At 44.0% G+C, this 144,179-nt stretch overlaps 1 protein-coding gene and 1 long non-coding RNA gene across 2 annotated transcripts; one reads left to right on the top strand and one right to left on the bottom strand.

Annotated features, from left to right (window-relative positions):
- Positions 1-36,833: 36,833 nt before the first annotated feature.
- Positions 36,834-135,042, bottom strand: MAT1A (methionine adenosyltransferase 1A). The gene is made up of 9 exons (XM_077454912.1): positions 134,757-135,042; positions 103,248-103,325; positions 90,870-90,992; positions 90,629-90,741; positions 78,157-78,300; positions 60,393-60,611; positions 57,960-58,142; positions 55,274-55,407; positions 36,834-44,225 (listed from the first exon to the last, which is right to left on the bottom strand). The coding sequence occupies exons 1-9, from the start codon at positions 134,848-134,850 to the stop codon at positions 44,123-44,125; spliced, it is 1,191 nt and encodes a 396-aa protein (XP_077311038.1). The 5' UTR covers positions 134,851-135,042; the 3' UTR covers positions 36,834-44,122.
- Positions 107,697-108,347, top strand: LOC143929942 (uncharacterized). The gene is made up of 2 exons (XR_013262659.1): positions 107,697-107,961; positions 108,106-108,347. It is a non-coding gene; the product is annotated as an uncharacterized LOC143929942 (long non-coding RNA).
- Positions 135,043-144,179: the final 9,137 nt, after the last annotated feature.

Genomic DNA, 144,179 nt, shown 5'->3' with positions numbered 1-144,179 from the left:
ATTGAGTATTTTAGACAGGTGGATACAAGTAGCATAAAGTACCACTGCTGATGTACAGAAAATGTTGGTTTTTAATTTTTTTTAAATTGTATTTTTATTGAAATATATTTCAAAAGAGAATATACAAAGGGAAGTATAACATCAAACAATTGTCAGTGTCAGCAAAGTTACAGACAAAAGCCTAAAAACAAGAGAAAAGACAAAAACAAAAATGCAGTGGTCAGGCAATATCTGGTCACAAACACACCCAATGTACTGATTCACCCAACATGTTTAAAGGGGGTCGGGGGGAAGCTGCAGGAGGGGGGTGGGGAAGGGTCCAGTGCGCGGGTAAGCCAAACATATGGGCAGTCCACATAAGAAGCATAGCCAACCACTGGATCTGGGACACGCTCATTCCCCGAGGAGCCTATACCAGACTGAGGCATCCTCGGGGTGAAACACACATAGGTGGAGGGGTGAGGGAGAATACCAAAGGTTCCTGAGCGGGCTATAGGTAGGGGGCAGTGGAACTACCCCACCACACTTCTGTTCAAGGGGGTGCGCATTGCCAGGGGGGGGGGGGGGCGTAGGAAGTCCTGGATTAAGATGTGAATGGTCCCACAAGTCCCAAACTCGGAAGAACCTAGGCAGTGTGTCGTGAATAATAGCGGTAAGGTGCTCCATTCTACGAATCTGTTCCAGAGTTTGTAATACCTGTGGGAGCGTGGGTGGAGATTGCGATAGCCATCAGACTGGTATGGCTCGCTTCGCTGCCAGTAGAATAAAACCTATTAGTTTCTGAGAGGTTGCGGGTAGGTCAGGGAAGGGCAAGCCTAGCAGAAAATGGATTGGGGTTAACGGGAGGGAGGTGTTGAAAAGGTTTTGCAGATATGTATGGATAGAGGACCAAAAAGGTTGAATGACAGAACATTCCCAGAAGATGTGAAAAAGAGAGCCAGTAGCCTTCCGACATCTCCAGCAAAGTGGGGAGACCCCAGGATCGTATTTATGTAGGATCTCCGGAGTCCTATACCAAAACATTCAAATTTTATAGATGGTCTCCTTTTGTTCTACACATCGAGATGATTTAGAGGCTACTTGGGAGTAGTAATGGTTCGGCCAAGAAGCCGGGACCACTTGTGCATATAGAGGTGACTGGGGTCAGGGAGAGAGGGAGTGGCCTGTAGGTATTTGTAAATCTCGGAGATGAGAGGGGTTTGGTATGGGCCTTGGGAACATAGAAGGGGGTAGGTTTGTTCAGGGTAAGGGTGGGATTTTTGGAGCTAAAATAGTGTCTACTTTGAAGATAGGAGTAAAATAGACCTTTGGGGACTTGAAGTTTGCGTTGGATGTCTGCGAAAGACAGAAGCAAATGAGTAAGTGGGTGTACCAAATTACAGAGTTGGAAGATACCAGCCTGCGTCCAGGGGAGCATACGAGAGTAAGATAGGCTGTCTGGAATGTCAGGATTAAACAGTACATTTAATAATGGTGAACATGGGGAGGCCAGGGAGAAACGCTGAGCACATTTCTTCCATATGGAAAGAGTAAAGAGCATGGGACGTAGGCATAGATTCCTAAGCTGATGTATGGAAGTCTCCAACTCTGCCCAGATCATCGAGCAGGGGTGTACCGGGGTTGTAATACTCATTTCAATGTCAGACCATACACTGGACGACATCCTGTGTGACCACACTATGATCGGTTTCAAATGCGTAGCAAAATAGTATTTAAGAAGGTCAGGGGCCCCCAGTCCACCTCCAGCTCTGGGAGCGAGCACAACTGAGCTAGCTATCCTATGGGCTTTATGGTGCCAGATAAAATTAAGGAAGGACCTCTGTGTCGCTTTAAGTTGGGACATGGGAACGGGGACAGACATCTTCGAAACATTGATTCGACCCAAGAGAGAAATGGGATAAGGGTCCCATTGTCGCAAGAGTCGGTCAATGTCCCAGAAGAGTGGTGGGAAATTAGCTTGATAAAGACTAGAGTAGGAAGATGTAAGGTTAACCCCTAGGTATTTAAGGGAGTCAGTACACCAATGGTAAGTGTAGTTACGCTGCAAAATAGCAAGATCTGAGGGGGGAATAAGAATAGGTAAAGCTTCCGTCTTGTTGGTGTTGATTTTATATCCAGAGAGGGAGCTAAATCGTAGCAGCAAGGCATGTAAAGTGGGAAGGGAGGTGTGAGGCCTGGCCAAGGTCAGCAGAATATCGTCAGCATATAGAGACAATTTATACTCTGTTTGGCGTAATGTCACCCCTCGAATATCAGGATGATTACGAATAGCAGCTACCAATGGTTCCAAACAGAGAATAAAGAGCAAGGGGGACAATGGGCAGCCCTGCCTAGTGCCATTACTGAGAGAAAAGGAAGGTGATAAATAGGAGGATAGCTGGACCTGCGAAGAGGGTCTGGAATACAGGGCACGTAAGGCATTAATAAAGGGACCTGCAATGCCAAAGTGAGAGAGCGTGGCAAACATAAATGGCCAGCTGAGTCTATCGAACGCTTTTTGAGCGTCAAGGCTCAGTATAAGGGCTGGGTGGTTGGTTTTATTTAGTAAATCAATCAAATCTACGGTACGTCTGGTATTGTTACCCGCATGTGTAGCCAAAACAAAACCCACTTGGTCCTTGTGGATGAGCTGTGGTATTAAACGGGATAACCTATTCGCCAAGATCTTGGTGAAGATTTTGTAATCAGAATTTAGCAGCGCAATGGGCCTGTAGTTATCCGGGAGGGAGGGGTCTTTACCTGGTTTCGGAATCACAGAGACGTGGGCATGGAGAAACTGGGGGTCGGGTATGGTCCAGTAAGGAGGAGAATAGGGAGAGTAAGTGTGGGCTCAGAATCGGAAGAAAGGTTTTGTAGTAGGAGTATGGTAGACCATCAGCGCCAGGGGCTTTTTGAGTAGGAAGATTCTCCACCACCTCCGCCAATTCCTCAGGGGAGATTGCGGAGTTCAGGGATGGAAGATGGTCAGGAGAGAGTTTGGGAAGGGGCAACGATTCCATGAAGGAATTACATTTCTCCTGGGTAAAAGCGTAATGGTCATCAGTAAGCAGGCAGTTGTACAACTTATGGTAGAATTGGCCAAATATTTTGGACATCATGAGAGGGCAATAAGAGGGGGTACCATCATGTTGTTTAAGGGAGTCTGTATAAGCTTGGAAGTGCCTAGGTTTGAGTTTGTTTACCAGTATCCTGTGGGGCTTGTTAGAGTACTCGTAAAATTTCTGTTCAGACCATAGGAGGGATTTATCTATTTTCTGCATATCAAGTGATCTAAGGTGGTTGCGTAAGTAGACAACATCTCTGAGCCCAGACACCGTGGGAGAAGAGAACAAACAGTCCTCGGCTTTGCAAAGCCTGAGAAGAGCCAAGGCTCGCTGGTGTGTGGCATCTCTTTTGAGTCGGGAGCTTGTAGCAATACAATGCCCCCTGAACACAGGTTTATGTGCCCCCCACAGGGTGGAGGGCCCAGAGACGGTGCCAGTGTTAAGCTTAAAATAATCAAAAAGGCAGTCGGACAATCGAGCTTTAGTCTCAGGGTTACGCAGAAGAGTCTCATTGAGCCGCCAAAGACAGGTTCGGGGGGAGGCCGAGGATAGGGAGAGTTCCAAATTCACGGAAGAATGATCCGACCAGGGGACGGGGTTAATTTCCGAGGAAACCGCAGCTGTTAAGAGGGGCGAGGAGATGAAGAAATGGTCTAATCTAGAGAAAAGTTTATGAGGGTGGGAGTAGAAGGTGTACTGTTTTTGAGTGGGGTGTTTAATCCTCCATATATCTAAGAAACGTCGGGCTCTGACAAGTCTGCGGAACGCTTTGGAGAGGGAGTCCGAATTGGAGGGGGTTTTGGAGGGGAACAAGACACGCTTATCTTTACCAGGGGACATGATCATATTAAAATCTCCACCAATCACTATAAAAGGGTGTGCAAACTTATCTAACATGTCAAAAACAGCAGTAAGGAAGCAAACCTGACCAGAATTGGGAGTGTATATGTTAAGGATCGTGAGAGATTGAGACTGAAATGTACAATCCAGAATAATAAATCTGCCCTGGGGGTCCAGGTATGAAGACTTAACTTGCAACGGACAGGAGCGACCAATCAGGACCGCCACACCTGCCTTATCCGAAGCCAAAAAAGAGGTCGGAAAATTTTGCTGCCGAATTTAAGGGAACCCCCAGGACGGAAGTGCGTCTCCTGGATCATTATCACGTCAGCCCTAGAAGCTTTAAACTCTTTCAGAGCCAACCACCTCTTCCGAACAGAGTTTAAACCTTTCACATTACTTGTAAAAAATTTCAGCAACATAACAAATTAAACTGGTGATAGGGCATATGAAGAATTACAGAACATTCAGTGGGTATGGGATCCCATGTTGTAGGGAATAAGAAGCAAGGAGAGGAAAAAAAAACAAATAAGAAAGAGAAAGAAAGCCTGACACTCTGGAGATCATCCGTATAATGGCAATACAGACATTGACAATCATCAAAAAAATTGCGGCTATTGGTCACCAAGAAAAAAAAAAAAAAGACCAAGGCCATAACAAAATAAACTTCCCTAAAAGACAAAATGTAAAGTTGAGTAGAGTCATAGGGATATGAGAAGCACTGAAGAAAAGCTTTAGGTAAAAAAACAAAAAGGCAAAAAAAAAGGCAAAAAAAAACAGTCTATGGAGGGACTGTATGGACAACAAAAAAAACAACAAAAATGTAGATGACATCTGAAGAGAAACCTGGAGAAAAATAACCTCCAGGAAGCCCAGGTCTCAGCCTAGGGCCAGAGCAGGGGTCACGAAGACCACCTAGTATGGGAGAGGGGGGCCCAGAGGCCACACCCCGTCTTCCGTAGCCAAAAAGTCTAATTCAGCCAGCCTACAAAAAGAACCAAGCAGCTGTATAGGAAGAAAAAATAACAGTCAGTATGCAACATAGTAGAACTGTAAACAGGGAACAATGAACAGTGCACCCCGTGGGTGTCGGGGAATAGGTAGGGGGAATCCACCATGGTATTACGGCCAAAAACTGCGCAATGGAAGATCCAACAAAGCCCCAGCAGAGGGGGTAGGTAAACTCAGTTGTGTTCCGATGCAGTGCCCCTCAAGTTGGGGGTCTGAAGGACGGTCTCCGTTGTGGGGTGAGGTTGGATCTAGGAGGCTTTGGTCGAACTGGGGTCCAAATCCGGGCTGGAAGTGCAGACGGCCGAGGAGTAGAGGGAAGCAGAGTAGGCTCCTCATCTGGAAGAGGAGGTAGGCCAAGGCTGCGCAGGAAGGCATCGCTTTTATGTAGATCTCGAAGAGAGAATTGCGTGCCTTCTCGGGTCACTGAGAGGCGAAAGGGGAAACCCCATCTGTACGGGATCTTGTGGGTTTGGAGATGAAGCGTCAGTGGACGGAGGTTCCTTCGTCTCGCTAAAGTGATGGGCGAGAGATCATTAAATATTTGGATCTTGGCTCCTTTAAAGTCTAGCCTGGGTTGGTTACGAGTGGCGAGCGTAAGAGCTTCCTTGCTATCAAAGTAGTGGAACCGAACCACCACGTCCCTTGGGTTGGCTCCCGCCGGGGGTTTGGGCACCAGCGATCTGTGAGCCCTGTCTAATCGCCAATCGATATCCGGGACACGAGGGGCTACCACGTTAAACAAGCTCAGAAGGTAGGGACGCAGATCCCTGTCCTCTACCGCTTCAGGGATGCCTCTGATACATAGGTTTTGTCTGCGTTCACGATTTTCGAGGTCTTCCTGTTGTGTTTGGAGTTGGGAAACAGAGTGCTTAACAGCGGCATTGTCTTCCTCCAAAACTTGGACGTACTGAACCAGTTCATCAAATTTAGTCTCTAGGGTGTCCGTTTGACTGCCTAATTAGTCAATCTCACCTCTCAGCTCCTTGGCAAGTTTCCCAACCTCCTGAGTTATGGAGTGAGTGATAGATTTGAGTAGGGATTGGAGTTTAGCGTCTAGGACATCTGCTGTCAACAAGGAGGGTGAACCCTGGTCTAGAGTGGGCGAGAGAGCGTCCGGAGTGTTCAAATCTGGTTCATGGCGAGTGTGAGGGTCTGATGCAGGGTCTCCCTCAAATTGGGAGGATGGGACGGGTTTGTGTAGATAGCGGTCCATGGTGGATGAAGATTGGGGGAGAAGTGCGTAAGCGTAGGACTTTCTTTGGTCTCCTATTTTCCCCATGGGGTGCACGGCTGAGCTGAGTGGTTGAGGATGTGACTCCCGGAGGTAATAAAGCTGCAAAATGTTGAACAGGAGTCTTGGGAAGGCGGGAGTGAGGGCATAGCCCCAGAATCACATGGTTGTCATGGTAGGGAGATTCTCACATTTTCTGATAGTCAATAGGCCTGGCCAGCCTGGCACAGGAGTGGGAGGGGGGGCAGGAGAGGCACGGGCAGTATAAGGAGGGATGGGGGCAGAGCAGCCAGCCCAGGTAAACGTTGGGAGAGGCCAGGGACACAGGGAAGATAAGGGGAGGTGGAAGCAGGAGAGTACCTGGTTACAAGGCAGGAGCACTGTGCTGGAGACTGATGAATCCGGGCAGGGAGTCAAGCGCAGCAGGGAAAAATGGTCCGGAATCCTCCAGGGCCCTTTGACAGGCTTCACCATAGGTGGAGTGCGGCGATGTGTGTGAACCGCCGCAACAGGGGCTTCCAGCACCTCCGCTGGCCGAGTAGGCTGGACAGGCCTGGGGCCTAAAGATGGTGGCCGGCCGCGGGTGTGTGGGGCTCCGCAGTAGGCCTCAGCGCGGTCCGGATCGTCCGTAGGTACTCCGGATCACCTCCGGAGGTGGGCCTCTTCCCCGTCGGCTGTAGGGAGGCGTCAGCCGCGCCGCAGAACACAGGGGGCAGCGCGGAGGTCCGGGGAAGCAGTAGGCCCCAAGATGGCGACGGGCTCCGGCCATGTTGGTTTTTAATAGGGATGAGTAGAACACCCCTGGTTCGGTTCGCACCAGAACCTTTGAACGGACCTAAAATTCGTACGAACTTTAGAACCCTATTAAAGTCTATGGGACTCGAACGTTTCGAAATCAAAAGTGCTCATTTAAAAGGCTAATATGCAAGATATGCAACAGACAACACCAGCAATAAGGAGTATCTTCAGGTGTATACTGTGCTGAAGGCACACAACACCCACTTTAACTCCTGCAGATGCCTGTATTAGAGAACACCAGCAATAAAGTGTAGATACAGGTGTATATTGTGCTGGAGGCACACAACACCCACTAACTCCTGCAGAAGCCTTTATTATAAAACACCAGCAATAAAGGGTAGATACAGGTGTATACTGTGCTGGAGGCACACAACACCCACTAACTCCTGCAGATGCCTTAATTAGAGAAAAACAGCAATAAAGGGTAGATACAGGTGTATACTGTGCTGGAGGCACACAACACTACTTTAACTTTAAGATGCCTGAGGAAAGAACACACTGTCCCTGCCTATCTAGCTCTTTCCCTGCACGCCGGAACACACTACACAGGGCCGCCGCGCTGGCAGCCTTATATAGTGTGGGGTGTGTACTAAACCCCCTGAGCTATAATTGGCCACAGGCATCCTGCCAGTGGCCAATTATGGCTCTCCTCGCTGACGGCGCTGTGATTGGCAATGCATGCGGGGTCACAGTGCATGCTTGGCCAATCATGAGCCAGCAATGCACTGCGAAGGTGTAGTGCATTGTGGGCTGTTCATGCCGCACGAATTTGGTGCGAAAGGTCCACAAAGTTCTGAATTCGCTGAACAGACAAACGGCCAATGTTCGAGCCGAACATGCGTTCAAATACATAGCTCATCCCTAGTTTTTAAGCTATACAGGCATGGGGTATACGTAAAAGAAATGTCAGCAGTAAGAAAAGCAATATATTGGTATACCATTGAAGTAAAGGTGGGGGGAAAGCAATATTTTTCCTCTAAAAAAACAGGGGAAGAAAAATAATGCATAGTGATATAAGTACCTTGTTGGTTCATACATTCCGTGGGGAAGATTTTTTCAGTTTTTAGAGCTAGCAAATTAGAATTAAAAGCAGTAGGTGGAGAGGAAAGAAACAGGGAATTAGTGAGTTTTTAAGATATAAACAGTGGTGGCCCATGCACTGTGGTCGCTCGGGTGCCACCCCCCCCCCCCCCACCATGTGCCCGGCCCCTTTCAGGACACCGAGCGCATGGATTCCTATGGCAGGGGTCGGAGGGGGTGGTATTTTTTGAAGCACCTGATTAGAGCCAGAGCCCCTAATAGGCTTCAAAATAGGGTTGGCTCGGGGAGCAGAGAGTGCGCCCTGATCCCACCCAATTGTGTGACGATAGCAAATTCATTTTCGCTATTTTCACACTAACCTTCCTCCCCACCAATCAGGAGGCAGGGCGTCATACATGTTTCCTTATTGGCCAAAGCGGCAGGCCACCCTATTGAATGCCCGATGCTTAGGAAGAGGCACGGAGGAGAGACATGCACTGGAGAGGAGCTGCTGCCTGGTAAGTAAGGGGGGTCTGCCAGAGCCACGCCGGGGGGGTGGATGCAGTGCCAGATGCCAGAGCCATGCGTGGGGGTTGGATGCACTGCTAGAGCCGCAAGTGCAGGGGCACAAGAGGCTACTTATGATGGGCACAGTGGCTGCTTATGATGGGCACATGTGGCTGCATATACTGGGCACAAGTAGCTGCATATGATGGGCACAAGTGTCTGCATATGATAGGCACAAATGGCTGCATATGATGGGCATAGTGGCTGCATATGATGGGCACAAGTGGCTGAATATGATGGGCACAATGGCTGCATTTGATGGGCACAAGTGGCTGCATTTGACGGGCACAAGTGGCTGCATATGATGTGCATAAGCGGCTGCGTTTGATGGGCACAATAGCTGCATATGATGGGCACAGTGGCTGTGTTTGCCCATCAATTGCAGCCATTGTGCCCATCAAACACAGCCACTGTGCCCATCATATTCAGCTATTGTGCCCATCAAACGCAGCCACTTGTGCACATCATATGCAGCCACTTGTGCCCATCAAATGCAGCCATTGTGCCCATCACATGCAGCCACTTGTGCCCATCACAGTGTCTGCATTTGATGGGCACAGTGAGAATGCAATTGATGGGGAGGGGTTCAGTATTTTTCAGTTTGTTTGTGCCCCCCAAAAACTTTGAGCACCAAAGCTGCCACTGGATATAGATAGAGATACCACCAGTCTAGAGAGTGGTACATAGCAGAAGGGTAAGGTAGGAAAGGTGGGGCTTGGAAGCTGAAGGGTTCTGCAAAGCCATAAACTATATTTCATTGGATAGTAAAGCTGGATGTAGGAATTTCTAGATGGATGTAAGATATACACGCCTACCAGAATTTTAGAAATTTCTCATGAGTTTCTGACAAGATGCTGGTCAACTTCTTGTTATCAAACAGTTTTAAAGTCATCATTTAGTTGCTTTATAAGCAACAAAATGTGATGTCCATGATTTGCTATGGCTGCTAAAAAGATGCATTTAAGCAATAGGGCAATCCAGGCATTCTGTTTGAAATGCCCATGGAATAAGGAAGAGATTAGTCTTTACATTGTAGACCAGAGGGCACTGAATTTTGGGCAGAACCAACATATATGTAGCATATGACCAATGCAAAAAAAGTTTTAAAAACTGCAGTTTTTTCGGAAGCACTGATTTTAATGATGCTTAAAGAGAAAAAAAGTGAAATATTCCTTTAAATATCGTGCCTGGGGGGTGTCTATAGTATGTGTCTATAGTATGCCTGTGAAGTGGCACGTGTTTCTCGTGTTTAGAACAGTCCCTGCACAAAATGACATTTCTAACGGAAAAAAAGTAATTTAAAACTGCTTGCGGTTTTAATGTAATGTCTGGTCCCGGCAATATGGATGAAAATCATTGATAAAAATGCCATGGGTACCCCCCTGCCCATTACCAGCCCCTTTGGGTCTTGTATGTATGTTAAGGGGAAACCGTACCCAAATTAAAAAAAGGAAAGGTGTGGGGCCCCTGGGTTATATACTCAGAACAGCAGTATACAGGCGGTGCATACAAGACAGGGACTTTGTTGTTAAGTAGAATCTATTTGTAATTTAGAACTGGTACATTTTTAAAGTTTAGCTCCAGTCAAAAAATCTATCTTTAAGCTTTTTGGAGAACATAGGGAAGGCTTATCACCCATATAAAAAATGGTTTGCTGTCTGTGCACCTCTTCAGAAGATTTCACCTCACTTTATGTCCCAATGACAAATGCTTTTTGAAAATTTGGGGTTTTTAGTAAAACAAAGATTGGGATAAAGCATCAGTGGAGAGGAGACACGTTTTTTCCCATATCAACTCTTACAGGAGAGAATTTCCCTTCCTGGGGTAGATTTCATCTCACTTCCTGTTGTCTCCTTCCGTTTGCAAGTAGGAGACGTTTGTAAGTTGGATGTTTGAAAGTAGGGGCCTGCCCTATATGCTCTGCAGAAATTTGGGCCTACGGTGTTGCCACAACACTGTAAGCCCCCAAAGTGCTGTGAACTATTAAATCAAGAATTGTAATTACAAGCCATTGTTGAACAGTAGTAGAAAAATTGGGCCTTTGGTGGTGGTGGTGCCATAACACTGTAAGTCCTCACAGTTACTCTTGGTGGGCACTGGAACGGGTCCTGCTGTGAAATATTACATCAAGAATTGTAATTACATGCACCTGTTGAACAGGCCTTAGCCCTTAGGCACTGGTGCCACAACACTGCAACACCTCACAGAAACTCTATTTGGAGAGCAGGAATGAGCCCTGCTGCAAAGTATTGGATTAAAAATTGTAATTACATGCCCCTGTGGGCCTTAGGCACTGGTGCTGGTGCCACAACACTGCAACCACTCACAAATATTGTATTTGAGCACAGCAACGAACCCTCCTGCAAAATATTGTATCAAAAATTGTAATTACACGCCACTGTTAAACAGGGGCTGAAAAATTGGGCCTTAGCAATAGCCACTGGTGGCATCGTCCAGAACCAAAAATGTTCTTCCAAGGTATCAGTATAATCATTGAGGAGGAAGAGGATAGTCACTCAGCATAACAGGATAGTCAGTCGGTGGACAGGCGCACCCTGTGATTGGTTGCAAAGCCTCCAGCAGCACTGAATGTGCGTTCTTAAAGAATGCTGGATGCAGGACAGGCCAGTAGCACAATTGCTTGCTGTGCAAGCTCTGGCCAGTGATCCATCCTCAAGACCCAGTTACCCAGAGGATTTTCAGTGGGAAAGTCTGATCTTGCCCCTAGGTATTCCTGCGATACTAAAAAATTGTATGAACACATCGGTCAGAAGCCCACCTTCTCCACTGCTCCTTCTGTGACTGACCAAAGCCCCAGCAACACGTTGTCCAGGACCAGGAATTTGTAACCTCTCAGTCTCTGGGAATGTGTTGCACAGACCTTTCTGCAAGGCTTCCCGAAGATGTTTCATCCTCTGCTCCCTCTCCGACAGCAAGATAGGGTCCGCAACCTTACCCTTGTAGCGTGGATCAAGGAGGGTTGCCAGCCAGTAATGATCCCTCTCCTTGATCCGATGAATACGAGGATCTTTCCGCAGGCTTTGCAGGATCAGGGAGGCCATGCAGCGTAAGTTAGCTGAGGCATTCGGTCCAGAGTTCTCTGGGTCACTAAGGACGACATGATCCGTAGCCACCTCCTCCCAGCCATGTATAAGTCCATGGGTTTCTTGGGACTGTAAATGATCCCTAAAAGACTGCTGCTGATGCTGAGTGCCAGGCTCCACCTCCATGCTGACACATTCCTCCTCCTCCTCTTCCTGTGTGATTGGCGGGCCAGCAGGAACACTGTCTGGATAAAGGGCCTTGAGAGGTAAGGAAGTCCTCCTCATCCTGCCTCTGTTCTGCCTCAAGTGCCCTGTCCATTATTCCATGCAGCATGTGTTCCAACAGGTGGACAAGAGGGACAGTGTCACTGATGCATGCACTGTCACTGCTTACCATCCTCATGGCCTCCTCAAATGGTGACAGGACAGTGCATGCATCCCTGATCATGGCCCACTGGCGTGGGGAAAAAAACAAGCTCCCTTGACCCTGTCCTGGTGCCGTAGTCGCACAAGTACTCATAGATGGCCCTCTGCTGCATGTGCAGCTGCTGGCATGTCACAGATTAGGCGGTTCTTGGGCAAGTTCAATTCCTTTTGGAGGTCAGCCAGCCGAGCACTGGCATTATATGACCAGCAGAAATGCACACAGACTTTCCTGGCCTGCCTTTAGGACATCCTGTAAGCCTGCGTACCTGCCCAAGAACCACTGCACCACCAAGTTAAGGATGTGAGCCAGACAGGGCACATGTGTCAGTTGTCCCTGTCGGAGGGCGGAGAGGAAGTTGGTGCCATTGATGCAAACCACCATTCCTGGCTTAAGCTGGAGTGGCATCAACCACCTCTCAGCCTGCCCCTGCAGAGCTGACAGAATCTCTGCCCCAGTGTGGCTCCTGTCCCCCAAGCACACCAAGCACGGCATGGCATCTTTTTGCCTGCGTACTTGCATAGCCCCTTGAATGCCTACGGAGCACCACTGGTTCTGAGGACAAAGCACAGGAAGAGGCCATAGAGGAGGAAGAGGGGGGGTGGAGGAGAGAGGTGTGTCAGAATCACCAGTAGTAGAATTTTGGATGCGTGGTGGCGGAACAACCTCCAACACTACTGCACCTTGTCCTGCATCCTTAGCAGCTGCCAGAAGAGTCACCCAATGCGCCGTGAAAGATAGGTAACTTCCCTGTCCATGCCTGCTGGACCATGAGTCAGTGGTAATATGCACCTTACCACTGACCGCCCTGTCCAGCGGGGCCAAGACATTGCCTTCCACATGCCTGTAGAGAGCCAGAATCGCCTTCCGTGAGAAAAAGTGGCGTTTGGGAACCTGCCACTGAGGAACCGCACATTGCACAAACTCACGGAAGGGGGCAGAGTCTACCAACGGAAAAGGCATAAGTTGAAGTGCTAGCAATTTAGCCAAGCTAGCATTCAACCGCTGGGCACGTGAATGGCTGGGAGTGAACTTCTTTGTGCAGCAGCTGCTGGGGCAGGGAAATTTGCCTGGTACAATCGGATGTCAGAGTACCGATAGCAGATTGCCAGCAAGTATTGGCTGGGACACACCTAATTCTACACCTTCATTGCTCTCAGTGCAGGTTTCAGAGAGGACTGAAGGTCTAGTGGGGTTGGAGATCCCAGCTGATGAGGAGCAAGGAGAGGTCCGCTTTGTTCTTTGGTGTGGGTCTTTTAGGTACGCTTGCCAATGAACTGCATGGCAGGTCAACATATGTCTGGTCAAGCATGTGGTGCCCAAGTGGCTGATGTTTTGGCCACGCGAGATACGCTTGAGACATATGTTGCAAATAGCAGCGCTGCGATCTGATGCACTCATCTAAAAAAAAAAGCCCACACCAAAGAACTTTTGGAATAACGCACATGCGGAGCTCTGAGGTGTGATGCAGTCGGTGTGCTGCCCTTAAGCAAGCCCCTGGAGGGCATCCTGCCTCATTTGAGATGTGCCTCCTTCTCCTCCTCCTCTCTCCTATCAGGCACCCATGTGGAGTCGGTGACCTTATCATCCCCTCCCTCCTCATCATTGGAGCAAACCTGGCAGTATGCTGCAGCTGGGGGAACATGACTGCCAGATTGCTGTCCTTCTTGGGCATCCCCTCTCTCTGGGCTCACGTTACTGGCTTCCTCTAGCTGGGTATTATCATCAGAGCCTTCAAAAATGCTGGGCATCCTCCTGGAGCATGTACCCAACACTGTGCTCAAATAGTTCGGGGGACTCCTCAGGAGGACATGGTGGGGCTAGGGAAGGAGTGACTGATGCCATTGAGCCGAGGGAAGAGGCTGCATTGGCAGCTGCTTTACCAGTACCCTGAGCCTGGGTGAGAGAGGATGAGGAGGATGAGGACAGCTTGGTCATCCACCCTACCAAGTCTTTGGCTCAACACGTCCAGCTGCCGAAAATAAGGACATGCGTGTCCCATGGTCACATGCTGATGAGGATGCACCATGTCCATGACCAGCACTGTTGCCTCTAGCATCAGACCCTGCTTGCCCTCTTTTATTGGCTTGTGACTGTCTACCTCTCCTTGTTGGCCTTCAATACATACGAATGGCTTGCAGGGAGATGTAGCTGCACAAAGCTGGGACGTATATACTGATATACTGCAGCTAGCAGAATCAACTGCCTGCCTGTAGTATTATTAGTATGAGAACACCAGCAATTGGGGTAGCTTTATGTGCACACTGTGCGGAGTATATAGTACACCAAGTGTAATTACTGCAACTGCCTGCGGTATAGGATCAGCAGAACACCAGCAATTGGTGTAGCTTTAGGTGCACACTGTGCAGATGGCACAATACACCAACTGTAATTGCTACAGCTGCCTGCGGATAGGATCAGCAGAACACCAGCAATTGGGGTAGCTTTAGATGTACACTGTGCAGATGGCACAGTACACCAACTGTAATTACTACAGCTGCCTGATATGACTCGCCAAACTGTTATGGAATAATTTCTGATTGGGACTCTAAAACAAAAGTTAATATTGCAGCTGCAGGAACAGATTCATAGGACGCAATGACTGAGTTTAAAACATCCGTTCAGTGTCAAAATGTATTATTACATGTTATTTTATACATAGATAAGAAGAGTAGTGTGAGATGTTATTAAAAGCTAACAAATATAAATATATTATTAAAAGCTTGCGAATAGAACAAGAGAGAGAGAGCTTCTCGCAGAAGATGTGTCTGTGTGTTAGGTGAAAGTTACAGAACACATTTCAACAGTGAGAAAATGGAGTCTCTTGTACTTAAATTAACAATGCAGTGAATGTCCATATCAGTAGGAACCCTGTAACTGGGCATTGCTAAACACATCACTGTATACATCCAGGTCTGGGTGCACTGGCCTTGAGGATGTTTCCCCTTCACCCTCCTCAGTCAGGAACTGCGTGGAGAGTTCCTCATCATCCTCATCCCAGCATAACCTGTAATGGGGAGACTGCCCCCCCCCCCCCAGAGGTCAACTCGGTTTTGAGACCTGAAACAGGAACATTATCACCCAAATTTACTTTCTCTGCAATGTCATTATCAAAGACAGGTATCTCCACATTAGGGTGGTGTGTTGTGGGGGTTCAGGCTCGGACCCCTCAGATTCTGTCCCTTCCAGGCCCAGTGTCCCCAGCCCTCTTGGCTGTCTTGGCAGTCCACTCTGTACCTAGTTTCATAGTTCAAGAAACAGTGGACAGTTCTGCCCCACTATGATGTCATATATCAGACTTCTTATAAACCCAACTTGTTATGTCACGAGGTACAGCCATAGGAAACAGTCACTGGCAACAGGAGGTACTCCCTGCTGTCCCCATGGATACACACTACCCATAGAGTCTTACTTTGTGCTCAGTTGAGAGGTCAAAATAGGCCTTTTGCGGGTCACTGGTAAGGAAAGGGGAGATAATGCCAGCCCATTGGTCATGGGGTCATCCCTCTCTCTCTCTCTGCTATCCTCTCAAAGGTAGTGAGAAAGGCCTCTACATCATTTCTGGGTGTTAGATTTTGCAAGAAAGGGCTGGCCCTCATGGATACTTGGTTGCCAGCGGCAACGACAGCTTGCTCTCGTTCTTGAGCCAGACACTGTACTGCCTCCTGCAAGGAATCCATCTGTACTTAAGTGGACTCCTGCTGGGCAGTAAACTGGGTGGCTAGGGTGCCAGGGCCTGCTGCTGCTAAACCATCGCTTCCTCATGGCAACAGTTTGTCTCTGCTGAGGCTTGCTGCTGGGTCACGGTGGCTTGCGGCAATGCCCTGATGACCTCCTCCATGCCTTTTCCTGTTGTTTGCAGTGTCTGAGCTGACTTCACCCAAGACATGCCATAGGTACACAGTCTCTTTAAATGTCAGTTTTTAGTATTAAAGACGTTTGCGGCTGCAAATACACTCTGCCTGCATTCTCCACCAGTTGTAATGTTTGGGGGGATTGTAGCTCCACAGGACCGAGTGAAAAGCCAGTAAAACTTTAAACAAAATGTTTTTTTTTTTTCAACAGGGAAATCAAAATAAGGCTTCCAGCAGTACACAAGCACAAAACTACAAAGTAAAGTCTGCTTATCATAGCTGCTTCCTGAAGGCTCTTAACCCTGTGTGTGCTGGAATCCCTGTAGTCAGGGGTGGAGGCTCTTTCCCACCCGAATATCACTCCAGAGCCTCCAATATTCTGGGTCCCAAATGTCTCTCAATTAACACAGAGAGAACTGTGAGTCAGTCCTCTCCTGATTAAAGTGGTTGTAAAGATTAAGGCTTACCTGTAGGTCCAAGAAATATCTCCTAAACCTACACGGTTTAGGAAATATTTGCAGAAAAACAGGCATCACTGTCTGCGGCGTGCAGGCGCACTGAGCGTGACACTGTCAACAACGAAGATGCCGTGCGTGGCGGCTCCCGTGCGCATGCGTGGGAGTGACGTCATCGCGGCTTCGCCGAATGACAGCGGCGGAGCAGCGAGACCCACCGAGAGGATGGATGCGCCGGACTACAGGGGACAGCGGTGACTTCGCTGGCTCCTGTGTCAGGTAAGTGACACATAATGGACTACTATGCGATGCATAGTAGTCCATTATGCTTTACCTTTGCAGGGAATGAAAGAGGAAGTAAACTCATCAGGGTTTACTTCCTCTTTAAGGCTATTCCCAGGAATCCTTCACCCATCCTGCGTGACCCCCTGAATACTACCACACTTCCCTTAAAGGGACCATAACCCAAATATCGGTGCTTTATAGCACCCATCCAGGACCCAACCTTGGCGTCCTGTACATCACACATAGGGCAGCTGATTAATTTTCAATGAGCTGCCCTACACACAATAAATATGGCAAAGAAGCTCAAATATCTTTTTGAATTGTGAGTTTTTAGCCACTCATTTTGCTGTGTTTAGTGCACACTGTTTTCATGTGCAAAACTACAAACTTTTCTTGCCATTAACAATCAGTGCAATTTTGCACACATTCACACACGAGTGTAAATGCAGCCCAGCAATGAACAATGATCATTGCTACTTTTTGCAAAAAATATCTGTTGGTCATGTTAGAAATTCAGAGTCATCCTGTGTCCTGTGAACGCTTCCTATGGAGTCTAATTAGCCCTCCTAGTTTTTATATTTGTGAACGCTTCCTATGGAGTCTAATTAGCCCTCCTAGTTTTTATATTTGTGAACGCTTCCTATGGAGTCTAATTATCCCTCCTAGTTTTTATATTTGAATTACACAATACTTAATAACAATATTGCTGGGATAGGAAAATGGAAGTGTTTGTGTTGTTTAGCAAAAAGACAGTTAGGCAGTGCTAAAAAATATTGTGTTGTCAGCCCACAACAGGGCTTAGGATCTGAGTGCATTTCCAGCAGATCAACAAGTATTTTATGTACTGGAAGGGTCTTTACAAGGATAAAACATGTGGAAATGTGCATTTACTGCAGAAACATACTGTATTTATTTATTTTTTTGCCCTGAAATAAACTTTAAATGTATCTTGCAGGACATCTAGTGGAGACAAAATAAGTTGCAGTCAAAATAAAACACTAATAACGTGCACTTAAATTTACAAATAGCCTACAAAATTCAGTATATGGTATATGTTTAAATTCTGATCTATAGAATGTAGGTTCCTTCTCATCTGTTCAAACCTCTTATCTGTTCCTCAAGAACATTATCACATGCATAGTGTAGGCTGTTAATTCTTTTTAAAGAAAATGTATCTTTTATAAAAAAAAAATCAAAAAAAAATCTATACATTGCAAATATTATAGCAAACTGTGCAATCCCCAACAAAAGCACCAACAATGCAAATGTAACAAACAAAAACATTAATTAAACTAATGAGAAAAAAGCTTCCATTCATGTTGTCCTATCTCTCCCTGTGCACCTTGCAAATAAAAGTCCAGGCATAAGCAAAATGCAGTTGTAGAATATTTTGTGTACGCCCCCATAGCATTCAGTTGTCCCTCACTTGAATCCAAATTATTATTATTATTATACAGGATTTATATACAGTTTACAGTTTATGCAGCGCTTTACAATGTAAAAGGGGAGTACACTTACAATAGAATAAAATACAAGAAGGTTAAGAGAGCCCTGCTCAGAAGAGCTTACAATCTAATAGGGTGGGGCAAGTGGTACAAAAAGGTTGTAACTGTCTGAAAATTAGCTGATGGAAGTGATGGAAGATTAGTTCTTAAGAGGAGCGAAGTTGACGATTTTGGTGATAGTTGGAGATATTTTGAGATAAGATTGGTGATGTAGCTTGGGGCAGAGTTGTGAAGAGCGATGGTAAGCCAGTGTAGGGATTGGCAGAGAGGAGTGGCAGACACTGCACGGTTGGTAAGATTAATCTGTCAGTAGCATTCTTGGTAGACTGAAGAGGGGATTGCCTATGGAGAGGTACTGTAGACCTATGAGGAGTGAGTTGCAATAGTAAAGGTGAGAGATAACATGGGAGTGAATGAGTAGCTTGGTGGTTTCATTAATTAAAAAGGGGCACATTACATTTTAGAGATGTTATGGAGGTGAAGTCTACAAGCTTTTGACAATGATTGGATTTGGGGCTGGAAGGACAGTCTAGGATTACACCTAGTACCCTGGTATGAGGGGAGGGATTGATAGTTGCATTATTGACCATGATGGGAAAGTCATGGAGCTGGGCAGGGGGGAATATTAGCAGCTTGGTTTTAGAGAGATTTAGCTTAAGGAAGTGGTGTGACATCCATGCTGATATGTCAGTTAGTAATAAGTGAGACTGAAGGAGTGAGGTGAGGAGTAGAGAGATAGATTTGGGTGTCATCAGTGTAGAGAGGGTATTGGAAGCCATGGGAGGTCATTAAGTAACCAAAGGAGGTGGTGTAGATGGAGAAGAGAAGGGGTCCATGAACAGAGCCTTGGGATACTCCTGCAGAAAGAGGAAATGGAGAGGAGGAGACAGAGTTGTAGGTAACACTGAAGGAGCTCTGTGAGAAGTAGGAGGAGAACCAGGATAGAGCAGAATCGTAAAAGCCAAGGGAACAAAGTTTATTGAAAAGGAGCGAATGGTCAACAGTAGGGATGAGCCCGGTGTTCGATTCGAACCCATGTTCGAATCGAACATCGGCTGTTCGTCCGTTCATCGAAAACAGAACTTTGTGGGCCGTTCGCATCAAATTCGTGTGATACGAACGGCCCACAATGCACTGCGCCAGTTGCAGTGCATTGATGGCTGATGATTGGCCGAGCATGCACTGTGACCCCGCATGCTTGGCCAATCACAGCGCCGGCAGCGAGGAGAGCCATAATTGGCCACAGGTTTGATGCCTGTGGCCAATTATAGCTCAGGGGGTTTAGTACACGCCCCACACTATATAAGGCCACCAGCTCGGCGGCCTTGTGTAGTGTGTTGCGGCATTCATAGAGAGAAGGATAGGCAGGGACAGTGTCAGCTGTGCTTACTTCTTTAGATAGCGCTGTTACAGTGAGTGTAGTGTTCAGGGGGAGAGCAGGATAGGCAGGGACAGTGTCAGCTTTGCTTTGCTTCTTTAGACACCACTGTTACAGTGAGTGTAGTGTTCAGGGAGAGAGCAGGATAGGCAGGGACAGTGTCAGCTTTGAGCTTTGCTTTGCTTCCTAACCTAGCGCTGTTACAGTGGGTGTATTGTGCCTCCTGCACAGCATACACCTGAATCTACCCCCCCTCATTGCTGGTGTTGTGTAGTTGATTTGTGCAACACAGGCATCTGCCTAATATTCAGTCAGTGTAGTGTGCCTCCTGCACAGCATACACCTGAATCTATCCCCTCGTTGCTGGTGTTGTGTAGTTCATTTGTGCAACACAGGCATCTGCCTAACATTAACATAACATATTTTGGGTGCAGGGTTCCCCTTAATATCCATACAAGACCGAAATGGGCTGGGGTAGGGGGTGATGGGGTAGCCATTGGACATGTGCATTCGTTTTCGTCCGAATGCATTTTCGTCCGAATTTCAGCTATTTTAATTTTTGTTTTGACAAACAACATAAATATCCGACATAAATAATGATGTAACGGAAACCTGCCTGTGTTACATCAGAGGGGTGCGGGGTCACCCATACGTCACGGGGAACCACGGGTTTCCCCTTGCGTCAGAGGGGGCGGGGTCAGGTGACGGTGGCCCTGCCCTCCGCATATAACAAACGTCAGGCCGCCGGAATCCCTGCAGTGTCTCCTCCGTGGAGACAGAAGATGGATGGATTCGCTGCGCTGATTCAGATAAAACATCGCTGGACCCCGGAGAGATGATCGTCCGTCGCTGGATAGCAATTTTATTTTTAATAAAGGAATTTTTCAAAAGTGTGTTTGTCTTATTTAACTATTTTTTACACTTTCTTTGTGAAATGGTAGGGGTACTTTTGTACCCCCTTACCATTTCAAACAGGGGGGGCAGGATCTGGGGGTCCCCTTGTTAAAGGGGGCTTCCAGATTCTGATAAGCCCCCCGCCCGTAGACCCCCACAACCACTGGCCAGGGTTGTGGGGATGAGGCCCTTCTCCGCATCAACATGGGGACAAGGTGCTTTGAGGGGTCACAGACCCCCCAAAGCATCCTCCCAATGTTGAGGGCATGTGGCCTGGTACAATTCAGGTGGGAGGGGGGCCGCTCTCTCGTCCCCCCTCTTTTCCTGCGGCCTGCCAGGTTGCGTGCACGGATAAAGGGTCTGGTATGGATATTTAGGGGGAACCCCACGTAAAAAATTTTTTTAATTTAAAGCAGGGATCCCCTTAATATCCATACCAGACCTGAAGGGCCTGGTAATTGAATTTGGGGGACCCCCACGCTTTTTTTTTTTTTTTATCAATGACATTCAATTAGTGTTCTCTGTATTACGGAGCCGACAATTCATAATAGCTGCGAGTGATTTTAAAGGACTTTTTTTCCTGCATAAACGACACTTTGTGCAGGGACAGTTCTAAGCACCAGAAACATGCGCCCCTTCACAGGCATACTATAGACATCCCTCCCCCCCCTGTACGAAATTTAAAGGAATATTACATTTTTATTGTTTCACTTTAATCATTATTAAAACCACTGCTCCCGAAAAAACGGCCGTTTTTAAAACTTGAACAAAATTGATACATGTCCCCTGGGGCAGGGCCCGAGTCCCCAAAAACTTTTTAGGACAGTAACTTGCAAATTAGCCTTTAAAATTAGCACTTTAGATTTTGAACGTTTGGAGTCCCATAGACTTTAATAGGGTTCTAAAGTTCACACGAAGTATGCTATATACTAGCTCCGTCGACAGGATGTGGACGCTCTGAGGAGCGATGAACCCCTGGACTACTGGGTGGGCAGGCTTGACCTCTGGCCAGAGCTTGCCCAATTTGCAATGGAACTGTTGGCTTGCCTCTCATACAGTGTCCTGTCCGAAAGGACGTTCATCGCAGCAGGGGGGATCGTGACCGATGAGCCTAGCTCAAGACAGTGTTGACTACCTCACATTTCTGAAAATGAATGAGGCATAGATCTCGGAGGAATTCAACACATGTGACCAGTAGACCATGTATATCTCTATAAACAATTTATTTAATCAAGCACACAGACCTTTTTTCTACATTTGGCTCACTTCCTTGTACAAAAAAAGCACACCGTACTATATGCTCGTACCCTCCTGTTTGAAGAGGCTGAGCGGTGTCATATTTTTGGGGCCCAGCAGCAAGTTGCTGGTATCAGTGCTGCTGTCAGTGCTCTCTATCTCAGTGCTGGTGTCAGTGCTCTATATCACGGTGCTGGTGTCAGTGCTCTATATCACGGTGCTGGTGTCAGTGCTCTATATATAACGGTGATGGTGTCAGTGCACTCTATCACGGTGCTGGTATCAGTGCACTCTATCACGGTGCTGGTGTCAGTGCACTCTATCACGGTGCTGGTGTCAGTGCTCTCTATCACGGTGCTGGTGTCAGTGCACTCTATCTCGGTGCTGGTGTCAGTGCTCTCTATCACAGTGCTGGTGTCAGTGCTCTCTATCACGGTGCTGGTGTGGTGTCAGTGCACTCTATCATGGTGCTGGTGTCAGTGCTCTATATCACAGTGCTGGTGTCAGTGCTCTATATCACGGTGCTGGTGTCAGTGCTCTATATCACGGTGCTGGTGTCAGTGCTCTATATCACGGTGCTGGTGTCAGTGCACTCCATCACGGTGCTGGTGTCAGTGCTATATATCACGGTGCTGGTGTCAGTGCTATATATCACGGTGCTGGTGTCAGTGCTCTATATCATGGTGCTGGTGTCAGTGCTCTATATCACGGTGCTAATGTCAGTGCTCTATATATCACGGTGCTGGTGTCAGTGCACTCTATATCACGGTGCTGGTGTCAGTGCACTCTATCACAGTGCTGGTGTCAGTGCACTCTATCACAGTGCTGGTGTCAGTGCTCTCTATCACGGTGCTGGTGTCAGTGCACTATATCACGGTGCTGGTGTCAATGCACTCTATCACGGTGCTGGTGTCAGTGCTCTATATCACAGTGCTGGTGATCATCTCCTGCACCCTCGTCATAGCCTACCCTGACCTTTCCTCTCCTCCATTGCCTTCATGCGCTCCTAAATCCTGAATTGTCAAAACTTCACATATAAAAAAAGAATGCTTGTAGTTGTCGAACCCAGATTCACTTCATACATGTGTTATGTCAGTGGCCATGTGGTGGGACGTGTGCACAGCTAGTAATTATTTTGTGGCTGGAAATATGACCTGTAGGTTTTTAAAGTTCGCCTGCCATTGAAGTCAATGGGGCCCGCCGCGAACTTTGCGGTTCGTGAACTTTCGGCCGCGTTTGCGGTTCGCATTCGCGAAACGTCCTGTCGGAAGTTCATCCATCTCTATTCTCAGTGGCTTTGTGTGTTATTAATAGGGCTTTGAATTTTATGTGTGGGGAAATGGGAAGCCAGTAGAGGGACCGGCAGAGAAAGGTGGCAGACACTGAACAGTTGGTAAGGTGGATGAGTCTGGTAGCAGCATTCTTGATAGACTGAGGGGAGGATTGTCTACAAAGAGGTAGGCTAATAAGGAGGGAGTCAGGAGGTACCCTTGATCTTGTTTTCTCTTATCTTTGCACTCCCTACAACCTCACCAATCCATGTTACCACTAGCTCAGATGCTGAAATTCCTTTAATCAAGCGTGCCTTGTGAAAAGATTCACCCAGAGAGGGTGACGTATGTGTGTTTATACTTACGTCCTAGTTATCACCATGTGTATTGTGTACGTTTCCAATTGCCTACTTAAAAAAAGTTTTTAATGACCACTATACTCCGATGCGCCCGCTACTGTCCAGAACAGTAGATCATGCTTGTGCTAGCAGGTGCAGTTAGCTTGCTTGCCACTAGATGACTCTGTTCCCATATAGTCTTGTACACGTAAAGTAGTAACTGGATGTTAGGCCCCTTTTAGAGAAAACCTTCCACTCATTATGTAATGGGAGAAGTTAGAGCTCATATAAATGCCTAGAGAGTTGAGGCATGGGATCCAAACACCTGGATGTAGTCAGCTACTGTCCTAGGGCCCTTTACAGGTCTCCAACACTAGCTGAGGTAGTTCACTACCCAGAACAACAACAGCAGTTGCAGTCACCCTTACTTTTTTACGGTTGTCTGTGGGGCTATAAGCAGGATGAAGTGAGTACTAGTATGCCTGGGAGTAATTGTGTCATCTGAGAGCATGTGTGGCTGGGCAGAGCTGTGAATGGGACATTGAGAGTCTAGTATTCTTGGTTATACTATGTGATGGAAGCTGAGCGCTGTGGACTTAGTTTACATGAGGGAAGCAGCCCCAACTCTGTCGTGCTCCCTAAGAGAGTAGGTGTAAGGGAAGAAATCTTACAGATTATGTACTGGCATTCTTTGGCTAAATGTCTGCTCCTGCTCCAACTTTTGAAATTGCAATTACATGCTAGTACCTGGTATGGCCCTTCCCACCTTGGATCTGACAATTGCTTTCTCTTGATTATTTTTATCCAAACCCAATCCCTTGGTTGGACTAGCGTGTCCTGTTTTGTTGATGTATCTTGACCTGTAAGAGTGTTTGGAGACAAAACCTCCTTAAACATTAATAGTTTTCTCATATAGTTTGCAAATTCACAATCCATCTTCCCTAGCAAATGGCTTAAGCTGTGGAATATAGTATGGTTTCCCACATAGTATCTCATAAGGTGTCAATCCTTTTGCTGTGGGGGTTATTCTCATGCTCAGCAAAGCTATTGGCAGACATTAAAACCCATTTTTTTCAGTTTCCTCTATTAGCTTCCTCAGTTTACTTTTTATAGTACCATCATGCCTTTCCACAGTACCTGCAGACTGTGGGTGGTACACACAATGGTTCTTTAAGTCAATATTTATTCTATTTAACGATCTGCTGTATTGTCTGGTTTACGAAATGCAAATCATTGTCACTGTAGATGAGGGAAGGAATCCCAAATCTCTGAACCATGTCTTTTATAATTGCCTTGGCAACTGACTTCCCATCAGGGTGAGTCAGAGGGAAAGCTTCTACCCATTTAGTGTGTAAATTGACAATTATCAGGCAATACTTCTTATTTTCACATTTGTTTAGTTCAATGAAATCCATACATATCATTTGAAAGGGCTAGAGAGGCTTAGGAAATTGGCCTCTCAGAGGTCTCAGCGCCCCTTACACATGATATTCATTACAGGTCATACAGGTCAGACAAAAATGTTTTGAGTAATTTGTAAATCCATACATTGTGAACACTTTATTAATCATCTGTACCATCCTCCTTTTGAGACATGGGCCTGCTCATGACTCAATAAAACAACATATCTAAACAATGAGGTAGACAATATAGGTTTACCATCTATGCTTATATAAATACCTTCTATCTGTACTGCCCCATTTGACAACCATTTTTGTTTCCCATCCTTGGGTGCTGATTTTTGCATTTCTATTAACCATGTTTCATCTATCACGCTCTGCATTTTTGCTGGTTTCGCAAGATAGGAATGTACTTATATCAATAACAGCAAATACCTTGTTCTCAGGCTGGAGGTCATTCAGGAAGACATGGGGGTCAGGCACTACTGCCACATCTTTATGTATTGCTTGTAAGTCTTAAACAAGTCTTCAGCCTCCTGGGAGTGTTACGTTTCTTTTTTTTTTTTTTTTTGTTTTAATAGATTTTTATTGTTATAAAAACAGCAGATTACAAAACATAGAGATAAAGAAATGCAGCAGGGCAAGACGCCCCCGTGAAGTCGGATACAGCACGCTGGAAAAAAAACAAACAATTGTTGCAATATAGAAGGCAAAAGGATAACCCAAACCACACTGAGGTTGAGAGCGTGTGGTAACTGCAGTATAATCAAGAAAAGGGTCAACAGGCCCCCCCAACTCGTGGGGACCCAGAGGCCCTTCCTTAGAACCCTCCGCCTGGGGCCGGGATGGACCCAGGGAAGAACGCCCAGCTGCCCCAAATGGGAGCACACTGCGACTGGGCAACTCCCCCCAGCCCCCCCCACCCCCCAGCAATAGGGTTGGGTCAGCTACCCACGCTGTTCATGAATCTGAAGTATAACAGGTGAGAACTAGGAAGCATGTAACTGGGTGCAGCCCAGGTGATATGCACACGCTATCTGAAAGGAATAACAAGAAAGAACACAGTAAAACAAATGAAGATTTCCTTTCAGTGTATAGACCAAAAAACCCAGCAAGTGTAACATGAACCCTGAGGGGTTTAATTGTCAAAAGGGAGCGCCCCCTACAGGAGGGGGAAGAAGAGAAAGGGAAAAAAAAGGGAGAGGCAAAAAAGGAAAGCAAATAGGAGGAAAGAGAAAAGTGGTGTAAAGGAGAGGAAAATAAGGTAGAAGGAAGGTAGAGAAGGTCATCCGGAGAGGTGAGTGGCAGTCAGGAGTATAAACGAGATCAGTGTGGAAGGGTGATTCCAACAAAAGAGGCCCAAGGTTCCCAAGTATGATAGAATTTCTCGGAGCGGTCCAAGATTACACCGGCCATTTTTTCTTGATTCATGATCCAAGAAATGTTTTTCTTAGCTAATCTGGGTGACACCGAAGGTGTCTTCCAGGCTTTTGCTAGAGTGAGTTTGGCACCCAGTAAAATAAAGTGGATGAGGCGTTGTGTAATCTTGGACGCTCCCGTGATTGGGAAATTGAGGAGTGCAATGAGGGGAGATGGTAGAATAGGCCGTGAGGTGATTATGAGAAAATTTTACGCCAAAAGTGACGGATCCTGGGACAGGACCACCAAACATGAAACATGTCACCCCTAAGGTTACAGCCCCTAAAACAGAGAGGAGATGCTGATGGAAAGATGTTAGCTAGTTTTGTGGGTACTAAGTACCATCTGGTAAAAACTTTTATGCTTGCTTCTATGAGACCGGTATTCAGGATGCCCTTGTATGAGCAGGAAAAATTCTGTTGCCAAGTCTGCAGGTTCCAAGATTGGGCTAAATCATCTTCCCAGGCCAGCATGTATGAGGTTTTGGACTGTTTGCCTGAAAGTGCCCTGTAAATCAGTGAGATCCCACCCCTCTGCTCGATGCCCTGCCCACACCATTGTTTATAAGGGGTAATTTGCGGGCCATCCGGGAGGGATCTGCATTTTTTGTGAAGGAACGCAGAAATCTGTGTGAATCTAAAGAATTCAGACCTGGGCATATCCAGTTTACTCACGCAAAATGCTTTCGTTAGAGGGCCTAAAGGTCTGAGAAAGTGTCCTATTCTGTAGAGCCCTTTGTCTAGCCACCACTGGAATGCTCTGATGTCTAGGCCTGGATAAAAGTCTGGGTTGTGAAATAAGTGTTTCAAGGGTTCTAAGGGGGAGATTAGGTGTGTGTTACCTCTTAGGGAGTCCCACAAAGTAAATGAGTGGAACAGCGTCGGCGACATAATTGGGGGTCTGGATCTTCTGGGGCTCCATAGGAGGAAGTCCAGGGTATGAAGTGGGACTGTCAGTCTTTCAATGTGTACCCAGTCAGGGTGTTCCCAGCGTGAGTAGATCCTGGAGAGCTGTGAAAGTTGTGCTGCTTGGAAGTGCCAGAGCAAATTTGGCAAACCCAGTCCCCCCTCTGTCCTAGATCTATACAAGACAGACTTGGCTAATCTACGACCCCCCTTCCCCCAAATAAATTTGATGACTCTGGCTTTGAAGTGCCCAAGGTGACTTTTGTTTATTGGGATCGGAAGGGTTCTAAAATAATAAAGTATACGCAGGAGTAGGGTCATTTTGATTGCATTGATCTTTCCTAGCCAGGACATAGGAAGCCCTGACCACCTTAAGAGGTCTCCCTCTAGTTTTTTGTATAGCGGTGGATAATTAGCTTGGTAGAGGAGATCCACTCTTGGAGTCAGTTTTATCCCCAGGTATGTGATGAACGAGTCATTCCAGGAAAACCTGAAGTTCTCTCGGAGCCTAGAGAGGAGAGAGTCCATAAGATTAATGTTAAGTGCTTGAGATTTGTTGTAGTTAACCTTGAGACCAGATACCAAGCCAAAGTCATCTAGGAGGCGACAAATGTTAGGGAGAGATGTGAGGGGAGAGGAGACAAAAAGTAAGATGTCATCCGCAAATAATGCGCATTTGTGAGTTTGTGAGCCGCAGGATATGCCCTGGATATTAGGATCGTTCCTAATAGAAATTGCTAAAGATTCAATTGCTATGGCGAAAATAAGTGGGGATAGGGGACATCCTTGTCTTGTCCCCCGCAAAATGGGGAAAGATTCCGAGTAAAATCTCTGCAGACGCACCTGGGCTGAGGGAGTTGAGTAGAGAGCCCGCAGAACATTGCGAAAAGGTTCTCCAAACCCCCAACGCTGTAAAGTTGAAAAAATTAATGGCCAGTGAATGGAGTCAAACGCCTTTTGCAGGTCCAGAGAAAGAAGGCAGCCTTGTCTAGGAACTTCTTTACCCCAGTTAGAGTTTAGTATAGAAATCAGGTCAATGGCTCTACGTGTCTGGTCAGAACCTTGTCGACCTGGTATAAAGCCAACCTGATCTTTATGGATGTACAAACTAATGAAAGAGGCCGGGCGATCTGCAAGGATTTTAGTCAGAATCTTTAGATCATTATTGATGAGGGAAATTGGTCTATAGTTGGAAACTGCGCTAGGGTCTTTATCTGGTTTAGGGATAACCGTTACATAGGCCATATTAGAGGAAGCTTCTAAGGGACCCCCTCTCCTGAGTTCATTGAAGAAACGAGCCAGGTATGGGGCTAGAGTGGTGGAGAAGGATCTGTAATAGGGTATAGAGAAACCATCCAGGCCAGGAGCAGAGTGGGGCTGTCAGGAACTTACCAGCGATGGACAGGCATGGCTGCATGCACACAGGCGTCGGCGCGTGTTTCCAGCGCGTTCGCGTACGCGTTCGCGTGCGCGTTCGTTTGCGCGTTAGTGTGCACGTTCGTGTGGGCGTTCGTGTGCGCGCTCGTTTGCGTGGTCGTGAGTGGTGTGCGTGCGCTACTTGCCGCCACTGAACACTTAAAGGTTCTCCAAGTGCGCTGGTGCGGCGCTGTTTCGTCTCAGCTCCTGTGTACCTGAATACCTGATCCTGAACCTGATTACCTGCTACCGCTACCGACCCGGCTTCGCTTGACTACTCTGCCTTCTCCAAACCCGACCCGGCCTGCCTGACCTCGCTACCTCTCCTGCCTGTGATTCCGTTGCCGACCTCTGCCAGTTCTACCGACTCCTCTTTTGTCTACTGTTACCACCTGTCTGCTTGCCTACTGACCCGGACCGTCTGACCCTGCTCCAGCCTGCTGCCTGTTCAGTCCTTGGCTTCTGCAGCTGCTACTTGCATTTCTCAGCCTTCTAGCAACCTCAAGTCGCTCAGCCTTCCAGAGGAACCTCTGCTCTGCTATCAGTCCCAGCGGCCCTATCCAGCAGGCACTCCTACCCACTGTGCTCTCGAGACCGCTGTTCCCATTCCAGCGGCTCCTGAACCAGCGTTGTAAGAGAGGTCTCCTCCTACAAGTCGGGCTTCAACACCAGGACCCTAACAGGGGCTTTAATCTTTTGATCACTGCACAGACTTCTTCCTGCGAGATAGGAGCATCTAAAATCTGGTGGTGTGAAGTTTTCAAGATTGGGTTTTGTACCGTGTTGAGGAACTGACCGACCTGCGCTTGCGTCGGGCAGTCCTTATTACTATAGAGGGATTGGTAGAAGGAATGGAATTGTTCCATTTTGCGTTGGGGGTTTTGGGAGAGGGTACTACCGTTTATTTTGATTTTGGGAAGTGCAGTGTGTTTGCTTTTTGGGGAAAGTCTATGTGCTAAAAACGTGCCTATCCTATCACCCTTGCAGTAAAATCGGGATTGATTCCAGCGGACCCATTTTTCAGCTCTAGTAGAGAGTGCCAAGTTTAGGGAAGTACGAGCTACATCCAGGTCTGAGATGGGAACTTCAGAGGGGTGAGCCTTATGCCTTTTGGATAGAGCTGCAAATTTCTGCTCCAATCTGGCAATTTCGGATTTTTGTCCTCTGAGAACCGCCTTATGAGCAGCCCAAAGGCATGAGGGTCCAACCTCCGAGGTGTCGTTAATTTAAAATTAGTTTTAAGTTTGAGGTCAATCTCCGCTTTTCTACTAGGATTGCTCAAAATAGATTCATTGAGGCACCATCTCCTACTGGGTTGAACAACTCCAGGGCGTTAGAAGGTCAATACCACCATAGAGTGGTCTGACCAGACTGCGTCTTTAATGAAAGCTCTGTTCGTTAACGGAATGGTAGGGGAAGTGACCAGGATGTGATCTATTCTCGAGAAAGATTGGTGGGGACTGGAGAAATGGGTGAAGTCCCTCAGGGATGGATTCATTTCTCTCCAGATATCAATCAGCCCATGTTGAGAGATTAGTTTGGCTATATGCAGACTTTGTTTAGTGGGTCGAACAAGGCGTTTACCCGGGAGGGCGTGCCTTGTCTATACCCATGTCAAAGGCCGTATTCGAGTCACCCCCAAAAACTACAGTTCCCTCTAATAAAGGTGATACGGTGTCCAGCAGAAGCTTAAAGAAGGCATATTGTCCCCTGTTGGGAGCATAATATGAAACAAATGAATAAAGGTGTCCATCCAGCTCTCCAATCACTAGAATAAATCTACCTTCTGGGTCTTTAAGTTCTGACTTGAGAGAGAATTTACATCTATTGGAAAAAAATATACCCACCCCCTTTGTTTTATCATCTGCACTAGCCAGCGAGAAAAAAGGGAATTTGGAATGAATAAAGGAAGGATGGAAGCGTTTAGGGAAATGGGTTTCTTGCAGAAGTGCTACATCAACTTTTTGGGGTGTTACGTTTCTGACACGTGCAGGAAATAAAACTAAAAAAGTTTTATGGATGGGTTTACTTCCACTTTAAATGTTACAAAGATTATAACAGAATATGTAAAAAGTTAATCAAGGCTACAAAAATTCAAAACGAGCAAAAGATTGCAAAAGATAGTAGGACAAATCCCCAAAAAATCTTTAAATATATTAATAGCAAAAAGGTCAGGGCTGAGCATGCAGGCCCTTTACAAAATAATCTGGGGGGGGGGGGGGGGGGGTGATGCACATTTATTAAATGTCTTTAGCTCTGTGTATACAAAGGAGCATGGGGGAGCTCATGTTTATAATGAGGATGGTATTGACAGAGCCCCAAATGATTCATAATGGCTCAAAATTGACAGACAGAATAAAGGTGAATAAGGCACCTGGAACAGCTGGCATATACCCACTGATCCTAAAATAATTGAGCTCTGTCATTTTCAAGCCATTGTTTCTTATTATTAGGGACTCTTTAATGACTGGAAGGCCTTGGCGTAAGGTCCATGTGGTGCCTATATTTAAAAAGGATCAAAATGGTCTAGGGAGTTGGGGTTTGAGGTATCCGCTGAAGATTGGCACACTGCGTTTCTTTTTATTCATAAATCCTCTTCTTCAGGTTATGCCCAAAATTACAAGTTATTGTCCAGATGGTGTCACTGTTCATCGGATCTTCCCAACCTCTACGGACATATGCTGGTGCTGTCATTTAGAGAGAGGAACGTACCTACACATCTGGTGGGGATGTGATCTCATCTGCTCTTTCTGGTCCCATATATTTCAGGTATATGCAAAGGTTTATAGCGAGCCCCTTACCCCTTCCCCCTCCATAGCCTTATAATCCATCCTCCTGGCTACAGTAAAATCTCAAAAAGCTAGCCTGCTTAGACTTTTTCTTTCTGCGGCTAGATGGTTAATTTCTAGACACTGGAGGAGCACGCTGACTCCAACATTATCGTCGTGGGTAAATGAAATCAACGACATTATGCTTATGGAGGTGTAACAGGCCAGAGAATTTGATAAATGGGAGAAATTTACCACCCTTTGGTAAATCTGGTTGTACTACTCTTCTTTGAATAAACTCAGTAATAGGCTCACACCATTAAATATCATTTTTTGTGTTTATTTTAATTTTTTTCTTTCAGACATCAAAGTAAGGGCTCCTCCACAGGGACGTGTGCCCGTGTCTGCTCAGCGGGGGATAGCTCCGTGGATCCCCACTGAGCAGGCAGTCCGTTATCACCCGATCCGATCTGCAGACGGATGGAAAAATAGGTTTTTCCTCCATTACACTTTTTTGGATTGTATCGGTCAGATGTCAGCAGACATGTCACCGCTGACATCCGCCCCTCCATAGACCTCTAAGGAGTGTCCACTCAGGTCCGCCTAAAAAACTGACAGGCAGACCTGAACGGTCCGTCCGTGTGAAAGGGGCCTAACTCATATTTGTATTTAGGTCTTATTCTCTCTCTTTCTTATTTTCTCCTTCTTTTGTTCTGTCGCTTTTCTCTCTCTCAGTACCGTACTTTCTGTCTCTATCGATGAATATTTTTACGCACCTTCTAATTTTTTCTGGGTTATTTACTATTGCACTGACTACATACGTGTTACAGACCGCCCTAAGGCCATTGTTTCCTAAATGTACGTTCTTTCCTAAATGTACATAATATAACTGGATACTAACATTTATAGGTAAAGTTGACCAGGGAATGTCTGGGGATCAGGAAGAAATTTTTCCCCCACTGGAGAAAATAGGATCATCATGATTTGCTGGGGCTTTTTGCCTTCCTCTGGTTCAACTGTAGGTAGAGGATTGTATATTTTTCCCCCTTTTATTGGTTTAACTAGATGGACTTGTGTCTTTTTTCTGCTGGACTATGTAACTATGTAACACAGACTCGCCAACATTATGGCTATTGGGTTATTCAGCTGCCTTCAAGTGATTGGCTAGTGACAAACAAAGGCGTGAGGACAGTCCTATATAACCCCACCCACACCCAGCAAAGCCACGCCAGCAATAATATGAGTGGACCAAAAACAGAGGGGAGGGGGCCTGTGTCCGGTAATGTACTTCAAGAAAAAAGATTTTACTGGTAAACCAAAAATCCTACATTAAAGGATAAAGACTTTACAAGTCTTAGACCATTCAGATGTCCAGAAGCAGTTCAACTGAGGGGTGGGCAGCACAACAAACAAATGACAACAGGCCCATGTAACAAGTGAAGGCTCAAATAAACTTTGAACTTAGAATGGCTTAAAGCACCTTCTTGCCAAAACTGGCATCAGAAGAGGCCTGAACACCTACCTGTCAAAACTTAACAAATTTGTGAACAGAAGACCAGGTGGTCATATTGCAAATCTGGGAAACAGTTGCCTGATGCTGAAAAGCCCATGAAACACTTATGTCACATACACACGATCGGAATTTCAGCCCACAAAAGACAGATGAAAGTTTTTTGTCGGAAAAGGTATGCTCCATCCGTCTTTTGCTGGCGGAATTCCAGCCAGCAAAAGATTGAGAGCATGCTCTCAATTTTTCGGTCGGGAAAAGTTCCTATCTGAAAATGCAATCGTCTGTGGCAATTCCGACGTGCAAAATTCCTACGCATGCTTGGAAACAGTTTGCCGCATGCTCGGAAGCATTGAATTTCATTTTCTCGGCTCGTCGTAGTGTTGTACGTCACCACATTCTTGACGGACGTAATTTCAGCGAATTTTTGCGTGACCGTGTGTATGCAAGGAAAACTTGAGTGGAATCCCGTCGGAAAAGCCGTCAAGAAATCCGATCGTGTGTATGCGCCATAAGAGACATGGTGTGCTCTGACAGGAATAGTTTGAACCCTATTCTTTAAACCATAGGCTCTAATTAATATAACTGGAAACAGTGAAGTAAAAGGCAGGGTGCACTGAGAAAGCACACAGGATTTCTACCCAGGTCAGGTGTTATCAATTGTAAGCTCCTTCCATAGGGAGAAAGAATTTCACTGCATCAGGATGAAAATCCACCATACCAGGGAAATCCTGATCTTGCTGGTCATTTGCATTGGTTGATCCAGAGACTTAACCTGCTTGTCCCATGCTGCCAAGATGTTGAGCTGAAATGATCTGGAGTTTGCCTCAGAGGAGGCTATTATCAGCCCAAAAACTCTTATGCAAAGCAAATAATTAGGCAAGATCTGAACTGCAAGTGGAGAGAAAGGAGTGAATCCAGGGAGAGGAAACCTTGGACAGAGCCATATTCAAGGTTAGGCCCAGATATTTCAGGTGAAGCATTGGGTCCATCACTGAATTTCTGAAGATTTAGGATCCATGTGAATCTCCATAGAGTCTGCACTATCCAGGTGACACTAAAAGACAGAACCTAAGCTGACTGTTCCCTCACCAGAACATCATCAAGATATTCCACAATGGGGATGATCTGAGAGCAAAGCAGATTGAGAACAAGGGCTAGCAATAGCTGAAGATGTGAGGTACAGTGGGCAGGTCAAAGGGAAGGGCAACAAATTGGTAATAGTGTGAACCCACAACAAAATACACGCAGTGTTCATGGGGAGTTTGCAAAAAAGTGTTCTTTATGTTTACAGAGGCCAGGGAATCGCTGGATAATGGGTGGGAGGCACTGGCAGACTGGACAGATTCCATAAGGAATTGTTGCATCCTTAGGAATTTATTGAGATAGTGCGTTGCTGACTGTGAACAGGTTTAATTAGAAACCCTGGGACCTTACCTGTTCTGGGATGAAGCTAATAGCTCATTGAAAGAGAAGTAGCTTGAGAACAGTGTAAAGATCTGCGTAACTTTGTGAGGAAGCTGACAACGCAGGCAAGTTCAAAAGCATGAAGCGGGGTGGAGACAAAGTAAAATACTTTATTTTTAGCCCCTTGATATGACACTTTTCACCCAAGCGTCTGAAATACCTGGAATCAGATGAGCGGGAAAGCTAACTGACATCCTCTGTCTTTGTAAAGTCATTAAGAGGAGGACTTGCGTCCCCGTGGGTTTGGTGGTCCAGTTTCTGCTGTGAGGAATCTGGATTTGGGCAAACAGCCATATTAGTGCACATGTAGTGTAGCCGTATTAGTGAACTTGTAACAAAAACAGTTGTGTTCTATCCCTGATACTTTTTTTTTATTTGCATTAGCATCCAAATTTTCAGGACAAGGTTTCAGGTTGTGCTACTACCTTCTTCAAGGTCATATACAGAAAAAGGACCTTTGATATTACAGCATCATACAGCAGTATCCCCAGTAATGTTGTGTATCTCATCCAATGCAAAAAATTCAACTATCATCTTACATTGACAAAACAGGACAGAACTCCAAATAATGAATTTATACAGACATACTATTAAAAGAGAAGTATGGGAATCAGTTTTTTGTTGTAGAATCATACTTACCTAGTTGGATGCAGCATTGGTCCGATGCTGCATCACTTCCCCTGCCGGCTCTAACACTGAGAACCGAGCGATCAAACAGCACCCATTGCTCAGTTCTCAGGGCTCCCTGAGCAGAGAGCTGGTGACTGTCAGTCATTGGCTCTCTGCTCTGCCACCCCCCCAGACTCATTGGAGCCCTGGGATGTGGAGGGGATGGGAGTGGCCGGCTCAGGCTCTCAGTGGCTCGTTTTCACAAATCCTTTGTGAAATCTGCCCCGCCCTGCAATTTAAACAAGAACGTGAGCCCCGCTAGCTTGCGGTCCATGGCTGACACGGACACCCCTCGTTTCAAATTCCTGGAGACAAAATAATAAACCAGTAACCTTACCTCAATGGAGTCCTGCTCCACTCTGGCCTGCCTGACAAATTCCTACCATTCCTGCCATACCTTCTCGTAAGCAGCCCATGTGGACATACTCACAACCTCTTTATCCAACCTGTGAGGACACCAAGGTGATCTCCCACAGCCATTGGGGATACAGCACCCCTTGTCGGTCTAGGAACTTGTCCCACTGAAAGCGAGATAAAGCATCAGCCAAAGTGTTATCAAGCCCCGGGAGATGCACCTCATACAGAAAAATGTTCAACTGTAGGCACCGCAGCACCAGGTGGTGTAACAGCCGTATTACCAGCTGTGGCGATGCTGAGACATTGAACCACTCCCAGGTTGTCACAGTTTAACCTAACCTTCAAATTCCTGAAAGACTCACCTCATACTTCCATGGCCAGAACCACTGGAAACAGCTCCAGGAGCACCATATTTTTCTGTAACCCTGAATCCACCCATGCCACCGGCCAAGGACCAGCACTCCAATGACCCCCGTAACCTGTTGCCACCACAGCATCCATAAAGAGCTTCAAGTCCCAGTTACTCACCAGACCTGACACCCAGACCGATCTGTCATTGTATTCTGTCAAGAAGGTATCCCACACCCTCAAATCCTTGCAATGCTCCATGGTAGTCTGAATGAAATGAGTGGGGGACCAGACCTCTGCAGTGGATGCAGACAGCCATTGGCAAAACACCCTATCCAAGGGAAAAATGAGGCATGCAAAGCTCAACTCTCCTAATAAAGATTGCAGCTGCCTTAACTGAATTTTCTATAGCCCTAGAATCCCTTGAATCTCCAACCTCGGTGCACACAACTTCCCCTCCAGTAATCGACACTCCATAGCTTCCTAGTCAATGACAATGCCCAAAAAGCTAAGAGCAGTGGTTGGGCCCCCTCTGTCTTGTCCTCTGTCAATGGGATCCCGAATGCGTCTGCCATGTGTTTCAGTGTGGATAACAACACTGCACATGTGGTAGATGACCGCAGACCTACACAAAGAAAGTCATCCAGGTAATGAATTATGGAAACATCCCTAACCACTCATTCTACAAAGAAGCTGAATGTTTCAAACAATGCGCACAAAATGGAGCAACCCATGGGCAAGCACCGATCAATGTAAAATTCCCCTTGCCAACAGCACCCCAACAGCCAAAAACTGTCCAGATGAACCAGGAGCAAGCAGAAAGCCAATTCAATATCAGCTTTTGCCATCAGGGCCCCCTTTCCACAGCGGAAAACCCAGCCCACTGCCGAATCGAAGGAAGTGTACAAAACTATCATGAGTCAGGGTCAATCGCATCGTTGACCGATCCCCCCTTTGGAAAAAACAGGTGGTGTATCAGCCTACACTTGTTCGGCTCCTTTTTGGGCACCACTCCCAGAGGGGAATCACCAAATCTGCCATAGGCCTTTCACTGAAAGGCCCTGCTATGCTGCCTAACGCCACTTCCTTACCCAATTTATCCCCCACTGTCCCAGGGTGTAGCAACACAGATCGCAAATTCTTAACTGCCGTCGGAACGAATTGCACAGGAGTGGCATGAATTGCACAGGAGTCCTGTGCATTTTCTAGTCCGCTTCAGGTCTAAATCCAGCCAAAAATTAGGGCTGAAATCGGACCTGAAACCATGAATGGCGACACATCAGACTCCTGCTGTGAGACGCTCCGTTCCTCAGTGTGAACCCAGCCTAAAACTGTATTATGTAAAGTAAAATAAACTGAATAAAAAAAGATGAAAAACAAAATGGTTAAAAATACTGTTTTATTGCTATTCAAACATTTATTGCAAGATATATTTAACACCACAAATGTGGTTAAAAAAATGCTTGCAGATACAAATTAATTGTACAAACTTGTACATCCCGTTTTCTTCTAAATTGAAGATTATTACAGGCTAAATTGATAAACTAGCAGCATTGTAACCTGTCTTGGAGGATAATTACAAAACAATTTGTTGCAGATTTGTATTACATGTATGAAAACAAATTCCAATACACAGCGACAGCTGGTTTTTTAGGTCATTACTGACAAAACGTGGCTGAATATATAAAAAACTGAGTTTTACCTTGAAAGCACAAAAAAGTTCAATACAGAAAAGCTAATGATTCCTTTGCAAGTACATGAATGGCGACATTCCGAATATTTTATCTAGCAAACACATTTTTGCACTTTAGTACTAAAGTAATGTTTGTTACAGATAAAATAAACAGTTTTCAAAGCAAACTGAACCTTTGGCAAACCAAGTTTTGCAATGCTCTCTAGTTATACATTTTAACTCTTTGACTTAAGGTGTCCATACACTAGAAAGGGAATTTATGGCTGTTGTGAGTGCCTTTATGGTGGCCTCAAAATCATGGAAATGTGTTTTGATAGAACTCAAATTCTGGCCTTTTTTTTTTCTTTTCCAGTTTTGAATACCTGTGCATAGGACATTTTTAAACTCCACCACAACAATGAAATAAAAATCCAGTAGAAGTCACAGCAATGGATGTGCCTGGTAGACATTTTACTATCAATCTTTATTTAATAGTCTTACTTCCACACATTTGCTGCATTATACACAAGCATCAAAGCATATAATACATAATATTTTTAATATCATAGCATTGTTTAATTTATTAATGCCATTAAATTAAAATTTCCCCTTGCGTTTAGTTAGTTTACGAGTCATGTTAAGTGTTAGGTCTATGAAATATTTCACGATTAAGGGATTAGGTTTAGGGTTATTGTTGAGTTTATGGGTTAGTATGCGGTTACCGCTTCTGTATAACCTAATCTGATGCTGCAGAGAATTCCTCACCTCTTGTTGTGTTTAATGGGGACAGGAAGAACAGAGAATACATCCCAAAGGGAAACAGGAACATAAAAGGTGCATTTGCCAACTCATGATCTTTATGTTACAGGAGATCTCCATTGGACCTTTTATGAGTCGCCATTCCTGGCCAGCTTTACAGCTTGACGGCTCGTATGACCCCTAGACTGAAAAGCTAGGGGTCCATTTCATCCGGTGAGTGGGGGTGCCACATCACGGAGTGGAAGTTTGGAGCACTACTGCACTTTATGTGGATTGAAGCACTTAAGCACCTTTTTTTGGGACTTTTGCAATATTTCAACATGATTGCTTGATATTTTTCATTTGTATTGTTATTTTTGGAAGTTTTTTCAATGGAATGATCCATGCACTTTTGTGAGGGCTGTAATTATTTTATTATATAGTATGCGGCTATTGATTTTCGGATGTGATAAAATTAATGGAAAAAGGACTATTGTAGCAAAATTTTGCACAGTAGTAGTAGCTGAGTCTGGACAAGGATACCTCGTAAGTAAAAATAAAGAGATACCACGTAAATGTTAAAAAAATTAAAAAAATGTATGAAAAGGTAAGCTACGGCAAAAAATGTATAGGATAGCATACATAACTTAAATATTCTTTGTAAGATGCCGTGCTAACCCAAATAAAGTTAAACATAGATATAGATGTGCAACTAGTGATTATCATAAATAACAAAAAAAAAGTGAATACATTTCATAATCAAATAACAGAGGAAGTGAAAAGTTCATATATCATATAGAATAAATGAATATAATGTTTGTGCCAACCAAGGAAGTCCAACACCAAATGGGATAATTCAGGATTAATTCCTGGAAACAGCAACACAAGTATTCACATCAGTGGATCCCAACTCTGAAATCCAAAGATAGGAAAAACACCACGTGTCCTTCAAATCCACATGTGAATATGCTTACCAAAGCCAACGTGACTCTGTGCAGAAAAGTCAGGAAACACTTGGATGAGTAAGCCCTTACTATTCTAGCCAGGATCCTCCGGTTAGACTTGTGCACAACGGAAAATTTCGTTTAGTTTTGGTTTGTTGTCATTCGTAAAAAAATACATAATTTCGTTCTGTTATATTCGTTATGTTACGGTAATAATTTTTTGGATAATTCGTTATTATTTGTAGAGTGTCGAATTCATTCGTTCGTATTAGTTGAAATTCGCTATTTATGTATGTATATACATTCGTGATAATGATTCGTAGTTTGGAAAGTCATTTGTTTATTGAATATTTTAACACACACAATGACAACGTCTCTTCTCCTCAGCTCAAATACAATACAACACCCTTCTAACTCAGTTCTCAGGAATGCACTTTGCCAGTAATCCATCCTCCGGCACAAAATTAATTAGCTGATTGGACTATAAGATTTACTTGGAGCTGACCTTTTGTTTCATTAGATCTTTAAAGAATTACCAAACCATGTCGAAATCATTCGAATTCGTTCGTTATATTTCTTCCGTATTCGCTGCTATTTGTTATTTTTTTATTCGGACATTCGGATGCATCCGAATGTCCGAAAGATGCAAAATTCGGCTGAATTTCGATTCATTACGAAACGAATTGCACAAGCCTACCTCCAGTCAGTCTCCACGGGCAGATGTTCCTCCGTTTCAGAAGCTAGCCTCCAGCAGCTGCCCTGTGTGAAGTTGGAGGGCTCCTCTTCTTCTTCCCTGGCTCATCAGAACTGTGTGTTTACAAGTGTCTCCTCTATTCTGACGTGTCACCACAGCTGATACAGTTTCCTGACTTCTCTGTACAGAGAGTCATATTGGCTTTTGTAAGCATATTCACATGTGGATTTGAAGGGCACATTTTGTTTTTCCTACCTTTTGGTAGTTTGGTGTTGAACTTCCTTAGTTTGCACAAACTTTATATTAATTTATTCTATATGATTTATGGACTTTTCACTTCTTATGTTATTTGATTATGAATTATTTTCACTTTTTTGTTATTTATGATAATCACTGTTTTCTGCAATGAGATCTTGTCACTGTTTCAGCACCTATAGTTCAAATGATTCATTAAAGTGTATCTAAACCCCAGAGCAAAAATGTAATGTAGTGCAGTGTACCAATCCTTAAATTAGGTTGCTGCAGTTGTTTTCATTTTTGGGGTGACTTTTTTCCTTCATTTGTACCTGGTGATCCAGCCAGTAAATTTTTTTTTCAACTTCTTTTGACAGACCAAGCTGACCAGCAAAAATGCCAGTTAGAGGGTTGAAACAAACCAATTAACACTAACAGGGGTGCCTGTAATGGTCAGATTTTATTCATTTATCTAAAACATTTATCCTTTTATGCTGTTGCAACTGCTTAAAAAGTGTTAGCTGGAGTTAGGCTTTACTTTGTTAGTCAAGTCCATTCAAATTTGCTAGTCTATCTAAAACTGCTCTCTCCACAGGCTGAAAAAGCTGCTGCCCAAGGTATACTCTGTTGCTCCTCCATAGAGCGGGCCCACTTTAATGCCCTGTACACACGGTCTGACTTTCTGACAACAAAATCCGTTTGATTTTTTCCGACGGATTTTGCCCCAAACATGTCTAGCATACACACGGTTGCACAAAGTTGTTGGAAAATCTGATCATTCTGAACGCAGTGACGTAGAACACGTACAATGGGACTATAAATGGTCCAGTAGCCAATAGCACATGCATGGCACTTTTTCCATCGGAATTGTCTACATCCGATCTGAATTAAAATGATCGGATTTTGTTGTCGGAAAATTTTTGATCCAGCTCTCAAACTTTGTGTCGGAAATTCAGACGGAGAAAGTCAGATGGAGCCCATACACGATCAGATTTTCCAACAACACGATCCAATCGCACATTTTCCGTCGGAAAGTCCGACTGTGTGTACAGGTCATAAAACAAAAAAAGGCAAATAAAGTAAATGAATGTAGCCACCACATTTCAGGATTGTAAGCTACAATATAATACATTTTGTTTAAAATATGCTTTAAGTTTGGCTTTTTAGGGCCTAATTAATGCTTTGGATTAGGTAAAGGGTTTGGCTGGTTTAGGGTTGGGGATTTTAGGTTAAGGATTAAGGTTAGGGTTTATTTCCATATTCAGTGATGGGTTAGATGGTATTCAATTTAAGGGTTTAAGAAAGATCGATGGCAAGTTTAAATGTTAGGGTCAAGTGTTTAGGGTTCATTTTAAAGGTATAAAGGTTGGTGTTTTTTTACATGGAAGCCATGCTCTGAGCAACAACAATTTAAGTATTTACCCCAGCCTGCTTATAGAACAACTAGCTTACAATTTTACAGCTGCTCTTTTGTAGAGTACATGAGAGGCAGTACTAGATCTTGTTGGTGATGAGTAGGCACGTGGCAGCTTAACTCATTGAGGATCCTCAAAGTGAGTTCCTTCAAAAAGTATGTAAACATTGCAGAGGAAGGTAATTAGCACCATGCATGAATAGAAAGTGTTGGAAACTTCAGCTGGTTGAAGTACACTGATCACTTTACTCTATAGGTATATGACATAAAATATACACAATTCATTATACCTCTTCAGGGTTTGGATGTGTTGTTAGATCTGTTGGTTGTGGGCACTGTGTCCTGTTGTGATAAGTGTTCCAGAGTATCTGCTGTGCCTGCACTCATCACCCACCTCCACAACAGTACCTTGACAGTTAAAAAGAGAAATCCATAGGAGTTTACTATATTGAATGCTCCCAGTGCATTGTGGTTATTATCCAATAAGATTTTGAAAGACTATTTGCTGTTTCTATGTTGGCATATTAGTTGGCCAATCTAACAAAAGCACTGCTTTTTTTCGCAATTTTTTTATTTTATTTTTTGTTACTTTTGGTTAAGTACATCATACAAGTGCTCTACTTCACTTGCAAGTTTTAAGGCATCCTCAAGCATGTTTTTTTAAAGGGATTGTGTATTTTAAATGTTACTCTTTAAGCAGCATTAAAATACTCATTCCCTGCTGATTGGTCATTTATGTTTCAATAATTTGCATTAAAGGTTTACAATGCAGAAAGAAAAAACAAAGGTCTCAACTTTTCGTTATTAGTACAACAAAAAGCACTGCTTTTTATACCTACATTGTGATCCTATGGATAATTACATCCAAGATGATTATAGTGGAAGATGCTTCTTGGTAGAACATGTTCTTAGAATTGGTCTTACTGTGCCTATGTGTGTGTTACTATTAAGGCAGAGATGTCAAGCTTTGCTGGGGACATGTACAGATATGAGGCATTTCATCTACTCTGTATAGTGTTTGAGAATTTGTTAATATATGTGCATGTAATTTAATAAACATTATAGTAATACCTAGAGTAAATGACAAACAATCCTGTTGCCAAATAGATTTTATTTTTGTGGGGGGGGGGGGGTTGATGTTTATGCACATGTGTGTTAAAGAGTATCTCCACTCTTATTGAGAAAAAAAACAATCCTCTCTGAGTGATCTATGTACATTGCAAGAATTTTAAATTTTTTTCCCAATGTGCAGAGTAAATCTGAATGGGAGAGACATTTTCATAATTAATCAGCTGAGGCACTTGCAGTGCTCTAAAAGGGACCAGTCTTTCCCTTTAGAAGTAACTAACCCTTTGGGATAATCTCACCAAAATGAAAATTCCTATTGCATAGGATGCCTAAAGTCTCATTTGTAGTGCTAAGTGTTACTTCTGGGAAAATCAGTGAGCCAATCACACAAGCAGGAAATGACGCATCTGGGGAAGTTTTGTACACTTATATACACACTTTGGGTTCTAGATGCCATATTGCATTGAAATTTATAGAAAAGTACAGAGCTGCAGATTGAAAAGGGAAGGTCTTTTTTTATTAAAACTCAATTACAATATGGCTTCTGTAGCAATTCTAAATTATGTTATTATTTTTATTTGCTTTTTTACCACAAAAGTGGAGTTTCCCTTTAAATATACTGATACATATTACAAAATAATTACCAGTCTGGCACAGCATTGAGTGAGACTGTTTACAAGTCAACCAAATGCCAATGACTACTGTGATACCCAGTGGCAGCTGTCATTGCAAATGAATGAAAGAACACAATTTTTTCGGAGGCTTCATTCTGTCTAAAGTTTTCTGTGTCTGTTCTGATTGTGTGTACATATTTAATTTTGCTTTCTCATTGTAGAGGTTTAGGTTACAATGCAGGCACACCTGCCCTTAATCTATCTAATTGCTATATACAGTACGTGTTCCAATTTGGGAGACTCTCAAAATTGTAGCTAGGACTGCAGTAAACTGGGAGACCTTGATGTGGTCACTGTGGCTTACACATATGTGACTAAACCCCTTGTTTTCAATGAGAACCGTTAGGGTCAACTTGGTTTGTTGCAGGCTAGCTGGTAATTGAGCTGGGAATTTTAGTTGTTTTCAATGTGCTCCTTGCTGCGGAGGCAGTTACATGTTGAGGTGGTTGCCATTTGTTAGTACGCACGGGATACCTTCAGCTGCCATTGTGCTCTTGCGGGGTGTCCCATGCGTCCCTATGCCTTTAAGGAGGGGTCAGTTCCTTCCAGACACACCTGCCCTTAATCTATCCAACTGCTATATATGTGCCCCAATTTGGGAGACTCTCAAAATTAGAGTAAGGGTCACAGTAAACTGGGGTGCCTTGACATGGCCACTGCAGGTTACACATATGTTTGCAAATGCGTGCAAATAAATCCCTTGTTTTTAACATGAACAGTTAGACAAGGTCAATTTGGTTTTGTTGCAGTCTGGCTGGTAAGTGAGCAGGGAATTTTTTTGTTTCTGATTATTAGTTTACAATGCACTCAATTATTCCAATGAGAAATTAGCATTTTGTATAAAATATGAGACGGGTTATCGACTTTGCTGTTAGACTATACTCTGCAATTCCTCAGAATTCTTTAATGTTACAGGTGTGCCCACCTATCATGGTTGCAATTACTTCCTGCTTTCATTTCGTGGTGCCAGCTCTGTAAATTCCTGTGCTAATGTCAATTAATGGAAATTATTTTAGGTTTGCTGTTATCCAAATGGAGGAAAAAAATAATAATTTTTCAGCATGCTGAAAAGGAATTGTGAAGTAGATAAAGTGTTAGGTTTGACTTGAAGTTATTTACTTCCAGAGCTACACATTTGTATTCATTTCTATTTTCAGCCAATTCAATCAACTGTACATACAACAATATGGAATTCCTGAATGAGAATGGTCCTATTAGTTCCTATAGCATTGGTTAAAAGACCAGCTCCTTTGGCACTTCCCATGGAAAATCTTCTCTGCCAAAATGACCATAACATGCAGTATTTTGATATATAGGCTTCTTCAGGTCTAGATCCCTGAAAAATAAAAACAAATATAAACTCAATAATATAATGTACATGCGATGTGAGCATACAGGTTTTTACAAAAGGAGACCTCTTCTGTGGAGAAACTGATATGAATGGATCTAGGTACAGTACAAAATAAGATGCTGCAGAATAATCAATAAAAAAAAATTTGAAAAAAATTCCAAGCATCCTGTGACTTTGACCTTACACATGTCCCCCACATATAGGGGTCCATATAATTGGGAACTTACTTTAAATATGTAGAAGACCCATGGGCTTTTGGGACTTGTAGTTTGAATTGTATTTATTCTCATAATTTTTTAGTTAACTTTTTTTAATGATATTTACTAATTGTCGGGTTCATTCCTGTGTTAAGGTTTAGCATTGGGAGTCCCAATATGGCGCCTATATGATAACAAGGCTAGGTTTGTAAAATGGGAGTCTCAACATGGCGCCTGGATGAAAGAGAGGCTTGGTCAGGGCCTGAATGTATTTAAGTGATGGCTCAACATATCACCTGTGCTCCAGGAGGATGCAAGGTATTACGAAACATGTCGGGCGTAATATATAGATACCATCACGCTTCATGTGACCCTTATGTATGGGTGTTATATGTTTTCTATAGCTTGATTTTATTATTTAACCATTTTTTTATAATGCTTTTCTTGCGCAATATTATTATGTATTGTGGCCGTTAGTGGGCAAAACCCCTATTCCTTTTTTTTTACACATTAAAATTTACTCTTTGACCTTAACGGTAATTCACTATTGGAGCCCGTTTTTTTTTCTCCCCCTTTCTACCCACACTCGTGGCCAGCCGGTCCAAGTGTGTGGTTCTTTTTGCCTTTTAGATAAGCTGATTCATCAGCTGATAAGCTGCCACTTGTTCGGCTGAGGAACCTTGGATCTCTTCTTGGAGAATCACGCTGTATTACAGTGGCGATTGGTGAGTTCGCATGTCAATCTACCAGTGCACCGCCCACCACTGTTCGTGTCCCCTCGCTTACTTCCGGATTTCGTCAGCGGAGTTTGTGTACACAGAAGGTCCAGTTGTCCTCGCAGAGGGCTGTGTCTGCCTGCTTAGCTGACTCCGCTCATACGGTAGTCCCACCGATCCGGTAAGGACCCTTAGATCCCATCACTGGAAAGATTTGTTTTCTGCTGAACAACATTGCCGGGGTTCATCTGAATATTTTTCTCATCCGCAGTATTTTTATCAAGGACACTAGTATTATTTTGTGTTTTATTACATTTTGAACCAGAAAGGACAATTTATTTGATGGGTCTAATCTGATTTTTTTTATTGTGAGGGTTTTTTTCATTGTTCATTGTGATCATCACTATCATTTCACATTTTGCAGCGCAACTTTATTTTTATATTATATCCCCCACATGTGTAAGGTCAAAGTCACAGGATGCTTGGAATTTTTAATTTATATTTTTTTTTAATTGATTATTCTGCAGCACCTTATTGTGTACTGTACCTAGATCCATTCATATGAGTTTCTCCCCAGAAGAGAATTTCTCTGTCATAGCAAGTGCTAAAACATTTTTTTTTTTTTTTTTTACCTTAGTGCAAGGAATATATTAAGGTAAAAAAATATTTAAATTTTAGAACCACTTTAACTTTTATATAAGCCAATTCCATACTGGTGTCTATTGATATGTTAGAGAAGTCTTGAAGTTTCATTACTTCAAATTTAAAACTTTAAATTACATGAAATATTCTTGTGGGTTATAATTATTCATTATCAAATATTTCACTGCCTTGCGTCAACAGACTTTTATGAACATGGCTAAATGAAGCAAAACCTACTTTAAAGCAGGAATATCTAAATGCAGGAAAGGGTATCTGGTATGCACAAAAGTTGTTTATAGTTTAAACTTCTCGGATCACTTCTCCTCCATTTAAAAAAGCTAAATGCAGGAGGACCAATGTGAATGAGGCATAAAGGTTTTTGGTAGCTGACTGCACTTTTAGCCGATACTACTAACTGTGGAAGGAATTTCCACATTTTCATTGCTCTGACAGTACCCCTTACAAACTTTAGGATTAAAACGCCTTTTGTTTAACTTCATGCTGTGGCCATGTGTCTTCTTCAGTGTCCATAGATTAAACAGCTCATTCCTAATACTGTAGTCACCATTTAAAAATGTATATAGTATTTCAACCATATCCACTCCTAAGTGCCTCTTCTTCAAGGAGAATAAGTTTAATATCTGTAACCTTTGCTAAAAAAAAGTAGGTCCTTCACTTCTCATACAAATTTTGTTGCAGGTCTCCGAACTCTCTATAGTTCAATGACATCTTTCCTTAGGATCGATGACCAAAACTGAACCGCATATTCAAAATGAAACTGAACCAGTGTTTAACCGCTTCAGATTGTGCTATAGCCAAATGCCGGTTACAGTGCAGACCTACTTTGCAGGGCAGGCGAGGCACGCTCTGTGATCAGCGAGTCCATAAGACTCGTTGGATCACAGATCGGAGTAAAGGGTCGATCCCGACCCCTTACCATGTGATCAGTTGTCAGCCAATGACAGCTGCTCGTGTGATGTAAACAGAGCCGGTAATTTTTTTCTCCTCATGCTGATAGGGTAAGGTGAAAAAAAAAAGCCGATCACCGCCGGCTGTTAGAGGGACACTGCTGCCGATAAAGGAGAGCAGCTGCCAGGTCATCTGTGCCCACCTGTGCCACCTACCAGTGCACAAAAGTGCCGCCTACCAGTGCCCACCAGCACCACCTACCAGTACCCACAGTGCCCCCTATTAGTGCTCACAGTGCCACCTATCAATGTCACCAATCAGTGCCTCATCAACAGTGCTGCCCATCAGTGTCACCTACCAGTGCCCATCAGTGTCACCTACCAATTTCCATCAGTGACCATCAGTGCCTCCTATCAGTGGCCATCAGTGCCATCTTATCAGTGGCCTTAGGTGCTGCCTTATCTGTCCCCATCAGTGCCACCTTATCTGTGCCTTTCAGTGCCACCTTATCTGTGCCTATTGGTGCCCATCGGGATAGAGAGATCCCCTGACAGGAAGATCACAGTAACCCCATGTACAGCGGGATTTTTAAGGCAGACCAAAATATGAAAATGTAAAAAATATATTACAAATTTATTCACAAAGTTCAACTGCCCAGATGCCACATGTGGAGACAGGGTGCTCCTCCAGCGGGTTCGATGCGGGCCATCTATGGGTCTCTGGCATTTTTGGTTGTGCATTTCCGTGTGGTGACTCATCAATAATTCTTGCAGACAACAATTTTGATATACATTTTATATATATTTACACACAGCTAATAAACTCTTGGTGTGAGACTCACTCTTACTACTTTTGTTCATATATAAATAGATGATTACAGCTATTTGTTCTCCTTAGATATGCCTCTGAAGAAGGCAATGTTTTCCTGAAACATGTCAGGCATTTTGGAGTTCACATATAAGACCATAAAAAATGTTGGTTATGTGTATGATTTCACGCATTGATATATATATGGATTTTTATACTTTTTGGTCAAATAATTTTTTGTATTGTCTTAGTGAATACATTTGTAATATTTTTTGCCCATATTTTGGTCTGCCTTAAAAGTCCCGCTGTACTGGGGGGGTACTGTGATCTTTCTGTCAGGGGATCTCTCTATCCATATATTTTGGGATGTTGGCGGCAATGACATTGGAGAGCTTGATGTTCTCCTTGATGGCTCATTTTCTATGCAATTATCAGTGCCCATCAGTGCCCACCAGTGCAGGCCATCAGTGCCGCCTCATCAGTGCATATCAATGAAGGAGAAAAATTTTCACAATTTTATATCAAACTATGTATTTTTTTGTTTGTTTAGCAAAAAATAAAAACCCCAGTGGTTATTAAATACCACCATAAGGCCTCATGCACACGAGACGCAGTTAAACGCGCGTTCAGATGCAGTTGGACAGTTTTTTCAACTGCCCCTGAACTCATTCAATGTTATCCTATGTGTCCATGCACACAGTCTCGTTTTTTTCAGTTTTTATGCAGTTGCATTTAATCTCGTTTTTCCAGAAGCAAAAAAATGCGTTCAGAAGCAAAAATTTCCACGTTTCAGACGCAAAACGCGGCAAAACGCGGCAAAACGCCGCTGCCGCGTTTTGCCGCGTTTGCGTTTATATGCGTTTTTAAAGGTGACCTTTTTTTTACATTAAAAATCTCAAAAATGATTGCAAATGATGAAAAACCATTAGAAAAATATTTTAAACAATTGCAATTGCAAGTGGACAATCCACAACTTGTGGCAAGTGACATGGCAGGTGTCAAGTGACGTGGCAAGTGGACAATCCACAACTTGTGGCAAGTGACATGGCAGGTGGCAAGTGATGTGGCAAGTGGACAATCCACAACTTGTGGCAAGTGACGTGGCAGGTGAAGTGGCAAGTGACGTGGAAAGTGGACAATCCACAACTTGTGGCAGGTGACGTGGCAAGTGACCTGGCAGGTGACGCGGCAAGTGACCTGGCAGGTGATGTGGCAAGTGGAAAATCAACAACTTGTGGCAGGTGACTGGCATGTGACGTGGCAAGTGGACAATCCATAACTTGTGGCAAGTGACGTGGCAAGTGGACAATCCACTTGTGGCAGGGGACGCGGCAAGTGATGTGGCAAGTGGACAATCCACTTGTGGCAGGGGATGTGGCAAGTGACGTGGCGAGTGGACAATCCACTTGTGGCAGGGGACGTGGCAAGTGACGTGGCAAGTGGACAATCCACTTGTGGCAGGGGATGTGGCAAGTGACGTGGCGAGTGGACAATCCACAACTTGTGTCAGGTGACGTGGCAAGTGGACAATCCACAACTTCTGGCAGGTGATGTGGCAAGTGATGTGGCAAGTGGACAATCCACTTGTGGCAGGGGACGTGGCAAGGGACGTGGCAAGTGGACAATCCACAACTTGTGGCAGGTGACGTGGCAGGTGACGTGGAAAGTGATGTGGCAAGTGGACAATCCACAACTTGTGGCAGGTGATGTGGCTAGTGACGTGGCAAGTGGACAATCCACATCTTGTGGCAGGTGACGTGGCAGGTGACGTGGAAAGTGGTGTGGCAAGTGGACAATCCACAACTTGTAGCAGGTGATGTGGCTGGTGACGTGGCAAGTGGACAATCCACAACTTGTGGCAGGTGGCATGGCAGGTGACGTGGAAAGTGGACAATCCACATCTTGTGGCAAGTGACGTGGCAGGTGATGTGGCAAGTGACGTGGCAAGTGGACAATCCACAACTTGTGGCAGGTGACGTGGCAGGTGATGTGGCAAGTGATGTGGCAGGTGATGTGACAAGTGGACAATCCACATCTTGTGGCAAGTGATGTGGCAGCTGATGTGGCAAGTGACGTGGCAAGTGGACAATCCACAACTTGTGGCAAGTGACATGGCAGGTGGCAAGTGATGTGGCAAGTGGACAATCCACAACTTGTGGCAAGTGACGTGGCAGGTGAAGTGGCAAGTGACGTGGAAAGTGGACAATCCACAACTTGTGGCAGGTGACGTGGCAAGTGACCTGGCAGGTGACGCGGCAAGTGACCTGGCAGGTGATGTGGCAAGTGGAAAATCAACAACTTGTGGCAGGTGACTGGCATGTGACGTGGCAAGTGGACAATCCATAACTTGTGGCAAGTGACGTGGCAAGTGGACAATCCACTTGTGGCAGGGGACGCGGCAAGTGATGTGGCAAGTGGACAATCCACTTGTGGCAGGGGATGTGGCAAGTGACGTGGCGAGTGGACAATCCACAACTTGTGTCAGGTGACGTGGCAAGTGGACAATCCACAACTTCTGGCAGGTGATGTGGCAAGTGATGTGGCAAGTGGACAATCCACTTGTGGCAGGGGACGTGGCAAGGGACGTGGCAAGTGGACAATCCACAACTTGTGGCAGGTGACGTGGCAGGTGACGTGGAAAGTGATGTGGCAAGTGGACAATCCACAACTTGTGGCAGGTGATGTGGCTAGTGACGTGGCAAGTGGACAATCCACATCTTGTGGCAGGTGACGTGGCAGGTGACGTGGAAAGTGGTGTGGCAAGTGGACAATCCACAACTTGTAGCAGGTGATGTGGCTGGTGACGTGGCAAGTGGACAATCCACAACTTGTGGCAGGTGGCATGGCAGGTGACGTGGAAAGTGGACAATCCACATCTTGTGGCAAGTGACGTGGCAGGTGATGTGGCAAGTGACGTGGCAAGTGGACAATCCACAACTTGTGGCAGGTGACGTGGCAGGTGATGTGGCAAGTGATGTGGCAGGTGATGTGACAAGTGGACAATCCACATCTTGTGGCAAGTGATGTGGCAGCTGATGTGGCAAGTGACGTGGCAAGTGGACAATCCAAAACTTGTGGCAGGTGACGTGGCAAGTGACGTGGCAGGTGACGTGGCAAGTGACGTGGCAGGTGATGTGGCAAGTGACGTGGCAAGTGGACAATCCACATCTCGTGGCAAGTGATGTGGCAGGTGATGTGGCAAGTGACGTGGCAAGTGGACAATCCACAACTTGTGGCAGGTGACGTGGCAGGTGATGTGGCAAGTGATGTGGCAGGTGATGTGACAAGTGGACAATCCACATCTTGTGGCAAGTGACGTGGCAGCTGACGTGGCAAGTGACGTGGCAAGTGGACAATCCAAAACTTGTGGCAGGTGACGTGGCAAGTGACGTGGCAGGTGACGTGGCAAGTGACGTGGCAAGTGGACAATCCACATCTCGTGGCAAGTGACGTGGCAGGTGATGTGGCAAGTGATGTGGCAAGTGGACAATCCACAACTTGTGGCAGGTGACGTGGCAGGTGATGTGGCAAGTGATGTGGCAGGTGATGTGACAAGTGGACAATCCACATCTTGTGGCAAGTGACGTGGCAGCTGACGTGGCAAGTGACGTGGCAAGTGGACAATCCAAAACTTGTGGCAGGTGACGTGGCAAGTGACGTGGCAGGTGACGTGGCAAGTGACGTGGCAAGTGGACAATCCACAGCTTGTGGCAAGTGACATGGCAGGTGGCAAGTGATGTGGCAAGTGGACAATCCACAACTTGTGACAGGTGACGTGGCAGGTGATGTGGCAAGTGGACAATCCCCAACTTGTGGCAAGTGACGTGGCAAGTGGACAATCCAAAACTTGTGGCAGGTGATGTGGCAAGTCACGTGGCAAGTGGACAATCCACAACTTGTGGCAGGTGACGTGGCAGTTGGACAATCCACAACTTGTGGCAGATGACATGGCAAGTGATGTGGCAGGTGATGTGGCAAGTCACGTGGCAAGTGGACAATCCACAACTTGTGGCAGGTGCCGTGGCAAGTGACACGCTAAATACAAGTACACTGCAGCTCTCACAGCTGCTGCTACTCACTCTGGTCTCACAAAATTGCTGAAATAGTTAATTTTTGAGCTGGGGAGGGTCTATGATGTTAGCTTAACTAAACGCTTCTAGACGCAAACGCGGTAAAACGTGGTAAAACGCCGCTAAATCGCGGTAAAAATCGCGGCAAAACGTGCGTTTCTAAACGCCGGTTTCAACATGTGTCCAGCAGCGTTTGCATCTGCGTCTCGTGTGCATGAAGCCTAAGAAAGCTATATTTGTGTGAAAAAAAATGATAAAAATTTAATTTGGTAGTGTTGCATGACCGCGCAATTGCCATTCAAAGAGTGACAGTGCTGAAAGCTGAAAATTGGTCTGGGCAGGAGGGGTGTTTAACCTCCCTGGCAGTATGATTATTTCAGATTTTAGGTGCTGAAAGCGGTACAATTATTTTGCATGAAAATTTGATGTTTTATATTGTAGTCCTGTAATTCTTAGGAATAACTTGCTTAAATCTGTCCAAACCAGAGTCTAGTAGACATCCCGGGTATGATAAAGTTTGAAAAATGAAATCATAAATTATAATATAATAAATACCGTATATACTCGAGTATAAGCCGAGATTTTCAGCCTCTTTTTTGAGGCTGAAAGTGCCCCCTCGGCTTATACTCGAGTCACCGCTGTCTGACTGCTCGATCAGCGTATCGAGCAGACAGACGGCGGACATTAAAATTCAAAAGCCGCGCCTCCTTCTCCGCCTCCGCCTGTGATAGGCGGAACACTGAATTTCCCAGCAGTCAGTGTTCCGCCTATCACGGACATCCGTTCATTCTCATACTACGGACGAGTATGAGAGGATGTCCGTGATAGGCGGAACACAGGCTGCTGGGAAATTGAGTGTTCCGCCTATCACAGGCGGAGGACGGAGGCGCGGCTTTTGAATTGTAGAATGGCCGCCGAGAAGAGCGGCGATCCTGGAGCGGCGATCCATCGGCACGACACGGGACGGAGGAGGCACGGGACGGAGGAGGCACGGGACAGAGGAGGCACGGGACAGAGGAGGCACGGGACAGAGGAGGCACGGGACAGAGGAGGCACGGGACAGAGGAGGCACGGGACAGAGGAGGCTCGGGACGACGGCGGCTCGGGACGGAGGCTTGGGACACAGGTAGGCTGGACACACACACAAGGCTGCACGGACACACACACACACACACACACACACACACACACACACACACACACACACACACACACACACGGATGGATGGATACACACACACACACACACACACAGGGATGGATGAATACACACACACACACACACACACACACAGGGATGGATGGATGGATGGATACACACACAGGGATGGATGGACGGACACACACACAGGGATGGATGGATGGATGGATGGATGGACACACACACAGGGATGGATGGACGGACACACACACAGGGATGGACGGACACACAGGGATGGACAGCCATGTCTCACCCTCGGCTTATACACGAGTCAATAAGTTTTCCAGTTTTTTGGGGGTAAATTGGGGGCCTCGGCTTATATTCGGGTCGGCCTATACTCGAGTATATACGGTAGCTATAAATAATTATACCAAATAATAATATAACAATAATAAACAATATTCAATAATGTATTCAAATCAAAAACACTGAAATTTGCTCAGTTGCAGAATTGTCACTGTCATTACTTTTCAGTATTTGATGACGGATCTCCCCACAAATCGCTATCGCTCAATTCTGATTCCAATTTATTATCGCTGTTTCCAGGCATAAAGAACATTTTTTATATCATAAAACTGCATGCAGGACACTGAGCAGACCACTAGGGACAAAGGGGATGTGAAATAATTACATACAGCAATGTAATCTGTAAGATTACATTATACTGTATGTATGCTGTGTGTTTCACTTTTTGAATTTGGCGCCGTTCTCAGTCTCCGTGCGTCGCAACTCTCGCAGGGAACGGAGCCCGGCGATGTGATAGATCGAGCGGGGGACAGCTCGCTCGCACTGCGGGGGGACATCGCTGGATGGTCGCTGATCCAGGGGACAAGGTAAGTAACCTCTTCCTGGATTCAGCGATGCGATCCCGAGTCTGGCTCGAGGTTACCGCTAATGGTACTAAATTTTCACCCTGAGCCAGACTCGGGAATACTGCCAGGCGGGTTAAGTGCCCAGTAAGCAAGTGGTTAATAAAGAAGTAAAATTATAGATTCATCTCATGAGTAAATGTTTAATGCAGCATAGTAGTCTGCTGCCTTTGCTGGCTGCGGTATGGAAATGCATGCTACTACTAAGGCTGTGGTCTACAAGGACCCACAAATCTCTTTTCATCCCTGATTTCCCCAGTGGAGCACCTCATAATGAGTAGCTTTCATGCATAAGTGCATAACTTTATATTTTACAGTAATAAACCTCATCTGCCCACCCATTAAGGTCTTCTTGTAGAGATTCAATATCCTGCTATTAAAGTATTGCATTATATACTGTAGTTTGGTATCATCAGAAAATGTTGAGATTGAGTTACTTATTCTAACCTCTATATCATTTATAGATAAACAGAATTGGTTCCAGGGCCAAACCCTGGAGCTCTCTCCTCACAACCTTAGACCATCTAAAAAAAAGGTCATGTATCATTACCCTCTGGACGTATCCCTGTAACCAGTTTTCTATCCAGATTAATAAAAATCTCTCAATGTCAATAGACCTAAAAGTGTTACTAAACCCAGGACTCTGCATTCACTATATCTGATCTCCCACGGTATACAGAACATGGATATGCAATAGTTTTAGTAAATATAAACTGCTAAATACCTTTTCTCATCAGAAGTTAGAGCAGTCTTGTGGCTTCTATCAGTGTCTTTGTAAAACTTGTAGAAGGAGTTTTCCTTCTACTCTGATTATTCTATGAGGATGCAGGACTCCTGACCCTCTGTCTGGACAGTGCTGATTGGCCCTAAGCTGATCACATGCATTCTCCCAAGAAAAAAAAACCTATGTAGCAATACACACCAAACTGAGCATGAGCAGCTTGCCCCTAAAGGCTCTGTTCTATCAGGAAATGGTTTGGGCACTAAGGAAGAAGGGGAAGAACAGCAAAGACAGGATCAAACAGCCTTTTTACACAATGCAGAGGATTAACCCCTTAGGTTCCACAGTATAACAAGCATGCTTTACTGCATATACAGTTTGATTTTACTGTTGTGAGTTTAGTAACACTTTAACTTGTAACTTTTGTTTGTGGGCCTTCCTCTACCTAAATTACTGCTCACTATTTTATAGAATGTAATAGTTTGGTCTGACAAGAGTAGTCCTTCATAAAACCATGGTGGCTGTTACGTATTCAACCATTTTAACAGGCAAATTCTTGAGTATAATCCCTGTATCCTTACCATTCATTCCCATATCTTGCATACTATTGATGTAAGGTTGACTGGTCTGTAATTACCTGGAATACTCCTTGACCCTTTTTTGAATATCGGTAGCATATTTGCTTTTCATCAATCAGTGGTTACCATTCCAGTCAGTAAGGTGGCTCTTAAAATTTGGAACAATGGCCTGGCTATAACTTGGCTAGGCTCTTTGAGGACTCATGGGTGTAAGCCATCTGGTCATGAAGATTTATTTGCATTAAGTTTCTCTAGCTTTTTTGCACCTGGATTCCTGTCAGCCACAGAGACATTTTATCTAGTCATGGTTTATTCATTGTTACCTGACAATGACTCCAGGTCTCAGATCGAAGTTCTTATTGACAACGTCCAGTAGCTCCTTCTCGTGTTTTTCAGAGGTCCCATAGGTGAAAAGAGAAACGGATAATGGACGGGCCACACCAATTGCATAAGACACCTTGTAAATAAATACGAATAGTTATAAGATTTATTCTGCCACCATATATAAGACCACATAATATTCATAATATCACTCATAATATCACTTACTTACTGGTATATATAATGAGGACCAGAAAGCCATATCATCATATATTTAATTATTCTAAATAGGATGAACTTTTGAATAGTTAACTTGGTTGCTTTTTATTACAGTACTTTTCACTTCATCATTACCTTGCACCGCCCTCGTAAATAAGCCCAGGGGACAATATTAAGAACGCATTAATGAGGTAACCCATGTCTAAAATTTGGTTTTCTTTAACACTAATAGGAAAAGTAATATCTGTTGAATATAATGTGATGATGGGGTTTTTACATAATAACTACCCTTATTGTTAGTCAAGTTTATAAATCTCTATCAGGGATGAATTCCTGCATAGCCAACATAAGCTATGGAAGAGGACATTAGGGCTGCCAGGATTTCACATATAGCCTCCCATGTATCATGTTGCTGACAGTAACACACTCATGCATGTAATAAAAGGTTCCCCACTGGTTTGCTGACTGTTATGCCGCATACACACGATCGGAATTCTCGTCGGAAGAAGCTCTGATGGTTTTTCTGACGGAATTCCGCTCAAGATGTCTTGCCTCCACACGGTCACACCAAAATCCGACCGCCAAGAACGCAGTGATGTACACCACGTACTACAGGACTAGAAAAAGGAAGTTCAATAGCCAGTAGCCAATAGCTTCTGTCTCGTAGTTGAATCTGAGCATGTGTGATTTTTGGCATGTCGGAATTGCATACACACGATCGGAATTACCGATTGAAAGTTTTTCCGTCTGGAAAATTGAGAACATGCTATAAATTTTTGGCTGGCGAAAATTCGGACAGCTAAATTCCGATGGAGCATACACACGGTCGCATTTTCCGGTGAAAAGCTCTCATCTGTCTTTTTCTGGCCGAAATTCCGACCGTGTGTACACAGCATTAGAGCTATCCTACTTAATTCTCAATGGTTCTGCCCCTGCATCTTTATTGCAGGTGTGAATTAATAGGTCAAACAAAATCTCCTGTGCTCAACAGTGGTGTAATGGCAATGGAAGAAGTGTGGAATTTCTATGGCTCGCAGTACATGCGCAGGCCTTGCTGGCCTCCAAGGGTCAAGGGTAATGATGAGCCGAAAACTCCCCCGGTTTTTGGTTTGCACCAGAACATGCAAACAGGCAAAAAAATTCAGACAAACACGCAAACACCTTTAAAGTGTATAGGACACAAACATGAAAAATCAAAAGTGCTAATTTTAAAGGCTTATATTCGACTTGAACATTGCCTGTTTGCCTGTTCACCGAACTGCAAACAATTTGGGGTGTTCGCAGCAAATTCAAAAAGCCGCGGAACACCCTGTACAAGTCTATGGGAGAAATCTAAAGTGCTAATTTTAAAGGCTTATATGCAAGTTATTGTCATAAAAAGTGTTTGGGGACCTGGGTCCTGCCCCAGGGGACATGTTTCAATGCAAAAAAAGTTTTAAAAACTGCAGTTTTTTCAGGATCAGTGATTTTAATAGAGAAACAATAAAAATTACATATTCTTTTAAATATCATGCCTGGGGGGTGTTATAGTATGCCTGTAACATGGCGCAGTTTTCCTGTGTTTATAACAGCAAAATTACATTTCTAAAGGAAAAAAGTCATTTAAAACTGATTGCGGCTGTAATGAATTGTTGAGTCTCGGCAATATAGATAAAACGAATTTAAAATTTACCATTACCATTACCGGGCCCTTTGGGTCTGATATGAATATTAAGGGGAACCCCGAACCAAACATTTTTAAAAAAAAATTGTGTGGGGGTCCCCCCAAAATCCATACCAGGCCCTTCAGGTCTGGCATGGATATTAAGGGGAACCCTGCACAAATTTTAAGAAAATGGCATAGGGGTCCCCCCAAAATCCATACCAGACCCTTATCCAAGCAAGCAACCTGGCAGGCTGCAGGAAAAGGGTGCGGGACGAGAGAGCGCCCCCCCTCCTGAACCGTACCAGGTCACATGCCCTCAACATGGGGAGGGTGCTTTGGAGTAGCCCCCCCAAAGCACTTTGTCCCCATGTTGAAATTCCGATAAGCCCCCCACCCGCATGAGGACAAGGGCCTCATCCCCACAACCCCAGCCCGGTGTTTGTGGGGGTCTGTGGGTGGGGGGGCTTATCGGAATCTGATAAATTAAAAAGATGGAAATATACACACAAAAAAAGTGGGTGAGTATGTTTCCATCTTTTGAATTTTAATAAACATCCCTTGGGTAATGCGCAAGGTTGGTATACCCTCTTTACATTCTTGTTTGTACACCTAGAGCAAAACTGCTAACAGGTCAGTCTTCCCTAGACTTCTAGTCGCCTGCTTTGGTGTCCTGACTCCAAGCTAATTTTTTTTAAGCTGCTCTTACCCCACCCTACATATACCCCAAAGGTATGATACTTTGAATCACTAGTTTAATAGTGTAAGAAGTGGGTTTGCATTAGAGTAGGAAGCGTAAATATGACTGTAAAAAGAGACATCCATACCTGAACAAGGACACGATGACAGAGCTTAGCATGTACCAAGGATTTAGCCACCCAACGGGCGGCATAGGCAGCGGAGCGATCCACTTTAGTATAGTCTTTCCCTGAAAATGCTCCACCACCATGTGCACCCCATCCTCCATATGTGTCCACTATAATCTTCCGACCAGTGACTCCAGCATCGCCCTGCAATGCCATACATTGTACCAGTGAGAACAATACCAGTTATTGCAAGATTATTTACATTTATGAGTATTGACATTTCATGTCATGACATTTTACTTTTTTTTTTTATTGCATTGCTAAAAAAGACAGCAAATATGTATAAATTCAGGCTAACCAATGGAAATTAAAACAGAGTTCCACCCAGAAATGGAACTTACGCTTTAAGTGTAGGTGACCCCCTGACATGCTACATTTGGCATGTAATTTTTTGGGGGGTAGAGCGGGTACCCTGTTTTTATGGGCACCCAGCTCCCACTTCCTCCCTGGCACCGCGGCACCAGAAGGAAGATCACCTCTCCCACAGGTCCCAGAAGATCGCCCGGCCAATCACAGCTAGCAGCGGAGCTTGCGCATATGCGGTGCGCACCCACAATAACAATGCTGGCGATGCAGAGAGGCGGGGGAAAGGAGCAGGGCTTTGTGCACCCGCATCGCTGAATCGTGAAACAGGTGAGTGTCTGATTATTAAAATTCAGCAGCTACACTTTTTGTAGCTACTGACTTTTAAATAGGTGGAACTCCACTTTAATTGTTTCAACTTGCAGATTGGTAGGAGAGTTTTATTTGAGGCAAAAAAAAAAAAAGCAATATGACTGGGTGATATCCATGTGTCATACCAAAGTGAAGGTCGACTTCATATGCAGCATATCTAAATTCCAGAATGTAAATTGAATATACATTATATTACTAAAATATTTTGAGACCCCTGCCTTTATACGCACATGAACTTTAATGGCATCCCAGTCTTAGTCTAGAGGGTTCAGTATTGAGTTGGCCCACTCTTTGCAGCTATAACAGCTTCAATCCTTCTGGGAAGGCTGTCCACAAGGTTTAGGGGTGTATCTATGGGAATGTTTTACCATTCTTCCAGAAGCGCATTTGTGAGGTCAGGCACTGATATTGGAGAGAAGGCCTAGCTCACAGTCTCTGCTCCAATTCATCCCAAAGGTGTTCTATCGGGTTGAGGTCAGGACTCTGTGCACGCCAGTCAAGTTCCTCCACCCTGCTTTGTACACTGGTCCAAATTGGTCATTTGGTGGAGGGGGCATTATGGTGTGGGGTTGTTTTTCAGGGGTTCTGCTTGGCCACTTACTTCCAGTAAAGTAAACAGAACATTTTCGACAATTTCATACCCCCAACTTTGTGGGAACAGTTTGAGGATGGCCCCTTCCTGTTCCAACATGACTGTGTACCAGTGCACAAAGCAAGGTCTATAAAGACATGAATGAGTGAGTTTGGAGTAGAGGAACTTTACTGACCTGCACCTCAACCCGGTAGAACACCTTTGGAATAAATTAGAGTGGAGACTATGAACCAAGCCTTTTCACCCAACATCAATGCCTGACCTCACAAATGCACTTCTGGAAGAATGATCAAACATTCCCATAGACACACTCCTAAACCTTGTGGACAGCGTCCCCAGAATAGAATAGTGTGAAGTAGGGATTAGGTAGAGCTTGGTAACTCTTATGCCGCGTACACACGACCAGACTTTTCGACGGACTAGGTCTGGCGGACAATCTGACGGACTTTGCAGCTGAAATACACTGGACTTTCAAATGAACGGACTTGACCACACACGATCACTCCAAAAATCCGACGGATTCGATTGTGATGATGTAGAATAAGGAAGTTCATAGCCAGTAGCCAATAGCTGCCCTAGCGCCAGTTTTAGTCCGTCGGACTAGCACACAGACGACCGGATTTTTCGACCGGACTCAAGTCCGTCGGAAAGATTTGACACAAGTTTTATTTCTAGGTCCGTCTGACTTTTGGGAAGAAAAAGTCCATTGGAGCCCACACATAATCTAATTGTCCGACGGATTCCAGTCCGCTGGACCAAGTCCTTTGAAAAGTCCGGTCATGTGTACGCGGCATTAGATTATATATAGGAGGTAGATTGGGAAAAGTAGTTTTACTTAGAAGAGGGATGTCTTCATGTTTCCTCAAGTCTCTAGCCTTCTTTTTGGAGAGAGGAAATATGATATACCGTATATGGTTGTAGAGATACGTTTCCAGAGGGTGCACCTTTCCTTATATATTTGTAATTATATTTTTTCATTGTGTTGTCTTTGGAAACCCATATGTTTTTCTATTGTTCTTCTTTTGATTATTTTTTGAATGGTGTCTTGGTTTTAAATTGTATTGTATTGTCAGTGTTACTCTTTAATTGACTGAATAAAAAGAATTTAAACACAAAGGTCATATCACCTGAGGGCCCCCAATGACAAAACGTCCACTGGGCTGTAGGTGGTATATAGTCTTCTCATCAAGGTACTTGGCAGGGACCACCACCTTTATAACTTTCTCCTTTAAGGCCTCCCTCATTTCATTCAGAGAGATGGTTTCATCGTGCTGTACGGAAATTACAATAGTGTGTACACGGATAGGGATAACAGCTCCATTCTTCTGGATATACTTTACTGTCACCTAGAACACAAACACAATTTTTGGAATGACTAGTGAATATATATATACTATATAGCAGGGATCTGCAATTAGCGGACCTCCAGCTGTTGCAAAACTACAAGTCCCATCATGCCTCTGCCTCTGGGTGTCATGCATGTGGCTGTCAGGGTCTTGCTATGTCTCATGGGACTTGCAGTTCTGCAAAAGCTGGAGGTCCGCTAATTGTATATCCCTGCTGTATAGTATAGTGTATATACACTGAATATGTTGTTTCTTTCTTACAATATTATTTAACATTCTTGTTGTCCATTTTTGAAAAACAACTTTTTCCACTTTATAAAGCCATATTAATTTCACCGATGTTCAGTGCTGTAAATAATGGAAAAAATATGATGAAACAACTAAACTATACATTACCTCACCATATCGTATCTTCTTAAAAAAGCTGCACCACTTGCAAAATGTTGTTGATTATGAACTAATGTAGCACCCTCCTAGATAGATGCTAGGAATTGGATAAATAGACTTAGTGTGTGTGTTTTTGATAGGCAAATTTAGTCGACACACTGTAGTCAGTGTGGCTGTTAATGTTTGTTAGGTAAATGCATAGTTTGCTCACTGTACTCAGTAAATCAGTGATCAGTTAGTAATGTCTGCTCAGCGTGCTCAACTGCTGCCAGTGTGCTTGATAGCTTCCTCTGTATCCAGGGAACTTGAGAAGTTTCTGGATGATAGGTGTTGAGCAATGCAGATGGCAGCATGAATATGGATACAGCCTTGGCCAATCCCATAGAGGCAGGCTCTGATGGTATGCTGGGAGACTGTATATATTCTGTGAGCACACTGAGATCAGTGTCTTTTGCTGGAGAAAATTAGTCCAGCATGAGGGCACACTGCCCTCCCAGGCACTGCTGCTATGTCTGCTGTCATGAGTTCTCAGGTGGGTGCCCTGGATGCTGAGACCCTGGAGCTAAAGAGAGCTGAGTGAGGGGGGCTGTCCACAGAAGATCTAGTCTGGTATCAGCGGCATAAGGTATCATTCGGTAGTTGGAAGGAGGCAACCAGCTGTTCCTTGTGTGGGTACAGATGCTACTACTGCCTTAAAGCTGACATCTACTGTTTGTTTCAAGCACAGACTTTAATATAGCATGTCCTGAAGAATACCTCAAGTAAAGTCCTCAAATGTACAAAGTTCTTGTTTTAGGAGTATCCCAACTATTATCCTCATCTCTATCCAAATTTTACAAACATTCCTAGACTGGCCATTGAAGTAGTGTGTGAATGAGCTTGTGTGCCTGGCTGCGGGGCATCCTGTGGGGAAGACCTGGACAGTAACCATATGGCTCCTTCGGGAGTAGCGTTACACGAAATAATTCACAACGCACACCTTAGATGTTAAAGCGGAGGTCCACCCTAAAGTGGACCTCCGCTCATCGGAACCCTCCCCCCCTCCGGCGCCACAATTGGCACCTTTCAGGGGGGAGGGGGGTGCAGATACCTGTACAGTACAGGTATTCTGCACCCACTTCCGGGATAGCTCTCTGCGGAAAGGGGCGTAGATTATGCCCCTTTCCGCAAGTGCCCGCCCCTTTCCGCAAGTGCCCCGCTGCCTGCTGGGAAACACACAGATCCCAGAGGCAGCGGGGACCATCCTTATTGCGCAGCGCGATTCGCGCATGCGCAGTAGGGAACCGGGAAATGAAGCCGAAAGGCTCCATTTCCTGATTCCCATACCCAAGATGGCGGCGGCAGCACCCGACAAGACGATCTAGAGATCGGCTTCGGGTGCCAACATCGCGGGCGCGCTGGACAGGTAAGTGTCACTATTTTAAAAGTCAGCAGCTGCAGTATTTGTAGCTGCTGGCTTTTAAAAAAAAAAAAAAAAATGCGGAGTCCCGGCGGACTCCCGCTTTAAAGCTGAATTTTTTCCTCTTCAGCTTTAGTTACATTACTCACCTGTAATGAAGTATGTCCCACATTTTGTAGGTTGCTGGAACTTTTGAGAACATTTCTTCCACTGTAATCACTGCCTGTGCCATAACCTGTGAATGGGGGAGAGAATTTTGTGACTGATGAGACTCTACCCCATCCACAGATCATGTTACAGGTGAAAGACCTTTTCTCAATGGAGGGGAGGACAAAAGGAAGGTGTGTCCCCAATAGATTAGCATTAGTACAACTAAGCCCTTGAGTCTCCAAGTTGTAAACCCCCACAGTGTCGAAGGTTCAGCAGCAGGAAGAGGACAGGGCAGCCCTGCAGTAAAGATTTCTACTGAATCCAGCAGCCTGCAAAATGTGCAACTTCATTACAAGAAAGAAATGTAACAAAAACTGTAGAGAAAAAATGTGTTAACTAAACTTCAGCTTTAAAACATATCGGAACAGACAATACTCACAATATAGTACTTACTTGTAAATCTCTGATCAGGGACTGGGTCTGATATGATCTAGATCATGATGGCGTTATATTACTGTACCACTTAAAATAATAAATCACAATCATTGCAAAATAAATTAAATCATGCAAGAAATAAATCACTGAAATGTCTATACAGTCAGTATTCATACAGTTCTTCAAAAATATGATGCAGACCGTAAAGCAGCCAATAAAGAGACTGTAATCAATTGTATTAAAACTCCACACATATCGTGGCTTTGCCGCTTCCCTAGGAGCCGCCCTATTTTATCACTGCCTTGTGAAATGGAGAGGTCGTGCCAAAATACATGTGGCGCTTACCCCAAACCCCTGAATAATTGAGTAACTCAAAAAGAATGCATGATAACCAGGCAGCTAGCATTTTCAGACAGAGAAGTAAGAAAAAGTAGCCTTCATCTTTTTCTTAATGCATGTTTACTTTGAACAGCAACTGAATTAAAGCACTCTCTTTGATTTGCATGTTTTAAAGATCGAAATGCAAAAGCATAGTCTCAGTACAAAAGCATAAGCAATCATGATGTGCAAAGATCTGCAAACCCTGGCAAACAAATATCATTGTACTGAAATTAGTTTACAAAGCCATAAATAGGTTCATTGTTCTACACTTTGCACATTGTTCTGTGCTTCACCAAACAAGTCCTTTCATTTGGGAGGTATGTTTTAAAGCATTGCAAATATCACTGAAGAACACGTTTCACTATCTTGAACACGTCATGCAAAGTTGGATGAGTTCTACAGTGCCATGCTGCATTTAGTCATGCCTGAAGTTATGTGGAACAGCTGAATGGTGTATGCTTACTTACTGTTCAAGAAAACAAAAATATTCACTGTAGTAACAGATGTATGTAGTATACAGACAGAGCACACACTGTTCATGGCAGCTATACAGTGGTGTGAAAAAGTGTTTGCCCCCTTCCTCATTTCCTGTTCCTTTGCATGTTTGTCACACTTAAGTGTTTCGGAACATCAAACCAATTTAAACAATAGTCAAGGACAACACAAGTAAACACAAAATGCAATTTGTAAATGAAGGTGTTTATTATTAAAGGTGAAAAAAAATCCAAACCATCATGGCCCTGTGTGAAAAAGTGATTGCCCCCTAAACCTAATAACTGGTTGGGCCACCCTTAGCAGCAACAACTGCAACCAAGCGTTTGCGATAACGTGCAATGAGGCTTTTACAGCGTCCTGGAGGAATTTTGGCCCACTCATCTTTGCAGAATTGTCCTAATTCAGTTACATTAGAGGGTTTTCGAGCATGAACGACCTTTTTAAGGTCATACCACAACATCTCAATAGGATTCAGGTCAGGACTTTGGCTAGGCCACTCCAAAGTCTTCATTTTGTTTTTCTTCAGCCATTCGGTGATGGACTTGCTGGTGTGTTTAGGATCATTGTCCTGCTGCAGAACCCAAGTTCGTTTCAGCTTGAGTACACGAACAGATGGTCGGACATTCTCCTTCAGGATCTCTTGGTAGACAGCAGAATTCATAGTTCCTTTTATCACGGCAAGTCTTCCAGGTCCTGAAGCAGCAAAACAGCCCCAGACCATCACACTACCACCACCATATTTTACTGTTGGTATAATGTTCTTTTTATGAAATGCAGTGTTCCTTCTACGCCAGATATACTTGGACACACACCTTCCAAAGAGTTCCACTTTTGTCTCATCGGTCCACAGAATGTTGTCCCAAAAGTCTTGGGGATCATCAAGATGTGTTGTGGAGAAATTGAGACGAGCTTTGATGTTCTTTTTGCTCAGCAGTGGTTTTCTCCTTGGAACTCTGCCATGCAGGCCATTTTTGCCCAGTCTTTTCCTGATGGTGGAGGCATGAACGCTGACCTTAACTGAGGCAAGTGAGGCCTGCAGTTCCTTAGACGTTGTTGTGGGGTCTTTTGTGACCTCTTGGATGAGTCGTCGCTGCGCTCTTGGGGTAATTTTGGGCGGCCGGCCACTCCTGGGAAGGTTCACCACTGTTCCATGTCTTCGCCATTTGTGGATAATGGCTCTCACTGTGGTTCGCTGGATTCCCAAAGCTTTGGAAATGGCTTTATAACCCTTTCCAGACTGATAGATCTCAATTACTTTCTTTCTCAATTGTTCCTGTCTCGGCATGATGTGTAGCTTTTAAGGATCTTCTGGTGGACCTTACTGTGTCAAGCAGCTCCTATTTAAGTGATGCCTTGATTGTGAACAGGTGTGGCAATAATCAGGCCTGGGTGTGGCTAGAGAAATTGAACTCAGGTGTGGACAACCACAGTTATAGTATGTTTTAACAAGGGGGGCAATCACTTTTTCACACAGGGCCATGATGGTTTGGATTTTTTTTCACCTTTAATAATAAACACCTTCATTTACAAATTGCATTTTGTGTTTACTTGTGTTGTCCTTGACTATTGTTTAAATTGGTTTGATGTTCCGAAACACTTAAGTGTGACAAACATGCAAAGGAACAGGAAATGAGGAAGGGGGTAAACACTTTTTCACACCACTGTAGCTGTCAGATTTCATAGGGAATTTACACACAACCATTACTGCAGATAAACTGACACTCACAGATGGTGGTAGTAATGTGTGTGTTTTGGATAACCAAACAATATGCACCACTAAATCTATGAAAAGGTGAACAAGAATGCACACTAAAAATATGCAGAATATACATTTTTGTAATCTGTATCTAAAAGATGAAACAATACTGGGAACATTGAGGTCAATTTTCAAAAGCATGTAGTATGTGAAATTTGTATTACTTTGCGTTATTTGTAACTTTTAATCGGATATTCAATTCACAAAAACTGTAATTGTTTACAGTTTTATTGGGGGTAATTTACTAAGAGTCCCGGGAAGTACTGGGCCCTCATCATGTAATAGCTCCCATTTCAGGCAATTAAGAGTTCAACTAGGTGAACATGTGAAAGAAAAATTGCGTTATTGACAGCAAACATGCCTTAGTAAATTCGGAATTGGTGCTAAGTGGTGAGTCCACAGATCTGCAAGTGCCAATTGCTACCAAGTTATTATACAGCACTGCACTGCAACCATGATCCATAAATGTGAATAAAATATTTTTATGTGAGATGTGCTCTACCTCGTGTGCATCTATTTATGTGTATTCCAATTAGTGTTCCTTGTTTGTTTTCTTATTTTGATAACGAATGCAGTAATGAATGAATATTGCAGAGTAATGTCTGCTATTCTGTAAAGTTACATGTATTGAACATTTACGATGCATATCTATTGTATGTTTTTTTTATTTATTTAGGCGACTATAAAGCAGTAATTATTTATGTCCATTCTTTAATCATACTAAACTATTATGCAGGTTTCATTGTACTTGGTGGTCAGATTTTCTGCTGATTTTTTCCTTTTGGTTTACCAAAACCATGCAGTGCAAGGGCCTGCCTGATTGCATATAAATTGAAACTGCAATTGAATCTGAAGGAAAAACTCAGTAGAAAAACTGATGGTGTGTATGGGGCTTTATGTGTTCAAATCTACCACCCATTTAAGGCAGCTGTGTTTATTTTTCTAGTGCACAAGCAAATTGAAATAAACAAACAAAAAAATATAAATTGCCCGTTAACTAGTGTGTAATGTTTGGAATTCCACACCATAATATTATTGAATACTTACATACCATTGCATGCATTTAAATAGTTAATATAATAGAATCAACAAAACTAAAGTGCATTGGCTAATTGGCCTTTGCCTATTTTCAACATATGGAGGTGAGTCCAATGCAATCTTTTATTAGGTGATACCCTCTGTGGGAGTCTGTCAAGGTAGCAGTGCTACCCACTAGCCTGTTGAGCTGAGCACAAGCATACATAGTAAAGACATTTACTATTGTTTGATGTTTTTAATTCTATACAATAATGTTTTGCAAATGAGCCATTAAAATTATGGAAACAACCTTGCTCATTGTGATGTGGCATTGGCTATTAGGAAAAAAAATTGGAAAAAACTGCGTGGGGTCCCCCCCCAGTCCATACCAAGCTCTTCGGTCTGGTATGGATTTTAAGGGGGACTCAGTGTCAACATTTAAAAAAAAATTGGTGTAGGATCCCCCCAAAATCCATACCAGGCCTTTTGGGTCTGGCATAGATTTTAAGGGGAACCTGCCGTGGAGTCCCCCCCAAAGTCCATACAAGACCCTTATCGAGCATGTAGCCTGGAGGTCAGGATGACGAGCAACCCCCCATCCTGAACCATACCAGTCCCCATTCCCTCAACATGGGGAGGGTGCTTTGGGGTGCCCCCAAAGCACCTTGTCCCCTTATTGATGGGGGCAAGGGCCTCTTCCCGACAACCCTGGCTGGTGGTTGTCAGGGTCTGCGATCAGGGGGCTTATTGGAATCTGGAAAAAAACTTCAAAAAATACAAACCACAAGAGACAGTTTCTGACAAATCTTTTATAAAAAAAAAAATGAAAAAAAAAAAGAGTACCGCAATGTACATCCATCGTCAATCAAGGTGCCCGACGGATCCAAAAAATCAAAACGCTCAGCCTCGATGGGGGGGCTCCCACCGTATGCTCTCTGTGTGCATTTATAGTTCTTCTATAGGCAAGAGCGGGCCACCCAGTTATGTCAACCGGTGGCTCCCATCCCCACTGATGTCACATGACATCATGTGATGTCAGAAGGGTCAAGGTCACCGGTTATGTCACTGGGTGGCCCCGCCCTTGCCAATATAACACCTGTCAAAGCGAAGAGACAGCAGTTGGCAGAGCTCTCCCATCAAGGCACAGTGTTTTTTTGGGTTTTTTTTTCAGGTCCGTTGGGTGTCGTGATTGACAAAAGATGTACATGTATTTTTCTTCTTTTTATTTTTTTAATAAAAGATTTGTCAAAAACTGTCTCTTGTGGTTTGTATTTTTTTGGTGAATGGGTCGGGGCACAATGTACCATTCACATCCCCATGTTTAGGGCATGTGGCCTGGTATGGTTCAGGAGGGGAGTGCTCTCACTCGTCCTCCCCATCCTGACCTCCAGGCTGCATGCTCGGATAAGGGTCTGCTATGGATTTTGAGGGGAGCCCCACAGCCAATTTTTTTTTAATTTTGGCGTGGAGTTCACCTTAAAATCTATGCCAGACCCAAAGGGCCTGGTATCGATTTTGGGGCGACTCCGCTCCAAATTTTGTTAAAAAAATTGTTTGTTTCTTTTTTGGGTGCTTAGAGAGATATCACATTTAGCTGACATATATTATGGTTTACTTAGTCCACAAAATAATTAATAGAGCCCTGAAATTAAGCATTATTTAATACAGATTTGAAGGGGTATGAATAGTTTGCACTTAGAAAATATCTATTTATAGTCTGCCAACATCAAACAAAGCAAAAAAATAACTTTTTTATTTAAACATTAGTATAAACATTTGGTGCATTAATGTACTTGGGCCAAAAAACATAAAAGGCATAGAAATGATGCTCCAGCATTTGACATAGTTAGAAGGGCCCTGTTCAAAAGAGCTTACAATCTACTAGGGTAGGACACTAAAAATTAGACACATTAAAAAAATCACATTAGAAAACTTTTATGGTGATCAAAAGTCTTTGCCCCAAACCCCAAAAAATGGCATGGCAGGATTATCATAAGCAAAAATGGACAAAATTATTACAAAGCCAAAAAGGCAGCTCACAAACTACATTGACAAACACAGCAGGAATGAATTAGCAGGAACCTTCCTTTTCATCTAAACCATTACATAGCAGTTGTAAGTCTAATGCCGCGTACACACGACCGGACTTTTCGATGGACTAGGTCCGACGGTCTTCCCGACAGACTTTCGGCGGAGTTTCGACTGACTTTCCGAACAAACAAGACTTGGCCACACACAAGCACACCAAAGTCCGACGGATTCCAACGTGATGACGTACGACCGGACTAGAATAAGGAAGTTCATAGCCAGTAGCCAATAGCTGCCCTAGCGTCGGTTTTCGTTCGGTCAGACTAGCATACAGACCAACAGATTTTTCGACCGGACTCAAGTCCGTCGGAAAGATTTGAAACATATTTTAAATCTAAAGTCCATCTGATTTTTAGACAGCAAAGGTCCAATGAAGCCCACACATGATCGAATTGTCCGGCAAATTCGTTCAGTCGGACCTAGTCCGTCAAAAAGTCCGGTCGCGTGTATGCGGCATTAGTCTAAGTCTAAGCCGCGTACAGACGATCAGACATTCCGACAACAAATGTTCAATGTGAGCTTGTTGTTGTAAAATCCGACCATGTGTATGCTCCATTGGATATTTGCTGTCTGAATTTCCAACAACAAATTTTGATCGTGTGTACACAAGTCCAATGCACAAAATTCCACGCAGGCTCAGAATCATCAAAAGAGCTGCACTGGCTATTGAACTTAATTTTTCTCAGCTCGTCGTACGTGTTGTATGACACCACATTCATGACGTTTGGAATTTCCGACAACATTTGTGTGACCAACCGTGTGTATGCAAGACAAGTTTGAGCCAACATCCCTCTGAAAAAATCCACGGTTTTGTTGACAGAATGTGTGTACGTAGCATAACGTGTGAGATTTAGACGCAATCATCAAACCACAGCCTTAGTGGGGTGTGGGTCAGGAATTATGCATGCCCCACCTCCCCAAAAAACCCCCACAAAAAACATACCTATTTGTAACCCAATATACATACTGCAAAGAAAGATTCAGGCCTGTTCTTAGGCCAAACACCCGACACAAATGCAGGCCTTTAAATAACCTAGCTATGTTTGCTAGCATACCCACCTACACCCACCCAGTAAAGGACACACCCACCAGTGTAATTGTTTCTGTCTCTTCATGTATGCCTCAAGTGCTCACACCTGTTCATCAGGAATACACACTCTTGTGTATACACAAGGCATCCTTGTGGCGCTGCAATGCTGGCGGAGTGTCATCTCCAGGCAAACACAGTGGAGGGATGGTCAGATGCTAATCGCCGGACAGCTGAGCCCCCCAGGTGAAAGCATTCCTCCTTCCTTTGTTGGGTGTGCCAGCAATTTTGGTATTTTACCTATTTATGAAGGGCTCTCTGGCCATCCAAGTTTCAACTATATTATACATTGTATATATTTGTATTCACTGTCATTTATGTCTTTACTATATACAAATATCTATTGGACAATGGTTTATTATGTATTTTATGTTTAATTGATTTGAGATTTGTTGTGCAGCGGCTTGATGCCCAAAGTATTTTTATAGGTTTAATGCCCAAAATATTTTACAATGGATTATGAATTGTATAATATAAATAAACATAACTTCCCAGTCACTTGGCCTACTCTCTTACTGCTGTGTGCTTCATTTAAAGTCCCACTTCTCTCTCTCCCCTTTGTAAACCAATGTTTGGGATGGAGGCGGGCATCCCTTTGGTGTTTGCCCAATTTAAAGTCCCAAATCCACTTTTCTTTGTTTGTTGATTACTGGTAATATTTTCAGCACAGTCCAATTTCAGTTTATGTACTGTAATTTTTATCCCCCCATTTTCTACTCTGAGGTATATCAAACACAGCTAGTATTGGGAATAATTCCACCTACTCAGCTGGAAGGCAAAAACATATGCCTAAGTACAATATATCCCACTCAAATTGGCCCAGCACAAAAATGGTCAGGGTTTAAAGGTTTTGGGGTTCTTTCTTCCAGGCTATATCTAGGAGGTGGCAATAACGAAGCCTGGACACGTCATTTTAAATTTTCGTTTAACTCTTCTAGTACTGAAAGGTCAATCCAGCAAACATGGATATTTTAGTAATTGATTGATGATGTAGAACTAATCTACCTAGCAATTTCCTATATACAGTATCTCAAGGACTCAGGCAACAAGTGCATCGTACTTGTGTTAACAGGTATGCACACTTGACACATGGCATAGTCAGGTTAAAAAAAAAGCACAAGTGCACTAAGTCCAACCAATAGAAAAAAACAATTGTGTGACCCCTAATGAATGGATCCCACTCTTCCTATTGAGTCCTCAAGTTTATTTTATGGAGAATGGTAACTACAACAAGATTTTGTTACTCTAAATTAAAATACAGCAATTGACTTGCTGCACCATATTTAAAGTGGTTGTATACCCACATTTTTAACTTTTACCTACAGGAAAGCCTATAATAAGGCTTACCTGTAGGTAAAAAAAATATCTCCTAAACCTGTACGGTTTAGGAGATATTCCCCTCGGTATGCGCCGCTGACTGCAGCGGCGCATGTGCACAAGGGGTTTCTCGCCGTCAAAATCCGGCAGCAGCCGAGCGGCTGGACTGAGATCTCCCGCGCGCATGCGCGGGAGTGACGATATCGCGGCTCCGGCCACTCACAGAGCCGGAGCCGCGATACCCGGAAGAAACGCCGAGGGAGCATGTCAGCTCCCTCAGGGTGGATCGGGCCAGATGTCGGGGCCTCGTTCTAAGGTAAGTATTCCATAATGAGCTAGTATGCGGTGCATACTAGCTCATTATGCCTTTTGCTTTGCAGGTTTTAAAAAAAAAAAAATGTGCGAGTTTACCACCGCTTTAATAAAATATTAGATTTGGGGCACATGCGCGGCGCGATGAGAGATGGATGCAGCTAGAATGTGCTCTGGTGGATACGGAGATTAAAAACCCTCCCACGGGGCTATTAGCACTATTTTCAGACACATTTTACCCTGCACCCCTGTGGGAACACTGGTGCATGCCGTCCTGCAAAAAACTGAAGAACCACAAGCCGCAGTGGTGGTCCCTTACCACATTCCTCCTGCGCACAGCAGAACAAGCAGACATAGCTATAGATGGTGCCCAGGCCCAATAAGGCTCTCTGTGTCCAGCGGCTTCTCCTGTGACTTCCGCTCCGCAACGAGATGACACTGAGTACCCCACACTGCTTACAAAAGCTGATCTTGAAGACAGTCTATCCTCCATGTATGAAAAGCTAGCAGGGGAATTTCAGACAGAGCTGCATAAAGCCATCAACTCAGTGTCATTGGAAATCACTGCTCTGGGCAGCCACACAGATCTCCTAGAGACTAAACACAATGAACTGGCACTGGCTCATGCTCATCTCCATAAGAACTACGATCTCTTGGCTGAAAATGTCCAGTTTGTACAGTCTCAGGTCGAAAAAACTTGACAACCATAACCACAGGGCATCAGCTAACAAGCTATTTCACACACTCCTTCCTTCTGCTCCATCCACAGCTTTTGTGTGTAACTGGATTCATAGGGCCCTGCGCCATGAGCCTCCTGCTGATAAACCCCCACGGGATGTTATACTCTGCCTGAAAGATTACCTAATCAAGGAAGATATTCAAAGTGCTACCAGAAACACTGCCTCCATAGAATTAGATGGAGTGAAAATTCTAATCTTCCCAGACATCTCGCATGCCACATTGGACCTTAGGCACAAGATGAAAGAGGTCACGTCTGTGCTCCAATCAGCTTACATCCGATACCTCTGGGGTTTTCCTTTTAAGTTCATGGTACCTCACAATGGCTCCATACAATGTCGCCGAGGGGAAGGAGCTGTTGCCATGAGGTGCCATGTTGAACTTCCAGTGACCAGTATGAGAGAGTGAGAGAGATAACACCAAATGTAACACACCTGCTCCCCATTCACACCTGAGACCTTGTAACACTAACAAGTCACATGACACATGACACAGGGGGGGGTGGGGTGGTGGCTAATTGGGCCCAATTTGGCCATTTTTACTCAGGGGTATACTCACTTTTGTTGCCAGCAGTTTAGACATTAATGGCTGTGTGTTGAGTATTTTATTATATATTATATATTTATTACTCACTACTTTACATTGTAGCAAAGTGTAATTTCTTCAGTGTTGTTACATGAAAAGATATAATAAAATATTTACAAAAATGTGAGGGGTGTACTCAATTTGTGAGATACTGTTTATAGTTTGAGCTAGAGGTGAAATGATCATATTAATAATTATTCTAAATAGTCACATTGCTGATAGCTGATACATCTTTTAAACTTCTTTGATTGACAGAAACACATAACAGTATTCTATAAAAACCCTGTAGTGTTAACCTTCTGCTAAATGGCCACTTTTTGTAATGGATACATTCTTTAACAGAAATTCAGTTCTCTAACAAAACTTACAAATACATAATAAGCTATAATTGAATACAAATACATAATAAGCTATAATTTAATAAATATATATACATTAGTAACCTGGGATGTCGCTAATCTATACACAGCAATCCCACATTCTTTGGTATTGAAAGCCTGTAAACGATTGTTGGTTGGTTCCAGATTGTATGACACACCGCAAGTGTCATTGCTCCTGGAATTACTTTCAATTGTTTTGGAAGATAATTTTTTCTTGTTTAAAGACACTTATTATTTGCAGCGCACTTGGAGTGCAATGGGTTCTAATGTCACCCCCCCCCCCCCCCCCCCCCCCCTGTATGCAAATGTGTTTATGGACATGCTTGAGAATGCATTCATATATCGCTGCAGACTGTTTGTAGACAATTGTGTCGCTTGGTTTGGATTCATTGATGACGCAATTTGCATATGGGCGGGCGACCGCGAATCATTGTTGTTGTTTAATTTTTATTTGAATATTCTAGTGTCGGGTTTAAAATGTAATATGTCCATTTCTGACACTACTACACCCTTCTTAGACACATTGTTGTATATACGGGAGGGTCATATTGTTAGCGACTTGTATCGCAAACCTACAGATCGCAACCAATTGTTGCATTACTCCAGTTTTCATCCGCCTGGGGTATTCAAGTCCAGGAGTCAACTGAAGAGAGTATCTAGAATTGTTAGTGAACAGGATATCAAGGAAGAACGGCTGAGTGAGACAGACTGTGCCAGGGAGGGTATCCAAAGAGTATCATACACCAGGAACGCATTAATGTGCATTGTGATAGAAAAAGAGATGCAGCGCACAGAATGCCCTTCATCTCACAGTTTCACCCGTTCTCTAATCGCATTAATAAAATAATTAGGAAACATTGGTCTATATTGAAAAAAAAAATTCCAACTGTCCCAGAATTCTATCAGCCTCCACTACCCTCTTATCGCAGAGGGAGATTGTTACATGACAGATTGGTAAAATCAGATCAATATATCAATATAGGACTTCTGTTCCCATGTAACATTTTTAGGTCCTCCTAATTTTAGATCTTTCCCGTGTCTTTCTTGTACTCAGTGTACGAGTATGATTAAGGGAAAAAGTTTTTGCCATCCACATAAAGGATACAACATCAATATTAAAGACCATTTTACCTGTCAGTCATCCTACGTTATCTATATCATTAAATGTCCATGTGGATTGATTTATGTGGGGGAAACAACTCAAAAAGTAAAAGACAGGATTGAAAGACACAAATCATTACCATTATCGAGGCATTTTTTGGAGAACAAACACACTGTATCTTAATTAAGATATATGGTTATTGATGGAGTATCCGTAAATAGGCGAGTAGGAGACAGGGAATTGATTTAAAAAAAACAAGAAGTTTATTGGATCGATCGTTTGGACATGCTTCAGCTGTAAGGGTTAAACACAGATTTTTACCTGTACCTGTTTCTTTAATGAGTGCATGTCAAAATGAATAGTTAGCATATGTTAAGATGGTGCTGATATCTATGGTGGTTAATTGATTGCTTATTTTACTGACTTATGATTGTGATCGAGCATTCGATCAATTAATAATGTATTCTTTTTTATCTAGTGAGAAATCAGGTGTACCCATGACCTACAAAATCGCTCCGATACCACTTGAAAGTGATTAATATGAAGAAATATAGAGTTAAATGTGGTTTAACTGATTCCAGCTGAATTATTATTGTGATTAAGGCGTCTGTGATTCTGATAAATGTTATGTGAAGTGTGTTACCAGTTGCAGACATGAGATTGTGAGAAAGGGCGCTAGCTTCATAGCCCGAAACGTCAACTGCCAGTTGTACCTGGTACTTTTTTGATATTTTTATCTGATGTAATCCTTTTTGGAAATAAAATAATTTTGTGCAGCAATCCGCATCATTGTTTCTATATATATATTTCACACAAATTCTAACTAGCTAACTAATTAAGTAACTAAAATAACTAACTATATTATGGATGATCTATGAGTTACTTTATAAAAGATCTTTTCAAGCATTCTTGCTCAATTCTATGACACATTACTCTATGTGTATTCTTATGTGTTAAACCACTGACCTACTGACCTTAAGTCATAAACTCTGGACATGGAGAACAACTGGTACAAAAATGATGTTCACACAACTATTTCAAGATCTATGTTATGCTGTGCTAAGTGAGCTTTTTCCATGTCAAAACTTAAAAGGGAACATGTCAAAGCTTGAAGACGGCATGAATACAGATCTTGATTATAAAGCCAAATTATAATGCCAAATGAATACAATTATTCTACACACGCCCCTTCTACAGATTTTCCTTGGCTAGCTTTTGAAACATGCTCTATTCTCCCTTTCCTTTTATCTGGATTATTATGGTCCAGATCTATAAAAGTGAGTTGAATTATATCACTGAATACAATTGTATACCAATCTTTATACCTATGGTCCCTATACGGCAGGAAATTCAAATAAATCTCTCTCCTTTGCCTCCATGCTCCTTTCTAGGAGACCCAGATTTCCCCCCAGCCTTCAACAACAAAAATCACTTCCTCCAATGGTGCATGGCTGAGGTAACAATATTTCAATCTTTCAAAGCAAGCTCTCACTTTAAAATTTCCCCTAAACTCCAATTAGGACTCAATTGACCCCCCTCTGAGCAATTACGATACACGTAAATCTAGCACTTTTTCCATAGCAAGGGCACCTTGGAATCTTGAACACATAGTACCCAATATGAACACTTATGTGCATGCTCTTCTGGAGACGAAGGGGTTATATCTAAAATCTATAGCTTTCTCAATGAGTTTGCTCTACAGGAAAAAACGAAACCAATGCTTAGCTGGGAGAGAGAGATCACACTTTTGAGCCTCCCCGAATGGGAAGAGATGCTCACAAACATGTTGAAGAATACAAGGTCGCATTCAATCCATGAGACAGCTGTCAAACTTCACACCAGGTGGTATATGACGCCCACAAAACTCCATTCTATATACCCCATGGTATCTCCGCATTGTTTTGGCTGCTGTCCTGATTTGGGATCATTAACCCATATCTATTGGAGTTGTAAATTCCTTAAGCCCATTTGGCAGCAAGCAGATACAAAGACATCCACTATTGCAGGTCACTTAATCACTCTCACCATACAAATGTGCCTATGCCTCGGGCTGCATCTGATCTAGGCATCACGCTTCACAGGACCTCATTGATGGTGTCTCCAACTAGGGATCCTAACAAACAGGGTACTTCCTGGGGGCCACATTTGTGGTTCAGATCCATGTTGGTGGGGAGTTTTACTTTACTCCCTACAATTGACTGGGAGGTGATTCTTAACTTAGAATTCACATCAGCCTGTATACTTTGTGGAGGGGCGCATTAAAGTCATCATTAGGGATCGTGTCCTTGGGACCCAGCTGCAGCTGCATTTCATATGTCCACATTCTATTGAGGATTGGTTCTATCATGAGCTTTAATTACACTGCATCTCATCTTACTCTCTACCCCTGATGAAAGTTTTCAAGCAAAACTGGAAACACGATGGGTTTTGGGGTGTCCTACCCTCATGAGAGCACAAGTGTTGTTGTGATGTTCCATTAACATTTTTGCTTGCATTGTACTGTGTATTTGTTCAGATGCTAGTCGTCTGTTTTAACTTTTTTGTATGAATAAAACATTATATTTTAACAGTTTCATTGTATGTGTCGGTGGTCTGCCAAAGTCCCACATAGCGTTTTTTTCTTGTTCTATGCTTCACTTCTATCCCTGATTCATGCGAAAGACTGATCCATATACTTTTTCGTGGCCATCCACTGGGTCACAGCACTAAATTGGCATACCTCAGCTCTTTCCTGGTCACAGGTACTAGCTATAATGGAAGCAATTAAACTTTCTGAGCGCATTCACCACACTTTATTTGATACAATGCATATTTATAATAAGAAATGGAAATATTGGGGTACCCCTCTGTTATGACCCTGTAATATACCTGTAATATGTGTATATACGTATGATGTATAAACTGCGAAGACTGCTATATAATGTATACAAAAAGTATTCTATGTTGATTCTCTTTAACTCAACTTCAATGTGTCTGGTAGGCACTAAGTTTTATATAAAATGAATGACTTCGTCTGATATACTACATATAGGTTCATGATCTTTCAATAAAATTGCTTGTAATAAAAAAAAATTGTTTTGGATGGACTAACACTTTCTTTTTAAGTTATGGATTAAAAATGGCTTGTCATATTAAATGTATTCAACAGGTATTAGGCTTTAGATTCTTTTGAATAATTGGTACTGTCAGGGTGCTACTGGTGTGAGCCCACAGGTAAGCAGGTGAGATGGGAACCCCCAGGGCATTGAATCTAAGGGCCAGCCAGTATTCTGCCAGGGACCCCCTCACAGGAGTTTAAACTTAGCTGTGTGCTGACCCCAGGTTCACCCTGCTCATGAAGAAAGTACCCGAAGAGACAGTGCAGTAACGGATGGATAAATAGATGAAGAAAAAGGAGAGCCAGATAATGAGCTAAGATCAAGGCGGGCAGTGGACAAACATAATCAGGAGAACTAGCTGAGTCAATACACAAGAGATAAGTCCATGAGAAGTCAGGTAAGGAATGATTGCAAGGAAGGGGTTCAGGAACAAGTGTTGCTCAAGCAATCAGAAACTGGTCTGAGTGGAATTTAAATAGGGAGACACATGGGAGGCTGGACATGAAGTAGCAAGAAGGAAGGTATAGTAACCATCAGGTGAAACCAGGAACACCCATAGCTGCTAAGTCAGTGCAGCAAGAACAGAGCACAAGCCAGAAGACCAAGAAGCAAAAGGTAAAAAACGTATGCAACCAGTAAGACACAGTTCATCCTCGCAGCTGATCTTTGAGAGGTACTGTAATGTCCCGGTTCTTGCCTATTTTTTTTTAAATAAATGAACATGAAATGGAGGGGCTTGGTTACTAAAAACAGAAACATCTGGGTTTAACCATTAAAATGTCACAAATGCATTTATGTTACATATTGATTTCAGTTACCTGCGTTTTCGAATCTGGTCTAAGCCATGGCAGCTCCCCATTGCGCCTTGATTCTGCCAGCTTTGCATTTAGCTTGTGGGCGAGGACAATAGTCAGTGGCATGCACTCTTCTGTTTCATCTGTTGCATAGCCGAACATCAAACCCTACAGAACAAAGTGAAAGACAAAATGCAAAATTCAAAGATTACTGATAATGAAGGTGGTGTGGCGAATGCTTACTTGCATCTCAGTGAGTGACTCGACAATGACTCTGCAAACACATACTGTACATGGCATCAAAATGGTGCCACCCCTTGGAGGTGCAAATTATAATAAAAAAAACTTCATTCACCTTATAACAGCCACTTCTAATATTCATTGGGAATACTTACAATTTTCTCAATGAATGCAAAGTGTTCTCTGTTTGGACGAGGAGGAGATTGTGACTTCACCACCCACCCTGCCTCTCCACTTTTTACAATGAGAAGGAGTTCTTTATATTCATTGAGAAAATGCAAGTTTTCCTTGAATGAGTACTGTGCACAAGACCAGAAATCTAGCAGTAATTACTGTAGTAGCTGCCTATTACAGTGATTTCCGGTTTGCACAGTGAGTATGGTGCATACATCCTTAAACTTGTCCAAGATGGACCAATGTAACTATGCACAAATTGCAATACAGGTACTCCTCACTTAATGACCGGGTTCTGTTCCAACGACCAGGTCATTAACCACTTGACCACTGGGCACTTAAACACCCTTAATAACCAGACCAATTTTCAGCTTTTGGTGCTCTCACATTTTGAATGACAATTACTCAGTCATGCAACACTGTACCCATATGAAATTTTTGACCTTTTTTTCACACAAATAGAGCTTTCTTTTGGTGGTATTTAATCACCTCTCAGTTTTTTATTTTTTGTGCTATAAAAGTAAAAAGAAAAAAAATGATTTTTTCTTCGTTTCTGTTATAAAATTTAGCAGATTGGTAATTTTTCTTCATAAAATTTGGCCAAAATTTATACCACCACATATCTTTGGTAAAAATAAGTACAAATTGGTGGATATTATTTGGTCTTTGTGAAAGTTATAGAGTCCACAAGCTATGGTGCCAATATCTGAAAATTGATCACACCTGAAGTACTGACGGCCTATTTCAATTCTTGAGACCCTAACAGGGCTGGACTGGGACAGAAATTTGGCCCTGGACTTCATCCAGACCAGCCCACTTACATTTTGAGTGTCCCATCAGCAGCCCCTTTACATCAGAGTGTCCCATCAGCCCCCTTACATCAGAGTGTCCCATCAGCAGCCCTCTTACATCAGAGTGTCCCATCACCAGCCCCCTTACATCAGAGTGTCCCATCAGCAGCCCCCTTACATCAGAGAGTCCCATCAGCAGCCCCCTTACATCAGAGTGTCCCATAACCAGCCCCCTTTCATCAGAGCGGCCCACTGAGCCATCGGCCCACCGGGAAACTCCCGGTTGTCCCAATGGCCAGTACATGCCTGGACCCTAACATGCCATAAAATTACAAATACCTCCCAAATGACCCCTTTTTGGAAAGAAGACATTCCAAGGTATTTAGTAAGAGGCATGATGAGTTTTTTGAAGTTGTCATTTTTTCCCACAATTCTTTGCAAAATCAAGATTTGTTTTCCTTTTCTTTTTTTTTTCCACAAAATTGTCATATTATCAGTTTATTTCTCACACACAGCATATGAATACCACAAATTACACCCCAAAACACATTCTGCTATTACTCCCGAGTATGGCGATACCACATGTGTGAGATTTTTACACAGCCTGGCCACATACAGAGGCCCAACATGCAGGGAGCGCCATCAGGTGTTCTGGAGCACCCAGGACAATTCTGACATTTCTCTTCTACATGTAAAAATCATCATTTATTTGCTAGAAAATTACATAGAACCCCAAAACATTATATATGTTTTTTTAGAAAACACCCTGGAGAATACAATGGTGGTCGTTGCAATTTTTCGAACACTTTTTTGGGGGGAAAAACAGTTTTGTGCTTAAAAAAAAAACAGTAAAGTTAGCCCAATTTTTGCATAAAGTGAAAGATGAAGTTATGCTGAGTAAATAGATATGGAACATGTCAGTCTTCAAAATTGCACATGCCCGTGGAATGGTGCCAAACGTTGCTACTTAAAAATCCCCATAGGCGACGCATTAATTTTTTTTTACTGGTTACATGTTTTGAGTTACAGAGGAGGTTTAGGGCTAGAATTATTGCTCTAACGTTCACGGCGATACCTCACATGTGTGGTTTGAACACCATTTTCATATGCGTTCGCTTCTGCATGCAAGCACATGGGGACAGGGGCGCTTTAAAAAAATCTTTTTATTGTTCATTTTACTTTATTTATTTTAGTTTGACATTTTTTTCCCCAAAAATAAATTTTTGATCACTTTTATTCCTATTACAAGGAATGTAAACATCCCTTGTAATAGGAATATGTGATGACAGGTCCTCTTTACAGTGAGATCTGGGGGTCAATAAGACCCCACATCTCACCTCTAGGCTGGGAAGCCTGAAATAAAAATAAAAAATAAAATTAAAAGATTCTGGCTTTGATCGTATTGGCGAGTTGGTAGAAGCACCGGAGGGTGGTGAGGGGGGGGGGCATCTATGGCTGGGTATTGCAGGGTATCCCCGAGTATGGCTGGGTATCTCTGAGTATGGCTGGGTATTGCAGGGTATCTCCAAGTATGGCTGGGTATTGCAGAGTATTGGCGGGTATTGGAGAGTATTGGCGGGTATTGGAGAGTATTGGCGGGTATTGGAGAGTATTGGCGGGCTATTGCAGAGTATTGGCGGTTATTGGAAAGTATTGGCGGGTATTGGAGAGTATTGGGGGGTATTGCAGAGTATTGGGGGGTATTGCAGAGTATTGGCGGGTATTGGAGAGTATTGGCGGGTATTGGAGAGTATTGGGGGGGTATTGCAGAGTATTAGCTGGTATTACAGAGTATTGCCAGGGTATGGAGGGGTTAAATTCGCTGAGCAGCGATGTGAGCACTGCAGATGCAGCCCACAGCGCTGCTGACACCGATCTCTTTACCCTCCGCTGTAACGATTGGTACAGAGAAGGGGAGGGAGGAACCGGCGTCATAACATGTATAACAAGTAGTGATGGACGAACTTCCGACGGGACGTTTCGCGAACGCGAAACGCGAACGGACACAAACGTTCGCGAAAACGACCGTTCGCCGCGGGCTCCATTGACTTCAATGGGAGGCGAATTTCGCAAACCTTTAGGTCGAATTTGCGGCCACGGGGTAATTATTAGGGGGTAGCACGTAGTCCCACCACCTGGACAATAGCATAATACATGTATGAGGTGAATTTGGGATCGATAACTACAAGCATTTTTTTTTTATTTGGGAAATTGTTCTGACAATTCAGGACTATGGAGCTAATGAAGGCAATGGAGGAGAGGGAAGGTCAGGGACCAGGGTAGGCAAACAAGAGGGTGCAGGAGATACAGAGCACTGACAGCAGCACCGTAATACAGAGCACTGACATCAGCACCGTGACATACAGCGCTGACAGCAGCTCCGTGACATACAGCGCTGACAGCAGCTCCGTGACATACAGCGCTGACAGCAGCTCCGTGACATACAGCGCTGACAGCAGCTCCGTGACATACAGCGCTGACAGCAGCTCCGTGACATACAGCGCTGACAGCAGCACCGTGACATACAGCGCTGACAGCAGCTCCGTGACATACAGCGCTGACAGCAGCTCCGTGACATACAGCGCTGACAGCAGCTCCGTGACATACAGCACTGACAGCAGCTCCGTGACATACAGCGCTGACAGCAGCTCCGTGACATACAGCGCTGACAGCAGCACCGTGACATACAGCGCTGACAGCAGCTCCGTGACATACAGCGCTGACAGCAGCTCCGTGACATACAGCGCTGACAGCAGCTCCGTGACATACAGCGCTGACAGCAGCTCCGTGACATACAGCGCTGACAGCAGCTCCGTGACATACAGCGCTGACAGCAGCACCGTGACATACAGCGCTGACAGCAGCTCCGTGACATACAGCGCTGACAGCAGCTCCGTGACATACAGCGCTGACAGCAGCTCCGTGACATACAGCACTGACAGCAGCTCCGTGACATACAGCGCTGACAGCAGCTCCGTGACATACAGCGCTGACAGCAGCACCGTGACATACAGCGCTGACAGCAGCTCCGTGACATACAGCGCTGACAGCAGCTCCGTGACATACAGCGCTGACAGCAGCTCCGTGACATACAGCGCTGACAGCAGCTCCGTGACATACAGCGCTGACAGCAGCTCCGTGACATACAGCGCTGACAGCAGCTCCGTGACATACAGCGCTGACAGCAGCTCCGTGACATACAGCGCTGACAGCAGCTCCGTGACATACAGCGCTGACAGCAGCTCCGTGACATACAGCGCTGACAGCAGCTCCGTGACATACAGCGCTGACAGCAGCTCCGTGACATACAGCGCTGACAGCAGCACCGTAAGCAGCCCCAGGAGGAAGTCAGCACAGCACAGGGATGGTGTGATCCCCTCATAATAAGAACCCCCAGGAGGAAGTCAGCACAGCACAGGGATGGTGGGAGCCCCTCATAATAAGAACACCCAGGAGGAAGTCAGCACAGCACAGGGATGGTGGGAACCCCTCATAATAAGCAGCCCCAGTAGAAATATGACACCGCTCAACCTCTTCAAAGAGGAGGGTAGGGGCATATAGTACGGTGTGCTTTTTTGGGTCAGGGAAGTGAGCCAAATGAATTAAGAAGGTCTGTGTGCTTGATTCCAAAAATTGTTTATAGACATATACATGGTCTACTGATCACATGTGTTGAATTCCTCCGAGATCCATGCCTCATTCATTTTTAGAAATGTGAGGTAGTTAACACTGTGGTGAGCTAGGCGAGTACGCTTATCGGTCACAATCCCCCCTGCTGCGCTGAACGTCCTTTCGGACAGGACACTGGATGAGGGGCAAGCCAACAGTTCGATTGCAAATTGGGCAAGCTCTGGCCAGAGGTCAAGCCTGCCCACCCAGTAGTCTAGGGGTTCATCACTCCTCAGAGCGTCCACATCGGCCGTTAACCCAATGTAGTCGGACACCTGACGGTCTAGGCGTTCCCTGATGCTGGATCCGGATGACACCTGTCGATGGGTCGGCTGAAAGAATGACCTCATATCCGAAGTCACCAACACATCTTCAAACCGGCCTCTTCTTGCAGGCGCTGTTGGATTGGTACCCGCAAATCCTTCTCTGGGAGTGGGAATTGCTCCTCTGCCAGCGCACGCAAAAGCAGAATGCAGCATTTCTCGAAGCAAGGCCTGGAAGTGCTGCATTCTGACAGCCCTCTGCGACGGCGGTAACATTTCCGCCATTTTGTGTTTGTACCGGGGGTCTAAGTACGTTGCCACCCAGTACTGGTCCTTGACCCTCATGCTTTTTATACGGGGGTCCCTATTAAAACACTGGAGCATGAAGGCCCCCATTTGCACTAAAGTGGAAGCGGTGTGGTGGCCTGGCTCCTGCTCATCATCCAGGATAATGTCGTCCTCTTCATTCTCCTCTCCCCATCCTCGCACAACAGGGATCCCAGAAAGGTTTAAAGCATGCTCTTCTTGCTCCTGCTCATCCGCCCCGGCACCATCCTCCTCTGACTCCTCATCAGACTCCTGTTGTTGACTTGTCTCAGATAGAGTAGCCCCCCCTGGGAATTCATCCAGCATTGCGACTTCCTCATCTTCCCGCTCCTGCTCCTCCACAGCCTGATCAATGACACGACGCAATGCACGCTCCAGAAAGAAGGCATAAGGTACCATGTCACTGATGGCGCCATGGCTGCGACTGACCAGTTTGGTGATCTCCTCAAATGGCCGCAGAAGTCTGCATGTGTCGCGCATGAGCAGCCACTGGCGCGGTGAAAAAAAACCCAGCTCCCCAGAACCGTTTCTTTCGCAGAGTTCATACAGGTAGACGTTAACTGCACGTTTCTGCTGGAGCAGCCTATCAAGCATATAGAAGGTTGAGTTCCATCGCGTCGGGCAATCGCAAATAAGACGTCTGACCGGCAGATGGTGTCGCCGCTGAATGTCAGCAAGGCGAGCCATGGCCGTGTAAGATCTTCTGAAATGGGCCGAGATTTTCCTTGCCTGCCGCAAGATGTCCTGGACCCCAGGGTATTTGACAAGGAATCGCTGCACGACCAAGTTTAAGACGTGTGCCATGCACGGCACGTGCGTGATTTTGCCCTGTTTCAATGCGCTAAGCAGATTGGCACCGTTGTCACACACCACTTTACCAACTGTCAAATTGAGCGGTGTTAGCCACTCATCTGCCTGTGAACGCAAAGCTGAAAGGAGTGCCGGGCCAGTGTGGCTCTTTGCTTCCAGGCACAACAGACGCAGCACGGCATGGCAACGTCTCACCTGGCATGTGGAATAGGTTCTGGGGAGCTTGGGCGGTGCAGTGGAAGAGACGCTAGCAGCGGAAAAGGAGGAGGCAGCTGAGGAGGAGAGGGAGGAGGATGGAGTAGGAGGAGGAGAAGAAGAGTCAGGCCTGCATGCAATCCGTGGCGGTAAAACCAAATCTACACGGGTGCCACGGGTTACATGCTTGACGGCCGTCAGAAGGTTCACCCAGTGGGCAGTAAAACTGATATACCTTCCCTGCCCGTGTTTGCTAGACCACGTGTCTGTGGTCAGATGTATCTTGGCACCGACACTGTGTGCCAGAGATACATTCACTTGCCGCTGAACATGGCCATATAGCTCTGGGATGCCCTTCTCTGAGAAATACTTCCTTCCTGGGACCTTCCATTGTGGTGTTCCAATGGCCACAAATTTGCGAAAGGCCTCCGAGTCCACCAGTTTATATGGCAGTAGTTGGCGGGCTATGAGTTCTGACAAGCCAGCCGCCAACCGTTGGGCAAGAGGGTTATCCGGCGTCATCATTTTTTTACGCTCAAACATTAGGCCCACGGAAGCCTGCCTTTTTGCAGAAAAATGTGAGCTTGGCGTGATGGAAGGTGGAGTGGAGGACAATTGTGAGGAGAGAGGAGAAGGAGAAGTAGAAGACGAGGCTGGACGGTGAGAGCCTGCAGTGTGGCTTTGTGTGTTCCGTTGCTCCCACTGGGCTCGGTGATGGCTGCTCATGTGCCTTCTTAAGGCGGTCGTCCCTAGGTGAGTATTGGGCTTACCGCGACTAACGCGTTGACTGCAAAGATTGCAGATGGCAACGCTATTGTCAGCAGCGGACACGTTAAAAAAAGCCCACACTGCGGAGCCATGTGCCGGTGTCCTGGGAGCGCCAGATGTGACCGTACATGGTCGATGACTCGCTCCTGATACATTTGCAGTCTGCTTTGTCCCTGCTGTGCAATGTAAGTCATTGCTGCTTCTCCTCCCTATCTGCTGGTCCATATCTCCCTCTGAACTCCCCTCCTCTTCCTCTCTTGTGGGCACCCACGTGACATCACTAGACACGTCATCATCAACGTCACCTTCCCCACCGCTATAAGTAGAGTAGGCAGCAACACCGGGGACCAACCTCCTCCTTGGGCTGATCTGGGTACTGGCGTCAGACTGCTGAGTAGCGCTTGTTGCTACCTCCTCTTCCTGATCCAATACCAAGAGTGGCTGCGCATCAGAAATGTCCTCTTGATATGGATCGGAAAATAATTCCAGTGACTCAAGCGGAAGGTATGTGGTGGTGGTGGTGGTGGTCGTGTTGTTGGTGGTAGTGTCTTTGGGGGTGCACATAGCAGAGAGTGAAGAAGAGGGTGCAGATCGAGAGGATGAGGAGGGTGCAGAAGAGTAAGGCTGAGCGAGCCACTCAACCAAGTCTGGTGCATCCTTTAAAGTAATTGAACGCACCTTCTGCAACTTCCCACTTTGGCTCAAGCCTGTTGCTCCTGCCCTACCCCTACCACCCCTGCGGAAGGGCCTGCCTCTTCCTCTGCATGTCATTTTTTAAATGACCCTGTGACAAAACTCTTAGTCCCTATACCGCTGAAGGACTGCTGCAGTATAGGTGAGCGGTCAGCAGTGGTGCACGTCAACCCTATCTATTGTGGACCTATAGCGGTCCTTACAGAACAGCAGACTGTACCGCACTCAAGCCTATGTACCGTAGCACCCTATACCAAGTTACCAGTCCTTATAAGAACTTTTGTGGACCAAGCAGGTTGTGTATTAGTGTTTAGCAGACTGTACGTCAGTCCCTATACCGCTGAAGGACTGCTGCAGTATAGGGCAGCGGTCAGCAGTGGTGCACGTCAACCCTATCTATTGTGGACCGATAGCGGTCCTTACAGAACAGCAGACTGTACCGCACTCAAGCCTATGTACCGTAGCACCCTATACCAAGTTACCAGTCCTTATAAGAACTTTTGTGGACCAAGCAGGTTGTGTATTAGTGTTTAGCAGACTGTACGTCAGTCCCTATACCGCTGAAGGACTGCTGCAGTATAGGGCAGCGGTCAGCAGTGGTGCACGTCAACCCTATCTATTGTGGACCGATAGCGGTCCTTACAGAACAGCAGACTGTACCGCACTCAAGCCTATGTACCGTAGCACCCTATACCAAGTTACCAGTCCTTATAAGAACTTTTGTGGAACAAGCAGGTTGTGTGTTAGTGATTAGCAGACTGTACGTCAGTCCCTATACCAATGAAGGACTGCTGCAGTATAGGGCAGCGGTCAGCAGTAGTGCACGGCAACCCTATGTATTGTGGACCGATAGCGGTCCTTACAGAACAGCAGACTGTACCGCACTCAAGCCTATGTACCGTAGCACCCTATACCAAGTTACCAGTCCTTATAAGAACTTTTGTGGACCAAGCAGGTTGTGTATTAGTGTTTAGCAGACTGTACGTCAGTCCCTATACCGCTGAAGGACTGCTGCAGTATAGGGCAGCGGTCAGCAGTGGTGCACGTCAACCCTATCTATTGTGGACCGATAGCGGTCCTTACAGAACAGCAGACTGTACCGCACTCAAGCCTATGTACCGTAGCACCCTATACCAAGTTACCAGTCCTTATAAGAACTTTTGTGGACCAAGCAGGTTGTGTATTAGTGTTTAGCAGACTGTACGTCAGTCCCTATACCGCTGAAGGACTGCTGCAGTATAGGGCAGCGGTCAGCAGTGGTGCACGTCAACCCTATCTATTGTGGACCGATAGCGGTCCTTACAGAACAGCAGACTGTACCGCACTCAAGCCTATGTACCGTAGCACCCTATACCAAGTTACCAGTCCTTATAAGAACTTTTGTGGAACAAGCAGGTTGTGTGTTAGTGATTAGCAGACTGTACGTCAGTCCCTATACCAATGAAGGACTGCTGCAGTATAGGGCAGCGGTCAGCAGTAGTGCACGGCAACCCTATGTATTGTGGACCGATAGCGGTCCTTACAGAACAGCAGACTGTACCGCACTCAAGCCTATGTACCGTAGCACCCTATACCAAGTTACCAGTCCTTATAAGAACTTTTGTGGACCAAGCAGGTTGTGTATTAGTGTTTAGCAGACTGTACGTCAGTCCCTATACCGCTGAAGGACTGCTGCAGTATAGGGCAGCGGTCAGCAGTGGTGCACGTCAACCCTATGTATTGTGGACCGATAGCGGTCCTTACAGAACAGCAGACTGTAACGCACTCAGGCCTATGTACCGTAGCACCCTATACCAAGTTACCAGTCCTTATAAGAACTTTTGTGGACCAAGCAGGTTGTGTGTTAGTGATTAGCAGACTGTACGTCAGTCCCTATACCAATGAAGGACTGCTGCAGTATAGGGCAGCGGTCAGCAGTAGTGCACGGCAACCCTATGTATTGTGGACCGATAGCGGTCCTTACAGAACAGCAGACTGTAACGCACTCAGGCCTATGTACCGTAGCACCCTATACCAAGTTACCAGTCCTTATAAAAACTTTTGTGGACCAAGCAGGTTGTGTGTTAGTGTTTAGCAGACTGTGCGTCAGTCCCTATACCGCTGAAGGACTGCTGCAGTATAGGGCAGCGGTCAGCAGTGGTGCACGTCAACCCTATCTATTGTGGACCGATAGCGGTCCTTACAGAACAGCAGACTGTACCGCACTCAAGCCTATGTACCGTAGCACCCTATACCAAGTTACCAGTCCTTATAAGAACTTTTGTGGACCAAGCAGGTTGTGTATTAGTGTTTAGCAGACTGTACGTCAGTCCCTATACCGCTGAAGGACTGCTGCAGTATAGGGCAGCGGTCAGCAGTGGTGCACGTCAACCCTATGTATTGTGGACCGATAGCGGTCCTTACAGAACAGCAGACTGTAACGCACTCAGGCCTATGTACCGTAGCACCCTATACCAAGTTACCAGTCCTTATAAGAACTTTTGTGGACCAAGCAGGTTGTGTGTTAGTGATTAGCAGACTGTACGTCAGTCCCTATACCAATGAAGGACTGCTGCAGTATAGGGCAGCGGTCAGCAGTAGTGCACGGCAACCCTATGTATTGTGGACCGATAGCGGTCCTTACAGAACAGCAGACTGTACTGCACTCAGGCCTATGTACCGTAGCACCCTATACCAAGTTACCAGTCCTTATAAAAACTTTTGTGGACCAAGCAGGTTGTGTGTTAGTGTTTAGCAGACTGTGCGTCAGTCCCTATACCGCTGAAGGACTGCTGCAGTATAGGGCAGCGGTCAGCAGTAGTGCACGGCAACCCTATGTATTGTGGACCGATAGCGGTCCTTACAGAACAGCAGACTGTAACGCACTCAGGCCTATGTACCGTAGCACCCTATACCAAGTTACCAGTCCTTATAAGAACTTTTGTGGACCAAGCAGGTTGTGTGTTAGTGATTAGCAGACTGTACGTCAGTCCCTATACCAATGAAGGACTGCTGCAGTATAGGGCAGCGGTCAGCAGTAGTGCACGGCAACCCTATGTATTGTGGACCGATAGCGGTCCTTACAGAACAGCAGACTGTACCGCACCCAAGCCTATGTACCGTAGCACCCTAGACAGACCAAGTTACCAGTCCTGATAAAGAGCTTTGTGGAACAAGTGAGTTGTGAATGATTAGCAGACTGCAGCAGAAGGGCAGCAGTCAAGTATAATATTCTTTCTATATTTGGAAGAAAGAATATTATACGTGTACAAGCCTATTACCGTACCACTGATACCAGTCCTGAAAAGAACCTTTGTGGAACTAATAGTAACAGCAAGTCTTTAAAATTATCCTCACTGCCTGACACACTGCTTCCTGCCTGTCCCTATACAAATTGGCAAAAAAGAGTAGGCTGGAACGATTAGCTGGAACAGCTCTTTTGTGGACCTGATAGTAACAGCTAATGATGATGATGATGATGATGATGAAGAAAGACTAATCTGGCTGAGCTGTCCCTAAAATAGCAGCATACAGCGCTCTGTCCCTTTATCTAAACTGACAAAAGAAACTCAGGCTGCTGACCTAACACCTATACCAGTCCTGAAAAGAACTTTTGTGTACCAAATAGCTAGCGTTTTCTCTGTCCCTACTCCACACAGGATCCTTTCCCTACAGTGACAGAAGAAAGAATGTAAAATGGCCACCGGATCGGGTGTATTTATAGGTTAGGGGGAATGTCCAAGTGTCCATGAGCTGTCATGTCTCAATTGGTTGTCCTGTAACACATGATAAACGTGTCACGAAAGGTTAAAGTTCTTGTATACATTAAACACGTAAGTCCGCCGGGGCGAACGACGGAAAAAGGCGTTCGAACCCGCGGACGGCGAAAGTCGGAAATTCGCCGCGAAACGACCGCCGGGCGAACCGTTCGGCCATCACTAATAACAAGTACTCACTCCGTCATTTGACGGAGCGATCACATGGTAAACGGCCGCGATGAGCAGTCACGGATGCTCTCGTGTGCGCGCCCCAGGGGGCGCGCGAGAGCAGAATTCTGGGAGGCCGTTAATTAACGGCCTCTCACAGTTAAACAACTGTCCTGAAGCTGTTAATCGGCAATGGGCGGTTGTTAAGTGGTTAAACAAATTGGTTCTTAAATGAGGAGTCACAAGTAATCAATTAATCAATATTTTAAGCATTCAACTACTGTACTGTACTGTGAAAAAAGGTCTAAAACACAAAACCCCAGCTAAATAACGTTGTTATAATTTGCATAAGTACAGAAAACAAACAAATTCTGTACTGTACTGTACAATACAATGATGCATAGCACATCATTTGGGTGGGGAGAACTGGTCATAAGTCAGAGTGGTCGTTAAACAGGTAAGTATCTGTACCTGGATTTGGTCTTTAAAGAAGATTCCTTTTTTGATTTAGAGGAAAGCAAGACAAAGTGAAAATAAGACAAAGCAATATTGAAAATATTGTAATGTAGTGTCAAATAATGTACAAAGTTATGCAAAGAATGATATAGTTAACCATGTCTTTAGCTTAGGACTGATTGAAGAAATGAATACACTATAGTACCTGATCACCAGCTCCAATATCTTCTTCTCTACGATCTAAATGTACACCTTGAGCAATATCTGGAGACTGTTGTTCTAGAGCTACAAGCACATTGCACGTCTTATAATCAAAACCTACATAAATGAAACAAAATATCATTAAGTGCTTTTGCCATTTATACAGTAAATCAAAAAAAAAAAGAAAGTGTCTGTATTAATGAAGAATAAATATTTGTGTACCAAGAAATATATTGCTTTCTAACCTTTTTCAGAGTCATCGTATCCAATGTATTTGATGGTGTCTCGAACTACCTTCTGGTAATCTACAACAGCTCGGGATGTGATTTCACCGCAGAGCAAAACCATTCCAGTTTTGCATACTGTCTCTGAAATATAACAAGTCACATTTAATGAATTCGGGTTGGTTATTATTTGTGGTGTATATATATATATATATATATATATATATATACACACTGCCTTGCAAAAGTATTCACTCCCTTGGCATTTTTCGTGTTTTGTTGCCTCACAACCTGAAAACCTGAAATTAACATGGATTGTTTGAGGATTTGCATTATTTAATTTACAAAACACGCCCACAACTTTGAAGTTTTTTTTATTTTTTATTGTGAAGCAAACAAGAAATAGGACAAAGTAACAGGAAAGGTCAATGCGCATAACTATTCACTCCCCTAAATTTTTTTACTTTGTAGCGACATCTTTTGCAGCTATCACAGCTCCAAGTCACTTTGGATAAGTCTCTATGAGCTTGCCCCTTCTTACCACTGGGATTTTTGCCCATTCTTCCTTGCAAAACTGTTCCAGCTCCTTCAATTTGTATGGTTTGCGCTTGTGAACAACAATTTTTAAGTCTGACCACAGATTTTCTATTGGATTGAGGTCTGGGCTTTGACTAGTCCATTACAACACATTTACATGTTTCCCCTTAAACCACTCAAGTGTTGCTTTAGCAGTGTGTTTGGGGTCATTGTCCTTCTGGAAGGTGAACCTCCATCCTAGCCTCAAATCACACACAGAGTGGTACAGGTTTTGCTCAAGAATATCCCTGTATTTAGCACCATTCACCTTTCCCTCAACTCTGACCAGTTTCCCAGTCAAAACTTCTGAAAAACATTACCACAGCATGATGCTGCCACCACCATGTTTCACTGTGGGGATGGTGTTCTTTGGGTGATGGGATGTTTTGGGTTTGTGCCAGACATAGCGTTTTCTTTGATGACCAAAAAGTTAAATTTTAGTCTCGTCAGAACAGAGCACCTTCCTCCATACATGTTGGGAGTCTTCCATGTGCTTTTTTTCGCAAACTCAAAACGTGTCATTTTGATTTTTGCTGAAAGTAATGGCTTTCTTTTGGCCACCCTGCCATAAAGCCCAACTCTATGGAGCGTACGGCTTATTGTCATCCTATGTACAGATAGTCCAGTCTCTGCAGTTCTCCAGAGTTACCTTAGGTCTCTGTGCTACCTCTCTGATTAATGCCCTTCTTGCCCGGTCTGGGAGTTTTGGTGTACGGCCGTCTCTTGGCAGGTTTGTTGTTGTGCCATGTTCTTTCCATTTGGTTATGATAGATTTGATGGTGCTCCTAGGGATCATCAAAGATTTGTATTTTTTTATAACCTAACCCTGACTTGTACTTCTCAACAACATTGTCCCTTACTTGTTTGGAGAGTTCCTTGGTCTTCATGGCAGTGTTTGGTGAGTGGTGCCTCTTGCTTAGGTGTTGCAGCCTCTGGGGCCTTTCAAAAAGGTGTGTATATGTAACTAATGACAGATCATGTCACACTTAGATTGCACACAGGTGGACATCACTTCACTAATTATGTGACTTCTGAACATAATTGGTTGCACCAGAGCTTTTTATGGGCTTCATAGCAAAGGGGGTGAATACATACGCACATGGAAATTATCAGTTTTTTTTATTTCTGAAAAATAGTTTTATGCATATATTTTTCTAATTTTACTTCACCAACTTAGAATATTGTGTTCTGATCCATCACATATAATTCAGATTTAAAAAAAAACATTGAACTAAAGGCTATAATGTAACAAAATGGGTAAAAAGCAAAGGGGGGATGAATACTTTTGCAAGGCACTATATATATATATATATATATATATATATATATATATATATATCACCAAAAAACTAAAGGTATATTTTAATGCCGGCCTATCGTATACCTCTCAGCGCCAAACTGGGACCTTCACCCACCTCCCAAAATTATATATATATATATATATATATATATGCACACACCTATATGGTACAAATACCCACGTACATACAAAATGTTCTTCTATATGAAGATAACTGCATATATAATAATAATAATAGAACCAACACAAATCCAAATAAGATGATAACTGCTGAGTGTATTAACACCCAGCAATGTGGACAGAAATAGCAGCCGTTAAAAAAAAAATATATATAAAAAAAGGTAATACTAGCAATTCATCAATATATATCTGAGAATATTCGCATTACAACAGCGCTTTATAAAGAGTCCTTAACAGAAGCAGCAATGTATAGTGATGGCCGAACGGTTCGCCCGGCGGTCGTTTCGCGGCGAATTTCCGACTTTCGCCGTCCGCGGGTTCGAACGCCTTTTTCCGTCGTTCGCCCCGGCGGACTTACGTGTTTAATGTATACAAGAACTTTAACCTTTCGTGACACGTTTATCATGTGTTACAGGACAACCAATTGAGACATGACAGCTCATGGACACTTGGACATTCCCCCTAACCTATAAATACACCCGATCCGGTGGCCATTTTACATTCTTTCTTCTGTCACTGTAGGGAAAGGATCCTGTGTGGAGTAGGGACAGAGAAAACGCTAGCTATTTGGTACACAAAAGTTCTTTTCAGGACTGGTATAGGTGTTAGGTCAGCAGCCTGAGTTTCTTTTGTCAGTTTAGATAAAGGGACAGAGCGCTGTATGCTGCTATTTTAGGGACAGCTCAGCCAGATTAGTCTTTCTTCATCATCATCATCATCATCATCATTAGCTGTTACTATCAGGTCCACAAAAGAGCTGTTCCAGCTAATCGTTCCAGCCTACTCTTTTTTGCCAATTTGTATAGGGACAGGCAGGAAGCAGTGTGTCAGGCAGTGAGGATAATTTTAAAGACTTGCTGTTACTATTAGTTCCACAAAGGTTCTTTTCAGGACTGGTATCAGTGGTACGGTAATAGGCTTGTACACGTATAATATTCTTTCTTCCAAATATAGAAAGAATATTATACTTGACTGCTGCCCTTCTGCTGCAGTCTGCTAATCATTCACAACTCACTTGTTCCACAAAAGTTCTTATAAGGACTGGTAACTTGGTCTGTCTAGGGTGCTACGGTACATAGGCTTGGGTGCGGTACAGTCTGCTGTTCTGTAAGGACCGCTATCGGTCCACAATAGATAGGGTTGCCGTGCACTACTGCTGACCGCTGCCCTATACTGCAGCAGTCCTTCAGCGGTATAGGGACTGACGCACAGTCTGCTAAACACTAATACACAACCTGCTTGGTCCACAAAAGTTCTTATAAGGACTGGTAACTTGGTATAGGGTGCTACGGTACATAGGCCTGAGTGCGTTACAGTCTGCTGTTCTGTAAGGACCGCTATCGGTCCACAATACATAGGGTTGCCGTGCACTACTGCTGACCGCTGCCCTATACTGCAGCAGTCCTTCATTGGTATAGGGACTGACGTACAGTCTGCTAATCACTAACACACAACCTGCTTGGTCCACAAAAGTTTTTATAAGGACTGGTAACTTGGTATAGGGTGCTACGGTACATAGGCCTGAGTGCAGTACAGTCTGCTGTTCTGTAAGGACCGCTATCGGTCCACAATACATAGGGTTGACGTGCACTACTGCTGACCGCTGCCCTATACTGCAGCAGTCCTTCATTGGTATAGGGACTGACGTACAGTCTGCTAATCACTAACACACAACCTGCTTGGTCCACAAAAGTTCTTATAAGGACTGGTAACTTGGTATAGGGTGCTACGGTACATAGGCCTGAGTGCGTTACAGTCTGCTGTTCTGTAAGGACCGCTATCGGTCCACAATACATAGGGTTGCCGTGCACTACTGCTGACCGCTGCCCTATACTGCAGCAGTCCTTCATTGGTATAGGGACTGACGTACAGTCTGCTAATCACTAACACACAACCTGCTTGGTCCACAAAAGTTCTTATAAGGACTGGTAACTTGGTATAGGGTGCTACGGTACATAGGCCTGAGTGCGTTACAGTCTGCTGTTCTGTAAGGACCGCTATCGGTCCACAATACATAGGGTTGCCGTGCACTACTGCTGACCGCTGCCCTATACTGCAGCAGTCCTTCATTGGTATAGGGACTGACGTACAGTCTGCTAATCACTAACACACAACCTGCTTGGTCCACAAAAGTTCTTATAAGGACTGGTAACTTGGTATAGGGTGCTACGGTACATAGGCCTGAGTGCAGTACAGTCTGCTGTTCTGTAAGGACCGCTATCGGTCCACAATACATAGGGTTGACGTGCACTACTGCTGACCGCTGCCCTATACTGCAGCAGTCCTTCATTGGTATAGGGACTGACGTACAGTCTGCTAATCACTAACACACAACCTGCTTGGTCCACAAAAGTTCTTATAAGGACTGGTAACTTGGTATAGGGTGCTACGGTACATAGGCCTGAGTGCAGTACAGTCTGCTGTTCTGTAAGGACCGCTATCGGTCCACAATACATAGGGTTGCCGTGCACTACTGCTGACCGCTGCCCTATACTGCAGCAGTCCTTCAGCGGTATAGGGACTGACGCACAGTCTGCTAAACACTAACACACAACCTGCTTGGTCCACAAAAGTTCTTATAAGGACTGGTAACTTGGTATAGGGTGCTACGGTACATAGGCCTGAGTGCGTTACAGTCTGCTGTTCTGTAAGGACCGCTATCGGTCCACAATACATAGGGTTGCCGTGCACTACTGCTGACCGCTGCCCTATACTGCAGCAGTCCTTCATTGGTATAGGGACTGACGTACAGTCTGCTAATCACTAACACACAACCTGCTTGGTCCACAAAAGTTCTTATAAGGACTGGTAACTTGGTATAGGGTGCTACGGTACATAGGCCTGAGTGCGTTACAGTCTGCTGTTCTGTAAGGACCGCTATCGGTCCACAATACATAGGGTTGCCGTGCACTACTGCTGACCGCTGCCCTATACTGCAGCAGTCCTTCATTGGTATAGGGACTGACGTACAGTCTGCTAATCACTAACACACAACCTGCTTGGTCCACAAAAGTTCTTATAAGGACTGGTAACTTGGTATAGGGTGCTACGGTACATAGGCCTGAGTGCGTTACAGTCTGCTGTTCTGTAAGGACCGCTATCGGTCCACAATACATAGGGTTGCCGTGCACTACTGCTGACCGCTGCCCTATACTGCAGCAGTCCTTCATTGGTATAGGGACTGACGTACAGTCTGCTAATCACTAACACACAACCTGCTTGGTCCACAAAAGTTTTTATAAGGACTGGTAACTTGGTATAGGGTGCTACGGTACATAGGCCTGAGTGCAGTACAGTCTGCTGTTCTGTAAGGACCGCTATCGGTCCACAATACATAGGGTTGACGTGCACTACTGCTGACCGCTGCCCTATACTGCAGCAGTCCTTCATTGGTATAGGGACTGACGTACAGTCTGCTAATCACTAACACACAACCTGCTTGGTCCACAAAAGTTCTTATAAGGACTGGTAACTTGGTATAGGGTGCTACGGTACATAGGCCTGAGTGCGTTACAGTCTGCTGTTCTGTAAGGACCGCTATCGGTCCACAATACATAGGGTTGCCGTGCACTACTGCTGACCGCTGCCCTATACTGCAGCAGTCCTTCATTGGTATAGGGACTGACGTACAGTCTGCTAATCACTAACACACAACCTGCTTGGTCCACAAAAGTTCTTATAAGGACTGGTAACTTGGTATAGGGTGCTACGGTACATAGGCCTGAGTGCGTTACAGTCTGCTGTTCTGTAAGGACCGCTATCGGTCCACAATACATAGGGTTGCCGTGCACTACTGCTGACCGCTGCCCTATACTGCAGCAGTCCTTCATTGGTATAGGGACTGACGTACAGTCTGCTAATCACTAACACACAACCTGCTTGGTCCACAAAAGTTCTTATAAGGACTGGTAACTTGGTATAGGGTGCTACGGTACATAGGCCTGAGTGCAGTACAGTCTGCTGTTCTGTAAGGACCGCTATCGGTCCACAATACATAGGGTTGACGTGCACTACTGCTGACCGCTGCCCTATACTGCAGCAGTCCTTCATTGGTATAGGGACTGACGTACAGTCTGCTAATCACTAACACACAACCTGCTTGGTCCACAAAAGTTCTTATAAGGACTGGTAACTTGGTATAGGGTGCTACGGTACATAGGCCTGAGTGCAGTACAGTCTGCTGTTCTGTAAGGACCGCTATCGGTCCACAATACATAGGGTTGCCGTGCACTACTGCTGACCGCTGCCCTATACTGCAGCAGTCCTTCATTGGTATAGGGACTGACGTACAGTCTGCTAATCACTAACACACAACCTGCTTGGTCCACAAAAGTTCTTATAAGGACTGGTAACTTGGTATAGGGTGCTACGGTACATAGGCCTGAGTGCGTTACAGTCTGCTGTTCTGTAAGGACCGCTATCGGTCCACAATACATAGGGTTGCCGTGCACTACTGCTGACCGCTGCCCTATACTGCAGCAGTCCTTCATTGGTATAGGGACTGACGTACAGTCTGCTAATCACTAACACACAACCTGCTTGGTCCACAAAAGTTCTTATAAGGACTGGTAACTTGGTATAGGGTGCTACGGTACATAGGCCTGAGTGCGTTACAGTCTGCTGTTCTGTAAGGACCGCTATCGGTCCACAATACATAGGGTTGCCGTGCACTACTGCTGACCGCTGCCCTATACTGCAGCAGTCCTTCATTGGTATAGGGACTGACGTACAGTCTGCTAATCACTAACACACAACCTGCTTGGTCCACAAAAGTTCTTATAAGGACTGGTAACTTGGTATAGGGTGCTACGGTACATAGGCCTGAGTGCAGTACAGTCTGCTGTTCTGTAAGGACCGCTATCGGTCCACAATACATAGGGTTGCCGTGCACTACTGCTGACCGCTGCCCTATACTGCAGCAGTCCTTCATTGGTATAGGGACTGACGTACAGTCTGCTAATCACTAACACACAACCTGCTTGGTCCACAAAAGTTCTTATAAGGACTGGTAACTTGGTATAGGGTGCTACGGTACATAGGCCTGAGTGCAGTACAGTCTGCTGTTCTGTAAGGACCGCTATCGGTCCACAATACATAGGGTTGACGTGCACTACTGCTGACCGCTGCCCTATACTGCAGCAGTCCTTCATTGGTATAGGGACTGACGTACAGTCTGCTAATCACTAACACACAACCTGCTTGGTCCACAAAAGTTCTTATAAGGACTGGTAACTTGGTATAGGGTGCTACGGTACATAGGCCTGAGTGCAGTACAGTCTGCTGTTCTGTAAGGACCGCTATCGGTCCACAATACATAGGGTTGCCGTGCACTACTGCTGACCGCTGCCCTATACTGCAGCAGTCCTTCAGCGGTATAGGGACTGACGCACAGTCTGCTAAACACTAACACACAACCTGCTTGGTCCACAAAAGTTCTTATAAGGACTGGTAACTTGGTATAGGGTGCTACGGTACATAGGCCTGAGTGCAGTACAGTCTGCTGTTCTGTAAGGACCGCTATCGGTCCACAATACATAGGGTTGCCGTGCACTACTGCTGACCGCTGCCCTATACTGCAGCAGTCCTTCATTGGTATAGGGACTGACGTACAGTCTGCTAATCACTAACACACAACCTGCTTGGTCCACAAAAGTTTTTATAAGGACTGGTAACTTGGTATAGGGTGCTACGGTACATAGGCCTGAGTGCAGTACAGTCTGCTGTTCTGTAAGGACCGCTATCGGTCCACAATACATAGGGTTGACGTGCACTACTGCTGACCGCTGCCCTATACTGCAGCAGTCCTTCAGCGGTATAGGGACTAAGAGTTTTGTCACAGGGTGATTTAAAAAATGACAGGCAGAGGAAGAGGCAGGCCCTTCCGCAGGGGTGGTAGGGGTAGGGCAGGAGCAACAGCCTTGAGCCAAAGTGGGAAGTTGCAGAAGGTGCGTTCAATTACTTTAAAGGACGCACCAGACTTGGTTGAGTGGCTCACTCAGCCTTATTCTTCTGCACCCTCCTCATCCTCTCGATCTGCACCCTCTTCTTCACTCTCTGCTATGTGCACCCCCAAAGACACTACCACCAACAACACCACCACCACCACATACCTTCCGCTTGAGTGCAAATGGGGGCCTTCATGCTCCAGTGTTTTAATAGGGACCCCCGTATAAAAAGCATGAGGGTCAAGGACCAGTACTGGGTGGCAACGTACTTAGATCCCCGGTACAAACACAAAATGGCGGAAATGTTACCGCCGTCGCAGAGGGCTGTCAGAATGCAGCACTTCCAGGCCTTGCTTCGAGAAATGCTGCATTCTGCTTTTGCGTGCGCTGGCAGAGGAGCAATTCCCACTCCCAGAGAAGGATTTGCGGGTACCAATCCAACAGCGCCTGCAAGAAGAGGCCGGTTTGAAGATGTGTTGGTGACTTCGGATATGAGGTCATTCTTTCAGCCGACCCATCGACAGGTGTCATCCGGATCCAGCATCAGGGAACGCCTAGACCGTCAGGTGTCCGACTACATTGGGTTAACGGCCGATGTGGACGCTCTGAGGAGTGATGAACCCCTAGACTACTGGGTGGGCAGGCTTGACCTCTGGCCAGAGCTTGCCCAATTTGCAATCGAACTGTTGGCTTGCCCCTCATCCAGTGTCCTGTCCGAAAGGACGTTCAGCGCAGCAGGGGGGATTGTGACCGATAAGCGTACTCGCCTAGCTCACGACAGTGTTAACTACCTCACATTTCTAAAAATGAATGAGGCATGGATCTCGGAGGAATTCAACACATGTGATCAGTAGACCATGTATATGTCTATAAACAATTTTTGGAATCAAGCACACAGACCTTCTTAATTCATTTGGCTCACTTCCCTGACCCAAAAAAGCACACCGTACTATATGCCCCTACCCTCCTCTTTGAAGAGGTTGAGCGGTGTCATATTTCTACTGGGGCTGCTTATTATGAGGGGTTCCCACCATCCCTGTGCTGTGCTGACTTCCTCCTGGGTGTTCTTATTATGAGGGGCTCCCACCATCCCTGTGCTGTGCTGACTTCCTCCTGGGGGTTCTTATTATGAGGGGCTCCCACCATCCCTGTGCTGTGCTGACTTCCTCCTGGGGGTTCTTATTATGAGGGGATCACACCATCCCTGTGCTGTGCTGACTTCCTCCTGGGGCTGCTTACGGTGCTGCTGTCAGCGCTGTATGTCACGGAGCTGCTGTCAGCGCTGTATGTCACGGAGCTGCTGTCAGCGCTGTATGTCACGGAGCTGCTGTCAGCGCTGTATGTCACGGAGCTGCTGTCAGCGCTGTATGTCACGGAGCTGCTGTCAGCGCTGTATGTCACGGAGCTGCTGTCAGCGCTGTATGTCACGGTGCTGCTGTCAGCGCTGTATGTCACGGAGCTGCTGTCAGCGCTGTATGTCACGGAGCTGCTGTCAGTGCTGTATGTCACGGAGCTGCTGTCAGCGCTGTATGTCACGGAGCTGCTGTCAGCGCTGTATGTCACGGAGCTGCTGTCAGCGCTGTATGTCACGGTGCTGCTGTCAGCGCTGTATGTCACGGAGCTGCTGTCAGCGCTGTATGTCACGGAGCTGCTGTCAGTGCTGTATGTCACGGAGCTGCTGTCAGCGCTGTATGTCACGGAGCTGCTGTCAGCGCTGTATGTCACGGAGCTGCTGTCAGCGCTGTATGTCACGGTGCTGCTGTCAGCGCTGTATGTCACGGAGCTGCTGTCAGCGCTGTATGTCACGGAGCTGCTGTCAGCGCTGTATGTCACGGAGCTGCTGTCAGCGCTGTATGTCACGGAGCTGCTGTCAGCGCTGTATGTCACGGAGCTGCTGTCAGCGCTGTATGTCACGGTGCTGATGTCAGTGCTCTGTATTACGGTGCTGCTGTCAGTGCTCTGTATCTCCTGCACCCTCTTGTTTGCCTACCCTGGTCCCTGACCTTCCCTCTCCTCCATTGCCTTCATTAGCTCCATAGTCCTGAATTGTCAGAACAATTTCCCAAATAAAAAAAAAATGCTTGTAGTTATCGATCCCAAATTCACCTCATACATGTATTATGCTATTGTCCAGGTGGTGGGACTACGTGCTACCCCCTAATAATTACCCCGTGGCCGCAAATTCGACCTAAAGGTTTGCGAAATTCGCCTCCCATTGAAGTCAATGGAGCCCGCGGCGAACGGTCGTTTTCGCGAACGTTTGTGCCCGTTCGCGTTTCGCGTTCGCGAAACGTCCCGTCGGAAGTTCGTCCATCACTAGCAATGTACAAGAAATCTCTAGAAAGTTCTTAGTGTGCAGATAGGGTGTTTATAGTGATCTACTCAGCGTTGCAAGGTGATCAAAGTGCTGTCAACCTTCCCTCCACCACAAAACGGGAGTGCTTCACCACATGCGATGCGTACCCCCTAAGGGGTTAAACTCACCAGAAACTGCTGGTATAATAGGCCTTTAAGGAGTAATCCCTTCTTTTGGTATAGAAAAAATTCCTATATATCACCTTAGCGTTGCAGTCCCAAGCAGTCTTCCCAGTTTATCATAGAAATAAAACAAAATGTGCACATAGCATAATATTGTTTTATTTTTGAAAGGTTCACAAAAAACACTAAAATCCCATTTAAATAACTGCGTACATTGTTTAGAAATTCGTCAGCATTTTAAAAGTATGTACTTCACCGAATTTTCAGATCTCCCAGTCATCCACCAGTGTTCCGCTGTATACACTGTGTATAACTTCCTGGTCTGTGGTCAGCGGTGGAGCGCACACATCACTTCCGGTAGCGTCGTGTAGGCCACGCTGACCACAGACCAGGAAGTTATACACAGTGTATACAGCGGAACACTGGTGGATGACTGGGAGATCTGAAAATTCGGTGAAGTACATACTTTTAAAATGCTGACGAATTTCTAAACAATGTACGCAGTTATTTAAATGGGATTTTAGTGTTTTTTGTGAACCTTTCAAAAATAAAACAGTATTATGCTATGTGCACATTTTGTTTTATTTCTATGATAAACTGGCAGGACTGCTTGGGACTGCAACGCTAAGGTGATATATAGGAATTTTTTCTATACCAAAAGAAGGGATTACTCCTTAAAGGCCTATTATACCAGCAGTTTCTGGTGAGTTTAACCCCTTAGGGGGTACGCATCGCATGTGGTGAAGCACTCCCGTTTTGTGGTGGAAGGAAGGTTGACAGCACTTTGATCACCTTGCAACGCTGAGTAGATCACTATAAGCACCCTATCTGCACACTAAGAACTTTCTAGTGATTTCTCGTACATTGCTGCTTCTGTTAAGGACTCTTTATAAAGCGCTGTTGTAATGCGAATATTCTCAGATATATATTGATGAATTGCTAGTATTACCTTTTTTTTTATATATATATATATATATATATATATATATATATATATATATATATATATATATATATATATAAAAACACACTTTTATAAACAATTATAAACAGACATTTTTGGATGTACTAAAACATGGACAATGTCAGTAGAGCAGTAGATGTAGTCAGTAGGTCAGAGGTTGGTGTCAGTAGGACAGTGGATGATGTCCATTAGTTTTTTATTTTTTTTTATTATTGTTTTACTATTTTTTTAGAAGCCCTGTTGAGGAGCTTTGGTGAAATATCAGGAGTCTAAAAAGACCCCTGATGTCTCACTTTTGAGACAGAAAGGGGCACTGAGGACAAAGATTCTCCAGTCCATTTATCTACAGCCTCAGCTGCACTGCACAGTGAATGAACAGAAAGTGCTTTAGTTGTGAAATAACACAGTGAGAGATCAGTACCAATCACTCACTGTGTTCATTTAGAAAAGGAAGGGGCAAGTAAATGGCATATGTATTGGCCCCTTTCCCTGCTCTCCATTCTGAAACATCCCCGTAGCAGCTGTTGGGAGAGGAGGGCAGCCGGCAGTGCTTTGGAGAGGAGGGGGAGCAACGGGGGGGGGGGGTGGAGGCAGCAGGGGGAATCTACTAGTACTCCAATCTTTCTCAGACAACTCAGTCCAGACCCACCTACCTGGGGAGGGAGACTGGAGTAGGTAGCAGATATATGTTGTTTAATGCTGCGCAGTAGTTGCAGAGTATCATGATCAGACTTTGCTTTGCTGCTTTCTGACCACTCTGCTCAACAGCCACTGCATAGATTTGAATGGGACCAATTGCTGTGTATACTGGGTCCTCTGAGAGACTTTTAACTTCTGGCACTACTTCTTTAGGTTAAGAATTGACTGCTTACGATAATTTAGCATTTATTTTAAATATTTATACTGTATAATAGTGTATCAATTTTGAAACTACCAATACTATGAACACTACTTACCACAAGCAACCTTAGCATCAGGATCTTGCCGTAGATGAGCATCTAGAACGGCATCACTTATCTGATCACAGATCTTGTCTGCAGAAAGAAAATGTGATATGGATTATACAAGAGCATTTTTTTATTGCTTTTATTGCAATATTTTAACCACTTCAGTCCCAGAAGGATTTACCCCCTTCCTGACCAGAGCACTTTTTGCGATTCGGCACTGCTTCGCTTTAACTAACAATTGCGTGGTCCTGCAATGTGGCTCCCAAACAAAATTGACGTCCTTTTTTTCCCACAAATAGAGCATTTTATAACATCTGTGGTTTTTATTTTTTGCGCTATAAACAAAGAAAGAGCGGAAATTTGGAAAAAAAACGCATTCTTTTTTACTTTTTGCTATAATAAATATCCCCCAAAAATATCTAAAAAAATAAAATTTACTCAGTTTAGGCCGATACGTATTCCTCTACATATTTTTGTTAAAAAAAAATTGCAATAAGCGTTTGATTGGTTTGCGCAAAAGTTATAGCGTCTACAAAATAGGGGATAGTTTTATGGCATTTCTGGGACCATTGGTATTAATACAGTGATCAATGCTATAAAATTGCATTGATTACTGCAAAAATGTCACTGACAGTGAAGGGGTTAAGCACTAGGGGGCGGGGAGGGGTCAAAGGGGTTGTAAAGGTAAATGTTTTTTTCACTTTACTGCATTCTATGCATTAAAGTGAAAAAACATCTCACACTGGCGGCACCCCCAGTCCCCCCGTTTTACTTACCCAACCCCTTGAAAGTCCCGCGCTCGCCCCGCCATCCTCTTCGCTGCTCAGTCTGGCCGCTGATTGGCTGGAGTGGATGGATTGAAAGCAGTGCAGCCATTGGCTGCTGTCAATCACATCCAATGATGCGGCGTGCCGGGGCGGGGCCGTGTGATACAGCGAGCAGCTATAGCCACCAGCTGTATCACGGGAGCGCTCCCGCAGGTGCTTCTCACCATGCGAGGGAGCTCACATGAACGTGAGAAGTATCTGTGGGAGGAAGCAGAGACAGCCGCTAAGGGACCCCAGAAGAGCAGGTGAGATGCTGTCTACATCGGCATCTCCCCATTCTTCAGCTCTGTGACACGATCGCGGGTATCCCAGCGGCAATCAAGTCTGAAGGTCCCACAGCGCGGTCACAGCGGGAAATACAAAGTAGGGACAGGTACGTTACTTTGCCCAGCCGTGCCATTCTGCCAACGTATATTTGCCGACAGCGGTTGGCAAGTGCTTAAGTATGAGGTACAAAATAGAGCCTATTGGGCATACCCAGGCTCGAACATAAAAACAATGAACACAAAAACTAGAAACAACCAATAAAAACTTGGTACGCTCAAACCACCTAGGCAGATTGAAACATACATGTCTTTCCCGAGAAATTTTCAGAGCTCACAGGGTGGGGCCCTGTGAGCCTAGCTCACAGGGCCCCCCTTCCCAAAGCACCCCCCCATGTTGAGGGCACGTGGCCTGGTACAGCTCGGGGGGGGTGCTCGCTAATCCCCACCCCATTTCCTGACCGGCCGGGTTGCGTGCTCAGATAAGGCTCCTATATGGACCTTGGGGGGGACCCCCACGTTGTTTTTTTTTGCGTAGGGCTTCCCCTTTAAGTCCATACCAGGTGACGGGGCCAGCGACGTGTCAATCTTGCCCATGGAGGCAGCAACATTGACCTCCTTTGCTAGTCCTATCTACCTGGAGTCGCGTTCAAAATGAACGAACTTTCCTCCGTGTGTGGGCAAGTCCGTTCTTTTCAAAAGTACGGCGGACTCCCGCCATAGTCCGGCGGACTAGGTCTGGTTGTGTGTGGGGTGGTCCGCTCGTTCAGAAAGTCCAGCAGACCTCTGCTTCAAAGTCCAGCGGCTTGTCCACCAGGCTAAGTCCGCCGGACAGTCTGATCGTGTGTATGCAGCAATAAGTCTATCCCTTGCAGAAACAAATTGTGTGAAGGAACATTCCCATTTTCAAATTGAGTACTAAAAGCATGCCTAAGCTGCAAAAACCTAAACAGATAAGAGTTAGGCAGGTTGTATTTTTGTTTTAACCCATCAAAGGTTTGCAATTGTCCCCCATTACAAATCTAATCTACTATTTGATACCCTTAAGTGCCCAAATACTAGGATCCGGTATTGACATGAACTCCAACAGCAACGGGTTAAACCAGGTGATTATGTGGTAAAATATGTCCAGAAGGCATTGGGTGCAGGGAAAGAGCCACTGACCATGCCTTCAGGACAGTCCTCATAGCCACTGTCAGGTGAAAAGATGCAGAGGGTCCACAGTAGATTGAGTTCTGCAATGCCTCATAGGAGCCCAAACAGGCTGCTTCCAGAACCACTGCTGAGTCTGACTCATCAGAAACGAACCAATTGTGGGCGTACTGGGCCGCCAAGGTCAGAACAAGCTAAACCGCCCTCCTACCATGGTCTCTGCAGCACTGTCAGCTTGAATCTCGGCTGGCCTGCGCCCCAGAAAAAGGTAAACAGGGTAGTATTTATTAAGCAGAAAACCTGTTTGGGTATCCACACAGGGTAATGTCTAAGAGCCTTGAGAAAAGCAGGTAAGCTTCATCTTAAATACATTAATTCGCCCAATCAGGGAAAGGTGGAGATGAGCCCACACTTTCAGGCTAGCTTTCATGTTTTGTATTAATGGAGCTACATTCAATGTATAGTAATCAGCAGTAGATGAGGAAATGTAGATTCCCAGGTATTTAATTCTATTGGTCCATACTAAAGAGAGATTGGAGTCCTCCAAAGATTTTGCCACAGTGTCAATTGGCAATATTTGGGATTTGTGTCAGTTGACTTTGAGTCCTGAGCAGTCAGTGAAACTGGAGAGAACATCAAAAGCTTCTTGAAGAGCAGGACCAGAGTAATTCAGATAAAGCATAAGATGGTCCACATACATGGCTAATTTTTCATGCACCGAGTCAACCTGAATGCCCCTGACCATGTTCGCTAGTCTAAGGGTTGTGGCAAGTAGCTCCATCATCAGGGCAAAGAGAGCTGACAGAATCTCTGCCCCAGTGTTGCTCCTGTCTCCTAGGCAGACCAACTCAAGCACCGCATGGCATCTTTTAGCCTCACTGCTTGAGTAGCCTCTTGAACACTTACGGAGCACCGCTGGTTCAGAGGACAAATTTGCAGGAGAGGCCATAGAGGAAGAAGAAGAGGAAGGGGTGGAGGACAGAGCCGTGGCAGAATCAACACTAGAATTTTGGAGGTGTGGTGGCGGAACAAGCTCCAACTAGTCCCTGCCCTTGCTTGCTGGACCATGAGTCAGCAGTAATATGAACCTTATACTGCTGACCGCCCTGTCCAACGAGGCCAAAACATTGCTTTCCCCATGCTGGTAGAGAGAATGGCCTTCCATGAAAAGAAATGACGCTTTGAAACCTGCACATTCCAAAAATTCACAAAAGGGGTGGAGACTACCATCTGAAAAGGCAGCAGTTGTAGTGCTAGACAATTTGGCCAACCTAGCATTTAGACACTGAGCATGTGGCTGGGACTGAATTTATTTTTACGGTTCTGCAACTGGGGTAGGGAAATTTGCCTGCATAGGTTGCAAACAGTAACAATGTGATTTGCTGCACACGTTTCGAAAAGGCCCACACCAAGGAACTTTTAAAAGTCAGTGGGGAGTCAGCAGCTCCCTGCACCTGCGGAGCTCTGCAGTGTGATGCAATAGGGTGGCTGCCCTTAAGCTGCCCCCTAGAGGACATCCTGCCTCATTGGAGTTGTGCTTCCTCCTCCTCTCTTCTCTCAGGCACCCAAGTACAGTCAGTACCTCATCATCTCCTCCCTCCTCGTCACTGGAGCAAACTTGACAGTATGCGGCAGCTGGGGGAAACGACTGCCATTTTTTTGTCCTTCTTGGGCACCCCCTATCTCTAGGCTCACGTTACTCCTTTCCTCAACATGGGAACCAACATCGGAGCCTTCAAATCACTGCACATCCTCCAACACCACTCTACACTGCATTAGATACTGTGTACACCGCCTGAGGTGTATTAGAAACTTTACACACTGTATTAGATACTGTGTACACCGCTTGCACATTATTAGAAACTGTACTATGGCTGTACTGTATTGTGTACACCACCAGAAGTGTAGTAGAAACTGTACACACTCTATTAGATACTGTTTACACCACCAGAAAAGTAATAGAAACTGAACACACTGTATTAGATACTGTGTACACCGCCTGCACTGTATTAGAAACTGTACAATGGCTGCTCTGTATTTTATAATGTGTACACAACCAGAAGTGTAGTAGAAACTGTACACACTGTATTAGATACTGCATACACCACCTGAAGTGTATGAGAAACACATATGTATTGCCTGTAAGGACATCAAGTTATAAAGGGCAAAGATTAGAATAAACTTAGTAGAGCATAAGTAGAAGGAAGGAGGAAAAAGATCAGGACAGGCTTCTAATACTGACTAAAACCTCCCACTAATGGATGAATATAAAAGTCAGAATAAATCCAGGAGCATTATAATTGTCCAGTGCAATATATATCTATGATATTGAAGCAAGATTGCAGTAAAAATGTTCACCCCTCTCTGCAGGTTATCTGGCACTCTATGGACCAATTTTCTGGTGTATGTGCAAAACAGGACCTTTTTATTTGGGAACCATTTCTGCATTGGACCTGATCCCTATGCCCCCCTATTTTGGAGGTAATATCATGTTGTGCATTGGAATACATGCTTTCAGAAATTTTGTTGGGGATATGGGGTCCTGAAGCCACGCACTTGCAAATGTATGTGTATATGAATATTGTGTTAATATTTGGATGTACTAATTTCTGTGTTCTTTTCTAGTTATGTACTCCTTGAGAACTTACCCTTTTTGTATACTGGAATAAAGCATTTTGTGTCATGTTCCTGAGGAAGCCACATGGGTGAAATATGTCAAAAAATTGAATGATTTAGCTATTTGAACATTGTAGTCCCTAAAATGTTTGTAATGAGCTATGTGTATAGGTCTACAATAACAGATAGGCTTTCAGGCATTACATATGTTGTTTTAAATTTGTTTCAATAAACATTTCATTGTTATTTTATTCATTTTTTGTATTTTGGTATCCATAAAGTCCTGTATCTCCAACTATTCTTACTTCTTTCAACAATTGGGATGTTGATACCATGTTTTTTAAATAAATAATATGTGATAAAAAATTAATGAATATAAAGTCCCAGTTGTGACAAATAAGTGAACAAAAATCCAATAAAGACTGTGAAGCTATGGTTATCCACTTTAGAAGAACATAGGTGATAACCGTGATTTGAAGGGAAAGTGTGGAATTCATCACCCAATGGTACCCAGAAAGGCTTAAAAAACAGCTATTACCTTCTTATGATAGGAAAGTCAGCTAATGCTTCTGCCCCAAAAGGTTATAGGAAATCCTTCCAGCTTGTATCCTCCTAATATTGAGATAATGCTGCTCATCACCTGAGGCGCCTATAAGGCTCTTGGTCATGAGATTCTTAAAATGAAGTCCAGGAAAGCAGTTGCTTCTCTTCAGGCACCAACAGTAACTGCATTGTGTGGGTTCTGTGTGCATTCCTTCAGCCCAGAGTATTCTGCTCAGAGAACAGTATGCAGTATACTCTGGGCTGAAGAAATGCACACAGAACCCGTGCGCTAAAGTGTGTGGCTACATTAGCTTTGTGGGACCCTGCGATTCACCCCACACACCCATCCTGCCCATTTTATATGTCATACAGGTGCTCAAGATAGATATGAGGGGAAGATTAGCAGGAAATCAGAGCACCAGAACAGGCAGATAAGGTGCCGCAAGGGCCACTCATTAGGAAAGGGCAAATGTTCCCTGTGCCTAGCTGCTAGATTACATGTCAGGGTCTACAATGGGTTATACATGTTAGCAGCCACTGTCTGAACTGTGCACTATATACTTCTGGCCTGCAAACTCTGTGTAAGTTCTCCTGACCTGTAACTATGGAATATCCATCTTTACAAAAAACTTAGTTGATCAAGATTTACCCATTTCCCCTCGTGTAAACCAGTAGAGCATTTTCTTCAAGCAGCCAGCATTTAAATGAAGAAAAAAATGTAAATATGTGATAACTGAGAAAAAAACATGCATAGGTGTGATTTTCCTTTAAGAGCATTGTTCAGAAAACAAAGTATATTTTTATAACATTTCAATGGCAATCTTAATTTTAATCAAAGGAAAGCATGTATAATTTTCACTATGTGAAGGTTATCATAACAGGGCATTATAACCTTGTTTTCATAACAAGTGCCTATTGTAATTCAGCAGCAGTGATGAAGCCTGATGCAATGTATACCTTGTGTAATTACAGTATGTTCCTTTCCCTTTAGATGATTTTTATACTTTGTTTAACGACAAGATGTCCGAAAAAGAAGGAATTACAATGTTAAGTATACTGAGCCGACAGCGAGAATATCCATAGTATAATATATTATTTGTTTTATGAATTCTAACCATGTTAACTATTTGTGAATATATTCAATTTACCTATCTATATATTGATAAATGAAAGGCCAATGCAGTATGATCGTATAAGTCTTATAACCTCAGAACCCTAAAGTCAGAGCAATTTGAAAAAAAAAAAATCTGTCTTGCAATTATGACATTTTTACATTTTATTGTTGTAAGTGCTGGCAATGGCCTCCTTCATTTTTATTTCACATCATTCTACTCCCTCCCTGGACACTGAATGCCCCCTGAAAAGCGTTAAGAATAAGAATGGTGAGAAAATGAGAGAAATTATTTTTTGTTAATTGGGGCACTATCAGATTTTGTTTTCATTTACTCAGTTTGCTATTGAAGGACTTTTCAGTGGAGACCTTTCAGAGGAGATGAACAATTCATGTGGATGCTGAAACAATATAACAGAGTTTTTATGTTTGGGACAGTAGAGAACAGCAACAATGGGAGTAGACAGCAAAGAGCAAAGCAGCAGCAATGCCATCATCCATATAAATATCTTTATTTCTTGTACAGGAGTAAATACAATGTTTACATAATTTGGTGAGTAGCCTTGTTCACAGCAAAATACACACTAACAACATATACTACATATACTACAAGAAACTCTACCAACTCATGGACTGTATTGTAATGACCACAATTAATTAAAATCAAGAGTGTGTGTCAGAAAGAAAAGGTATAGACGTGGACCTTCGTTGTTGACAAAAAGAAAACCGTATGCATAAAAAGATGAACCAATACAAATTGGTATTGCAAAGCATATGTAGAAACAAACATTATAACTCTAGACAAATAGCGGCCTTAGGAGGGGGGTAAAGTCCTACCAACGGATTTACAAATGTCTCCTTATTCAGGAAATAGATCCACATCCCACCCGGAGTTGAGTCCGGCAGGTGTTCTAGTCCCCACGGAAAAGATCCACTACACCTCTCATTCGAGAAGTCTGCGGTGAATATCAGCCCCCACCCGGGAGCTCTCTTATCCCCAGATACATTAGATAATGTTTTTAAATTATTGTAGGCAACACCATTAAAGTGTTCAGCAATTACGTTTTGAAGGTGTCTGGAGGTGCACCCGACAAATTGGAGTGCACATAAAGTGCACCTCATGACATAAACTACATTTTTGGTGCTGCAGTGTAATTTTGTAATGGGAGTTCTCTGCCATTGAAGCAAGAAACCATAGTTTTATGGATCATGCTGTATTTATTGTAATTACAGCATGAATTAAGCCCACAACAAAAAGAACCATTTGTTTCCAGACATTAATTGTGATGAAAAGATGATTGAAAAAGACTAGGTGAACAATATACTGATACCTTCCTCTGAGCGCCATCCGATACAAGATACCCAGAGCACATCTACTGGAAAATCTACGGCCAAACATATATACTCTTCCTTTAAAGTGACCTTGAAACTCTATCAAAATGTCTCAGCAAGGCTTACCTGTAAAACAATTAATGTAAATATTCCGCTTTCATGTTGCCTGTGCTGCCTAACACTGCTCTGATCTGATCTGATATTAGCCCTCAAAATCTGTTGGGAAACAACACTTCTAGAAGTGTCAATCTCTTTAATCCCCTGCTGTTCTCACTGGTTCCTTCTGCTGACCTCCTAGACACTGCTGTAGCTTGTATTGGGTGGTGGTCAGAGGAAGGTACCAGTGAGCGCTACAGAGGACCACTCCTGGAATTGTCTATTCACCAGAATTCTTCATGGGATTATTTCATAGGATTGGATTGGCATTCAACAGTTCAGATGTCCAGAAAGTTAAGTGTAGTCAGGTGCTGACTAACTTTGCCTGTGTCATCATGGGACATTCTGTTACACCAGCTGCAGTGAGCTTTTTTCCCTCTAGTGTTCAGTCTGGACACTGTGTCATCATTTCCTGAATTCAGAACAAGCAGAGACTACAGCTGAGAGGATGGGATCGTGGTATATGTGGTCTGAGGATCCAGGATTTGCATTGGAGCCAGACTACTGCAGACTACTAGTTCCAGTTGGCTGGGAGAGAGAGAGATGAATGCTGGGTGAGGACATAAACAGCCTGTTCCAGGGAGGAGTCTTTCTCTTAGGGCCATGGCCTTCAGCTGAGAGCAGGGACTTGGCTGCTCTGGGGAATGTGAGCAGGCACCATGGCCTAGTGTCAGGGCTGGCTTGGCCGTTCCTTCTCTGGCTGTTCAGCTGTTGGCTAATTGCCAGCTCTACCCAGCTGTTACTGATCATGCTCGTCTGACATGCCTACTTAAAGCTGTCAAGCTCACTTTATCTCTGCCATCGCCTTGGTCACAGCACAAGAAACCATCTCCTGTGGTTCTGTTAAAGACTGGGTTGCTGACATCCCTTCTGGCTCCTTATCCAGCTTGCTGTTGCTCCATTTGGATCCCTGACTTCTGGCCTGGCTGATTACCTGGTCTGGTTATTGAACTCTGGCCTGGCTGACTACTCGATCCAGTTACTGGACTCTGGCAATGCTTTGACTACACTTTCTCTATTTACCTTTTTATTTTTATTTAATAAACAAGTGTGATTTAATTGTACTTCTGTCTCGGTCTGATTCATGGTTTCTGACAGTAGGCGAAGGCCATGAATTCAGAAGATACAGTCAATCCACTTGTTGGTAATATTTTTTCCAGATTGGATGAGCAAGATCACCGCATGGATCAGTTTGCCATGGCGTTATAAATGATCCTGAGTCCCAAAGAATCCCCCACTGCTCCGGTACAACCTGAGTCACAGGCCATCCCTGCTGCTGCGCCAGTCTCTGTGCAGGCACCCGCCTCGAGTATTACCTCTATAAGAGGTATGTCTGGTTCTGCTCCACTTCCCCAGCGATTTGGGGGCGATCCAGTTCAATGCAGAGGGTTTCTCAATCAGGTTGAGATATACTTTGAGATGCTACCCCAAGCATTTCCCACAGACAGAAGCAAAGTAGGTTTCGTGATATCTTTGCTTTCTGAGAGAGCCTTGGCCTGGGCTAACCCTTTATGGGAGAAGCTAAAACCTGTTGTCTTGAGTTACCCTGAGTTTGTGGCCTCCTTTAAAAGGTTATTTGATGTTCCCGTACACTCCGCTTCTGCTGCCAAATGCCTCATGCCCATCAAAGATTACGAGAACTGTTGCCGACTACACCATTGAATTCTGTACTCTGGCAGCAGAGGTTGCTTGGAACATTGAGGCACTCATGGCTGCTTTTTCTCATGGTCTCTCGGATTCCATCAAGGATGAGATAGCAGCCCGAGATATACCTACTGAGCTGGAGAGCTTGATCTCGTTTTGCCATCCTCATTGACTCCAGACCCAGAGAAAGACTTTCTTTTAAGGAGTAATTGTGGAAGCCTCCTGGACGTTTGCCTCTGAGCTTTGCAGTCCCACCTGTGCCTCCCTCATCCCCCATGCTTCCTGGTACCAAGTCGGTCAGGGAAGATGAACCCATGCACCTGGACTTCACACGTCTCTCTGCAGAAGAGAGAGCCTTTAGTAGGAGGGAGAGATTGTACCTTTATTGTGGCCAGGCAGGTCACTTTTTGAAGTCTTGTCCTACCCATTCAGGGAACGCCCGAACCTTGTGGTCCTGTCATGGACAGACCTTAGGTGGCATTGTTTCGTCCCCAGTTATCCAGAAGGATAAGCCCCTGGCTTCAGTCACGCTTTCTTGGCCTGAGTCGTCCATCTAGATACAGGCTCTAATCGACTCTGGGGCTGCAGGCCTGTTCATTGATGCTGCATATGCTGGCTCCTTATCCTGCTTGCTGTTGCTCCACTTGGATCCCTGACTTCTGGCCTGGCTGATTACCCGATCTGGTTATTGAACTCTGGCCTGGCTGACTACTCGATCTGGTTACTGGACTCTGGCTATGCTTTGACTACCCTTTCTCTATTTACATTTTTATTTTTATTTAATAAACAAGTGTGATTTAATTGTGCTACTGTCTTGGTCTGATTCATGGTTTCTGGCACCTAGGTGGCATGGAAAGTCTCTGGCGAGTGAGCAAAGGCCAAGTGACTGTTGGGGGTCACTCTCATTGTTGTCGGTACAGCTACAGTGAAATCCGAGCTTCGCTGGGTGCATGGCCAGGCACAATTCGGTGGTTGCAGATTCTGTTTCAAGACATCCTATTCCCTTGAGCCTTGGTATCATCAGAACTGGTGCTCAGGAAGAAGCCCACCCTGTGTACATCCCACAAAGACACCTTTATCCAATCCCTTTACATTAAAGCCTCAAAAAGGAAATACTTGCTATTTTCTGTTTCTGGTCATCATTGCACAGCAAAACCCCTGGTCCTTTGCTGAGCTAGCTGAAGACACTGAACATCTACATCACAAGCACTCCTCCTCTGCCCCCCCCCCCCCTTCCTGCACACAATAAGGAGAACTCTGCTCAGAGGGTAATTGTTGCTTTTCTTGTAACTTGTTTTATAATTGTGCCACCACCGTGTTGGGTCTGTGGCATCAGGATTTGAAGGGAGGAGTCTGACACAAAAGGTCATTCTCTTCCCCTTTATTGGTAAGGAGATAAAAGGATGCACTAGCTAATTATATATAGAAACTGTTGCACTGTAAAACCCCCTGAATACCAGAAGGTGACAAATGAATAAAAGGAAAAAAATTATACATTAATGCTCAAAAATATACAATGTTGTGCCCTTAAAAATTGCGTGCACACTATCAATAATACATTTAAAAAAATGTAGTGCATAGAGACACTGATCAAAACATTTTTAAATATAAACAAAACCATATTGCAAAGGCGTATGCAACATATACAAATAATTAACACGTATATAAAGGAAAATAAAAAGCATTGTAGATAGGTGAGCGAAATCCAATCACAGTTGATGCCTTCTGAGGGGCAACACGTTGGGTGGAGACAGCCGTGCAAATCTGTGCAAATGCACAATCAGTCCTCCTTTCATCTTTACATCCACCTGTGAGCTGGGAGCTTCTGACCATCTGGAGTTTCATACAGGCGTCAACACAGGCCGCTGTCTCTCAGCTGAGAGCGATATATATGCCTATTGACCCCTGAGGTCTGGAAAGCAGCCATTTTATTACTAGAGCACAGTGGTAATGCATGCAGAACTAAAGGCTAAGGATTAGCATAATTTCAGCACCTGCTCAACACTGCACTATTTGGGACTTTTTAATTGTATTAATCATTAACAGAGTTTGTTTTGGGACTTTTTTGTTTTGTTTTGTTTTCACTCACCTATCTACAATGTTTTTTTATTTTCCTTATATACATGCGTTAATTGTTTTCATATGTTACCTACGCCTTTAAAATATGGTTTTGTTTGCATTGAGATATGTTTTGATCAGTGTCTCCATGCATTACTTTTTTTAAATGTATTATTGATAGTGTGCACTTCTCTTCCATTTTATTCCTGGGTTCTCTTAGGACCTACTGGTTACTACTGTTTAACTTATTGTGATTTTCTTTGCATTGCATACCCTTTGTATGTTTACCAAGAGTAAGAGTTTGACACTGAAAGACATCTGTTCTTATCTACTTCAAAAATCTTTAAGAGGCGTTCCACCCAAAATTGGAAGCTCCATTTACCTGCTTCCCCCCCATGCCACATTTGGGGGTGGGAGCGAAATCACTTGAACGTTCGACCCCCTTCCTCCTTTCCCCAATGCTGGGCCATTTAGAAAGCGCATGCGCAGTAGGGTATCGGCAGTGGAACCGCAAGCCTTTACTACCAGTTTCCCTTACAGGCAATGGCAGTGGCAGCGCCTGAGAGCCAACATCACTGGATTCCAGGTAAGGGTTTTAATATTAAAAGTCAGCAGCTACAGTATGTCTGCGGGTCTGCGGGGGGGGGGGGGGGGGGGTCTAGAACTCCACTTTAAGTAAAATAGTAAAATACTTGTTTTTTTGCTACAGTTTGGTGTCTGTGTAATTGCATTATCACTATAAAATATGCCCGAACCCCAGGTGTCAGAGGTATTGGGAGGTTTGCAAGGTCAAAGCAACCTTTATGGTCAGTCATCTTCCAGTGGCCCTCACAGGGCCAGGTAGGTAATCTTTTGCAAGTATGCCTTTGTTGGGATGTTTTGGCTTAATGACAGGGTTGCTTTAAACAAAGTCATTGGTGGCAGCCAATATTAATATAAAAGCTTATAACAGATCACAGAAGGCAAAATCTTCTGGTCAATAATTGTAGCAGGAAGGTGTATGCCTTTGTTTGGATGTTTCCGTATAACTACAGGAAATGTAAAAACAACCACTGGTGGCAGTCAACTTAGATGGATAGACATATAATGGATCACAGAAGGCTAAATCGTTATTAACAATAGTTGTGACAGAAAGGTGTGGAACCCTCCATTGTTTTCTTAGCATCCTTCTCAATATGATGTGGTTTGTCCAACCTCAAAGCCATTTTATCTAGAGATTTATCACCACCCTTACAAACCCCAGACTGTACAGATGCCTCGTAAGATACAAAAGTTACTGTAGCACTTGGCATCCCATGCCAATGGTCATTTTGACCATGTAAATAAGATTTTTCAGGTTTGTTGACTTTCTCCTAAAACTGAAAGCTATCTGGTAATTTGCAATAACAATAACCTCTGAGAAGATGACTGAATCAAGCAGGCCACAATTTGATTAAATTAATCAAAACATTGGACCTATCAGTAGTAAAATCCAATGTGTTATTTTTATTTAATTTGGTTAATTTTGATTGATATGTAATTTTTTAAACCAAACACAGCTACATGATTTTTTTAGCTGTGTAATAACAGTCTCTTTTTCCGTCCACCCTTTTCTATCCCCACATCAAATAGTAGCCTTCAAATATATGCTGAGGTGTTTATATGGGGAGCTTTCTATTCGCTTTGCCTCATTAATGGGCTACCTCAGAAAGAAGTTTTCTAAATCAGAGAATGCAAGAACTGACAATATTCAGGGAAATGCCGTAGGACATCAAAAAGGAGCAGATCACAGTAGCGTGTATCACTATCCCCGAGTTTCCATCTCAGGCAAAGTGGTCAATTCACCATTAGCTCTGATTCATGTGCATCTGTTCGACCCTTCATACTTGATTATCTCATTAGGAATGCACTAAGGTTGGATTCACACCTATGCATTTTTTGTGCTTTTTGCATTTTGCAGATTTGCACTACAGATTGTGTTCCATAGGAAACCATTTTAAATAGACTGTAGTGCAAATCTGCAAAATGCAAAAACCACTAAAACTGCATAGGTGTGAATACAGCCTTAGAGAGAAGTTAAAATATTTTATGCTTAATATTATCCTTTTTATAAGAGAGACTTAATTCTGTGTTTTCTTACTTGTAAACACAGATGCCATAATCTCACGATAGCATGAATGATTTATCAAGAGAAAGTGGACTCAGGTGACTTTTTTCCCTAGATCTCCATGAACTAGTGCCAGCTTTTATTGAATGGAAAGTTTCTATGAATTTGATGGAGAACCTGCTCTATTTATAAACCCATCTCCTTTTACAAAGCCTCCACTGTCAACCTCAGCCTTACATTCGGTGGTCAATACATACTAAAGCAGTAACCTCTTGTTAAAATTCTACTAAATTTAAGGCACATCACCTTTCTATAAAATATTATTTTATTTGTTTTAGTTCTTTTGTTTTTTTAGTGTTCTGAAAATGTTGCTGATCTTACACATCAAATCTAAACAAAATCAGCATGTGTATTGAAAGCTGTAATACAAACAGCATTTCACCAACTTTTTTTTAAATTATTTCTGAATGGCATGGTTCAGGATCTTTGTATCTCTTCAGGGCCATATCTGGAAGATCTTAGCTCACTTCCTGCATACATGTGATAGGTTGAACTGTTTCCGTCAAAAACCTTCAGTCACTTGCTATACTGCAGTCTCTGTATATTCCTATGGAAATATACAAGATTGCAGGTAACACATCATCTCTTAGCTGAGCTAGGGATGGAGAAATATCTCCAGGGGAGATTTAAGATTTAGTTATATAAGTTAGGTTTATTTAAAATGTAAATTGGGAATATTGATTTAAACATCACCTAAGTAAAACAGTTCATTCTGACATTCCTGCGAGAGATGCACCTATTTGTTTTTTTTCCCTTTCTTTAGCTTGTTGAATTATATTTTTTAACTTTGCTAAAGTTGATGTGTCAGGGCATTTAAAATGTATTCAGAAACTTGTTTAACCACTTCAACACTACAGCATTTATTTATTTGTATTTTTTTCACACACATACAACTCTGCATTTTTGGCTATAAAATTACTTAAAGTGATTGTAAAGTCTTGTTTTTTTTTGTTAAAGATAACAAACATTTTATACTAACCTGCTCTGTGCAGTGGTTTTGCACAGAGCAGTTCAGATCTTTCTCTTCTCGCTGACGATCCTGACCCCTCCCTCCTCTCGAGCTCCCCCCACAGTTAGCAGCTTTCAATGGGGGTACCCGAGCCGAGCCGCAGCTCCTTGTGTCCATTCAGAAACGAAGCCACAGCCTGGTGCCGCCCCTTTCTCTCCTCATTGGCTAACTGACTTTGATTGACAGCAGCGGGAGCCTATGGCGCCACGCTGCTGTCTCAGCCAATGAGGAGGTGAGTTCCCGGTGAGTTCCTGAATTGCGGCCATTCAGAAACTAAGCCACAGCCTGGCGCCGCCCCTTTCTCTCCTCATTGGTTAACGGACTTTGATTGACAGCAGCGGGAGCCAATGGCACCACGCTGCTGTCTCAGCCACTGAGGAGGTCAGTTCCTGGGCAGTAGAGACACTCCTGCAACATCGCTGGATCTAGAGGGACCCCAGGTAAGTATTAGGGGGGCTGCTGCAAATAGTGAACTTGGTGTTGAGTTATTCTCTTTATGGTCAACCCAGAGGACATGGGGGCACTCTTTAAAGCGGGAGTCCACCGGGACTCCGCGTTTTTTTTTTTTTTAAAAGCCAGCAGCTACAAATACTGCAGCTGCTGACTTTTAAAATAGTGACACTTACCTGTCCAGCGCGCCCGCGATGTCGGCACCCGAAGCCGATCGCTAGGTCGTCTGTCGGGTCCTGCCGCCGTCATCTTGGGTATGGGAATCAGGAAATGGAGCCTTTCGGCTTCATTTCCCGGTTCCCTACTGCGCATGCGCGAATTGCGCTGCGCAATAAGGACGCTCCCCGCTGCCTCTGGGAGCTGTGTGTTTCCCAGCAGGCAGCGGGGCACTTGCGGGAAGGGGCGGGCACTTGCGGAAAGGGGCGTAAGTTACGCCCCTTTCCGCAGAGAGCTGTCCCGGAAGTGGGTGCAGTTACCTGGATTATCCAGGTAACTGCACCCCCCTCCCCCCTGAAAGGTGCCGATTGTGGCACTGGAGGGGGGGAGGGTTCCGATGAGCGGAAGGTCCACTTTAGGGTGGACCTCCGCTTTAAGTCTAGAGGAAAAGAGATTTCATCTTCAAATATGGAAAGGTTTTTTCACAGTAAGAGCTGTGAAAATGTGGAATAGACTCCCCCCAGAGGTGGTTCTGGCCAGCTCAGTAGATTGCTTTAAGACCGGCCTGGATTTATTCCTAAATGTACATAATATAACTGGGTACTAAGTAACATTTATAGGTAAAGTTTATCCAGGGAAAATCTGATTGCCTCCCTGGGATCAGAAAGGAATTTTTTCCCCTGCTGTAGCAAATTGGTGCATGCTCTGCTGGGGTTTTTTGCCTTCCTCTGGATTAACTGTGGGTATAAAATTGGGTATATTGGATTGTACAATATTTTTTATTTTATTTATTTATTTATTGCTTTTAAGGTTGGACTGGATGGACTTGTGTCTTTTTTCAACCTGACTAACTATATAACTATGTAAGAAGGCTTTTTATCCTAAAAAATAGAAAACATTAAGATAAAAAAAACCTTCTGCCTTTACAACCACTTTGACTATTTGACCCCTAGAAGATTTACTCCCCTTCATGACCAGGCCATTATTTGCTTTTTGGTACTGCGTTACTTTAACTGATAATTATGCGGTCATACAACACTGTTCCCAAAATAAATTTATATCATGTTTTCACACAAATAGAGCTTTCTTTTGGTGGTATTTGATTACAACAGTTTTTTTTATTTTTCACGTTAAAAATTAAAAAATATTTAAAAAAATGTTAAATGTAGCGGATGACATTTGGGATCAAATGTCACACACCTGTAAATTTCGTTTTTGGCCTCAGAACAGTAAAGGTTTTGAGGGTTAATTGTGTAGGTAGGCCTTAACACCAGTGTTGCCAGGTTGTGTTTGGAAGTTCTGCCTGGTCATGTGGACGGTGAGGTGCACATGACAGGCCAGAGCCAAGTCTGATTGGATGTTTGGGTATCGGCCTTCTCTGAGTCAATCAGTGGGAGTTCCGGGGCCCGCTGAGGAGTCTGGGTCACATGTTCGGGGTTCCGGAGTTGTTCAAGAGACTCATGTGGTCTGGTCTAGTTCCAGGACTGGGGTAGCCCCATAAGGGGTCCCGGTCACGGGGTGTTCAACACCCCGCAACATGTTCCTGTCAGTGGCCCCTGATAGACCTGCTTGGTCTGGGGTAGGAATCCGTCCTTTCCCGAGTCTTGGAACCTGCTGGTCTGAGGCGCAGTGACTGAGGGAGGATTCGAGGTGTCCGGGTGTGCTCTCAGCTTGGAGGGACACAGCAGCTCGTGGAAGTGCCCGGGGGAGGACTCTTCAGAGGAGGGCAAGTGGCAACCTGAGAAGTGCCTGGTTACTGAGTTGAGAAGGACATTGACAAATTCACACTTTTCCAGTACCATAAAGGAGACGGGAAACGTCCCAGGTACGGAGGAAAAAGGTTTTTTGTTTGCCCTTAAGTTGTTTGTTCAAGTTTGAGTCAACATGCTGACTGCCATGATCTCTGGCTAGAGATCTGTTCAGCCTTGAAGTACCCAGCTGCGAGTGGCTACTCTCTGGGTGGAAATAAATACTTTGCTAGACCTGCAGTTCAAGGTGCCTAAGTTCTTCACCCATGCCCTCTGTTCCCTAAGAGTGTTAATTGAAAGTTCAACTGCAGAATAAAACCTTTTTGAAAGGACTTCATCTGTGTCAGTGTACAAGTCGTTGGCTATCAACCCTGGGAACCCCTAAAAGTGGAGTAGCAGGCCAAGAGAAGGTAACCGGTAAGCCCATTAAGTCAAGGCTGCCCTGCAACGGCTAGTGGCCTCTACATAAATAAAACAATATTTTTTACTTTCTGCTATAAAACATATCCAATCAAAAACATGTAAAAATCTAATTTCTTCCAACATTTTGGTATCCTGTACCCCCCAACCCTCTCTATACAAGTTACTCAAGCAAAGATACCTTTAGGTTGGGTTCACACTACGCAACATTAAGACATTGTAATAATTTGCACCCGGCTGACTCAATTATCATGAGGGCACAAGAATAGGCAGGAAATCGGGAACACAGAAAGAATGACACATTAACCCTCTTGTAGGCACCTGCCTACATATCAGTTGATCTTGCCAGAAAACTGGAGCAGTTCTTTTTCCCTTATCCTGTGCATTCTGCAATTGTCTCTCAGCATTATTAGCCCTGCACAGAATACCCTTATAGATTACAGAACACTTGCCAGTTCTACATAGATACATCAGTGAGTATCAGTGAGGCAAGATTACCAAGTTAAAGCATCTGAAAAAAGTCTGACGAAAGGAAACAATTGCAGCTGTCACATCAAAGGACTGGTGAGCAGTTACATATTACTATTTGACTTTTTATTTATTTTTTTGTATATGCAAACGCTGGCCATAGATGGATTGGAAATTGGCCAATTCAGCAAGGACTGGTTACATTTTGATCCATCTATGGCTGTTTTAACTCAAAGGAAGTTGATGAAATTATTGATTGTCTTCTCCCAATCAGGAATGTTGGAATTTTTTTTCATTCTATGATTGGCTGCAGCACTGATCAGTGGCTTCTGACAGCAGAGAAGCCCCCACTGTCAAAATACAATAGCACAGATAAGTGGATTCCTTGCTTGTGTGGATGGGGGACTCCATGCATCCATCTATGGCCAGCCTTAAATACATGTTAAACAGTATCCTGCTTTTTCATTCGTTTAGAATTGTTCTTTAACCACTTGCCGACCGCACGCCCTACATTTACTGCAGCAGGGCAGCCGCTCTGTGCCAGATCATGTACCTAGTACACGATCTGACACTTCCTAATCTGGGGTGTGCGCACACTGCCGGCGACCCAATCCCACTGTGATTACACACAGTGGGAGCCCAGTGGACTTGATTTCCGCCGGCGCCCACCGATTACACAGTACATAGGCAGAACGGCAATCTGCCTATGTAAACAAGGCAGATTGCCGTTCTGTCAGAAGGGAAGGTATTGATTCTTTGTTTCTGTCAGTTAGGTGTCCAATTTGTCCGCCACAATATCGCAGTCCCACTATAAGTCGCTGATTGCCGCCATTAGCAGTAAAAAAGAAAAAAAATCCCACAGTTTGTAGATTTTGCCAAAAATATGCAACAGAATACATATTGCCCTAAATTGAAGAATTTTTTTGTTATTGGGTATGTTTTATAGCAGAAATTAATAAATATATTTACTTTTTTTTTTTTTTTTCAAAATTGATGGTATTCTTTAGTTTATAGTGCAAAAAATAAACAACACACAAGTGATCAAATACCATCAAAAGAAAGCTCTATTTGTGGGAAAAAAAAGACAAAAACTATATTTACGTACGTATATTTACGTACGTATATTTACGTACGTATATTTACGCACGGTGTTGCGTGACCACGCAATTGTTAGTTAAAATAACGCAGTGCCATATCACAAAATATGGTCTGGTCAGGAAGGGGGTAAACCCCCCTTTTTTTTAAAGTTGTTTTAGATTATTATTTGTCAAAAAACAGTAACAGGAACATGTATCTACCAACATTGATGCATATCTTTGTTCTAAGAACACATTTCTAAAGTACTCATGTTAGATATTTTTCTATAGGGCAGGAAAAACTGCTGTTGAAGTGTGGCCTTCACTTCAAAGGTGGATTTCTACATTTTGTTTGCTTATTGATTCAAAATCAGGATTGTTTACTTTCTTTGATAAGTCACGTACTCCCAAGACCTTTGTGTTCAGTAATGCACATTCTTCACACTAGCAGCACATTAAACTGCTGAAGCACACACTATACCAGGCAGAAGAGTTCATAAAAGTTAAAGAATATTGATTCAAAGTGAGACAAGCACATAGAAGTAATATACAGTATACTGTATGTATTCAGTTTACCATGTGAGTGATATCATTTAAACCAATCCTAGTTAGACCCCTGGTCTGCTCAGAATCAAGGGACTTAGTATTTTTAAAAGTGGATTTTTATCATTTATTACTAGCAGTATTTACGAATGAGCAGAATGATTCTAGCAAAACAGATTCTCCACAAAAATACCAATTTCAAAAACCAATCATTGAGTTTATTTTTTTATTTTTTTCTACATTTATTTAGTGGGTCTGTGTGTATAGGCAGATTTCCTACGGTATTTGTAATAGATAGGTAGTAGTCTGCCCAGGCTGAGGAAAGGCCTGACTTGGGCCGACCTTCCACCCAATGACATAGATAAATAGGGGGGAAGGCCAGGTTTCGGGGCCAGCTGCCGCATTATGCCGTAACCAACATGGAACACTAATGCCCTGTACACACCTTTGGAAATTCCAACAGAAAAGGTCCGATCGGATTGTGCTTTCGGAAAATCCAATCATGTGTGGGCTCTATCAGGCTTTTTCTTTTGGAAATCCCGACGGAAAAAGTTTGAGAGCTGGATCTAAAATTTTCCAACAACAAAATCCGATCGTTTGTAGAGAATTCCGACAGACAAAGTGCCACGTATGCTCAGATAAAATTATGAGACCAAAGCTATTGGCTACTAGCCTCTACGTAGTCCCGTCATACTCAACGAATGTCACCTCGTTCCGACGGATCGGATTTTTCGCCAACTTTGTCTGACCGTGTGTATGCAACACAATTTCGGCCAAAATCCATCAGAAAAAATCCAACAGATTTTGTGGTCGGAATGTCCGACCGTGTGTTTTAACTATGTAACTATTAGGTACTAACATAGGTAAAGTTGATCCAGGGAAAATCCGATCGCCTATTGGGGGATCAGGAAGGAATTTTTTTCCCCTGCTGTAGCAAATTGGAGCATGCTCTGCTGGGTTTTTTTTTCGCCTTCCTCTGGATCAATTGTGGGCATAAAATTGGGTATCTGGATTGTACGATTATTTTTTATTTTATTTATTTGTTTTTAAGGTTGAACTGGATGGACTTGTGTCTTTTTTCAACCTGACTAACTATGTAACTATGTAACTATGTGTACAAGGCATAAGAGGGAATGCTGCGCCCAGTGGTAAGTTGGAAGACCCTGGAGGACCAAAGAACTACCAAGCTTTGGAAGATGCCAGTAATGGACTATCACCTGGTTAAGGTACACCTGGGCAGATTAGTTCAGTTAGACAGAGTTGTGGTACGTACTTGTTGGACTCTGCTACGAAACTTCAATAAAGTTGTATTAACTGTCTTGAGCCTGGTTTGAAGTAATTTATAGGGGTGCATGGTGGACGCATGTGTATGACAGAATAGGGTCACTAAAGCACATGTGGGGTATGAAGCAAAGCCACTGCAAAAGGTCTACTTGGCAAGACAAGCAGAAGGAGGAGTGCAGTTGCTATGGGTAACCAGTAACTACTGCAAGGTACATTGCAGCCAGGCATGAAGCGTGGTACCAGATGTAGGTGACGGGTCCTCTGGTAGCGAGAGGATCAGAGTTCTGTTTCCCTCCCTAGTGGTTGATTTTCCAAAAGTAGTAGTAAAAATACCTGACCACGTGGTACGGGAGAAGCGAAAAAGTTAAAGTGGTACTAAACCCACAACAGTAAATTCAGTCTGTATATGCAGCATACCATACTTGTTATACTCACTGTGAAACTTAAGGGGTTAAGTCTCTGCATTGTGTAAAAAGGCTGTTTTATCCTGTATGCATAGATCCTCCCCCTCCTGCACTGTCTATCTGGGGAAGGCCAGCTAACACAGGCAGAGGAGCTGACCTGCACGTGCTCAGTTGTGTCTTTTATGCTGGAAAGAACATTTACTTGTTGATCAGAGCTAGCCAGGTCACATGATATTGACATCACACACGTGGGCATGTATGCAGACTGCAATGGGAATCCTTCTCCTTCCTGAACTCTCAGCACTAGAGAAACTGTGCAGTTTATCGTGTAGCCATGGTATACAGATCATCCAAAAAGGTATATAGTGGCAGTATTTTAATGTAAAAAGAAGATTTTTAAGCTTTGGGAACTGTGTGTGTGTGTGTGTGGGGGGGGGGGGGGGGGCTGAATAACTATTTTCATATTACTGGGTTTAATAACACTTTAAGTAAGTAAATATGCATGAAGAACATGCTGGGTGCATTCTGTCACTGGAAGTAAGGTGACATAATGTTAGCCTTTAAAATGAACGCAGTCCCTGCCTGGTCCCGGGCATTGGTAAGAGCGTGCATGATGAAAGGTACCCCCACATGCAAGGCAAGTAGCCCCGCCAATGTGTATTTAGATGGTATATCTTGGTTAGTTTCATTTATTCCATTTAGTGTTCATTATACTTTTTACCTTTTTACCTTTAGTACTTGTTCACACTTTCAAACCTACAAAAAAAACAAAAAAACAAAAAAAACACACACACACAAATTGAGGGACCTGGATAATTTGAAAAAGCTTTCATAACCTTCTGGGATCATTTAAATCACATAGCACCCTAAAAACCACCTCAGGATCTACATCCCTGTTAACACCAATACAAATAGCAGCCCCGATCCTCCTTAGTGGTATAATAAAAATGTTGGAATTATTATATTTACTACATTCATTATGACCATTATCTACAGTACCCTGTTTTCTGAGCATTTGTCAGATGCTTCATGTCTTAGCTTGGCTTAGCGGTTCAAATTATGTGCTCTGTAATTCATACCTACATTATGAAAAGTGATTTGTTTATTATACACTATGCCAATAAAATGTACTACTAGTTCTGTAAAGCTCTAATAAACTATAATCTTTAAAAAAAAATGTACTAGGGCTATAATGTTTAGGATGATATCAGTAAAATAGGCAGAGGGTATAATGGGTGGAGACTATAGCAAAAAAGAAACACCAACTACAATCTACCTCGTGCTGTCAGAAACATACATCAAAATCTTTCCTTCTAACTCAGAAACCAACACAATGAAACTACAATTGTGGCTTTTATTCAATTTAGCAGCCCCTCTCTCCCTGCCCCCTAAAAAAATTCTACATGGAGTATAGCATACACTTTAAAATAGAGCAAGCATTACACACTAAGCAAGTGTACTGTAGAGGTCAGCAATTAGTGTATGCAATGCAATCCTGGACCCATATGGAAAACCTTACACAAAAAACTGAACTCAGTAACTTTACCAATAAAACACTCTATGCTATAATGTCCAAAAGTGGGCTGATCGGTCTATGACACAAAGAAATAAGCTGGGCGGGATTTTTAGATATGCCTTTCAGAATGTTTCCATTGGTATCCAGGTGTTTACTTAAGCTAAAAGTCATCAAGTTCATGTTTTATTCTGCCCCGACATTGATACATGCTTTAGTTGTTTTTCCCTGATACCTGTATTGGTTGGCAAAACCTTACAATTTATCTGGCTTGCAACTTTTTCACAGCATGGATTCAAAAAGTTAGCTTAACCAATACACGCCCACCCCCAGCCTTGGCCCTTGACACATAACATGATGAATCTATGGATAAACTTTGACATTACTATCTGCCTTTTGCCGCACTACTAGATAACCATTCACATTTTGTCTAAAATTCAGCTGTCCAGGTTTGGTGGGTCAATGTCCACTGTAGCTATATTTTCCTAGCTAAGCAGAGGTGAACCTACTGCTAATCTGTCTTACTTAATGAATATGTTAAATTTGCTCACAGTCTTGTCTCTCATTGCATGTTTTCCATTTTTGCACTATTGTTTTGTAAATTATAGTGACTTCAGTGATTGAAAATTCCATGAGGGCAGCATGATCTTAGATCTTGCAACCATCATATTTAACATCACCATTTATTCCACAGTTAAAGCCAATTTGTAGGCAGATGTTGTGACAGTGGGGTCACTTTGGACACAGGGTGAATAAAAGAAACCCCCGATATGGTCTGTGATAGCCATATTCAAGGCTGTATATACATTGTATATAGATTGGATGAATACTGTATATGGGGGTTAAGTATCATTGCTGTGAGGAATTAAGTTGTTTTGCATTTCTATTGTTCATTTAAGTCTGTCCTTGTGTGTATTGTAAAGTGCCAGACAGACTGGCTGCCAACCCTTTGTGAAAAGATGTGTATTGGGTGGGATCGTTTGAAGCCTAGCAGACGTCAGGATGAGGTGTTGAGTCTTGGGATGTGTGGGTGGAGCTGGGCCCTTGTTCATGTTAAAGCATGTGCCTTGAATTGTGTATAAAGTTACAATGTTTCTCATTAATAAAGTCATTCCTACTACAGAAGAGACAGAGTGCGTCTCGTCTTTTTGCCAGAGGGGTCGGCTCCTATAGGAAAGGGTCGTTTAGCTGTGGATATTGGTAGCGAGTGGATGTGTGTCTAGGAGAGGGAACATCGTAAACGGCGTTAACCCCCTTTATATTAGGGGTGCCGTTACAGATGTCCTGCCTACAAATTTAGTTATTTAGTTAGCACCTGGTTGCCCAGGTCAAGTGGAAAGGTTTAATGGTTTGCCGCCTCTCCCCGGTGTATTTGTGAGCATTCACTGGGATCCAGCCTCCCTCCCATGCTCTATAAAAGGGAAGAAGTTTGGAACCTGGGGGAGGGGAGGAGGAAACTCTGAGAAACACATGGGGAATCTACACTAAGCCCTTGTACACACGATCGGAGATTTCGAAGGAATGTTTCCTATCGGACCGTTTTGTCGGATATTCCGTCTGTGTGTGGTCTGCATCGGACTGTTTCCGTCGGAATATCCGACGGACCAACTTTTCCAACTTGCCGGTAAAATTTTCCGACAAAATGCTCCGATCAGACATACTCCGATCATGTGCAGACTACTCCAACAGACAAAGTGCCATGCATGCTCAGATCCAATTCCTAGACCAAAGCTATTGGCTACTAGCCTGAACATAGTCCCGTCGTAATGAAATAACGCCATCACGTTATGTACAATCGGATTTTCCGACAACTGAGTCTGACCGTGTGTATGCAGCATCACTTCCGGACCTCTTCCGGAATTAATCAGTCGGAATTAATCTGACGGATTTGGTTGCCGGAATCTCCGACCGTGTGTACGGGGGCTTAGGACTTACTGGGACCCATGGTCTACCTGAAATGCTGAAGAACAGCTGGAAGAACCCTGGAACATGAACATCTCTGCAAGAGCATTGCTAAGCATGGACTTTTCCCAAAGAGACTCCACTTGTGCAGGTAACCAGGGGTAGTCACACCCTAGAGGCCTCTTCTGTCATAAATCTCCCCCCTGTCTGTCAATGGGTTATACATAGTTACATAGTTACTCGGGTTGAAAAAAGACCCATCCAGCCAATCTAGTTCAATACAGTCTATGTCTGAACTAACCATGCCAATTGAGCGTGTATTCAAGTCATTTTTATCCCGGGAACTATCATTTTAACTGATGACTATTCACCTGTTTGCTTAATTCTTTTAGTAACCTTTTCTCAAAATAAAAGTGTTTTATGGTTTTACACTATGTGAACCCCCTTTTTCTTGCTTCTTGGTCGCGTCTTCAGCCCCGGAAGATTTTAGCCTCTTAATGACCAGAGCATTTTTTGCAATTCGGCACTGCATTGCTTTAACTGACAATTGCACGGTCATGCGACATTGTACCCAAACAAAATTGATGTCTTATTTTTCCGCACAAATAGAGCTTTCTTTTGGTGGTATTTGATCACCTCTGTGGTTTATTTTTTTCCCTATAAACAAAAAAAGAGCGACAATTTTGAAAAAACAGCAATATTTTAAACTTTTTGCTATAATAAATATCCCAAAAAAGATATAAAAAAAATGTCTTTCTCAGTTTAGGCCAATTTGTATTCTACACATTTTTGGTTAAAAAAAATCACAACAAGTGTATATTGATTGGTTTGCGCAAAAGTTATAGCGTCTACAAAATAGGGGATAGATTTATGGCATTTTTATTATTATTTTATTAGTAATGGCGGTGATCTGCGACATTGCGGTGCACAGATCAGACACTTTTGACACTATTTTGGGATCATTGATATTTATACAGAGATCAGAGCTAAAAATAGCCACTGATTACTGTGTAAATGCCACTGGCAGGGAAGGAGGTTAAACACTAGGGGGCGATCAAGGGGTTAGCAGTAGATCCATGTTATGTCACTAGGCAGAACAGGGAAATGTCTTGTTTACATAAGTAGGGAAGCCCCTCACCATGCCAACATCCAAAATATATATTCAAGGATTGGCCAAGTCATAAAATGAATGGACTTTGTGGGAACATATTGAGAGAGAATCAGTAAAAAAGAATTTCTTCATTTTGCCTCTCCTCATTGCGATCTCGAGCCACCGGCAGACATGGAGTCCGCGGGACCCACAGGCACACTCCCGCGGCGGGAGCACGCACTCACCAGCCCGTGATTATGAAGGGATATATGGGTACTCCCCTTTTGTACAATGGCGTGCAGCAGTCGGGTAGCGGTTAAACGCCTGTCTAGGCAATTTTAATTATGTATTTGCACAATTGGTTCTGTTGTGATATTGCAAGCAGTTTTATTTTCACTTAGGTTATTATCACCTGCGCAGTAATATTTTTTATTTTTTGCAAAATTTTAATTATGCAATACAATTTAACTAAATGCATTTGATTTTAGTTGACTAAAATGTACTGAAGATTTTAGACAACTAAAATGTACTGGAGATTTTAGTCAACTAAATACGACTAAAACTAAAACAATTGCAGATGATTAAATGGGACTAAAACTAAAATGGCATTTTAGTCAAAAGCCTAAGACTAAAACTAAATTGAAATTTTCTGCCAAAATGAACACTGCACGATTCTAGTGAGGTGATCAGGATTTATTTTTATGTTTTTACACTATGTTTTTTTTTTGCTACAGTTATGATCACTGTAATAGCAAATGTTTGAACTGTCATTAATGGCTTTCATTCATGGTTCATTTTTTACTATTGTGATGTTGTGAATGGGCACAGCAGGTACATGGTGCCATGTGATTCCTGTGACCAATCATAGATCACACACAGTAGTAAACAATAATATCATGAATGGATTTCATTCATGACTGTTGTTTACAAGGGGACATGTGATTGCTGTGATTGGTCACAGGGATCACTTGGTATCTGGGCCGATTACAGTGGCCCAATACCATGCACTATGATCCACGGTGTCCAGCAGACACAACTGTTGCAGATCACAGCACTGCCTACCCCAGGGGGCATGCACGAGGTGCTTGAATGGGACAATGTACCGTTATGTTGTCTGAGATTAACAGAGACTCCCGCCAGCAGTAAAATTTCTACTGCTGGTTGGCAAGTGGTAATGCATGCTAATAGTCTGGTTTTCTTTGGCATTTTCTTAAAAATTGTATGCAGGGAGCGTGACATAGGTAACATTTTAACAGGTGGTTTTGTGTAGCCTTTCCTTTAACAGACCAAGCTGTCCTAAAAAATTGACAAGTAGAGAGTTGATACAAACCATTAAACACTGACAGAAGTGCTTGCGATTATCAGCTTTTATTCATAGTGTCAAAGCTGATCTCTGGGAATTATTTATATTGCATACTGTGCTCTTCCTTGCCGTAAAAAAAGGGCTTTATATCAGCTAGAGTTCTAGTTCAGGCAGGATGAGGGGCTCCAGGGTTCAAGTCTCAGAGGAAACTTGTTTTTCATTTTTCTTAGTGGTTGGTGAAACCTGGTTTGGGACCTGGAGCCAAAAGACTTTGTTGAAATCTCCAATCCAAGGTCCTGGTTTTGTGAGCAACCAGCACACTAACTCGGTAAGTGTATGCAAGGCTTTTATTAGAGACCTGACTATGGTTCAGGGCTTCACCGATCAGAGGAGATCTCTGCACAGGAGTCATCATGAGGTCTCCCCCAAGGAGACAGTTGGGAGTCAAGGCAGAAAGTAGCTGCAAGTGTATTCACAAAGCTTGTTTCTGAAGACTTTCTGGGAGCAACAGACAAAGGTCCTGAAGTGAGGTCAGAGCAGCAGCACTGCATGTGTAAGCCAGCAAACTGCTGAATGTTTATTTCTTTGTTGGGAGAGAAATGGTGGGAAACATGATGATTTTTCTGCTTTGCAGGGAGAAGAAACAGCCAGATCACTGCTCTGCATATAGAGTCAAATCAGCAGGTCTCAGCCTGCTTGGCTGACACTCGCTGACAAAACCAACCACCGCATGGGTCAGCATGCATGCCTCAAATCTGGAAGCAAGCCGACATTGTTTATTTATGTTGCTGAGCCTGCAGTTGCTGCACGTGCACAGTAAATCTACTGTAATCGTGCAGCAAATAGTTATCTGAATTGACAATTGGTTGAAAACACAAAAACCTAGTGCTGAACCCAAAGTCCATAAAAAAATTTTCTGACCTTCTTTATATATTGTTGGCCAACTTTTGGTCCAAAAAGGCATAGGTAGCTAGACATTGCCATGGAGGATAAGTATTAATGAAATACGGTGAGAGAGTCTTTCATTGCATTTTAAAAGGCAACATTAAAAATACACAAATCCTTTAAATTTGGTTTTGACAGCAACTGGTAGCTGGCTCCTCACTGCTAAAACTGCAGTTGGTCATGGAACACCGCACACATAGATAGGTGGAGTTACTTCCCAGCTGTGTGTTATGTAAGCCCATCCGCCCACCCACTGTGTCATATAATCTGTCCTGCCACCTCTACTGCTGCCTGTTCTTGAGTTAAGCATATTTTATGTTAATATTAATAAAATGAACCATTACAACTGACATTTTCAAGTAGTACAGAGAAAGCCAGCCAGGGCCCCATCAAATTTTTGCTATAGGGCCTTAGAGCCACGAAATGACAGATTTCTACTAGCTTTGATTTGCAAGCAAACTGTCATCACCCAGGCATACTATTTACCCCAAACAAGGGATATATCCTGTATTCATTCACCTAGGGAAAAGCCAGACATCTGGAGGCTAGTGCTAGCATGGCAGTAGTGCTGTCACCACTAAATGATACATCCCTGATTGGATTATGTTCAATCAGCAACCTGCAGCGCTACCTTAAAAAAATGACAGATACCCTGCTGTTTGTACAAACAAATATTATGTCAAATTTGGTCAGTGACGTCACTTAGGATCTCTAGTTGGGTTGTCTACATACAGCACTTAAAATATCATCAGAAGGCACATTATCATTGACAAGGATGTATATTTCTAGACAACTTAATTGAAGTTGAATTTACATCCAACATATTTGGTCAATGACGTCACCTAAAATCCCTGGCTGGTCTGTTAACAAATGGGAAATAAGCCAGGGGTCTGCCATTTTGCAGTGGCAGCTCTACCACCACATAATGAGAGACTTTTGGTTGATGTTTGTGTACAAACATCAGCCAGGGATTTGGGCAAACCAGCCAAATATAGACAGTTTGTTGATCCATTCTTTGAACTGCAAATAGGCTTGGTTCTTTGAAAACTCATGTTCAACCTGAACACAACGATCATGCCTAGTTATAACACTTATAATATTTAATTTTCCCATGGTCAAAGCCATTTAAAGATGAACTCCACTAAACACAAATTATATACAGTAAAACCTTGGATCGCAAGCATAATTCATTCCGTAAACATGCTTATATATCAAAGCAAATTTCCCCATAAGAAATAATGGAATCTCAGATGATTCATTCCACAACCATTTATTCATAAGTCCTTCAGTTTATAGTCTATATAAAAAGATTATATTAATGTGATAAGTTGTGTAACTATAAAATGTCCATCCACAAACTACAGCCTCCATAAGGGGATTAGAAGAAAAATCCAGCAGGAGCTACAGAGTATAAAAGAGAAGAGAGGCACCGCTAAGTGTAGCAATATGGTTACATTTAATGAAGGTACACCATTTAGCAACTCACATGGTTGATGAATAAAACAGGCACATCCAAATATGCAGGCAACCGGGGTAAAGCTGTCTACATAGACCATCCTCAGCATCGCAGGCTTTCAACATTGTCAGTCTGCAATCGTGAACGGGAAAACCACTCTACAGTAGAGCGATCTGAAAGCGAGGCTTGAAGCGCTTGTGGAGCGCAGTATGGAACAGATGGTGTTGACGGTGGTGCGGTGGACATTCTATGTGGACAACTTTACCTGAATGCCTGTATACTTAGATGTGCCTGTTTTATTTATCAGCCACGTGAGTTGCTAAATGTTGTATCTTCATTAAATGTAACCATATTGCTACACTTAGAGGAGCCTCTCTTCTCTTTTATACTCAGTTGTGACATGATGCTACTTGTAGATCAAGACAAATTATATACAATAGTATATAATTTATTTAAAAATTGTGCTTGTCTTGCAAAACGATCTCAAACCAAGTTACTCTCAATCCAAGGTTTTACTGTAATAAATTATTAAAACCCTGACTTTTGCAACTGTAAAAAAGTTCTACATATAGTATTATGATATTCTCTGTCTCTAAGTATCAGGAAGAGTATATAGAAATGTAACATTTTTTTATTTCATTTTTTTTTTACTTGTTTTTTACTTATTTTCTGGAAAAATCATTTTTTACATGCAAATTGCACATTAATTAATACATACTATAGCTGCTTTAATAAATGTTCCCTACTGAGTTCTGTAAAGAACAAAAAAAAAATATTTTCAGTGCAGTGACTGGCTAAAAGACTACATAATATTAATATGCTATACCTAATATTAATGCCCTAAATGTCTTTACAACATGTAGATTTTTATTTAACTTTTCCTGCAAGTGGCAGTAGCCTATTTGCTTTCTTTAGGAACAACAGTACTTGCATAACACACAGCATGTTGGTAACTTTTAATTTGCTATTGTCAGCTGTCAATTATCTGGTGCTGCTCTCCCTCAACCTAGTATTGTCAGAATGGTGGTCTTTCAAAAGTTTTAAGGTTTAGGAAGTGGGTGATTGCACAGATACCTATGCTGAAAATTGAAGGATTGCTGTGTGCATATTGGAAATGCTGAAATCAATGTTAATGTTTTATTTAAAATGATTAACAGAGACAAACCCAGTTGTGTTTACCCCCAAACAGGTCTCACCTAGGTAAGGCCAAGTATGGAGCTTGTGATGATTTAAAAGAACTATTCTTTAGTAAATCACCATTAATATGTAACTGGTTAATGATCTCAACCACACATTTATTGTCATACATCTGGATAACTGAACGTTTAATACTGCAGTGCCTTTGTGGCATTAGAGTACACTGGTGACATGGATGAATCACTCCTAGGAATTCCACATGCCATTCACAGTAGTTTGAAGAAGACATTATTGGGCAGCCAGCCCAGGGGTGAAGTGTCATAGTTAATTACAGCTCCAAAACTGCATACGTTATGGCTATAACAGATGTACACACATGTTCTCCATCTGCACCCCTCTCTAAAACACAAATTAAATGTTTCTAATACATTTGCCAATCAGCTCAAAGCTACATCAGTGAAGCATTAGATGTTACATTATTACACTAAGGCAAAGCTATGAAACAGCAATTTGTTCAGTGATTATGGTACCACATTATGATGAGTCTATTAAAATAATATGCTTTTTATATGTGGTTAGATATAAAAAAAAGATTGAATTTCTAATTTCTTTTACATCTAATGTTTCTTTTGCTTTTCTCATCTGAAAAGTAAATGTATATTTTCATTTACAACTTCATTTCAGTGCATATTTTGCAACTAGTCATTTAATCATTGTATATGTCTTGTATTCTTATCTATTAACTGTTTGAAAACCATCAACTTACCAGGATGTCCTTCGCCCACAGATTCTGACGTGAACATAAAAACTCCAACATCTTCCACTGAGTGGTCATTGCAACCATCTACTGGTCCATTCATGTTGTAGTGTTAAATAAAACAGTTTAAAGCTGGAATAGGAAATCTGTTCCTTTGTGTAATGTGCAGAGCTGAAAGCTAAGAGCTGTCTTTTTTTTTTTTTACCCAGCAAGTCTGCAAGACCTTGTTGCTGCCAGAGGCTCACTTAGTTGACCGTGTGTATTTAAGATTGTACACGCCTCTGTGTGTGTCACAGCTGACCCTGAGCTGTCAGTCAGACAAGCTCTCCTATATATAAGAAGTGAAAGTTTTTCATTGACCATGTGGGAAGAATAGAATAAACATTTGCTTGGCAGGCAATCACAGTGTGTTTTTGCATGTTTGCACATCCACACAACAACATGCGTAGCAAAGATCACAGCAATGTTCTAGCATTTCAATTAAATAGAAGCCTGTTCTGAAAGATATATGAATGCTGCTTTTGTTGATGTACCTGAGAAATCACGAACTGACCGGCTGTAAGGCTTACCCAATGGTGTCAATACTTTTTGATGCGGTGACCTATAACAAGTATGCAGATCAGGAGCTCTGACTTTTTTTCAAAGGGAAGTCAGAAGTGGTAGTCCACATATTTCTTCAATACAAAAGTTATTTAACCAATTTAAGACTGGACTGTTTCACCCTCCTTCCTGAACATTTTTCAGATTTCAGCTCCGGCACAATCTGAATGACAATTCAATTTTTTGAGACAGGCAGAGCTTTGTTTTGGTAATATTTAATCTCCACTGAGTTTTTTTTATATAAAAAAAGAAAGACCATGAGTTGAACTTAATTGACTTGTGTCTTTTTCAACCAGATTAACTATATATAACTATTTAACTATGTAAATTTTGAAAAGAAAATCTTAATTTCTGTTATAAAACTTTGCAAATAATTCACTTTTCTTCATAAATTTGGGCCAGAATATATTCTTCTACATTTTGTTGGTGAAAAAAAAACAGTGTATATTATTTAGTCTGTATGAAAGTTATAAGGTCTGCAAACCATGGTATTTACTGTATATTTAAACATTCATCAATCAGTATATACTGATAGCCTCATTTATATACTGATAGATCTCATTTCCTGAGGCTCTAAAATGCCAGAACCATAATATCCCTCAAAATACCTATTTTTGGAAAGTAGACAGTCCAAGGTATTTAGTAAGAAGCATGGGAAGTTTTTTGAAGGTGTGATTTTTTTTGTCCCAATTTTTTGGACAATGAAAAAATAAAAAAATAAATGTTTTTTTTAAACAGGTTATTTCTCACACTAAATAAAAAGTCCCAAAAAATCATCCAAAATTGAGTGAGTTAATATAGAGTCCGTCGAAAAATGATCCCCTTAAAACAAGTGATGCTGAAACTCAACACACAACTGCTCAATGCTCACAGAACTCTCACTTCCAAATAATGATGAATCAGCCTTAAGGATTAGGGATGAGCTGAACACCCCCCGCTTCAGTTCACACTAGAACCTTCGAACGGACCTAAAATTCATACAATCTTTAGAACCCTATTAAAGTCTATGGGACTCGAACATTCAAAATCAAAAGTGCTAAATTTAATGTGCAAGATATGCAACAGACAACACCAGCAATAAGGGGTATCTTCAGGTGTATACTGTGCTGGAGGCACACAACACCCACTTTAACTCCTGCAGATGCGTGTATTAGAGAACACCAGCAATAAAGGGTAGATACAGGTGTATACTGTGCTGTGCTGGAGAAACACAACACCCACTAACTCCTGCAGATGCCTTTATTATAGAACACCAGCAATAAAGGGTAGATACAGGTGTATACTGTGCTGGAGGCACACAACACCCACTAACTCCTGCAGATGCCTTAATTAGAGAAAAACAGCAATAAAGGGTAGATACAGGTGTATACTGTGCTGGAGGCACACAACACCATTTTAACTTTAAGATGCCTGAGAAAAGAACACACTGTCCCTGCAGGCCGAAACACACTACACAAGGCCGCCGTGCTGGCAGCCTTATATAGTGTGGGGCATGTACTAAACCCCCTGAGGCATCCTGCCTGTGGCCAATTATGACTCTCCACAGTTCCGGCGCTGTGATTGGCCAAGCATGTGGGGTCACAGTGCATGGTTGGCCAATCATGAGCCAGCAATGCACTGCGATGGCATAGTGCATTGTGGGCCGTTCGTGGCACACGAATTTGGTGCGAGCGGTCCACACAGTTCTGAATTTGCCAAACAGATGAACGGCCGATGTTCGAGTCAAACATGCATTCGAGTCGAACACCAAGCTCATCCTTATTAAGGATATCCCCGGTGATGGTAATCCTCCACTTCCAGACTCCTGGCTATCAGCTCTCGATATTTTGCTCAGGATTCCAGATGACATGTGGGAATGAAATAAATGCCTCCCATAGGGTAGTATATTTAAACAATTAAAGATTTATTGAAAGTCAAGTCACATGATGTAACGCGTAGGGCGTGGCCGAAAGTAAGGAAAGTCCAGGAAGTGATGTGAGAGGCATCTGTAACACCACTGTTTTATTCAATGCGCTTTTTAACCTTTTTAAATGAAAGCTTCCATTTGTCTTTCAATAAAGATTGTTTAAATATACTACATATATACTACACTCACTCAATTTTGGCTGATTTTTTTGGGCTTTTTATTCACTTTGCACCTTGCACTTTATTAGTGGAGATATACTTGAGCTTGTCCCTTTTCTATATGGAATTTTTATATATTCACTTGCTGTTTATGTTGAGAAATTATGCTGGGTGGATGGCATTGCAAGGGGGTCACCTTAGTTTATTTAGTGGCGGGAGGTGGCAGAGGTGTCATTAGGAGTTTTCCTCAGTTGCAGGCCTCATTTGTTTTTCTTCGGATGGCCAGCGTTCTTCGCGATTGATGCTGGATCTATACCAGGGGAATTTTTTTATTTTATTTTTTAATAAATGACTTGTCAAAAACTGCCTCCTGTGTTTATATACACTACACTTTATTGGGGGGAGTGAGTAAGGGTACTATGGGGTACCCCATACTCATTTACATAGGGGAGTGGCCAGGATCTGGGGGCCCCTTGTTAATGTGGGCTTCCCGATTCTGATAAGCCCCCTGCTGGCAGACCCCCACAACCATCAGCCAGGATTGTGGGGAAGAGGCCCTTGTCCTCATCAGCATGGGGACAAGGTGCTTTGGGGGGGAGCCCCCACTCCAAAGCCTTCCTAAGTTGAGGGCATGTGGCCTGCTATGGTTTAGGGGATGGGAGGACCAGAGAACGTCTCATCCTGACCTGCTGGGCTGCATGCTTCGATAAGAGTCTGGTATGGATTTTGGGGGGGGGGCACCCCATGTCATGGAGCATTACAAGCATGTTTGCAGTGTCTTTGAAAGATTAAAGTGATTGTAAATCCTTTTTATTTTTTTAAAATAACAAACATGTCATACTTATCTCTACTGTGCAGCTCATTTTGCACAGTGTGGCCCCGATCCTCGACTTCTGGGGTCCCGCCGCAGCTCTCACGGCTCCTCCCCGCATCAGATAACCCCTAGGAGAAGCGCTCTCCTGGGGGGGTTACATTGTGGGCGTGCTCCCGAGTGCAGCATTTGCTTCCATAGACATGAATGCCGGACTTGGCCCCGCCCCCCCCAACACCCGCATCATTGTATTTGATTGACAGCAGCGGGAGCCAATGGCTGCACTGATATCAATCTATCCAATCAATAGCTGGGACCCCATAGAGAGAGTGAGAGCGTGTCTCCGCTGACAAAAATCCAGGGCTCAGATAAGTAAAATGGGGGTGCTGGGGAGCCAGTAACTGCCAGGAGTTTTTTCACTGTAATGCATTGGATGCATTAAGGTGAAAAAATACGAGGGTTTACAACCCCTTTAAGGAAGAACCAAATTTATTTCAAACTGTATAAATGTGAGTTTGAACAATCCCAGATCCAGTTGCAATTAAGGAAGCCTTTTCCAAATAGAGGCATCTGCTGGAAGGGACTATTCATCTTGTACCTGTTCTCACTGATCAGGCACTGATGAAAATTTGGAATTCATTTGTTTCAGAATGTCTTTTACACAAGCATGTTGGTCTCTATCCTTTTCCAGATTCAATTTTAATATGTTGTTTTTTAACCTGGGTCAACAAATGGTAAGACTGATGTTGTCTGAGCCTCTCCAAGAAGGCAACTCTGAATGTACAATCCTGCCTCAAAAAAACTTCCTAGCGACTGCAAGTTGCAAGATATTTTTGAGTCTTCCCAAAGAGGGGTATGAGAATGGCCCACTTCTCAAACATCCTGCTAAGGACATTAACCTTAAAGGGGTTGTAAACCCTCAAGGTTTTTCACCTTAATGCATTTAGGTGAAAAACCTTCTGTAGTGATCTAACCCCCAGCCCCTCCATTTTACTTACCTGAACCCTGTCTTCCTCCGGCCGGAACGAACACACGAGCTCTAGCTGATGTCTCGTGTCCTGATTGAATAGACTGATAGCAGCACAGCCATTGGCTCCTGCTGCCGTCAATCAAATCCAATGACGTGGGTGCCGGGGGACGGGGCCGTGTCCTGCTTTCTGTGTGAGTACATGCAAAAGCAGGACTCAGGATCGCGCCCGCACGGGTGGCCGAGGAGAGGGCTTCTCCAACATGGACACCTGATATTGGGAGGAGCTACCAGTGCCACCAGGGGACCTCAGAAGAGGTAAATCTTGGCCACTCTGTGCAAAACGAACTGCACAGTGGAGGTAAGTATGACATGTCTCTTATATAAAAAATAAAGAGAGTTTACAACCCCTTTAGGTACAAGAATGGCTTTTGGCCTCAAGTACATCGTCCCTATGTACCTGAATTCAAAGAAAAAAGGGAATATGTGGGCCTTTGAATGAGACGCAAACGGGGAATATTTTGCCTCCATCCCTGGTTGCTTATGCAAAAAAAAAAGGAGGAGGGTGGGACTTTAGATGAGGTGCTTGGGATAGAGCCAGACAAAACCATATACATATGTAAAAAATTATATTCTTTATTAGACCAAAGATAGGGCATGGATCCACCCATATAAATGCATAATAGCACATTGGCATATAAAATACAAAGTATCAACATACATATTGAGGATAGTCACACACATGACACAGAAAGTAAATATTGTACATATTGGCCAAGCATGCACTGTGACCCAGCATGCTTGGCCAATCATAGCTCAGACTGTGTAGTACAGGCCCCGCACTATATAAGGCCGCCAGCGCGGCGGCCTTGTGTAGTGTGTTGGCGTCTGAAGGAGTTAGTGGGTGTTCACTGTGTACCTTCAATGCAGTATACACCGTCCGTTATCCACCGATTTAGCGTTCTTGCTCTTCTGTAATTGATTTTTCAGCCAGCTGCAGGAGTTTGTGGGTGTTGTCTGTGTGCCCTGACCGCAGTATACACCATTATCCACCTATATAGCTATATTGCTCTTCTGTAATTGAGCTTTCAGCCAGCTGCAGGAGTTTGTGGGTGTTGTCTGTGGGCCCTGACCGCAATATACACCATTATCCACCTATATAGCTATATTGCTCTTCTGTAATTGAGCTTTCAGCCAGCTGCAGGAGTTTGTGGGTGTTGTCTGTGTGCCCTGACCGCAGTATACACCATTATCCACCTATATAGCTATATTGCTCTTCTGTAATTGAGCTTTCAGCCAGCTGCAGGAGTTTGTAGGTGTTGTCTGTGTGCCCTGAGAACAGTATACACCATTATCCACCTATATAGTTATACTGCTCTTCTGTAATTGAGCTTTCAGCCAGCTGCAGGAGTTTGTGGGTGTTGTCTGTGTGACCTGAGTGCAGTGTACACCATTATCCACCTATATAGCTATATTGCTCTTCTATAATTGAGCTTTCAGACATCTGCAGGAGTTTCTGGATGTTGTCTGTGTGACCTGGGTGCAGTATACACCATTATCCACCTATTTTGCTCTTCTCTAATTGAGCCATCTGCCATCTGCAGGAGTTAGTTGGTTTTGTGTGCCTCCAGCACAGAACAGTATATACCGGTATCTATCCTTTAATTCCTGTTGTTCTATAATAAAGGCATCTGCAGGAGTTAGTGGGTGTTGTGTGCCTCCAGCACAATATATACTACCCAATTGCTGGTTTTCCCATCTCCCTTCAGGCCATTGCTATGTCTGGAAGGCCAACAAGGAGAGGCAGACAGGCATGAGCCGATAAAATAGGGGAAGCAGGCTCTGTGTCTAGAGACAACAGTGCTGGTCGTGGATGCGGTGCATCATCATCAGCACGTGGCCATGGGACACGCTTGTCCTTATTTTCGGCAGCTGGACGTGTTGAGCCGCATCACGCCGAAGACTTGGTAGAGTGGATGACCAAGCCCTCTTCATCCTCCTCATCCTCTCTCACCCAGGCTCAGGGTACTAGCAAAGCAGCAACCAACGCATCGTCTTCCCTCATCTCAATGTCATCATCAGTGACTCCTTCCCTAGACCCACCACGTCCTCCTGAGGAGTCGCCTGAACTTTTTGAGCACAGTGTTGGGTACATGCTCCAGGAGGATGCCCAGAGTTTTGTAGGCTCTGATGATGATACTCAGCTAGAGGAAGGCAGTAGCATGAGCGCAGAGAGAGGGGATGCTCAAGAAGGACAGCAATCTAGCAGTCATGTTCCACAAGCTGCAGCATACTGCCAGGTTTGCCCCAGCGATGAAGAGGGAGGGGATGATGAGGGCACTGACTCCACGTGGGTGCCTGGTAGGAGAGAGGAGGAGGAGGAGGAGGAGGCACATCTCCAATGAGGCAGGATGCCCTCCGGGGGCCAGCTTAGGGGCAGCACACCGACTGAATCACACCGCAGAGCTCCGCCTGTGCAGGGCGCTGCCTCTGCGCGTTATTCTAAAAGTTCTTTGGTGTCTGCCTTTTTTGAGACGAGTGCATCAGATCGCACCGCTGCTATTTGCAACATATGTCTCAAGCGTATCTCGCGTGGCCAAAACATCAGCCACTTGGGCACCACATGCTTGACCAGACATATGTTGACCTGCCATGCAGCTCATTGGAAAGCGTACCTCAAAGACCCACACCAAAGAACAAAGCGGATCTCTCCTTGCTCCTCATCCGCTGGTATCCTCAACCCCACTAGACCTTCAGTCCTCTCTGAAACCTGCGCTGAGAGGAATGAAGGTGTAGAATTAGGTGTGTCACCGCCAAGTGCTTGTGGGCACTCTGCTAGCAGTACACCCACGTCCGATTATAGCAGACAAATTTCCCTGCCCCAGCTGCTGAACCATCTAAAGAAGTTCACTCCCAGCCATCCACATGCCCAGCAGTTGAATGCTAGCTTGGATAAATTGCTAGCACTTCAACTGCTGCCTTTGAGTTGGTAGACTCGGCCCCCTTCCGTGAGTTTGTACAATGTGCGGTTCCTCAGTGGCAGGTCCCCAAACGCCACTTTTTCTCATGGAAGGCGATTCCGGCTCTCTACCGGCATGTGGAAGGCAATGTCCTTGCCTCGCTGGACAGGGCGGTCAGTGGTAAGGTGCATATTACCACTGACTCATGGTCCAGCAGGCATGGAAAGGGACGTTACCTGTCTTTCACGGCCCATTGGGTCACTCTTCTGGCAGCTGGGAAGGATGCAGGACAAGGTGCAGTAGTGTTGGAGGTTGTTCCGCCACCACGCCTCCAAAATGCTACTACTGGTTGTGACACACCTCTCTCCTCCACCTCCACTTCTTCTTCCTCCATGGCCTCTTCCAGTGCTCTGTCCTTGGAACCGGAAGGGGCTACGCAAGTACGCAAAACTATGCCATGCCGTGCTTGCGCTGGTTTGTTTGGGGGACAGGAGCCACACTGGGGCAGATATTTTGTCAGCTCTGCAGGGGCAGGCCGAGAGGTGGTTGATGCCACGCCAGCTTAAGCCAGGATTGGTGGTTTGTGACAATGGCACCAACCTCCTCTCCGCCCTCCGACAGGGACAACTGACCCATGTGCCCTGTGTGGCTCACGTCCTTAACCTCGTGGTGCAGCGGTTCTTGGGCAGGTTCTCAGGCTTACATGATGTCCTGAAGCAGGCCAGGAAAGTCTGTGTGCATTTCCGCCGATTATTTAATGCCTGTGCTCGGCTGGCTGAGCTCCAAAAGGAGTTGAACCTGCCCAAGAACCGTCTTATATGTGACATGCCCACCAGGTGGAATTCAACGTTGGCCATGCTGCAGCGGCTGCACACACAGCAGAGGGCCATCAATGAGTACCTATGCGACTACGGCACCAGGACAGGGTCAGGGGAGCTCGGTTTTTTCTCACCACGCCAGTGGGGCATGATCAGGGATGCATGCACTGTCCTGTCACTGTTGGAGGAGGCCACAAGGATGGTGAGCAATGACAATGCATGCATCAGTGACACTGTACCTCTTATCCACCTGTTCGGATCAAGGAGAGGGACCATTACTGGCTGGCCACTCTCCTTGATCCACGGTACAAGGGTAAGGTTGCCGACCTTATCTTGCCATCGCAGAGGGAGCAGAGGATGAGACATCTCTGGGATGCCTTGCAGAAAGGTCTGTGCAACGCGTTCCCAGAGACTGGGAGGTTCCAAACTCCTGGTCCTGGACAACGTGTTGCTGAGGCACCGGTCAGAAGGAGCGAACCAAGGTATGATCGGTTCCAGCAACCATCACGAGCGTCTGATTTACATGGTGCAGGAATACCTAGGGGCAAGGTTAGACTTGGACACCTTTTCCACCGAAAATCCTCTGGCTTACTGGGTCTTGAGGATGGATCACTGGCCAGAGCTTGCACAGTATGAAATTGAGCTACTGGCCTGTCCTGCATCCAGCGTTCTTTTGGAATGCACCTTCAGTGCTGCTGGTGGCTTGGTTACCGATCACAGGGTGCACCTGTCCACCGACTCGGTTGATCGACTGATCTTCATAAAGATGAATCAGTCTTTGATCACCCACAGCTACCAAGCACCTGAAGCTGATGTAACCAAATATTTTTTTTGGAAATATCACATTCCTTCAAGACTTCCTATGCTGATGCTGAGTGACTGTCCTGTTATTTTGATTGTCTATCCTCTTCCTCCTCCCCTGATATCTTGGAAGAACATTTTTGGTTCTGGGTGATGCCACCAGCCCAATTTTTCTGCCCCTATTTAACAGGGGTGTTTAATTAAAATTTTTGATGCAATGTTTTGCAGCAGGGCTCATTCCTGCACTACAACTAGAGTATATGGGAGAGGTTGCAGTGTTGTGGCACCAGCACCAGTGCCTAAGGCCCAATTTTTCAAGCCCTGTTTAACAGGGGCATTTAATTACAATTTTTGAAGCAATGCTTTCCAGTAGGGCTCATTCCTACACTATAACTAGAGTATATGGGAGAG

Source organism: Lithobates pipiens, unplaced genomic scaffold (assembly GCF_037356315.1).
Source record: "Lithobates pipiens isolate NorthernLeopardFrog02 unplaced genomic scaffold, aLitPip1_a1.2 Scaffold_25, whole genome shotgun sequence".
Taxonomy (NCBI): Eukaryota; Metazoa; Chordata; class Amphibia; order Anura; family Ranidae; genus Lithobates; species Lithobates pipiens.
Note: the sequence above shows the minus strand (reverse complement) of the source record. Positions and strands in the feature narration are given on the sequence as shown.

What these genes read in the sequence shown, in the direction of transcription:
- MAT1A (XM_077454912.1), bottom strand. Translation starts at nt 134,850, where the DNA reads ATGAATGGACCAGTAGATGGTTGCAATGACCACTCAGTGGAAGATGTT. An exon ending in TTGTCATTGGGGGCCCTCAG is followed by an intron (nt 58,143 to 60,392) that starts GTGATATGACCT and finishes ATGGCATTGCAG; the next exon opens with GGCGATGCTGGAGTCACTGG. An exon ending in GTCATCGTGTCCTTGTTCAG is followed by an intron (nt 55,408 to 57,959) that starts GTATGGATGTCT and finishes TTTATTTACAAG; the next exon opens with GTGTCTTATGCAATTGGTGT.